Here is a 144,179-nt window from a genome sequence, read left to right on the forward strand (position 1 = left end):
GTTATCCTTAACTGGTCCTGACAATGAATTACCAATTTTCGAGCCTACTGCTGTAGGTCCATCATCTCGTATCACCTTATCCTCCACTATCTTCCGTCACAAAAAACGCAAGTATGTGTCCCTTTTGTCTGTTTATGGTCATAATGAGGTTGTTGTCTCGACTTTGCTCTGGCGAAAAAGGTAGCGGTCATGTGATTATTTCCGTAATCTGTAGTCTGGCCTACTTCTAGAATTTCGATTTCTTTTACAATCGATTTGCATAATTCAATCAAAGAAATGTTGTCGCTGTCATGTTCTCGTGCGATATTTTTGCGAATTTCAGCTGGGAGTTTTCCAAGTACTACCGGAATTAACAGGGCTCCGTACATCTCTTGCGTCAGACCTAATAATTGTAGTTCCCGGACATATGCTTCAAGTTTTTAAACTGTTGCTAGGCTCTGCATTTCCATTAACGCTTTCATGTAGGAATAAATTTTCTTGTGGGGCGATCAAAAACGCTCTTTGCGCAAATTTACGGCTGTGGTGTAATTGGCATTTGTAAGTGCAAAACCTTCAATAATTTAGGAGGGATGACCATGGAGTTGGGCCTTCAAGTAACTAAATTTCTGTATCTCTGTCAAATTACTGTTAAAATGAATATTTGATTTATACGAATCCCAAAAGGTTTAAAATTGTTAAATTTCTCCGTCAAATTGAGGTAAATTTAGTTTAGTTAATCTGTCGTTTTGACTACTGTATGATACCGAAGAAAAGCCTTGGTTGTGCAAATTATTTGTAGAATGCAAATCACGATGTGTATTTTGCACGGAGCGGAAATTATCAAAGTGGGTTTGCTGTACATTAATTTCAGTTTTATTGCTGTGTATAACATTGTCGTTGGTAAGCGATGAATTTGTGGGGTAAGATGACGTTAAACTGTTTACGTTTGGATCTAAAGACGTTGATGCGACATTTTGAGAAAGTGAATCAGTATGTGATATTTTTCTAATTTTCCGAAGCTTGGACTCGAAATTAAACATATACTCATCAGACTCTTGAATTTCTACCGCTACATCCTCATTCAACGTCAAATCCAGTATCTTTTCATTCAAATCTACTATAGTCCTTTGTTTCTGTTTAATTGCATCCGATTTTACATCGTCTTTGTCTAAGTCCGAATTCTTTTCAATTTCATCAAATTTCTTTGATAACTTTGTAACTTGCCCTCTGTGTCCTGCCCGTACTACTTTTAACTTTGATTCCAATGTTTCCGACAGTCACGGCACCAAATAGTAGTGGCGATAGGAGATATATAGAAATACAGCCGTTCTAGTCAACAATTTTATAACATATACATGTAGTTTCGACTTCCGCCCACGCCGAAGTCATTGTTCCGCCGTAGAAAAATAAAAGTACATTAACATAGGAACGTAATTCGCGCTATCTTCACGACAAGTTGTAGCTACTTCGCTCGGATTCATCGATATATATTTTAGGAATGTCGCGTTTAAAACGAACGGCGAACACGTCGCTCCAAAAAGTACAACTTTAAATCTGTACATTGTCAAGTCACGTGTTGATTCAGTTGAATCGGACAACCAAAAGAATCGTGTAGCGTCTCGGTCTTCATTGTCAAGTTTGTCTTGTAAAAATGCCTTTTCTATGTCTGTTGTGATTCCATATTTTTCTTATCTAAATCTAAGAATGTTTGATAATTTATTCAAAACAGGTGGTGTTGAAGATAGGCAGTCATTAAGGCTGGGTAAATCTAGATTTCCAGGGCAAATGCAGTCATATAAAATTCTAATTGGGGTCGTGTTTGATTCCTTCTTAGCAGGATCGTGCGGTATGTAGTGGATTCGTTCATTTTCGCGATCGATTTCTGTAAAGGGTACATTTTCTATGAAGTCTTTCATCTCCTGTTCTTTGATTATCTTTTTGTATAAATGTAACATATCCGGGTCTTTAGCTCACCCAGCTGTAACATTCTTGGTCCTCATTCTTGATTTATATTCATTTGTAGGTAACTCTGGGTGATCTGGTTTCCATGGAAGTTTGGAAGTTTTAAAAGTTATGCTTATTTTTGGTACTCAAGCATTAGGTTTTGTACATTTTTTATATTTTCAACAGAATCCATCTCTTAACAGTTCGACTCAATCTCCCTAAATTTCTGTAAAGCGAATTCCTTCGGTTTGTCCGCCACTAAATCATTCATCACCGTAGAGGTCCATTATCTAGTATTAATACCTGTGTTCAGCGGTCCTGACAGCATATAGGCTATTTTGGATTTAACCGCTGTTGGTCCGTCACCTCGGATGATTTCATCTTCTACTAAAGACCAGTAGTAATCTGCTCCAACGAGTAGTGAAATGTTGAACTTTTCATCGTGTGTGACGGTGTGGCCAAGTTGTAATCCTCGTAAATAGGACAAGCTGTTGATATTTACACGATTCTTCATATGTATCGGTTGGGCAATTTATGGAAGAATTATTACTTCCATTGGAATTCTTTCTTTCCTTTCGGTCTCAATCGATATTGTCGCTTTCTCCAGGTTGCGTACCTAATCTTCTTTCCCGACAAATGCTGAAATTTGATTGCTTACTATACAATTCGGTATGATATGGAGTTTTTCTTAAACTTCTTGAGAAATAAATGAGTTTTGTGTGCCTTCCATGAGTAGAATGTTAGTCAAAGCACTTTCGTCATGGTATCACTCGGGCGCTTCGGCAGTTTTTGGTAGAATTTCGGTAGGTGCTGTAACGGCAGAATGAATAGCGATGGTCTTTGTTTCTGTAGTACTTAGAAAATCTCCATTATAGCAGGTTTTGTTAGGCTTTATTAGGCTTTATCTCCATTCGAAGAGGAATTTCTATTTTGTAAATTATTACGGCAAATGCTACTATGATGTGTGTAAACCATCAGCAACTATATTGTGACTTACATTTCGAAACCTTATGATTACCGAAACTGTTAAAGCAAACTCTTTTTTTCCTGGACAATTTTTGTGCGGTCGTTTATATCAGTGATATTTACATTCATTTGGGTAATACGTGGTTTGACAAAACAAACACGGCCTTTTAGTCTTAAATGTACATTTGTTGTTACTATTTTTAGACCATGTTGACCTGCATCTTGTATTTGTAGTTTCTGTTTCCAACGATCGATGCGGTTGAGATAATGTCGGTTTCAATATGGCCTCTTGTATACAAATTTTTTACTTTATTGCTTTACGTAAACTTGAGATATCCCAATCATCATCACCGTGGTCTCGAGTAATGTTTTGTCTGACTAAATTTGGAAATTTGTTGAGTATTAGTGGTATTAATTGGCTTCGAGACGATTCTTGATATTGACCGATTCCTTCTAGTTCACGTATATAACTTTCCATCGTGTCCTTTAATTCTGGGCGTTGGTGCAGGCAAATTTATTAAGTTTTGCATGTATGCGTATACAATTTTGTGTTGTTGGCCACAATCTCGTCTAGAATTTGTATTGCTTGGTTATAATTTGTACTAGTAATTTGCATTCCCGATATACACTGGCTAGTTTCTCCGTAAAGTTGCGATTTCAGATAATTAAATCTTTGTACGTCACTCAATGAAGAATTTTCATGTACGGCAGAATTATATGTATCCCAAAAAGTTGACCATTCTAGTTTATTTTCGCCTAAAGTGGGTAGGTTGATTTTAGGCAATTTGTTCTGAGTTGAAATTTATCGGATTTTAATGTTCTTGCACGCTGGGGTCAGTGCATAAGAAGTTTGGTGCTTGAGGGTTTAATGCGGATTGATTTTTTGACAGAATTACTTCTTTGAGATGTACTAACTCGTATATGTCAACTTCTTCAATTTCTTCGTCGATGTTTTAATCTTGTTCAATCATTTCCGTAGTCTTCTCATTAAGATCGGACAATGTCTTTTGCTCTGTTTTGATTAGCTTCATGATGGATTTCAGGTTAACAACATCTTGTTGCGGTTCTTCTGTCTGGTCTCCTTTTTACAGAAGCTTTATTACTGCTCGTCTATGTGCTGCTCGTACTGTTTTGAGTTGCGAACCATCTCTATTTGTTTTATTTATCTATTAACTTTGTTATACTTGTGAAAGAAAATATCGCCTTGCTAGTTGAGATGCTGTATGATTCTAAGATGCGTAGATACTATAAGTTATATTGTTCGCTACTGACCCCCTACAGATCCATAAAGGGTTAGTAATTTTATTCACCCTCTATGGTCCGTAGGGGGTAAGTAGTGAACTGTATAACGAATTTATCGCACGCGAGACTTTTTCTGCAGCGTTTTGTAGAAATATAAACAATGAAATACAACAACATCAATAGATGACGTCACCATTAACAGTAGACGTGACGTCATGAACCCACTATAAAATTTACTAACCCCCTACGGATCTAAAGGGGGTCACCACGTGACGGTGTTGAACCAATCACAACGTAATAAATTACCCGCGGTGCGATAAGTAACAATAGCGCTACGTTACATTACAATAGTGCGGGAAAGTATGGGAAACAATTACATAACATAATGTTCTAAAGTCTTTTGGCCCATTTTCACGACACCCAGAAGGTTCTAACCCCCGAAAAAGAATTTCATTTGACCCTGCTCTGATTTATTACCTTTTATTTCCTTTTGAAGATTGCCGAAAAAATGAACGGTGGACACGTGAAAAATAAATTTAACACCAACTTTGAACCACATCAATTTCCCAGAAGGTTCTAACCCCCAAAAAATATATTACCGTGGGCCTTGCTCTGATTTATTACCTTTCAGTTGTGCCATGTACGGTGACTAAATTTGACGTACAGAGCTGGTCATGCTTGCAGAGACAATGCGAGAAAATGTACACTAACTTAGAAACTACTAGGGATTGGAGGGGTTCAAAGTTTATGTTTGGTTTTTTTTCTTTTTTAATAGTTGAAATGTCCACCGTACATTCGTCTCACTATTTTCAGTCTTTGTTTACAGTGTCCTACTGGTAAGAATAACATAAAGCTAGTAGAATTGAAAGCTTGTCCAAGCCCCTTTTATTCATAATAATGCCTGGGTGGGAAAGTGCACCAGAAACTCACAACAATATAACCAATGTTTCATTTTGCAGCACAGCGGTGGTGGTAGGAATTGCTATCCTCCCATTCCCCTACTGCAAAGTTTTTGACCACAGGTGGTTTGATTGAAAACTATTATCCATTTCTTCAACACATATGAAGACCTGGGTTGGAAAATGCACATGATGACTTCACTGGTCGTTCAAAGTATGAGTTAATTATCAATTATGGTTATAGGCACATTTTTCAGTTTTTATGTACAGTTCCCTACGGCAAAGTTCGCCACCGGACATGGCTCAAATGAAAGGTAAGAGCTTGGGGAAGGCCCCACTGAAATGTGTTTTGGGGAGTTAGGCCCATTTAGGAATTGTTGGGTTTCAAAGTTGCTGTTAAGAGAAAAAATACGTGTACATCCTACATTCTTTCGGTTAGCCTCGCTAGCTCCGTACGGCAATGTTTGCAACCGGACATGGCTCAAATAAAAGGTGATAAATTGGGGAAGGCCCTAGTAAAATATTTTTTTTTGAAGTTAAGCCTATTTGGGAATTGTTAGGGTTCAAAGTTGTTGTTATAGAAAAAAATACGTCTCCACCTTACACTCTTTCGGTAAGCCTCGCCAGCTTCGTACGGCAAAATTCGCTACCGGGCATGGCTCAAATGAAAGGTAATAACTTAGGAAATGACCCGCTGAAAGGTTTTTTTGGGAGTTAGGCCCATTCGGTATTTGTAGATTTTCAAAGTTGTTGTTATAGAAAAAAAATACGTCTCCACCTTACACTCTTTCGGTAAGCCTCGCCAGCTTCGTACGGCCAAGTTCGCTACCGGACATGGCTCAAATGAAAGGTAATAACTTAGGAAAGGACACGCTGGAAGGTTTTTTTGGGAGTTAGGCCCATTCGGTATATGTAGATTTTCAAAGTTGTTGTTATAGAAAAAAAATACGTCTCCACCTTACACTCTTTCGGTAAGCCTCGCCAGCTTCGTACGGCAAAGTTCGCTACCAAACATGGCTCAAATGAAAGGTAATAACTTAGGAAAGGACCCGCTGGAAGATTTTTTTGGGAGTTAGGCCCATTCGGTATTTGTAGATTTTCAAAGTAGTTGTTATAGAAAAAAAATACGTCTCCACCTTACACTCTTTCGGTAAGCCTCGCCAGCTTCGTACGGCAAAGTTCGCTACCGGACATGGCTCAAATGAAAGGTAATAACTTAGGAAAGGACCCGCTGGAAGGTTTTTTTGGGAGTTAGGCCCATTCGGTATTTGTAGATTTTCAAAGTTGTTGTTATAGAAAAAAAATACGTCTCCACCTTACACTCTTTCGGTAAGCCTCGCCAGCTTCGTACGGCAAAGTTTGCTACCGGACATGGCTCAAATGAAAGGTAATAACTTAGGAAAGGACACGCTGCAAGGTTTTTTTGGGAGTTAGGCCCATTCGGTATTTGTAGATTTTCAAAGTAGTTGTTATAGAAAAAAAATACGTCTCCACCTTACACTCTTTCGGTAAGCCTCGCCAGCTTCGTACGGCAAAGTTCGCTACCGGACATGGCTCAAATGAAAGGTAATAACTTAGGAAAGGACCCGCTGGAAGGTTTTTTTGGGAGTTAGGCCCATTCGGTATTTGTAGATTTTCAAAGTTGTTGTTATAGAAAAAAAATACGTCTCCACCTTACACTCTTTCGGTAAGCCTCGCCAGCTTCGTACGGCACAGTTTGCTACCGGACATGGCTCAAATGAAAGGTAATAACTTAGGAAAGGACACGCTGGAAGGTTTTTTTGGGAGTTAGGCCCATTCGGTATTTGTAGATTTTCAAAGTTGTTGTTATAGAAAAAAAATACGTCTCCACCTTACACTCTTTCGGTAAGCCTCGCCAGCTTCGTACGGCAAAGTTCGCTACCGGACATGGCTCAAATGAAAGGTAATAACTTAGGAAAGGACCCGCTGGAAGGTTTTTTTGGGAGTTAGGCCCATTCGGTATTTGTAGATTTTCAAAGTTGTTGTTATAGAAAAAAATACGTCTGGCCACCACAGGGGTTCAAAGTTGTCCCTATACGTACTTTTCGTATTAACTACACATGCTTTCGGTACTCCTCGGCAACTCCCTACGGCAAAGTTCCGAACCAGACCTAGCTCATTTTAAATGTATTGATCTAGGTTATTCCCCGCTTAAATATTTTTCTGGGATCATGGCCCGTTTAACCACAGTTTTAGTTATATGTCAATTATTTGTACTGGCACATTTGACAAGGAAAGTTTCAGTTTTAATTCAATGAGTTGGTAATGATGCATGCCGTACAAAATAGTCCACGCAGGAGTTTTGTAAAAATACTTGTTCACATTAAAATATAGATAACCATTACAAGTATATCAAAATGTTTTCATTTCATGTGTAAAAAAATAAATATTAAAAATGATTTCAGCGAAAATACTTGATATTTGAGGATGCCGAGTTTATGGAAAGCATGTATGTAACTTTTCTATCGTGCATTGCATCTTGTTTATTCATTCCAAATTGGTTTGAATTATATATATAACACGATTCCTTACAACTGCCAACAAAAAAGTGTCTGATATCATTATTGGTATTTAGAACGGACTGAAATCCTTTGAGAATGACTACAAGCCGTGAAATTGTCAAATTCCGCTGTTAAATTACATTTAACTAAGATTTTGAGATATTTGGAACGTTTGAGTCTTATACAGTTTTTTGGTTTTTAGACATATCATCAAAATTGGCTGCTGGAAAAAAGTGGCTGCTATCTTGATTGGCTGCTAAAAGTGGCTGCCAGCTTGAGTCTAGTACATTTATACCATAATCTTATTGGTGGTGACTGAACCTTTAAATCTGACGTAACGAGCCTTTTTCAATTTGGATCCAAGGAGGAAGACAGGAGACAATTGAACCCCAATATAAAACCAAAAACCCGCCATCCCTCCCAGTAAATTGATTATTTTGTAAATATAAACAAGTGTGGACACAGATTTGTACTATTTGATCGGCCAATTTTTGTAATGACTTGTGCAGGGGTTGATTATGCAGAATGTCCGTATGCGCACATGACATTTAAATTAAACGCTTTGTTGTGTTTGGTTTGCAAATATGGACACTGTTTTACATCGAAATAGAAACAGATACTTAGAGAAGTCAAAATACAATAAAAATGAAGGACATCTCTCAGAAGAAACACTTGAGAATTTCAGTAAACATATTTGTTACTGATATTGAACATGCAATTCTTGTAAATATATTTAGAATTAGAAACTGCTTTGGTTTATGATATTTTTCAGGTGATGCATGAGTTGACATTTCTGGAACCCTACGTATATTTTGCGAAATGGACAGATGAAGAATTCTGCTTGATGTAAAAATAACTGTCGTCAAAGAATGACTTACAAATGTACTCGGATTGCATAATTCGCTGCATCAAAAAACATTTCGTTTTATAAATAGTATCATTCACTACAGATGAACAATGTAAGGGTTTTGATCCCTCACCTGTGTTCCCACGGTGATCCAAACTGTTCTTATCTTATATTCAGTTACCACAATCTGTGGTAGTCATTTATATATATATATTTGATAGTACTTATATACAATATGTATAAATTTAAATAATATTAAAGGCCGTGGCCAAATACTGCCAATTTGTTGTTGGGTTTTAACAAGCATCTGGGATAAGTAAGATTATCATTTAAGATTATCATTTAAATTCATCCAAACCTATCTAAAGTACGTTATTGTAAATAGTTTGAGCATGTCACTAGTTTAGTTTTCCCCGTTCTTTTACGTCAACGGCAAATGCTTGCCTTCACCCAGAGCGCTTCGATCCAAAAGAATTTCCGTATTTGTCCTATTAGAATTGAAATAATTCATGTGGGCTTGAATTTATACTGATTTTATCACGGGTTTGCCCTTTATGCCGATATTTTACCCCTCGCTATCGCTCAAGCCTCCATGAGTTATTTCTTGATTACTTAAAACAATATTTTTTTCAAATTATATTTAATTGGAATGGGAAACAAGACAAGTCCATGTAAGCCCTTTTGCTTATCTCACTATTTGGATTTTTTTTCAAACAGAGACACAGTTTACACGAATAAATAATTATGATAACGATATGTAACTTGAGTATTGAAATCAGTTTCAACAGTAAGAACTAACACCACTTATTTGAAATTTTACGATGTCATTTTATGAAAATTATTTTGGCTCATTCCGGTTGGAAATAACTGATCAATAACTTAATTAAATTGAAGTAGTCTATGTATTAACAGCATGTATTGAATATCTCCACAACAATTTTTATGTAAATACAGATAAATATACAGATTTCTCGTTTTTTGACCAAATGCCATAGAAGTTAACATTAAAAGGTCGCCATACGAACTTCAACATTTAGCAAAACCCATACCGCTTAGTCAGCTATAAAGGACCCCGAAATGACGAATGTAAAACAATTCAAACAAGAAAACAAACGGCCCGATTTATATACAAAACAATGAACGAAAAACAAATATGATATACATCAACAAACAACAATTACTGAATTACAGGCTCCTAACTAGGGACACGCATAACAGAATGTAGCGTGGTCGAACATGTTTGCGGGCGCCCAACTCATCAGATCGATTCAAAACAGAAAAGAAAGTAACAAAAGCAGAGACCAGACGTGGCAGGATATTTATATTTCCCCACAACAACAAAAAAAAAGACACTAAGAAGATATCTGAGAGTGCTCACAGTTAGTTCAAAACCAAAAACAACCAATATAAAAAGATGTATCTAAGACTAAAATATCAATCAGTACACATCCAACATTCAATGGATTTAGTGTAAAGACGTCATTAACATTCAGAAAAAAACATGACCTCATGCAATGCAAAAATATAGATATCAACAGATTGTGGAACTGTGAATGTGAATGTGCATATGTATATGTATATAATAAAATTGAGAATGGAAATGGGGAATGTGTCAAAGAGACAACAATCCGACCATAGAGCAGACAACAGCCGAAGGCCACCAATTGGTCTTCAATGCAGCGAGAAACTCCCGCACCCGGAGGCGTCCTTCAGCTGGCCCCTAAACAAATATGTATACTAGTTCAGTGATAATGGACGTCATACTAAACTCCAAATTATACACAAGAAACTAAAATTAAAAATGATACAAGACTAACAAAGGCCAGAGGCCTATTAGTATGGGTTTAATTTACAGACAACAAAATCAACATTTATATCAAGAAAAACAATTTTCAAAGATCTAATTTCAGTGTTGAAATAAGTTATTCTCATTTACCGGAAGTCCAGAAGACCACTCACACCATTCTCGTTTACCTGTCGTACAGGATTACTGTAACACCATTTTCATTTACATGTGGTATAGGATTACGGTCACACCATTTTCATTTACATGTGATATAGGATTCCACCACACAATTTCAATTTAACAGTTGTCCAGGATTCAAGTCGTACAATTCTAATCTACCTATGGTGCAGAATTCAGGTCACACATTCTCATTTACCTGCGATACAGAATTCCGCTCACACCATTCTCGTTCATCTGTAGTTCACATGCATCAGATTCCTTTCACACCTTTTTTCATTTACCTGTGGTCCAGAACTCCAGTCACACTTTTCTCGTTTACCTGTGGTCCATAATTCTATTTGCACCATTCAAAAGCAACCATTTTCTGTTACACCGAACGCGGACAAGGTTGCATTAAAGACTTGCAAATTCGTAGTTTCTGCCTAACCGGTAAGCACGTGGCATTTATGAGTAGAAATAATACCGGTCTACTTGGATTCAAAATAAGGTATCCTTGTAGGGTAACATGTCATCCTATTGACTGTTAGTTGTGAACTAGCACACGTAAAATACAGCTAAGCGTGTACGTCTAGTTCAAACTGCTGAATTTTAACATGTTTTCGTCCTGATATGCATGTGATATTTGCCACTGAAAGATAAACACGATCCATTATCAGCATATGTTCGATAAAACAGGAAGCATGCTGCAGCTGTTGATTGAACTATGCCGCTAAATGGATAAAATATTCAGAAAAACACTCCTTTCATTAAGTCTGTAATGATGTTGAAATTAGACATTAAGACAGTTCAATGTTCTATAGTACAAACATGTGTTAAATATCATTCGATAACAGTTTATCTGTTGTGCCCTTTCTCACACTGCTGAAATTGAAATTGATATGCATTTCAACTCTTTGTTGATTATTTGTAACTTAATTATAAAAGTTGGTCTGCTTCTATTGCTTGTCATGTTAGCACGCCCAAATATATAATAGAGTCAGAACATTACAAATTCGGATCACATTTACTGAGGAATTAAAAAAGTCATACTTGTGAGAGGCTTGTCAGAATTTAAAATCGTTAGACCAACGGCAGGAAGGACCGTTTTAATTAGATTAGTTGGTACATGTATATTACGCCTTCATCAATTGCTGTTGAACTCCTCCTTGCTGTTGGCAGTAAAAATAATAAGGGGTATTTGTGTGTCTGTGCGGAATGTATAAATATGCAGCCATATCTGGTCGGATTATGGTCAAGTTACAGTAAATGGGCTATGTCACAGATTTTGGTAAAACTTTGCATACAACTCTGGTCCGTTGAACTATAACTGAACATCGAAAATATATTGCATTCATCTCTTTTATTATCTGAAATATTACTGATTGAATTCTTTCAAAATAGGTGAACATTTGCATGTATAGAAAGCACATAAAATCGGCGAAAAACTTTCTTAAGGGCATACGATACAGTTACAGGGGAGGTAATGGCGTTGTGAACGTAAAATGTTATTTTTCGAGACGTCAAACTGTGAAATATCGAGAAAAGATGCATTTTTCTACTGATTTTAATCATAAGCTTGAAAACGAGTACATGGACTCATCTTATAAAAAATTAAAACAACACTTTATAAATTTCTTGCGTCCGAAGCGCTTTTCTGGGTTGATTTTCATCTAGATTGATCAAAGCCGAATATTTGAAAGCCAAAAGATGTATTAGAACCGAAACATTTGAAGAGTTATATGACCAAAAGGACCAAAACAAAAGTCAAATCCATCTTAGGTCAACTTTGTCTGATGTAGTTATTTTTTTAAAATGTATAAACGGACAATTTTAAATGATTGATTGTTGGTTGCTTAACGTCCCAGTGGCAAAAATTTCATGCATTTTCAAGACGAGAACCAACTAACAATAAATCCAATATTTAGGTCCTGTAACAGAGGACGTTCGGGATGAAGGTCGGGAAATTTAGGCTGCCACTGAAAATTAGGGTATAATATTGGATATGGACAGGAATTTTGCCTTGCAACAGGCCATCTACGGACCCCTTAAAGAGCTAATGCAAGGGTTCTTAACGTGCAGTGAGCGAACTTGAACATCCTGCAAAGCCAAACGGACGTTCCACTTTGGCAAGGGTTTTACTGCCTGTAGGAAAATGACTAAGTGACCATATTTATATTCCCCAGTCCCCCTTGGATGTAAACAATTTTAGAAAGGGTTGTTATTAACAGTGTCAGTACCGATGTACTGACTACTGAACTGATGATAATCTCGGAGACTTATCCAATGTATTTTATAAACAACGAAATAAACAATCTGTAAGCTTTATAACGATCCTTTTGAATAAAAATAAAAAAAAACGAAATGTGTCTATAATATGCGTACACCTCACAAATATAATTCTTTTAATTTCTAATGGAAATGAAGCTATGGTGGTGCTTTATTTCTATGTGACCAAGTCACTTGATCAAACTCCTCTTCACAGTAGGAGCATTTGAACATTGTTCTTGGAATATTTAGGATGTATTTTCTGTTAAAAAACACACTATGTGTACGTACGTCTTAATCCAAAACGTCTGAGCTCACATACAGATTGTTATCATCACAAAATATTTACTGAAAACAATCCATATCGGTTTACTAACATGAAGATATCTGAATACAAATAAACGATGCCTTTTTATGAAATATAAGTGTTAAAACAGTATATCAAACTGGTTTAGATTTTTAATGCTTGAAAGCATTAGCACCAAGTATAGATGTATATCTAATTTCCCAATAAAATTCATCAAGCTAGAAATATTTAAGCTACAATATGAAGAATGTTATATGTGCAACAGGAACTGCTTAACCTTCCTGAACACCTGAGTTCACCCATACATTTTTGATGGTGTTCGTGTTGCTTAGTCTTAAGATTTCTATGCGATGTTTTGTTATCCTTTCTTCGTTTTATTTTTTGCCATGGTATTGTCTGGTTTTAGTTGACATAGGATTTCAAATGAGCTCTTTGTATCTTCTATTATTGTGGAAGTAGGTGAAACAGTTGGAGCGGGAGTGTGTATTCTAACAATGTTCTTTATGCTGAAAACTGCCCAGCAAATTTCAAGGTTCGGAACAGAAAGAAAAGCCTTTCAGTTACCACATTTATATCTGGTCTATCTTTATGAGTATTAAAAAAAGACGTGATATGTGTGCCAATAAGACAACTCAATAGCATATGTTTAAGGAATGACCAGCTGTCCGCGCTTAATAAACATGCAATATGTCTTTATAATGGCCCATTTGTGACCAATAGTATGGCAGAATTTTATATTACCATGCATTTGATATAGTGTTAACTTATTCTCATCCTTAATATATATGTAATACTTGACACTTGATGCGGTAACACAAATCTTATCACAATATTTTAGTTACGCGTAATTAATAATCTTTGCAAATTTTCTGACCTGATTTTTATCATCACTGAGATACACTGTCTAAAACAATATTCTGGTGGAACCTAATGAACACTAATTTGTTCTGTTTTTTTTTCTGTCGGAATTTAAAAGGATAATTTAATGGAAAGAAAAATGATATTCGTCAGATTCAGCGTCCTCCATAACGCTAATTACGAGCATATATTTCCTATTCTCGTGTTCTTATGGTAGTTAACCAGTGAAAGTTATTTTCGTTTCAAATTTTCTGTACACATTTCAAATCCATCAAAAACGTCACAAATATGTTCTACCACTATGCTCATAACTTCCAACGTATCTTATTTGTAGCTTTACATGTATCACTAAGCCGCAAAATTGGTAATTATTATAAGAATGTAACCAGTTACAGGAAACAGACAAATGAAGGATTTACCTTCTTCTCTATACATGTTTGATTGTCGCTCACTTTGAGAACCAACGTACGGTCGTAAAAATGATAACTTGAAATGAAAACGGTATTGTCAATGATTATGTATGAAAATAAATTACCAAGTTATGATTAGCCTATAATACTCGTCATTAAACTGGGTATGTATTGACCCGAGATATTAAAAAAAAAAAATAGAATTCTGTAAATATATACAAGTAGAAATACTATAACGAAGATAAAATGTTCAGAAAACAATGTTGTAAATGTTATGAATTTTCTTATATTTTTCCATGGCGCGCGCCATTTTGATTCTCTGAAACATCGAATTATCGTACAACACGGATATTTAAAGAGTAACATTCACCATTTCAGTGTCAGAATAGTGGGAGATTTTCATTATAAACGAAATATTTTACATTTAAAAAAAGAGAAGTTTTAATATGTTAATATTTGTCTTCAGTTTTCTATGTTGTGTCATCTGTACTATTATTTGTCTGTTTGTCTTTTTATTTTTGGCCATGGCGTTGTCAGTTTGTTTTCGATCTATGAGTTTGACTGTCCCTCTGGTATCTCTCGTCCCTCTTTTGTGAAATAAAAATTTATCTAATAAAGTAGTATTCTCCATAAGACTCTTGCACAATAGAAAAACTAGTCATGATCACTATCCCATGCAGTGTTTGTTTATATCATTGTTTGGTAAAAAAATATCCACGCATTAATTAAAAAATATTGCGATTTGTACTTTTTTTAACATTACCAAACTTCTTTCATGTTTTTTGTTTTTGTTTTAATCTGACATATTTATTCTCAATTTGAACAATAACATCAGATACCTTGATGGTGTATTTACTGTTTATAGTCCTGAGGTACGCCGTTGACTAAGTGTGAATTCGCATAGCAAGTGATGGTGATGCATGCGAAGCAGGCTACGCTTACCATGTCGATACATCCCGTCTCGCTCCATTTGGAACTCATGCAATTTCCCCATTTTTTGTTTGTTACTCTGATTTATCTCTTGTTCATCAATTTGCGAAATTTGAACATCGATTAATTGCTGACACTTTGATTAAGACATAACTGTATCTGTAGGAAAATAAAAAAATATGAACAGTAATATTTTTATGAACAAGATAGCACACGCTGAAATGTTTCACCTGCTAAACTGATCATTTTGGTTTTCTATTGTCTTAGAGAAAAAGGTTACACAAGAAGAATTACAAGAATTACATACAATTATCATCATTAAAAATTCATATAAATGAGGGAAAGGTCAGATGAACCCTATCATATAGACATGCACGCCTCATAATCATTCCATACAACATAAAATTTACCAATGGACCATGAAAATAAGGTGATGGTTAGTTGAAACTAATTTAGCCAAACAGACATGTACACCTTAAAATCATTCCATTCCCTAAATGTAGTTGGCTTATACTATACGAAATACGGCCTTGGTCAAGAAAACCTTGATCACTGATCCATAAAATGTGGTTGGGGTCAGATGAACCATGTCTGACGGACATGCTTGTTTGATTGAATCACATATACCAAATAAAGTTACCAAAGTACTCAAGATAAGTGAGAAATTCACATGACAAATACTAAAAGTTTCCAAGCTATCGTCGAACCATGAAATTGAGGTCAAGGACAATGAACGTATGACAGACGGAAACCTCGTGAGATAATGCATCAGTATACACAGTATGAAGTATCCAGGTCTACTACCCCTGAATTATATAAATTTTTATACTAATAATTAACGCCTGTGCCGTATCTTCTTCTCAATACAGTGCACTCCTCTGAGTATTATCGCACTATTGTCCGTGCTGGGTGTGACAACAAAGGTGCAAGAAAATATTTACAGGTGCAAGTTAAAAACAGTCTGATGGTGTGATTAAGGGATGCTGCAGCTCAGTACCCCCTGTTTGAAAGCATCTACCGAGGTACTATCCACCAAAGGATGTGGAAGGCTGTTCCATATCCGTATACTATCTGGAAAGAAGGAATGACTGTATGTTGATATTCTGGCATACGGTACAAGAAATCGTGTTGTGTGTCCTCTAGCTACTGATGAAGTATAATGTAGCTCTAGCGTTGGTATTGCTACGAGGCCATGTACTATTCTGTACATCATTACTGCTTTACATCTTGCATTCTCTCGGCTAGTGATTGCCACTGTAGAGTTTTTAGCATTGATGTTACACTGCGGGTTTGTTGGTAGTCGTTCATTACAATCCGGGCTGATCTTCTTTGCACACTTTCTAGTTTCTGTATGTTAAGGTTGATAAACGGGTCCCAAACTGAGCATGCACACTCAAGCAATGGTTTAACTAGCGTTGTGTAGCATACAGCTTTTGTTTGTTGTGGAAAGTGGTGCAGGTTTCTTTGGATGAAGGCCCTAGTTGAATTTGCCTTTTTAGCTATGCTCTCTATGTGTGTGTTCCAATTAATGTTTTTTTTTATTGCTACGCCTAGGTATTTTACTGAGTCAACCAACTCTAAATTATGCCCATGGATGTTGTCACTTGTGTGATGTGGTTTGCGCTTGTTGGTTACGCGTATAAGTTGGCATTTGCTGAGATGGAATTCCATTTGCCAATCAGATTCCCATCTGAGCAAGTTGTTCATGTCTTCTCGTTGTAGTTTTGAGTCTGCATCATTTTGGATCCTTATGTACAGTACGCAGTCAACTGCAAATAAACGAACTGTTGAATACTGTACGTAGTCTGGTAGGTCGTTGATAAACAGAAGGAACATGAATGGCCCAAGTGACTACCCTGTGGTACTCCTGATTGGACAGGTGTAGTGTGAGATGTTTTACCGTCCACAACGACTCTCTGATTTCTGGAGCTTAGAAAATCCCTGATCCACTGGGTTGGCTCGCTGATACCATAGTACTCCGCTTTATAGAGTAGTCTCTCATGAGGGACCTAATTGAATGCCTTCGAAAAATCAAGCAAGATAAGGTCAATTTGTCCACCGAGATCTATGTTCTTAGCCAAGTCCTGTATTGTGAGGATCAGTTGTGACTCGCAGGAACGGTCTTTCTAAATCCATGTTGAGCGTCGTTTAGGATGCAGTGGGTTTCAAGATGTTTTTCAATACTACTGCAGATAATGTGTTCTAGGATCTTGTAATGACAACAGTCAAGGAAACTGAACGGTAGTTACTGGCACGTGATTTATCTTCTTTCTTGAAAATTGGTACAACAAAGGCTAAGGTAGCCGGCATCCGCCGGATTGTAATCCCTATGCCTCGCATTCTGCAATTTTCGTTGCAGGCGAGAAAAAAAACACTAAAAACTAAAAATTAACCATCTCAAACTTGCCTTTTTTCAGAATACGATGCTCTTTTTTTCCTTAAGGAATGACTGTAATATTTTAGCGTAGCGGGTTATTTAAAAGTGTGCACCACATTTTTGAGTTATTTCGAATAGACAGAAAAAATATTACAGTCTTTCCTTATAATTTAATTCTAAATTCAATTTTTAAGGAGTAAATCATGAAAAAACGTTGGTGACGTCAAGGTCACCTGACAAAATTATGTCTATGAGATGAGAGATGATGGACAAAAAACTTTCAGCCAATCAAAAGACGTGTTACATCCAAAATTAAATTATTTTTGTATAACGTAAGGATTTTAAAACTTGTGCTGGTTCTTTAGAATATGTTATTGGGTGTAACGTTGCTTAACAGAAAACGTTATTAATAAAGGGATACATATATCATAGACTTTTTATACTCTTTCAAAACATATTGCAGTCATTCTTTTATATAAGAGAGGCGAAAGATACCAAAGGGACATTCAAACTCATGAGTCGAAAATAAACTGACAACGCCATGGCTTAAAAAGAAAAAGACAAACAGACAAACAATAGTACACAAAACACAACATAGAAAACTAAAGACTGGGGGTGATCTCGGGTACTACGGAATTTTATTAGTAAATTAAATACACTTCATATAAGACAGAATTCCACCCTTAATTTTATTGTAGTGTTGTTTGTAAAAGTGATGCATTGAAATGATACATTTAAACTCAAGAGAGTTCTTACACCGTTCAAAAATCAGTTAAAATTGTCCTTTCATTCTGTTGTCTGATGATTTAAATACGTGTTGACCTCTATTACATACTGCCGATTTTAATCAATTGCTATGATGATCTATGATGATAGTTCTCGAAACTTGTTTGTTGTTACTATTTTGTTTTCCTCTGGGGTATCAAACCAGCAGCTGTGGCTACCTTAGCAATCGATCCCAATTTGAATCTGCTTTCAACAGTATGTGCCGTTTATAAATACATGTATGTTGTATCTTGTTTATGTATAATTGCTGGTATTATAAAAGGACTTACTACTATTGTAAGAAGTAAAGAAAAAAAAAACATATACACAAACAGATAGTAAATAAAAGACGACAGAGGAAATTAAATTAAATCTAAGTAACAAATAATTCTGTAAAACCGTGTGTATGAAAAGTAAGCGCCTCCTGCTTAAATTATAACACACGTCCTGTTGCTCATGTAATGTGAAAAGTTATAATTGGTTAAACGCCATGAACGTAGGAATCTTCAGATTATGCTTATGCCAACGTTGAACGAATTATTAACCTATGTTACAGTGCAAAACGGTAAAAATGCATTTCATCAACTAAAACCGTCACATCGACGCAAACATTAATGAAATCGTTAAGAGTTATAAAACGAATACTGTGGCATGAATTTAAAATGAAAGAAGGGCGATTAATCCTTTTCAGACTTAATTTGGATTTGATAAAATGACTAGGTATTTATTCATGCAGATTATATATGTAGTTTTCATTTCCGTATGATAAAATAATTGAAAGTAATCATGCGGAACAAATTAATTTGACAGGAACAAACATGCAGTGTGGACAAAAACTGCACAAGGACTATTCCTAAAATGTATGGTAGGAACATCGCATTTTTATGGAAACATGGGAAATTCTAAAGATAATGTTTCGCATTGGCTTAATAGTCTAGATTTCGTTGAAAGGGAAAGTAAATTTGAGACATATCACATTGCTGGTTTCTATGTGTTGTTCTGTATTTACCTTCAACAGGCACACTGAGGGTCAACATAATGAGGAACAACGCATTCCTTCATATGTATTGATAAAGAATAAAACTTAAGGGGCACACATGTACACAATAGTCAAAACCGTCAAAAATCCCCTTCGCTGAAGATAAAAGAAGTTTGAATCGAGTTTTAAGGATTGTATTGTCATATGCAGGATACTCATAAATATTTTGACAAATTACGATTTAATATCAACAATATTATTCACATGATTCAGTACATTAGTCAATCTAAAAAACAATGGTAAAGCTTAAACAACTTAAATCACGTTCGTTCCTAAAATCACTTGTCTGCATTCTATACGTATTGCAGTCTGTTTTAAGTGTTAGTTTTAGTTTAATGAAATGGAATTCTGATCATTGTTCTACCAACTATATATTAATATGTAGAAACAATATCATTATTTTAAAATGCATATGTATTTACACTTGACCTATATGCTTTTTTCGAAAATAAAACACTGACCAAACTACGGAAGGAAATATAATCATTGATATACAAATTTGCTAAAAATTATATCCTTCCTGGATATTTTCAAATTGTTAACAGAGACAATGTTTTCCAGACATACCCGGAAATTATATAATAACCAATACAGAAATATATATATATAATAATAATTGAGACGCCTCTCTGGTGCTGGTTGAAATATTTTAACAAAATAATAACGGAGACTTAATGTCTATTCAAAGATTAAATGAGCTATAAACAATGCTTAAAGTTTGATAACTACGTTCAGATGTGTTCCAAACGTTAATCCAATTCATGGTAATGTTGAAAAACAATAACTTTGATTTTTTCGTTCCAATCATAATTATAACAATAACGCATAAAAAGCCTTTTACGTCGACTATTTCGATGAATGTCTCAATTTTATATGGCAAAACCGATATAAAAAGTTTGATTGATTTTGTGGTTACGTTGAGTCAGCCAAAAAATATGTTTGGATGCCCGATATATTAAACGCGTTTGCAGGAATCGATGTATGCATTACATTACACGCATTTTAAGGAATCAATATTATGAAAGCAATGAAAAAAACAAAGTTTATCATGTTACTGAGATCACAGGATATCCCATTATAATTGTTAAGGTAATGTTGTTTACAGAGTCCGCACATTTAGATAAGATAAGCTGTGCTGTTACACATCACACTCGCTGGTTGGGGTAAAGGTTCTTCGTGTGCCTGTCTGAAGTCAGTAATCTAATGGTTGAAGTTGGTTGCTGTCACTTATATTATTTTTTTGTTGTTCAGTTGTTTGTCGTAAATTAGGCTGTTGGTTCTCGTTTGAATTTTACCTTTTGTCATGTCGAAGTCTTTTATAGATGACTATACGGTTTAGGTTTTGCTCATTATTCAAGATCGTAAGATGCGTTATAATTGTTTACATCCACGTCATACGGATGGATAAGTTTCTCCATTGCAATTGCACTACTTGTTTTTATATATGAAAGTTTTAAAATGTCACAATATACTAGTGAAACTTATGCACTGTAACGATTAATCAGTTAATGGTGACGACCAAAGAACTTGGTTATTTCAGGTATTTTGTCTCGTACCCCACCAATGTGTGAGTGTAATTGGTTACCTTAGCTTAGAAAATCACAAGATATAATATGATGTTTTAATGCATACGTATTAGACTGTCTGTTTAAATTTTTGATCCACAAAACCAATAACGTCTTGTTCAGTTTTAAGTACAGAGACAAAATTTCTTTCGCCGGGGGTATTCAGAGCATGCAACACCTCTGTCTTTCGTCGAGTTTGTTAGTTTATGTATTCGGTTTGTTTTTCTAAAGGTAATGCTTCTGATGATTCGCATGACGATTTTTTCTAGCTTAGTCTTAAAAGGATCTACAAATAGGATAAACAAACTTGAAAAGGATATGCGACATTTCGTTCATATAACCAACAATTTCAAAAGATAATTATTCTTGATAATGTCCAAGTATAACTATAATAACATATTTTTTTTTTATTATTTTTTACAGAAAAAAAAACATATTTTTCTCAAACATGTAAAAAAGCAATGATAATATTGGTGTCCAGTCACTGAAATAATCATATCTTAACTACACAATTACCTTTAATATTTCTCTTTATTATTATTTAAAAAAAAATAAGCTCATGTTTCATCAATGGATGCAATGGCGTGGAACATTTTGAGAGCATTGTTTGTGACTTTTTATTACCTCAATGGTATGTACAAAGATAGTTAATATATTTTACCATGATATATTGTTTGAAGGCAAGTTTCACGAAATTTGTATATTTTAAAAAAGAACGATGCAAAATATTGATCCTACACATATAATACGTATAAATAAGCGGCAAATGGAATGTTACTCTATGATGTTTCGTTTTTGACATCTGCCGTGTTTTATTTATACAGTCAACTTATGCAAGAACATATTTCGGTTAACTGATTAGTGGTCGTCGTTTGTTACTGTATATCATGTTTGGTTTTTTTTGTTCATTGTTTTGTACATAAATCAGGCCGTTAGTTTTCTCGTTTGAATTGTTTTACATTTTTCATTTCGGGGCCTTTTATAGCTGACTATGCGCGCTCATTGTTGAAGGCCGTACGATGACCTAAAGTTGTAAACTTCTATGTCATTTGGTCTCTGGTGGAGAGTTGTCTCATTGGCAATCAAACCACATCTTCTTATTTTTATATTGTGAAGGATTTAAACATTTACGACCTTAATTTTAGTAATTGCTTCCATTACACATGACAAAACGTATCAATTACGCTGTCTAAATCAAACACTACATGTAAGACAAATAATTGAATTTTTTTACTTCAAGTTTGTTTCTTAATTTTAACATTTGCTTATATATGCCTTGTGTTATTTTTACTTTAAAAAAATAACAAATATTGAATACAATTGTTTTTACTTCATAATAACATGATATGAACATATCTTTTGATAAATAGTTTTAAGACATAGACGGTATTTTTTTTAACCTCTATTCTGAAGTTTATAACTGTTCAGACAGAACACTATATATAGCAATAGTGGTTTTCAATAATGTAAAAATATGGAGATGTATTATGATTTCCAATGAATCAACTATCCATCAAAGTTCAAATGATGTGGAAGTAAGCAAGTATAAGCAATATGGAACGGCCTTCAACAATGAGAAAATCTCATACCGTCACGGTATACTCGGCTATAATAGTCACCGACATGAAAAATGTTGAACAATTCCAATTGAGAAACTAACGACCTAATTTATAAAAAAAAAAACAATCAATTTATGAAGAACAAAAATAACAGACATGATCCAACTACAACCACTGATCTACAAGCTCCTGCGTTGGGACAGGCACATAAAGAATGTGGCGGGTTTAAACAACCCTCCCTTAACCTAGGACAGTGGTGCTACAACACAACATAAGAACAGTTGCAATTGGCTTAACTCAAAAGATCGACACGAGAAACAAAACAACTAACATAAAACAATAGACACAAAGCACCGAAATAAGAGTACTAGTTCAAAGCCAATTACAACAAATAAATAAATCATGTTCTCCCAGACTTAATTCACTCAGTTTGTTATAGTCAGTTTGCCTTTCATAATTTACCGAGCAAACTAAATTCAAATGTGCTATTATTTGTATGAACATGTTACATATTTTGAATTTCGTTTATAGGGAGTGATATGTGCAAAACGAATATTTGCCTAGGCTGGAAGTTGGACTTAAATAAGCTTACGTTGACATGCAAGATATCAGATATACGTTTAAGAGTTTTCATTTATGATCCTTCTGGCAACAAGCAGGCAGTCTGTATTCCGCCTTATCCATTCGACTGTGAAGCATATTATGAAAATGGTAATATGTCATATAACACAATTACAAAAGAAATACAATTTATAGTACATGGAGAAACAAGTCAGAACATTGAGGGATATTGGTCGTGTCGTCATGGAACTAGAAGAGATATTTCTACAGTTTTTGTATCGATGATAACCACGAAAGGTAAAATTGAAATAAACCTTATCTTATGGTTGTGGTCTGTTATCTTTTTCTCGCATGAAGACATGTTAATTTTGCGTATAACACATCACGGAGTTTTATACGAAAATGTGTTAATTTGATTGGCTTATCCAGCATCATGAAACGATACTACGGCATTATCATTGGCTACTGGTGAGATCATGAATGTCAAAATTAAAGTCAAAGGTTCAGACGATGTACATTTTCTCCATGCAACTGGAGATATGTGATTCTTTCAAGAATATACAAAATACTCACACTTTTCACATGAACACATTCTTTTTGTCAAATTTTATTACATTCCGTAGCGTACAAAAAATGTCTGATGTCGAAGTTGACCCCGGAACAGAATTTATGACGTCATATAAGTATGTGCAAAAAACTAGATCAACGATTCGCAGAATGTTTTATTTAACACAAACAAAATGTTTACCATAAGAGGAATATGAGTAATAACTCGTAAGAATTTAGTATCGCCAAAGGATCGTGTTAGATTATATTGAAATTAAATAACTAATTTGAAATCAATCGGCTTGATTTTTACCTCTTTTTTTCGGCCCCTAATTCCTAAACGGATAGGGTCATAACCTCCAAATTCAATAAAACCTTCATTTTGTGATTTGGAACATGTTGGTACAATTTCATTCATAACCATACAGTCACTTATAATCAAGTTATTGTCTGGAAACCAGAAAATGCTTGCTTTTGGCCCCTTTTTAGCCCACAATTCTTAAACGCTTAGGGCCATAATCCTCAAAATCAATCCCAACCTGGCTTTTGTGGTATGGAACCTTGTGGTCCTATTGCATAGAGATCCATACACGTATACTCAAGTTATTATATCGAAACCAAACGTCTTCGGACTACATCGCTATACCATCATATGGCTAAAAATTTTCCATCGGGAGTTATAAATTATTTCATAGAAAGCAATATGTTACTATTTAAAAAAAAAAAAAAAAAGAAGTCCACGATTTCAACAAATTATATTCGACTTCTTTTTATTTAGTGTCAGTTTATTGTTCACGTAATGTTTATTGACTGACGAAACTACATACAAAAGCAAACGTTCGCTAATATTGTGGCGCTGAACACCAATGTATACTTCTGAACCAGTCCATGTTTTATGAGTCGGAAAGCTGACCCCAGTTTGACCCCATTTTTAAAGACAACAATGAGAGTCATGTGACTACCATATTAGGGCATTTGTTTTGGTCATTTTGTCTTCAACTGTAACGAGTCTGTTTCCTTCAAAAAGTTGTATCAAATGAAATCAAAGCATGCTGTACGTTAAAAATGCCAACTGCGTATACTTTCTAGAAGTTTTAACATACAAATTGTTTTGATTAAACGTACTGAATTTCAAGGTGTCACAAACTACTATATTTCCTGTACATGAATTTTTAACAATTCGGGTGTATTAAATATTTAGATAATTGGTGTAGCTTGCCGTTCACACAGTCTATCAATAATCTGAACACTTCCCCTTACAGTCGTCATTGTAAATTACAAATACAAAATTAGTTCATTGTCGGAATAAGTAACATTTATTTGTATATTAAGCTTTAATTTAAATGCGAAAGAAAGGCGATGTTTGCCGAGCTCTCTCCTTTGTCGTAACGAGTACACATACATGTTACGTTACATTTTCCTACAGTGTACAAACTATGTTTTAGCCGACATTTATAATTTACGCTTGAAAACATGTGACCTTACTTTTCAATAAAATAAACAATATTTAAACGGTGACCGCAAAGTAAACTGCAACGTAAACAATGATTTAAATGTATCTGTTCGCTTCCAATAGAAGCGGGATACAGGATACTTATGCGTATACTATTTTGTATCTATATAGTAAAATGGTCGACTGCAGGATACAAGTCATTCTTCCAGCATGCACTAGAAAAAAAACACATTTGCTTCAGCCGACAAAGCACTTTCAGGTTTGAATTAAAGGACATTTGGTTTAAAAGTTGCAAATATTTTTTATTTATCTTCCGGCATGTTCATTTTTAGTCTGTATAAACGACTGTTAACGTCATAATCCAACTACGTTTCTTACGTCTATACTTCCCGGACCATCGGACTTTAGCGTATGGAGGCATCGCACTTAATAAGCGCAGACCATCGCACTTTAGCGTGACCATCGTACTTTAGCGTTCCCATCACACTTTAGAGTCCTACATATGTATATATATACTACAGACATGACATAACATATATATCCATCACTGAAGAGACTTTATTCTGTATGTATGTGCCTGTCCTAAGTCAGGAGCCTGTCGTTCAGTGGTTGTCGTTTGTTTATGTGTTACACATTGTTTTTCGTTAATTTTTTTTTTAACATAAAGTAGGCCGTTAGTTTTCTCGTTTGAATTGTTTTACATTATCATTTCGGGGACTTTTATAGCTGACTGTGCGGTATGGGCTTTGCTCGTTGAAGGCCGTACGGTGGCCTATAGTTGTTAATTTCCGTGTCATTTGGTCTCTTGTGGAGAGTTGTCTCATTGGCATTCATATCACATCTTCTTTTTTATATTAATTGTCGAAATCCGGATATGGTGTACAAAAACCTTTGCACCTTTTGTTTGCGGTATACCATCTTTTCCGCAAGTTTATTGTTTTCTGTTTAGTATTAAATTGATAATTAAGATCCATTTATTACATCGGTGATCCGTTTATTTGGCAATCGCTAATGGCAGTCAGCAGGGTTTAAAAACATTTGTTGTTCGACCTGTTAGTCAAATGCGTTTTGTTAAAATATACTTTTTCCCTTTTTTGGTCTTTTGGAAATTGTTGTTTGTGCTATATTTAGACCCTTCTAACAAGAAATTTGTTTTGCATGCACACGTATAAAAATTGCGGTTTTTATCCAACGCAATCATAGGTTTTGTTCACCGCACTTTATTACCGTATCATCTGTTACAGTAATTATAATTGACTGATCAGCAACTCTCACATGTCTGCACGTTCTTAAATAAACATAATTAAATAGATCAATTGAAGTTCTTATACACATGTTGTCATTCTGTAGTCTGACCATCAAACGATGTACTTGTTAATAAAGTAGTTATAGAAACTGGATTGTATTATTATATAGCAAATATATTACACATTTTGGCGACGAGGAAAAAACTGAATATTAAAATAAATGTGAATTTCTACACGTAACATTGCCGACTTACGGGACATTAGAGTCTTTTGATGAATCCGAAGATTGGACACAATATGTAGAACGTATGGAACATTATTTTAATGCTAATGAGATAGACGAAGAAAACCAGAAAAGGGATATTTTCTTAAGTGTATGTGGGAAGAATACCTACAAATTATTAAGGAATTTATTAGCACCAGCCAAACCAGGAACGAAACCACTGGCCGATTTAACAAAGCTAGTGAAAGACCACCGAGATCCAGTACCATCAGAAATTTTCCAAAGATTTAAATTTAACAGTAGAACAAGACACAGCGATGAGTCAGTGAGGACATTTATTGCAGCACTAAGAAGTCTGACAGAACACTGTAATTATGGTGACACGTTAAACGCGATGTTACGAGACAGGTTAGTCGTCGGAATAAAGAGTGACCGCATACAGAGGAGGCTGTTAGCAGAGCCGAATTTAACTTTTGACAAGGCATTGGAAATTGCTACTGCTATGGAGACTACTGAGAAGAACGCACAAGACATCCAAGCGAGTGGGACAAATGCAACATTTCAGAAACAAGTCAACAAAGTTTCAAAATCATATACAAGAAACAACTCTGGAAATTCGAAACAAGGAGATTGTTACCGGTGTGGAGGAAATCACTTAGCCGCTGATTGCAGGTTTAAGGATGCAAAATGTCACAGTTTTAAAAAGAAAGGACATATAGCAAAGAAATGCCGTAACAAATCTGTCAATGGGAATTTAAGTGAAAATCACAGAGAGTTTAAATCACGTTTTGAACCACGTGCTCATTTCATGGAGCAGGATGAAAGTAGCGAAAGTGAAAGTGAAAATGAAGTTTACTCAGTTTTTCATTTTGGAAATAAATCTAATGAGGCATATAAAGTGCAAATCAATGTGAATGAATGTGAAATAGCCATGGAGATAGATACCGGAGCGTCAGTTTCTATCATGAGCGAGGATAGTAACAAGGAATACAATTCTAAATTCAGAATCGAACCGACAAGTGCTAAACTCCGAACATACAGGGGAGAGCAGATTCCTGTAATAGGACGTGCAATCGTCAATGTCAATTACAAGAAGGAAAGCGCAAAATTGCCAATACTAATAGTGAAGCGTAAAGGTCCGAATTTACTAGGCCGAGACTGGTTGAACAAACTCCGACTGGATTGGAAGGATATTTTCTCCGTCGTTGGAACTGATAATCAACCGAGTGATTTAAATGGGATCTTGGAAGCAAATGAGGAGGTTTTCAAAGATGAACTTGGAACTGTAAAAGGCATGAAAGCCAAGATTTATGTTGATGAGAGTGCGTACCGAAATATTTCAAGGCTCGCCCTTTGCCGTATGCGTTGAAGGATAAAGTGGAGATGGAACTTGAACGTCTTGAGAAGGATGGTCAGATTCAGCAAGTGGAATTTTCCGACTGGGCCGCTCCGATAGTATCTGTAGTTAAGGAGAACGGATCTATTAGAATTTGTGGTGACTACAAGGTAACCGTTAATGCCTTTTCAAAGTTGGGTAATTATCCAATTCCTGAAACTGAGGATTTATACGCAACGCTTGGAGGAGGATGACAATATACAAAATTGGATTTAAATCAAGCATACCAACAAATTGAACTTGATGAGGACAGTAAAAGGTATGTGACTATAAACACGCATAAGGGTTTATTCAGGTATAATAGACTTCCGTATGGTGTAGCGTCCAGCCCAGGTATTTTCCAGAGAACACTTGAAAAGGTTGTTCAAGGTATCTCCAATGTTTTGGTTCGAGTAGATGATATACTGATAACGGTTAAAACAAGGGAGGAACATCTAAGTACTCTTTCTGAGGTTTTGTCTAGATTCAAGAGAATAGGAATTCGGTTAAAGAGACAAAAGTGTGTGTTTATGGCCGAAGAAGTTGTTTATTTGGGATTTAAAATAAACAACCACGGAATCTATCCAGGGGAGAGCAAAGTTGAGGCGATAGATAAAGCCCCAAGTCCGACAAACGTGACAGAATTGAAAGCTTATCTCGGAATGCTGAACAATCACAATAGATTCTTACCAAATTTGTATCACTTGTTAAAGCCGTTACATGTACTTCTACAGAAAGACACAAAATGGAGTTGGGGAAAAGAACAGGAAAAAGCGTTCATAGAGTCAAAACAGCTGTTGAAATCCGCATCAGTGCCTGTACATTTCGATCCGAAAAAGACATTAATCTTAGCATGTGATGCATCTCCGTATGGAGTCGGGGCCGTACTTTCGCATAAAGTGGACGACGGCAGTGACAAACCAATAGCTTATACATCTCGAACACTTACATCAGCAGAGAAATATTATTCCGTTCTTGAAAAGGAAAGTCTGGCCATAATATTTGGTATCAAGAAATTTCATCAATATTTGTATGGACACCCCGTTACAATCATAACCGATCACAAGCCGCTCATAGGTTTATTTCGAGAAGATAAACCTATACCGACAATGGCCGCATCTCGAATTCAAAGGTGGGCACTGACTTTAGCTGCATATGAGTACACGATTGTATACAAAGAAGGGAGTCTGAATGGTAATGCGGATGGACTAAGTAGACTACCGCTGAAAACAAACATTGAAAAGACACCAACGCCAGGTGATACTATATTATTAATGGAACATTAAGCCACTACGCCAGATGATGCTAAACAAATTCAAAAGTGGACACGCAAGGACACAATACTGTCTATGGTGCTTAGATACATTTTGAATGGATGGCCGTCAAAATTTCCCAGTGAAGACATACGACCGTATTATAGTAGAAAAAATTAACTGTGTAGTCAGGACGGATGCATATTGTGGGGAGGAAGAGTAATTATACCACAACCAGGACGTGAGGCCATGTTAAATGAATTACACTAAGGACATCCAGGGATTACTAGAATGAAAAGTCTAGGAAGAAGCTATATATGGTGGCCGGGAATGGACAATGACTTGGAATTAACTGTAGTTAACTGTTACAGTTGTCAGAAAAACCGAAAATTACCAGCAGAAGCACCGTTACATCCGTGGGAATATCCGAGCCATCCGTGGTCAAGAATACATATAGACTTTGCAGGACCATTCATGAACAGATCATTTCTAATTATGGTTGATGCGTATTCAAAATTGATAGACATACACGTCATGAATTCTACAACATCCGAGGCTACGATTGCACTACTTCAACAAACGTTTCCAACACATGGATTATGTGATCTCATTATTAGTGATAATGGAGCCGCATTTACTAGTAAGGAATTCGCCGATTATGTGAAATCAAATGGAATTGAACATTGCACTTCCGCGCCATGGCATCCAGCTAGTAATGGTTGTGCTGAACGAGCAGTTCAGAGTTTCAAAGAAGGTATGAAGAAAATCAAAGAAGGAACTGTCCAGGAAAAGCTGAACCGTTTTCTTTTCAACTACCGTATAACGCCACAAACAACGACAGGATTGGCACCATCAGAATTGCTGGTGAAAAGGAAATTCAAGTCACGTCTAGATGTAGTTTTTCCAAATATCGAGAAGCGAGTTCAGGAGAGACAACAAAAACAAAAACATTATCACGACAAGAAATCTGTGAACAGACAAATAAATGTAGGACAGGGAGTATTTGCCCGAAATTTCGCAATTGGTTCAAAGATTAAATAGATTCAGGGAGAAGTTATAAAAACAATCAGGACCACTTTCATTTCATATCAAATTGCCAGATGGACGTGTCATTCGTAGACATATTGATCACATCAGAGTACGAAACTTTGATTGCACAAACAACGAAAAGGAAGAAAAATGTGACAATGACAGTGAATTGTTTGAGCCAGAAATAACTATACCAATAAGTACTCCTGAGACCGAACAACCGCAAATCGAGAAACCGTCAAACATGACTGAACAAATGAAACCACGCTATCCGAAGAGGATAAGAAAAGAACCATCGCATTTTAAGGATTTTGTGTTGAATTTAATTGTTGATTTATAAAGGGGCATAATAATCCTCACAACCGTTTGAAGTGCATTAAGTACTTGGCAGTGCATGTGTGTACATATCATTTAGTGTAAGAAATAACAACAAGACCAGTGCGAACATTTTTATTTTCTTTTCTTAGTAGGACATTATAGGTTAAAAGGAAGTAAATAAAGATGACTGGCGCCACCTAGATTTTACATCCAAGATAATAGGTAGAAGTAAATTTATTTTCTGCTGTTATTGTAATTAGAAATCAAAATTGAAATAGTGAGAAACGAGTGTTGGCCATTGGTGTAGAAATAGCGAGAAATTTAGAGAAAACTCTCTGTGATGAGCAACATTTTCTGTGCTAAATTTAGCATGGGGTGTTCTTCATTTATACTATTTCGAAAATTCCGGAACCGTTGAGTACCCTTAAAAAATGCATTTTTTCTATCAGAAAAGCTGCGGCACCATATGTGTTTTGCAGTTTCAATTACACCCAAAGGTGTTGATAATTAAGAATTCGACATTTTTTTCTATGGATCTTTGATAGTGAAAACGCAGGACCAAAAAAGGCTACCATTGTCGCCTATGTAAATAATTACTTCATTGTAACCTAAAGCGAAATAACGATTTCTGGCGCATCACTGTATTTTTCGAGATATTTTAGAAATTGGATCGGTTAATTAATAAGGTACTAAGTGATAAACTGTATCAGAGGAAAATTGCTGATCGCCAAGAAACTATAGTCTATATCAAATTTTTACTGTTTTTTTTATTCTTCTGCCTAAGGGGTAGGGTTCATTAACCTACTGTAAGAACGAGACTTCTGTCAATGACTCTGTCTTTAATCATTTCTCCTCATCCTCGATAACAATGCATGTATGTATGCATATTCAAAAAAAAGGGGGGCTTATTTTTGCTGACGTTAGCGAAATTTTTGTATTTTTAATGGCCAAAATGTGCCAAAATGCCCCTAAAATATTAAAATTAGGTAAAAAATCAAAGGCAATACATGTTTCTCCTTAGTATCGTCGAATTGAATATTCTGCACACGATTCATATAAAACACATAACAGCAATGATAAATTCTTAGTTTCAGCACTTTTATAGTCTATTTCATAAAATATTTTGACTCTTATGCAACGGTGTTCATATATTCGTGATAAAGACATATAAGTTGGACACAGTTATCAAATCATCAGCCTAAAGTCTTTAATAGGCCTAAATCGAACTTCATTAATCAAACACCTCGTTTTAAACATAGCCAAACAGTCAAAATAAGCTGGTCAATGGCCCCAAGTCTGTAAAAAGCAACGTTTTCTGCAAAGGGGGTACCTGTAAAGAAAGTCATTTTTAAAGGTGAAAAATTGTACCTTTAATCCAAAAATTTGAACTTTAGCAGCAGGGGTATATAGTAATCGACTAATGAAAAGATTGTCCGATTTTATTTCAATATATGTCAGTATAGGTTAAAAGGAAGTAAATAAAGATGACTGGCGCCACCTAGATTTTACATCCAAGATAATAGGTAAAAGTAAATTTATTTTCTGCTGTCCTTGTAATTAGAAATCAAAATTGAAATAGTGAGAAACGAGTGTTGGCCATTGGTGTAGAAATAGCGAGAAATTTAGAGAAAACTCTCTGTGATGAGCAACATTTTCTGTGCTAAATTTAGCATGGGGTGTTCTTCATTTATACTATTTCGAAAATTCCGGAACCGTTGAGTACCCTTAAAAAATGCATTTTTTCTATCAGAAAAGCTGCGGCACCATATGTGTTTTGCAGTTTCAATTACACTTACATTATAAAGGTGTTAATAATTCAGAATTCGACATTTTTTTCTATGGATCTTTGATAGTGAAAACGCAGGACCAAAAAAGGCTACCATTGTCGCCTATGTAAATAATTACTTCATTGTAACCTATAGTTTCAATGCAGACAAACATTAACGAATGAATCTTTGTGATCTGACATTTTTATTTGTTTTCAAACTGATATGGACTTATCAATCCGTAGCCTTGAAAAGACATTAATTTTCTGTAATGGAGTTTATTTGTTTTTAATTTGTTTTTATCTAAGGCCGGAGAAGTGTTATAAAGTTCACCGCACTTTATTACCGTATCATCTGTTACATTAATTATAATTGACGGATCAGCAACTCTCACATGTCTGCATTAAAACTGTCAATTGGCTTCTGGTTGCATGTGATAAAATCTGGTAATAATTGTTTACTTAAATATGTATATAGTTCAAACCTGCAATTAACCAATGGATTTGCGAAAAAGATTGAACAGCTACTTGCTACAGTAAATTTTTCACATGTTTGGGAAAATCATGATACAATGATTTCAAAAAGGCGTTTATTATATGCACTTCATACCAAACTTAATGATAGATATCTGAATTATTGGAAAGAAAATATTTTTTGTGATGATAAATCATAGCACGGTAATAAGCTCAGAACATATAGGCAGCTTAAAGAAAATTACAAATTGGAAACCTATTTATTGTTAAATATTGACAGAAAAGTAATAAGACATTTTGCCAAAATTCGCATAAGTAATAGTGTTCTTAAAATTGAACAAGGACGACACACTAAAACACCTGTAGAAGAAAGAATTTGTCCCTTGTGTCTTTTAGAAGTAGAAGATGAATTTCATTTCACTATAATATGTACAAAACTAAATACAATAGAGAACAATTATTTTCCAAAATTAGTGAAATAGTTCCCTCTTTTTTAAATATGACTAATGAAGCAAGATTTAAATTTTTGTATACCTGTGGTGAGACTGATATAATTAAAATTATTGTAAAATTCATAAGCACCATGTATAATTCTAGAAATGCTTTATTGAGTTCTTAATAACTTTGTGGTACCACCTCCACAGCAGAGATTATATACATTCATTTATTATTGTAACAATATTTTCTTTTTATAATGGAGGGGATATACAGTTATATATATATAATGTTTATAAATGTGGTCAGATTTTGTTTGTATGTTTTTGTATTGTCTTGGTAACAATCCTATAGTTTTGGATTTTGAACCAATAAAATTATCTTATCTTATCTTATCTTATCTGTCTGCACGTTCTTAAATAAACATAATTAAATAGATCAATTGAAGTTCTTCTACACATGTTGTCATTCTGTAGTCTGACCATCAAACGATGTACTTGTTAATAAATTAGTTATAGAAACTGGATTGTATCATTATATAGCAATTATATTACAGGTTTGAACGTTGTTTTCAATTTAGACTTGTTTATATTTTTTCGTTTGGGCTTGTATTATATTTGCCTTCGGGTTTATATGATCCGTTCATCCTATTTTGACTCCTCAAAATTCAAGAATTTTATCCTAAATTCAGATACATTGTATGGCTTCCCAAATACCGTTTCGATTCCTAAATATAACATCACTGAAGAGACATTAATTGTCGAAATCCGGATATGGTGTACAGAAACCTTTGCACCTTTTGTTTGCGGTATACCATCTTTTCCGCAAGTTTATTGTTTTCTGTTTAGTATTAAATTGATAATTAATGTCCATTTATTACATCGGTGATCCGTTTATTTGGCAATCGCCAATGGCAGTTAGTAGGGTTTAAGAAAATTTGTTGTTCGACCTGTTAGTCAAATGCGTTTTGTTAAAATATACTTTTTCACTTTTTTGGTCTTTTGGAAAATGTTGTTTGTGCTGTATTAAGACCCCTCTAACAAGAAACTTGTTTTGCATGCACACGTATAAAAATTGCGGTTTTTATCCAACGCAATCATAATTTTGAACGTTGTTTTCAATTTAGACTTGTTTATATTTTTTCGTTTAGGCTTGTATTATATTTGCCTTCGGATTTATATGATTCGTTCATCCTATTTTAACTCCTCAAAATTCAAGAGTCTTTCCTAAATTGAGATAAATTGTATGGCTTTCCAAATACCGTTTCGATTCCTAACATCACTGAAGAGACATTAATTGTCGAAATCCGGATATGGTGTACAAAAACCTTTGCACCTTTTGTTTGCGGTATACCATCTTTTCTGCAAGTTTATTGTTTTCTGTTTAGTATTAAATTGATAATTAAGATCCATTTATTACATCGGTGATCCGTTTATTTGGCAATAGGTAATGGCAGTCAGCAGGGTTTAAAAACATTTGTTGTTCGACCTGTTTGTCAAATGCGTTTTGTTAAAATATACTTTTTCCCTTTTTTGGTCTTTTGGAAAATGTTGTTTGTGCTGTATTTAGACCCCGTTAACAAGAAATTTGTTTTGCATGCACACGTATAACAATTGCGGTTTTTATCCAACGCAATCATAATTTTGAACGTTGTTTTCAATTTAGACTTACTTATATTTTTTTCGTTTGGGCTTGTATTATATTTGCCTTCTGGTTTATATGATCCGTTCATCCTATTTTGACTCCTCAAAATTCAAGAGTCCATCTTAAATTGAGATAAATTGTATGGCTTTCCAAATACTGTTTCGATTCCTAACATCACTGAAGAGACATTAATTGTCGAAATCCGGATATGGTGTACAAAAACCTTTGCACCTTTTGTTTGCGGTATACCATCTTTTCTGCAAGTTTATTGATTTCTGTTTAGTATTAAATTGATAATTAAGATCCATTTATTACATCGGTGATCCGTTTATTTGGCAATCGCTAATGGCAGTCAGCAGGGTTTAAAAACATTTGTTGTTCGACCTGTTAGTCAAATACATTTTGTTAAAATTTACTTTTTCACTTTTTTGGTCTTTTGGGAAATGTTGTTTGTACTGTATTTAGACCCCTTTAACAAGAAATTTGTTTTGCATGCACACGTATAAAAATTGCGGTTTTTATCCAACGCAATCATAATTTTGAACGTTGTTTTCAATTTAGACTTGTTTATATTTTTTCTTTTGGGCTTGTATTATATTTGCCTTCGGGTTTGTATGATCCGTTCATCCTATTTTGACTCCTCAAAATTCAAGAGTCTATCCTCAATTGAGATAAATTGTATGGCTTTCCAAATACCGTTTCGATTCCTAACATCACTGAAGAGACATTAATTGTCGAAATCCGGATATGGTGTACAAAAACCTTTGCACCTTTTGTTTGCGGTATACCATCTTTTCCGCAAGTTTATTGTTTTCTGTTTAGTATTAAATTGATAATTAAGATCCATTTATAACATCGGTGATCCGTTTATTTGGCAATAGGTAATGGTAGTCAGCAGGGTTTAAAAACATTTGTTGTTCGACCTGTTAGTCAAATGCGTTTTGTTAAAATATACTTTTTCACTTTTTTGGTCTTTTGGAAAATGTTGTTTGTGCTGTATTTAGACCCCTCTAACAAGAAATTTGTTTTGCATGCACACGTATGAAAATTGTGGTTTTTATCCAACGCAATCATAGGTTTTGTTATAAAGTTCACCGCATTTTATTACCGTATCATCTGTTACAGTAATTATAATTGACAGATCAGCAACTCTCACATGTCTGCACGTTCTTAAATAAACATAATTAAATAGATCAATTGAAGTTCTTATACACATGTTGTCATTCTGTAGTCTGACCATCAAACGATGTACTTGTTAATAAATTAGTTATAGAAACTGGATTGAATTATTATATAGCAAATATATTACACATTTTGGCGACGAGGAAAAAACTGAATATTAAAATAAATGTGAATTTCTACGCGTAACAATGCCGACTTACGGGAAATTAGAGTCTTTTGATGAATCCGAAGATTGGACACAATATGTAGAACGTATGGAACATTATTTTAATGCTAATGAGATAGGCGAAGAAAACCAGAAAAGGGATATTTTCTTAAGTGTATGTGGGAAGAATACCTACAAATTAATAAGGGATTTATCAGCACCAGCCAAACCAGGAACGAAACCACTGGCCGATTTAACAAAACTAGTGAAAGACCACCGAGATCCAGTACCATCAGAAATTATCCAAAGATTTAAATTTAACAGTAGAACAAGACACAGCGATGAGTCGATGAGGACATGTATTGCAGCACTAAGAAGTCTGACAAAACACTGTAATTATGGTGACACGTTAAACGCGATGTTACGAGACAGGTTAGTCGTCGGAATAAAGAGTGACCGCATACAGAGGAGGCTGTTAGCAGAGCCGAATTTAACTTTTGACAAGGCATTGGAAATTGCTACCGCTATGGAGACTACTGAGAAGAACGCACAAGACATCCAAGCGAGTGGGATAAATGCAACATTTCAGAAACAAGTCAACAAAGTTTCAAAATCATATACAAGAAACAACTCTGGAAATTCGAAACAAGGAGATTGTTACCGGTGTGGAGGAAATCACTTAGCCGCTGATTGCAGGTTTAAGGATGCAAAATGTCACAGTTGTAAAAAGAAAGGACATATAGCAAAGAAATGCCGTAACAAATCTGTCAATGGAAATTTAAGTGAAAATCACAGAGAGTTTAAATCACGTTTTAAACCACGTGCTCATTTCATGGAGCAGGATGAAAGTAGCGAAAGTGAAAGTGAAAATGAAGTTTATTCAGTTTTTCATTTTGGAAATTAATCTAATGAGGCATATAAAGTGCAAATCAATGTGAATGAATGTGAAATAGCCATGGAGATAGATACCGGAGCGTCAGTTTCTATCATGAGCGAGGATACTTACAAGGAATACAATTCTAAATTCAGAATCGAACCGACAAGTGCTAAACTCCGAACATACAGGGGAGAGCAGATTCCTGTAATAGGACGTGCAATCGTCAATGTCACTTACAAGAAGGAAAGCGCAAAATTGCCAATACTGATAGTGAAGCGTAAAGGTCCGAATTTACTAGGCCGAGACTAGTTGAACAAACTCCGACTGGATTGGAAAGATATTTTCTCCGTCGTTGGAACTGATATTCAACCGAGTGATTTAAATGTGATCTTGGAAACAAATAAGGAGGTTTTCAAAGATGAACTTGGAACTTTAAAAGGCATGAAAGCCAAGATTTATGTTGATGAGAGTGCCGTACCGAAATATTTCAAGGCTCGCCTTTGCCGTATGCGTTGAAGGATAAAGTGCAGATGGAACTTGAACGTCTATAGAAGGAGGGTCAGATTCAGCAAGTGGAATTTTCCGACTGGGCCGCTCCGATAGTACCTGTAGTTAAGGAGAACGGATCTATTAGAATTTGTGGTGACTACAAGGTAACCGTTAATGCCGTTTCAAAGTTGGATAATTATCCGATTCCTGAAACTGAGGATTTATACGCAACGCTTGGAGGAGGACAAGAATATACAAAATTGGATTTAAATCAAGCATACCAACAAATTGAACTTGATGAGGACAGTAAAAGGTATGTGACTATAAACACGCATAAGGATTTATTCAGGTACAATAGACTTCCGTATGGTGTAGCGTCCAGCCCAGGTATTTTCCAGAGAACACTTGAAAATGTTGTTCAAGGTATCTCCAATGTTTTGGTTCGAGTAGATGATCTACTGATAACGGGTAAAACAAGGGAGGAACATCTAAGTACTCTTTCTGAGGTTTTGTCTAGATTCAAGAGAATAGGAATTCGGTTAAAGAGACAGAAGTGTGTGTTTATGGCCGAAGAAGTTGTTTATTTGGGATTTAAAATAAACAACCACGGAATCTATCCAGTGGAGAGCAAAGTTGAGGCGATAGATAAAGCCCAAAGTCCTGTTTAGTATTAAATTGATAATTAAGATTCATTTATTACATCGGTAATTAGTTTATTTGGCAATCGCCAATGGCAGTCAGCAGGGTTTAAGAACATTTGTTGTTCGACCTGATAGTCAAATGTGTTTTGTTGAAATATACTTTTTCACTTTTTTGGTCTTTTGGAAAATGTTGTTTGTGCTGTATTTAGACCCCTCTAACAAGAAATTTGTTTTGCACCCACACGTATAAAAATTGCGGTTTTTATCCAACGCAATCAGAGGTTTGAACGTTGTTTTAAATTTAGACTTGTTTGTATTTTTTCGTTTGGGCTTGTATTATATTTGCCCTCGGATTTATATGATTCGTTCATCCTATTTTGACTCTTCAAAATTCAAGAGTCTATCCTAAATTGAGATAAATTGTATGGCTTTCCAAACACCGTTTCGATTCCTAACATCACTGAAGAGACATTAATTGTCGAAATCCGGATATGGTGTACAGAAACCTTTGCACCTTTTGTTTGCGGTATACCATCTTTTCCGCAAGTTTATTGTTTTCTGTTTAGTATTAAATTGATAATTAAGATCCATTTATTACATCGGTGATCCGTTTATTTGGCTATCGCCAATGGCAGTCAGCAGGGTTTAAGAACATTTGTTGTTCGACCTGTTAGTCAAATGCGTTTTGTTGAAATATACTTTTTCACTTTTTTGGTCTTTTGGAAAATGTTGTTTGTGCTGTATTTAGACCCCTCTAACAAGAAATTTGTTTTGCACGCACACGTATAAAAATTGCGGTTTTTATCCAACGCAATCATAGGTTTGAACGTTGTTTTCAATTTAGACTTGTTTGTATTTTTTCGTTTGGGCTTGTATTATATTTGCCCTCGGATTTATATGATTTATTCATCCTATTTTGACTCCTCAAAATTCAAGAGTCTATCCTAAATTGAGATAAATTGTATGGCTTTCCAAATACCGTTTCGATTCCTAACATCACTGAAGAGACATTAATTGTCGAAATCCGGATATGGTGTACAGAAACCTTTGCACCTTTTGTTTGCGGTATACCATCTTTTCTGCAGGTATATTGTTTTCTGTTTAGTATTAAATTGATAATTAAGATCCATTTATTACATCGGTGATCCGTTTATTATAGGTAATGGGTAATGGCAATCAGCAGGGTTTAAAAACATTTGTTGTTCGATCTGCTAGTCAAATGCGTTTTGTTAAAATATACTTTTTCACTTTTTTGGTCTTTTGGAAAATGTTGTTTGTGCTGTATTAAGACCCCTCTAACAAGAAATTTGTTTTGCATGCACACGTATAAAAATTGCGGTTTTTATCCAACGCAATCATAGGTTTGAACGTTGTTTTCAATTTAGACTTGTTTATATATATAAGTCTAAATTGAAAACAACGTTCAAACCTATGATTTCATAGGTTTGAACGTTGTTTTCAATTTAGACTTGTTTATATATATATATATATAAACAAGTCTAAATTGAAAACAACGTTCAAACCTATGATTGCGTTGGATAAAAACCGCAATTTTTATATATAAACAAGTCTAAATTGAAAACAACGTTCAAACCTATGATTGCGTTGGATAAAAACCGCAATTTTTATACGTGTGCATGCAAAACAAATTTCTTAGTGTCGGTTTGTTAACTTATTTCTAAGCGGGATTCGCAAGGGTTTTTTTAAGGTTTTGAAACACTAATTAATACGAAATATTTTAACTGCTGGGAAGAAGTCTTATTTCCGTTTATATTTATCATTAATAAAATATTCTTTCATTCAAAAAGTCATGAAAATAGAATAAAAGACAACGTAAACAAACCAACACGTGTTTTCCTATAAGAGTTATCTTTTCTTGTTTTTCGTGACGTCACGATGAGATTCCGAACGTTTTTAAATAGGAAAAATCCGTAGCTCAATGGTCCGCAAATAGTCAAAAAATATCATAAGGACCTAAGAGCTACGGATCCGCAGCTAATGTACGTTGTGCATTTACTTTTGCAGGAGTTCTACAATGCTTTATCACAGTATAAAATTTCCTTACATCATTGTTTTAGTTAACTTCAAACATTTCACTGACGAAGCGGTAGCGATAGTAATTTACGAGTTACTTACCTTTGTTGACACTTCAAACAAATTAGAACAATTATTTTTAGCACCATATGCTGTTTTTTACAAGTGAACATAAATAAAACAATTAATTACATTTTTACTAAATACAATTGATTATGTTTTTATACTACAGATATAAGTAAAACATTTTAATAGGTAAATATATTTTATCATTTTCAAATGATATATTTCCTGGTGCTGGACTGAAATAGGGATCAGTTCAGAGTTGCAGTTTCTCTGGATCATAAGATATTATCCCATGAGTTCCTTTAATATTTTGGTATATAATGTTTACTGCAATAACCAAATAATACTAACACATAAATAAATTTCTTCTGCCTAAAATCCAGAGCAAGCCAAAATAAGTAATAAATACTGGATCTATACAGGGTTAAAATGTCAAATCTAAAGTTGAGTTCCCTTGCAATATGTTTACATATTTTTAAAAGCAATAATAATCAAAGCTATCTCCATGTAAATAATTCATAATTTGAAATAAAAGGAAAAGTGTTTTAACTTTGCTTTTGTGTGTATGTTTATTAATTAAACTAAATAACTATAAATATTATCCCATTCCATACAGGTTCTATTAAATGGACCCAAATTGTAAAACAGGAAACATAATTTGATTGATAATAATTTAAATGGTAAATCATGAACTTTATATTGAGAAAGATTTGTTCTCAACAAACTAAATTTAAGTCAATAAGTATTTTTTTGAACAGAAATAAGTCAAACTTTAAGTGATTATGCATTCAATTAGAGTGATTAAAATGCAAGTCTGATACAGGATACAGATTGCTGTAACATTTCAAAGAAGGATAAGACTTTAATGTTTCAATTGTACATGTAATATTTGTTTTAACTTTCAACTTTTACAGGAGTCATTCATCACAAAAATATTTACACCACGAGTGTCTGAAAGTTTTTTCCATTCATCACGAGTTTAGCTTGTGCACAGACAGTGTAAAATTACCTTACCTTTTTGTTTCAGTTAACGTCAAACAATTAACTAAAAGAGAATAATTTATCAAAGTCAAATTCACAGCTGAATTCTCCATTGTTTTTTCAAACAAATGTGTATTTGAAACACACTATATGTTGTTTACATTCGGTTCACATGCATGTTGACATCGATGTGCAAGACAAATAAAATTGAGAATGGAAATCGGGAATATGTCAAAGAGACAACAACCCGACCAAAGAGCAGAAAACAGCCGAAGGCCACCAATGAGTCTTCAATGCAGCGAGAAAATCCCGCACCCGGAGGTGGTCCTCAGCTGGCCCCTAAATAAATTGTGTGCTAGTTCAGTGAAAATGGACGTCACACTAAACTCCAAAACATATAAATGAACTAAATTTAAAAAAATACTAGACTAACAAAGGCCAGAGGCTCCTGACTTAGGACAGGCGCAAAAATGCGGCGGGGTTAAACATGTTTTGTGAGATCTCAACCCCCCCCCCCCCCCCCCCCCCCCCCTATACCTCTAGCCAATGTATGATAAAGAAACACATAGCAATACGCACAGTAAAACTCAGTTTAAAAGAAGTCCGAGTCCGATGTCAGAATAGGTAACAAAAGAAACTAAGCAAAATGACAATGATACATAAATGAACAAAGGACTACTAGCAGTTACTGACATGCCAGCTCCAGACCTCAATTAAACTAATTGAAAGATTATGTCTTCATCATATGAAAATCAAGTACAATCCCTCCCGTTAGGGGTTTAGTATCATACCATCATAAAATATATGAGAACATAACCCGTATCATGCCAACAACTGGTTTTAGAATAAATGTGTTTATTTCCGATGCGAAGACCCTATGAGTGAATCATTATTAATACCAAAATATGCAATCCTTAATGACTTGACAACAGTATCGTAACTATATCCTTTCCGAATAAGTCTGTTTAAAGGTTTGGTTAGCTTTTGAGGTGAATGCCGACATTTTTGTGCTTTGTAAAGAATATTACCATAAAATATTGGATGTGAAATACCTGAACGTATAAGATGTCTGCATGTTGATTTATAATGACGAATGATGTAAACTACATTGTCATATAAACTACAATGTCAAAACATGTCTTTCTTTCGCTTTTTACTGTTCAAACGGGGTTTCATAAGGGAATGTCAGATATTTAGACTTTAAATAGTTGTTTTACTTTGAGATACGTATTATTTTTTTTTTATACTTCTGTAGAATTTTTATAATGTAAGTTTATCTATGAAAATAGTAGAAAAAACGAACAGGCAATTCGCATAATTCGCGTATTGTTTTAGGACGGCCAATTTGCATTATATTTTATGGCGAGTTTTAACATCAGTCCCATTGTTGTCTTTAGAAAGTAGCAACAACAGTCGTTTCTAAGGGCTTGCTTTCCGACTGTGTGGATTTGACAGTTACTGTAAATAGTAGCCAACGAAAACAATTGTTTGGGTTAAGAATTATAAGGATTGAACACATTTTTCTAGTGGCTATTTAAGAAATAATTCAGGCAATCCTTAGATTTATTGGAAATTTGTAGCTTTTATCTTACGTGGGTAAAATTGAGCAGCCATTCACACGGCAATCTTACCTTTGCTTCAGTTTTTCAAATTACGATACTTGTCCTATTACAATCCAAATAATTCATGCAAGCCATAGAATTCTTATCATTTTCACATGGCCTGGGTCGTTATATTCGTTAGTTTTATGCCTCGCTAACGCTCGAGATAAAATTAGAATGTAACGGCCCAGGTGATCATGGAAACATGTCAAACAAATCTATGGATTGCATGAATTATTTCATAATTATCGATGCGCAATGATCAGAAACACGGTATTGGCGGCGATAATTTTGCCACAGCTTCATTACAAAACTATCAATTATTTATTATATATTAAACACATTTAGTTAGGTAAAAAATTAAGATTTATGTATATATAGGTAAATACATAGTAAATTAAGGATTAACAGTACTGAATTTGAAGAGTTTTATTGGCGACGCGTAGCAAAGCCAGTAAAATGAACATTTGCGACCATCAAACCCCAATTGAAAACGGCAACTCGATCTTCAACTACAGTACTGTTATTCCGATTATAATGCATTATGAGCTTTCAAAACTAGTCATAAAAACAGGTCAGATCGTCTGATTTTAGTTCAAAAGGACAAGTTGACTTCAAAATGTACGATTTTGGTTGCCCCATTGTATGTTCTCTCCCTTTTTATGTTATGTTTTAAAATAACTCTAAGACAGTGTGAATGATTTTTAAATCACAGAATAGGGGCACGGAATATTCTATATTTCGACGCCTATACAGAACATATATATGAAGATAATATACGTGTACCCATGTCAAATCGCGTATCTTCTTTGTAAAAATCAAGATATCAGCAGTCAACCGCAGGGTTAAAAATAGTCAAAATCGTATTTATAAACACCGCACGGAGTTAGCTTTGGAATTATTGAATCTGCTCTTCAACATGTTGGGCCTGTTTACTGATGAGTATGAAAATCTTATGCAGCAAATCATTATTTTTTGATAATTGATAAGATCATTGCATGAGTTCAATGACATTGTGATGTACCACAGCGAGGTTACTGAGAAATTGGTCTAAACGCAAAAATTAACCAGTCTCACAGGCAAGAAATCGGTTATGGTAGCTTGTTGTTAGGACATGATCAATGTAAATGTTGAGAGTGAATTAAAAAAAATTAACCTGCAATTGAGACAGGGATTGTCCCTTTCATAAGAAACCAGATTTTTTGCAAAGGCATTTTTGACTGACTGTATCAACATAGCCATGATAGCACTCACCAACCGATGTTTTTCTTTTGATTATTTTTTCTAGGGTTCCAGCTGTCAATATTCATACTTCTTCAGAGGGTTCTTTCTTTGCCAGTAGGTTTAGTTGCATCTTTTGCCTGCTTAACACTCCTTATCAGAATTTCTATCCTCGACAAACGAAAACGACAAAAGACAAACAACAGTTATCAAAACACAACAAAGAAAATTTAAGACTAAGCAAAACGAACCGCACCAAAAAAACGGGGGCAATCTCAGGTAAGCAGAACCTTGTCTACATGTGACACCCGTCGTATTGTACATGTGATACACTCTTTTTTCGAAATTTTTTTTATTTGAAATTATGAAGAATTTGACGCTCAAACTGCACTTTAAACATGTTAAAATTTTAAGATACATTTCTTTACACTTCTTTCGTTAACATCTCCCTTTTTCATTTTTCATTTCCTTTTTTGTATATACTCTTTTCATCGTGTCTTTTGTACATTATTTTGAATAGGTATTATTCAAAGTACTACCAATAGTGATTCAATCATATTCTTTACGGAGAGGAAGAAAGGAAAACCTTCATTTGCAGCGCACACTTGGAGTTCCAGTTCCACTAAACATTATGAAATCGACTTTAAGCAGACTTCAGGTTTGTTTAATTATAAACACATTAATAAACATAGATGTACGAAAAAAAATCAAAGTAAGTGTTAGCAGAAAGAAAAATGTTGCTGGCAGCTATAATTGTGATAAGATTTGGTCAGAGTATTTGCAATGTCTGCAATACAACGGACTATTCAAAAGCTGTTTTTGATGTAATTCAGTATTGTAAGAAATGATTTATTTTTGAATTTTTGTTTATATGATAAATAATTAATACTTGAGTAGGGCGATTTTTCTGTATATAATCGACAATTGTGTTGACGTTTGACGCCTAAATTTTCTAATGCTTAAAAAATCTAATAAGAGATTGGAAAACTTTGTTAATACAGACATATTATAGGATTTTTGGTAATTCTAGCAAAAACTTGTTTGATTTCTATTTAATTGTAATTGCAAGAAAAAGTTTAAATCTAAAGATCTGTTATTTTTGTCTTACCCAAATTACTCCGGACACTTCTTTTAATATTGACCGGTTATTGTTATTGAATCTTACGCAACTCAATTAAAACGTAGTTGTTGTTGCTGCACTTAAGGGCATATGATACAGTTACAGTGGATGTAATTACGTTGCTAACGTAAAATGTTAATTTTTCGCGACGTCAAACTGTTATATATCGATAAAAGATGCATTTTCGACTGATTTTTATCATTCAGACGGATTTAACTTAAAAACGAGTTCATGGACCCCTCTTTTTAAATATGACTCTTCGCTTGATTAGGTATGAAGATGATGTAGGCCAATTTTTATGAACATTTGACCGATGATTTTTTTTTAGATTAGATAAATATGCAGAAAAAATGACGTTTTTTGACTCAAATCATGAAAATGAGATAAAATGAGTACACAAATTCAAAACACACTTATGTAGAGAAGATATTCTAGAAGTTTTTACAAAAATCCGCTTGCGTTTATCTTTTGAATCAAAAAAGTTAGTTTGTTTTCGATCTATGAGTTTGACTGTCCCTCTGGTGTCTTTCGTCCCTCTCCTTTAGGTATGACTTTTAAAAAGGCAGAAATGTCCAAGAAATCAGAATGTCCAGCATTGTCGGCATTCCTATGGGAACGAACTTATTCTTCTTATTTTCATATGAATCGGAGTTCCTTCAGACACTTGTCAAAAACAAGAAGATCAAAGAAGACAGATTATTTAATTTCACTTTCAGATATATTGATGATGTTTTTTCCATTAACAATCCGAACTTTTCTGATTGGGTTCCATTAATATGTCCCCCCGAAGTAGAAATTAAAGAAACAACAGACACGGCTTCCTCCGCCTCATTTTTTGACTTATACCTCAAATTTGACATACACAGTCATCTCAGTACCAGAATTTATGACAAACAAGACGATTTTAATTTTGAAATTATCAATTTCTCCCACTTTAGTAGCAATATACCAACTTCACCTGCATATGGGATATACATTTCCCAACTTATTCGATATTCAAGAGCTTGCAGCTCCTACTCAGACTTTGTAAAACGTCACCAGGGTCTGAGCAGAAAGTTGATGAACCAGGGGTATGTCAAAGAACGTCTCGTCCTTTTTCTAAAAAAAGTTCATCGGAAGGTACCAAGACCTTTTTGTTAAATATTCCGTATCAACTTCAAAAATAATACATAATGGTCTTGCTGTATAGATTCTGCGTACTGCCGTTGCTTATGATCTTAATAACGTGTTATATTGTTCTTTTATTTGTCTTTGTTCTATTATTAATATCACTTTTACTGTTTGGTCTGTGATATCCATTTGACGTGGCTCGGTACTTAAACATCCCGTCAATGTGTTTGTATTATCTTTCATTTTTGCTGGTCTGTGTTTTGTACATGTGACTTTATGTGTTTCTTTGGTACACGCAACTCTACACTAAGAGTAGATGTTAATGCAGTCACAGGACTTTAAATATTTCAATCCTTTATGGGTTGATTTATAATACATATATAAGTAAGCAATGAATGTGGTTGTTAAATTTGATAGATGCTTTTTGTGCTTCTTTGTTAAATGTTTGTTTGTTTTGAGATTGTGACACAGAGATGACTGCTGTACCCATATTTTGACAATGTTACCTATTATGTCTGTTTTGTTCACGCATCGTTGTAAATATAATGGAATTTGATGCGACTGTCATGCAAGTGAGAGGTTTAGCGCTATAAAACAAGGTTCAATCCACCATTTTCTACATTTGAAAATGCCTGTACCAAGTCAGGAATATAACAGTTGTCCATTCGTTTGATGTCTTTTATCATTTGATTAGGGACTTTCCGTTTTGAATTTTCCTCGGAGTTTAGTATTTTTGTGATTTTACTTTTTCCAGTAAATGTCTAAAATTTAGACCCTATTTATCTCTAAAAGTAGCACACGAAGATCAATTTTTTATTACATTTTTGAATTGACTAGGTGAAAAATAGCTTGTATGCAAACTTTCGTCAAAAATGCACCGTGTGATCAAAACTGTATCGTATGCCCTTAAAATGTTAAAGTCTTGCAAATTTCCCCGCATGTTTATATGTCAGAACGTAAATGTAACAATAATTGTTTATACAGATCAGGATGGTATGTCAGATGTAAAAAAGTAGTTATTTAAGAAATGAATGCTTCTTTTTGTAATTTTATTGGGGTGTAAAGTACGAAAGGCGATAAGGGTCATTCGAAAAAAAATTTATTCGTAATTACGTTAGTAAAAATTAAGCAACACGAACCCCACCAAAAACGGGGGGTGATCTCAGGTGTTTCGGAAGGGTAAGCAGATCCTGCTCCACATGTGGCACCCGTCGTGTTGCTCATGTTAATACAAACCCGGTAACAAGTCTTATTCGGTAGGTCACATTCGTGAAAAGGGGACGGGATTGTAGTTAAGACATAAGAAACATATCCGCTATCATCTGTGAAACGGATATTACATAACGGTCAACCAACTCGTGATGGCGTCCGTAAAATTTCCGAAGGGATGATTTCAACTTCACCATTTGGAACTCTTAGTTTAATAGCTTCCTTGTGTGCAGCAACCCTCTATCAAGGAAATCAGGATAGGAAATATAATCCCGGGAATATCGTATCAATTGGGAGATATATACTCCGTATGCAGGCGCTGCTGGAATGTTGCTACAGAGAAATGGAAAGTTAACAATTGGGAAGCTGAAATCATTTCTTTTGTCGTAAAGTTTTGTTTTCATCCGACTCTCATCGTCAAATTCTAGATGTAACTAAGTCAAGATATGAGGCAGACTTAACTGTATCTGTTGTATCCTTTATCTCAAATTCGATGGGATAAATGCGTTCCAGATAGTCACCAAATTTTGAATTATTAAGTGAGAGAACATCATCTATATAGCGGAAAGTTAAGCTAAAGGATACTACTAACTTCTTCTCTTTCTTCCTAAGAAGTTCCTGTATGAAGTCAGCCTCATAAGAATAAAGAAACAAGTCGACAAGAAGAAGTGCACATTTGGTTTCAATGGAAATGCCGATTGTTTGTTGAAAAACACGTCCTCCGAACGTAACAAATATGTTGTAAATCAAAAAATCAATGAACCGATGAACGAGAACAATAGAAAATTCACTCTTCTTATGATTAAGTCGAAAAAATCAATGCCCTGACGATACCAGTTAAAAGTTATATTTGAACAACAATCGTTTTATTTTAAAATAAATTATGTGTTATACTGTGATGTATACATGCAAAGACACGATGTTTTATGTTCATTATTTATAAAGATAATTTCAGTAGAGACTAGTGAAACTGAAATTTAAACAAATTTAATCTTTGCTGCATATTGATTAAAAAAAAAGGAAAGACAACAGACACTTAAACAATCTAAAGATTTTCGGAGTCATCCTTAAAGTCCTTTGTATGTTACAATTTCCCAAAATATACATATTTTTCTTCGAGTACACCGGTCTGCTCTTGTCATGACAACTTTCGTTATAGAAATATTGTTATTTCGTGAATATAACAATTCAAAAGTCATGTCTGTGCAGATTACGAAACTAAAAATATATATTTTATTTAATGTAGATTATCTGTTACAAGATTTTTACTATATTTGTATACAATTTTAAGAAAATGTCGTCTCAATTTCTGTATAAGTATTTGCGTTCTTCTCGATCTGTTCACATTCAATGTTTACACCAGGATAAGGTCCGTTTGAAGTTGCTGAGTAACTTAATTTTAAATGTGTTAATCTTTGCTGCATATCATTCGATTCCATTAGATTTTTGTCTGTACTTCTCTAATCTAGCTGCATACATATACGGATAAATGGCGTCTTTCAGAGAAATAAACATCCAGTAGAAAAATTAATTGAAGTTGGTACTCCAAGAATATATTCGCATCGCAACATTTTAAACCCATTTTACACAAAGCTCCTCAAGCCTGCTATACTCATCGTTTGTTAGTTTAGGAGAAAAATGATAACATGAACATTTTGTTTTTATTACAATTTAATTTTATTGTTAATAATTTACCAGAACGTTTTCTTGTGAATTTATAATTAAGAGCGTCCTTGCTAAAACGAGACAAACATTGAAATGATCAAGATTTCTGTTTTTACAGGGGAGGTAATATTTGTCACTATAAAATATGAAACAATTCAATTGAGAAAATCAACGGCCTAATTTATAACAAAACAATTTACGAAAAACAAATATGACAGACACGAAACAACGTCAACCACTGAACTACAGGCTCCTGACTTGAGATTGGCAAATAAGGAATAATGTGGGAATCAACATGATTGTAAGCGTTCAACCCTCCCCTAACCTAGGACAGTGGTGTTACAGCACATCATAAGAACAAACTATAAAAATTAGTTTAAAATGGCTTAACTAATAGTTCATTATCAGTAACATCCATTAAGGAAAATCTTGTCTGGATATAATTTTGATATACATTTATGTGTTTCACATACAAGGGTACAGTAATTTAATTGACCTTCTGACTGGACATTGAACGAGTTCTTTTATTTTATCAACTTCCTTATTTTTCACAAAATAATCGTAATATATAAATTATTCACAATATATAAAAGAAAGGATAAAGTATGATAAGAGCCATAATTCGGCCATGAAATTGCTACAATAGAAAAAATAATCAAACTTTCAAAATTAGAATTTTATTTACATAAAAATAAGATGTGGTGTGATTGCAAATAAGAAAACTCTCCATAGAGATCAAATGACGTAGAATTCAACAACTTTAATCCACCGTATAAATCAATTGGCTGCTATTATCTGGACCGTAAAGAAAAAAGGTCAATATGATGTCATGGAGATGTAGAAATTAGCATTTGTTACCAACATATAATTTTAACATATTTCTAAATTAAGGCAGCATTAGTTACCTCTGTTGAAATCTCCTAAATCGATTTGGATGACCAATCAAGGAAACAAACACAAGCTGAGGGCCTGATCTCAAAATTATAGCAAAACATTATTTGGATAAAAACTTAGTTCATATTATCTAAATATCAATGATTGACCTCGAAATGAAGCTTTCGGCAGTTTTTAAAGTCTTGTACTAAATGCGAAAAGTCTGAAGACCTAATGCCAAATATGTAAGACAAAATGCAAAAAATATCTACACTGATGTCTAATAGATAATGTCTTATGAACATCTGAATAATTTTATATAATAGATTTATAATTATTTTTAATGTTCGAATGCGAGGGGCCAAAATGTGGCCGTACGGTTGCTTAAAATGGTTTATACCAACATTCCCCATGTGAAATTATTAAATTGTTTTGAATAAACATTGAACGACAAAATTTCTTCTTATGTGACGTTTACATTTTCTGACGTCAGACACGCGAAGCAAAGAATGTTGTTTTTAATTTGATAGATGCTTTTGTGCCTTTTTGTAAATGATTGTTTGTTTTGATATTGTAACACAGTGATGACTGCTGTACCCATATTTTGACTATTTTATTTATTATGTCTGTTTTGTTCACGCATCGTTGTAAATATAACGGAATTTGATGAGACTGTCGTACAAGTGAGAGGTTTAGCGCTATAAAGCCAGGTTCAATCTACCATTTCCTACATAGGAAATGCCTGTACCAAGCCAGGAATATGACAGTTGTAATCCCTTCGTTTGATGTGTTTTAGCTCTTGACTTTGCCACTAGATTAGGATTTATATCTAGAAATTGACTATGAGGGTCGGTTGAAAACAAAACTTTACGACAAAAGAGATGATTTCAGCTTCTCAATAGTGAAGCATTGGGAAGCTGAAATCATCACTTCGTATATTTTACGGACGCCATCACGAGTTGGTTGACCGTTATGGAATATCTGTTATATAGATGATATTAGATATGTTCCTTATGTCGTAACTCCAATCCCATTCCCTTTTCACGAATGTGACCTACCGAATTAGACTTCTTATCTTTATTTGTGACATTTTTACCTATTGTGTCTGTTTGTTTTGTTCACACATCATTATCAATATTATTAAATTTGATGCGACTGTCGTACAAGTGAGAGGTTTAGCGCTATAAAACCAGGTTCAATCCACCATTTTCTACATTTGAAAATGCCTGTACCAAGTCAGGAATATGACAGTTGTTGTCCATTCGTTTGATGTGTTTTGTCATTTGATTTTGCCATGTGATTAGGGACTTTCCGATTGAATTTTTATCGGAGTTCAGTATTTTTGTGATTTTACTTTTAACATGCAACCCGTTAGAACGTTGGTGGATAATTGTCTCATTGGGAATCATACCACATCTCTTTATTTTTATATTTTCATTCATTCTCTTTTGTAAAATCTGCAGATCATGCACTATAGGTATGAACACATATCTTACAGAACGTGTGCTCATTTAGAATATATACATTAATGTATGCTTATATAAATTATTTATCGGATAACTAAATATGTCATTCGTAATACAGTAATAAACGTACCAATATACAGTAATTTGGGGATGTTCCTATTGTTGAAAGCTTACATTTCAGATTTTCTGTTAGACTTCCTTGTTAGGTGATTATCTGTCACCGAATTTATAATTGCGAATTTCATTCTGCTTCGTGTATTTCATCTGCAATGCTTGTCTTTGTTATTTCTACTTGAGTGATGTTTGAACATTGGTATTATACCGTCATATTAGTCCCAACTTTGTCTAATATTCCTTTTTTAGCCTCATCGAATGGTTTGGAGAAACGGAATATATTAAAGGGATATTTACACTCCTAAACGCCAAGCGTTGCAATTCATTATATTACACCAAAAAGAGAAGAAAAATTACAATTATTATTGAATATTACGCTACTCAATTAGATGAAGTTACTATTACTGCACTTTACCTGTTAACATGTTGAAATGTTGTCTGCATGTTTATATATCATAACGTGGTGTAACAATAACTGTTTATAAAAAAACAAAAGAGAGGCGAAAGATACCAATGAGATAATCAAACTCATAAATATGGTCATTGTTTGAAATTAACTGTTTATAAAACATTGTATGTAAAAAAAAAAACTACGGATTTTACACCCCTGGAATAGATTTCCTAAGCTGTATTTGACAAAACTTTTCAAAATTTGGGTCATCAATGCTCTTCAACTTTGTACATTGGAATCTTTTTAAATTTTTTGATTCGAGCGTCACTGATGAGTCTTTAGTACACGAAACACCTGTGTTGAAATAGTTATCATTGATATAGTATTACTTATAAATTAACTGTTTGTAAAACTTAATATTTTTAAAAATACTAAGTATGTTCTAACCCAGGAATGGATAAACTTAGCTGTATTTGAGGAAAACTGTCGGAATTTTGGGTCCTCAATGCTCTTCAACTTCGTACTTTATTTGGCCTTTTTGATTTCATTTATTCGGGCGTCACCGATGAGTCTTTTGTAGACGAAATGTGCGTCTGCCGTATAAAAAAATGTAATCCTGGTATCGATGATGATTTTTTCGTAAACATCAAGTGTTGCATTTCATTATATTATACCAAAAAGGGGCAGAACAATTACACAAAGGGAATTATTATGTTGTTTTTTTTAAATAAAAATGACTAAATTCAAGGATGATTTAAAACAGTTTTGCTGTTACATGTCGTAATGTTTTATATACCTTGCTAATTAACTAAAGTCGAAAATAAATAAATCCACAGTATCTAAAATGCTCTGCATTTAGATAAATATCGCATGCAAAACGGCTTATTGTAATTATTAATTATTTAGCATCACAATTGTTTGTTACCTTGCAAAAAGGCTGAGGGACATTTATCTGAATGCACGTAAATAAACCATCGCTTTGATGTTTTGCTAGATTTGATGACAATCAGTGAAGAATTCCAATCAACACAGTTCGTCTATACAGACATGGAGAGTGGACAAACACACACCGAGCTAGGTATAAGATCATTTATAGTCAAAAGCGACGATTGGAACCCTAACATCTTATCCATAGCATATTTATATATATATAATACGTAAAAATGAAAAAGTGAAAATTATTAATAAAATTGAGAATGGAAATGGGGAATGTGTCAAAGAGACAACAACCCGACCATAGAGCAGACAACAGCCGAAGGCCACCAATGGGTCTTCAGTGCAGCGAGAAACTCCCGCACCCGGAGGCGTCCTTCAGCTGGCCCCTAAACAAATATGTATACTTGTTCAGTGATAATGGACGTCATGCTAAACTCCAAATTATACACAAGAAACTAAAATTAAAAATGATACAAGACTAACAAAGGGCAGAGGCTCCTGACTTGGGACAGGCGCAAAAATGCGGCGGGGTTAAACATGTTTTTTGAGATCTCAACCCTCCCCCTATACCTCTAGCCAATGTAGAAAAAACAAACGTACAACAGTACGCACAGTAAAACTCAGTTTAAGAGAAGTCCGAGTCTGATGTCAGAATAGGAAACAAAAGAAAATAAACAAAATGACAATAATACATAAATAACGACAGACTACTAGCAGTTACTGACATGCCAGCTCCAGACCTCAATTAAACTAATTGAAAGATTATGTCTTCATCATATGAATATCAGGCACAATCCCTCCTGTTAGGGGTTTAGTATTATACCATCATAAAATATATGAGAAGAACAAAACCCGTGTCATGCCAACAACTGGTTTTAGAATAAATACATTTTGAATACATTTTGACAGTCAATAACTTTCCATGTTGAGTCATTTTAAACTAGGAATCAAAGGACATCGATCACACAATCCATATAAATATCTAATATTAGAATGATTTATTTTGATACTGACGTTATCAGCAAAAATATCAAGCAAGACCGCTAGGGCGATCCGATATTCGAGGTGATGGAGACCGTCTCACAAATATAAATGTCGATATTCTTTTATCGGCAATTTGTCTTAACAGTATCCTTGTTTTTGGTTGAAAATATCTAATAAAATGAACCATTTGGTAACACAATTTCACGCGTACAAACAGGTTTGATAGTTGTTCTGTTGACGTATAAATGATGTCGCGTGCATTTAATTGATAAACTGAAGCTGATGGAAATAAACACTTGACTTTGCTGCACTGATACGTGACGTCATTTACCTGATATTTTTAGCATTATGCCCAGTTCATGATCTTAAAAGAACAGTAGGTAGTAAGATCAGGGGAAAATGTAAAAAATATTATCCGTCCATTTCATGGTAGTCGCAGATCTTAAAAGATCAAAATGGTTTGATGCCCAAAATAAGATTTCTATATACAAATTATATATATTGGTGCAGAAAAATTTTTACAACTATGTGTCGGGTTACATTGTAAATAACTTTTCCCAAGCCGAAATATTTAATAGTGCTGTAGAGTAAATTAAGATGTCTTAAAAGGACAATGAAAATTTAACAAATCGAAATTTTCTACAATCGAGAACAGATACAGCTAATGTAGTAAAAGTGTCAAGGCAAAATAATGCTATATATATTTTAAGAAAGAAGTCGTATTATTATGGACATTTCAATTTATTCACAATTAATTCAAATAACCAGTGATAACTTATAATTTTGTTTTAAATTTTAGCCGTTATCTTCAATACATTTTCTGGACTGTTTATAGGATCAGCTGTGTTAGTTTTGTTAATGTTCGCTGTATGTTATATCTGGATCAGTCGTCGATTTAAAGAAATACACCTTAAGACTGAGGTAGTTGACGGAACAAACCCTTCCAATGAGGCCCACAAACACGCAATTGCTCTTCATGACATTGACACAGATGAGAGATCAGTCAGATTATCTGAATATGATTCAATAAACGAGAATGAAATGCTTCCTTTTCCATCTGGCGTTGCATTTGACGACAAAGATTCAAATTCAGACAGAGAAACGATCACAACCATTCATTCAAGCAAAAGTGGGAATACGTCGTCACTAGAAAACTTATATCTTGAGGTTATTGATGATGATTCCTATCTGAATCCATATCAATCAATAGAAACTGACCATGATTTAGAAAAAGTTCATAACTATTCCACAATATCAGCCATGGATTATTCAGAAATGTGTTTTCAAAACCCGATAGAGTTATCCCCTCTTGAAAAAATTTCCGGACATGCTATTGACGTCAGGATTGAACATAACTGCTTTTGTTCCCTCGCACATGTTGAAATGTCCAAATTTGAAACAGATGGAATCAACGATCTACAAGACAAAGGAATGCTGCAGACATCCAGTTTCCACTCTGAATGGTCTGAAAACAAACCGGGTTACTCTGACAAGTCAACAATGGACCAGGATATAGATTTTGAAAAGGCATCATGCTCTAGTAAACCTGACAATAATGTGTTTAATGATGCCGGCATCTTTCCATGTAATCCAATGAGTAACTTGCTTTAATCATATTAAGATATATAGTAATAGACTCTCATCAATAAAATTATTGCTAGACTAAAAATAGGAAGTAACTTTTGCCTTTAAAACTTTTAGTAACAACAAGAGAGAAAATAGCTTAATTAAGTTATATGCGAAAAACATCAATGTTCGAGGTAAACTCCAATAAAAATTTACCTAACCAATTGAGACACTAAAAGAGTCATCCAAAAATCACCATGTGGTCTTTCATGAATGACAATTTCGAGACAAATATCAAAACTTAAGCAGGCCTTCTATTCTTTATGATCATCATTATTTCAAGTCCAAGGGATTACTTCTTACAAGCAACTCTTCCAAAGATATAAAAAAAAATCAACAAAACCAATTGATATGCAACAATTGATTTGCTCGTAAAACTTAATTTCTGGAATATAGCATTCATAGGTGGATTTCAGGATGTTTTACCAGGTTTAAGATTTTGTGGAACACACTGGTAAACATATTTAGATTTTGTCTGCATGTTTTTCATCAATATGCAGCCAAGATTTATATTTTTATAAAAGTCTGAATGCAAAGTTTCTAATTCAGTTCAATAAATGTGGAAAACAAAACAATCTGAAATGATTTTCAATAAGTTTGGTTACCGACGTAAACAAAGTATTGGTTTTGTTAATTGTATTATAAGAAGAGTTACATTTCTAGTGTTCCTGCTTCATCAGTTAACATACTGATCAGTATACACTTAACTGAAATGAAAGGGTCTTTCTAACAGGCTCACTTGTGTTTTGTTACACTAACTACCAATGGAACGCTAAGTGTTTGTCGAAATACCACTTGACCCTCAGAAAATGTATTCAATATAATAAAATAAAGGAATCTAGAATTCTGTGGTATCAGCCATCATCTCTTACCCTTCCGGAGTAAAAGAGATCATCCCCTGATTTCGATGGGGTTCCTGTTGCAGTATTTTTCTATCTAGCTTTTTGTGTACTGTTTTTTTTTTTTGATCCGTGATCGATGTATGATTTTGAATCCTCTCTTTGGTGTCTGCTACCTTTCTGAATCGGTATGGTTCTTAAAAAAATAGGATTTACTTCACCAAGAGCAGGAACAAGCTTTAGAATTTTCATTCTCAATTAAGGACACTTATGAGCTTATATAGACGATCAAATTTAGAATGTGGTGTAGAGTACAGAAAACAACCCAATTGTTTTGATGTGTTTAAAATTGTAGTAAACATAACAATAAGTTTTTATTATTACTAAAAAATCTTATTCACCTTATTGATTTATATTATACATTCTTTATGATTTTTCTAAGAACCCTCATAGACAGCTGGTATAAAAGATGTCAAATTACAGACGTAACTAACGTCTAATGCACATACATATTTAAAAATCCTTTTAGATAACATGTCATATACCGTTTAAAAACTAATTCACAACAATGCATCACTGATAATCATAAATTCGATACATTGCAATCATCAACACTTTACGAAATCCGATATATCATCAGAAACACCAATACCTGCATTAACTATAACATGTATAATTAAACAACAAAGCATGTAATTTCCGGGCGTACATCAAGTGTTTCCAAAATTCATTCCATCCGGTACGTTCAAAACCAATATTTGTAAATCTAAAGATATACAAACATTTGAGAGTTGTGAAACCACAGACAGCCTGAATAGTAAATCCAATATAAATCGTCATTACTTGATAGGGTTGCAACATAAGTATAATAAAGGACAAATAGGTGGCGAAAAATACAAAGGGGGAAATCATAACTCATTAGTAGCAGAGATACCGACAATATCATGGTAAAAAAAATTAAAAACGAAACCACGGGCCTTCCAAGAGAGCCCGAAAAATCAACTCTTGCCGAATATATGTGGAATTTGATTGAACTTAAAACCAAAGGCACCAACAGAAACATACTTTGTACTTGATGAAGGTTCTCTTATACACCGTTTACCACGGAAAAAAGGGGCTACGGTTGATACCATATGTATAACGTACGTCAATTATGTTAACAATCACTATAAAGATGATAAAGATCTCCAAAAGTCAATTTCAACAATTGCACACCAATTAAAACATAAAAAGATGAATTCTTTTCAAATTCTGAAAACAAACAGCTCTATATCAATACCCTTGGAGAGAAAATTAAGGACGGACATTTTCAAGTTATCCATGCAGAAGACGAAGCTGATCTAGAGATTGTGCTTACATCAATCGAAAAGTCGGATCAAAATACAACTACCGTCTTAGGACACTAACCTACTCATACTGCTCTGTTATCATTCACAAAATACTATCAACAAGATTTACTTTAAATCAGAACCCAAGCAAACAACTCACAAAATAAAGATTTGGGACATACCCGAGACAAGGAGAAAACTTGGACCACTCGTTTGCAATATTTTGCCATTCATTCACGCTTTTAGCGGATGTGACACAACATCTCCAATTTTTGGTCAAGGCACGGGCATGATTTTCAAGAAAATTAGCACAAACATTAAATTACAAGATCATGCAGCAGTCTTTTGCCAGGAGTCTAGTGTCGAGAGCATTCATAAAGCAGAGGAACAAATCTTTGTTGCATTATATGGAGGGTTACAAGAAGTTGAAACATAAGTTATGCTGTGCTACAGAATATTCGCCTCCAAGGTTTGCGTTGGAAATATATATGTACAAGTACACACGCTACCACCAACAGCTGACGCTGCTAAGCTTCATTGCATGAGATTCTATCATCAATCTCAAGTACGGATTGGGAAAGGTGATAAATTAGATCCAAAGAAATGGGGTTGTCAAATTGCTTCCAATTAGAGCAATACTTCCACCGCCTCCTGAAAAGCTTCTTAATCAGACATAATTGCAAATAAAACTGTGACACAAAACGATGCTTTTGCCGTAAACACGGAATAGACTGTTCTTCAGCATGTGGGGAATATCGGGGAATAACTTGTTCAAATAGATGTAACATTACATAAGCCGATGCACTTGACGATATGTGAAGGCATCAATATACATGTACATTGTAGAAACATTAAACTATGCATTAAGAAGACCTATTTCAAAATTGTCTGTGTAACTTCAATTAAGACAAAATCAAATATTTTCAAAAATTTAATTTTCAGAAATTATATATAGCTTCATAATATTTTTAGATGATTACGAAAACAACAAGCTTAAGAAAACCAAGTAATCAATTATTGAACAGATTAGGCCAGGTACAATTCAATTAATGTTATACCAAAATCTTAAATATTAGTACATTTTGTATTGAAATTTATTTCGTTTTTGGGGGTAATGTTTGCTAATTTTGTTGAAAAATAAATAGATTTTCAATAACACAACTATATTTTTTTTCTGTTTTCACTCCGTAAATAATTGTAAATAATTGTGTTTTGCATGTTTATTTTAGAGCAGCCTTCAAAATAAAACGTTTGAAAACAGTCGGATATGAATCTCAAATATATAAATTTTTTGCAATTTTTTAGTTATTTTTTCATTAAAAGGGATAATTTTACCGATAAATCTAACTCTGGATGGTAAATTTACCATCGGAAATGAGCTTTGTAGTCGTATTAGTAACTTGAGTTCGTTTGTGACATTTTCTTGGCTGACATACCGCAATGATTAAGATTTTCAATTTTGTCACAATTTCCATCAAATTTTGATTAAAATCAAGGTTTTTATGCCAAAATCATGAAAATTGTGATTTCCGATTTTTCTAGACTTTTTAAATATGATTATGCCATGCTTTGGCATTTTGAAACTATTTCTGTTGCAATTTGTTTAGATTTATGCCATATTTGGCGTGGACAGACTGGACTAAATTAAGGAAAAAACCAATCTACAAAACACTACATACAAAAACAAAAACTGAGCAACATGAACCCCACAAAAAACCAATGTGGTGTCAGCTGCTCCGGAAGAGTAAATATATCCTGTTCCACATATGGAACTAATTGCTTCGCACAGAATGAGTACAAATTGTCTTTCAGTGATGTCATAGTTTTGATTAAATGATGTTGATCATCTTAAAATTAACGAAAATGTACTAAAACCAAATGGACTTCAAGGTAAAAGTTGCAAGGTACTTTTAAACAATATTTTACACAACAATTCATTTAATTTATTTAATAGAATATTGTTTGTCGTCGGTTAACACGTCCTGCACAGTCATGTCTCCTCAATTTTTCTTGGGTCCTTCCATAAGGTACCCATCATTTTGAATTTATAATGATAGAAATTAACTTCGAATAGGTAACCATACAAGTGCATGTCATCTTATACGAAATCAAATTCTAAACGTGCCCACATGGTCAGTGATTAGTTAGACATATTATCGTAAAACACTAATTGGCTCATTCGAACCAAACTGAATAGAAATTTCCCTGGGTTACCATATTTTTAAATTGTGTCCAATGACCTTGAAGCTTGTCAGAATGGCCACCAAAGCCGCAAATTGGTTGGCACAAATTTTCAAGTAAGTTTTGGTCAGCACTGATTATCTGGTCCGCTTCTCCCACCTCCTTGTTATCTCTTTTTTTCTTATCTGTGGAATAGGGAAATATTTCTATCAGAAAACGTTTTTTTCTTTATTTGTACACTATGGCATTGTAGTTGTTAAAACATCATTCAAAAGTACTTAGCTGGCTTCATATTAACGAGTAAAAGCTAGACGATATATCCGATTGAAATGTGAAGTTACGTTGGATGATTCAAATTTTGCTGCTTTTTGCCAGTGGAGTGATAGCAAGCATGTCAATAGTGAATCTCATTTAATTTGCACAAAAATATCTTATGTCTCAAGTGCGCCGTAAAATTCACATTTTAGACAACCCCTTTCATTTCATCTGTCCAAGTCGGTGTCAATAGTCGGTACCGAAACTTTCCGTGAATCTTTAATGGAACAGATCCGTAGTCATCTACGACACAGATATTCCATAACTGTTAACCGACTCAACTTGCGATCCAACTTTACCTCATGGAACCCTTGGCAACATTTGAAAATTTAATTCTTCCAAAACCGAGGTACTTGTGACAGGAAATAAATGAAGGCAACAGTACTTTACCAATGCTAAAATCTCGTAAATCAATAAAGAAAATACAAATCAAGGTAACAAACAAAACGGAGGAAATCACATGAACCTTATGAAGATCGATAACGGTTGTTCTTTTTATTTGTCTTTGTATAGTTTTAACCTTTACTCTTTAGCCCGTTTTTGGTTATATACTGTTTGCGTGGCTCGGTATTATTTTTATCACACATTGTTGTCAATATAATGGAATTTTATGTGACTGTCATACACGTGATACGTTTAGCTAGCTATTAAACTAGGTTTAAACCACCATTTTCTATATAAGGAAATGCCTGTACCAAGTCAGGAATATGAAAGTTGTTTTCCATTCTTTTGATGCGTTTTAGCTTTTGATTTTGCCATTTAATAAAAGACTTTCCGTTTTAAATTTTCCTGGGAGTTCATATTTTTTTTCCGACGGATATTTTGAACAGACATATATAACTGATATTGTTTTACAAATGCATGTTTGTATTCTCACCTGAAGGCTTTTACTGACACTTAGTGACTACCTGTTGAATGCGTGGTTAAATTCAAGGTAATTAAAAGATTAGCATTCTGTAATTCTATTCTTTTGATCTTCACTCAGTGAATTTTAGCCAACTTGGTTCACCGTTACAGGTGTGAACAACATTTCGTATGAATGATAAAAACATTAATTATTTGGGGAGGAATATGGTGGCAAAATACCTGAATCGCCGTTATATACATGTATATCTTTTATATTTTGCGTAAGCTTAATTTTAAAATAGATAGGTGAGTATTTTGTTGTAACATCGAAATTCTGAATTACTTTCAATTAAATAATTTTATAAATAAAAATGGCCCACGAAAACGAGCGTATAAACCAAACACTGTACTTACTTTTTCAAATTATCATGGGTATTAACCTTGAATATTTCAATGTTTAGAGAAAATTATCGCGGCTACATGATTAATATAGCTTAGTCCGTCCACAGCGAGCTACATTTACCTAGTGTGAATGTCATAAAACCTTGTTATATCAGAAACCATTATAAATGTGAACCTGTATACGTAAGACCTCATGGGACGTCACCTAACCACATACAGGTAATATACAAGAAGCTCTGTTATACCCGGAAATGTCAAGGTAAATCACTATACCGATACAGAATGAACCAATGCAAAGAAAATTCTGATGATTGTGAAGCATGACCATTCATGATTTTAGAGGAGTCTTAGGTGGAAATTGCCGGTACGATTTAAATTCTGACTAGAATTTTTTCTCTCAATTTAAATCACTGAACTTAAAAAAAAAAGAAACCTACGCCCACGATCAGAATTCTTCATGTAAATTCATAAATACAACGTTCTTATTTTGTAACTTTCGATATACTTCACCTCCAACCACCGCCCCCTCCCAACCTGGGAACAGTATATCTAACATTACAATGTTTGTGTACCTGCCCAAATCAAAAAAAAAAAAAAAGAAAAAAAAAAAAAGAAAGAGATGAACGGTAAGTCACTTCAGATTCAAATATTTATATGGTTGATTGCCGTGCAACTTTCAAAATTAAAATGTACGATTTATATTTAAAGGATTTCTGATATGATTATAGTTATAAAAGTAAATCATACATTAGAATATATTTTTATGACTTTTTTTTCCGACGGATATTTTGAACAGACATATATAACTGATATTGTTTTACAAATGCATGTTTGTATTCTCACCTGAAGGCTTTTACTGACACTTAGTGACTACCTGTTGAATGCGTGGTTAAATTCAAGGTAATTAAAAGATTAGCATTCTGTAATTCTATTCTTTTGATCTTCACTCAGTGAATTTTAGCCAACTTGGTTCACCGTTACAGGTGTGAACAACATTTCGTATGAATGATAAAAACATTAATTATTTGGGGAGGAATATGGTGGCAAAATACCTGAATCGCCGTTATATACATGTATATCTTTTATATTTTGCGTAAGCTTAATTTTAAAATAGATAGGTGAGTATTTTGTTGTAACATCGAAATTCTGAATTACTTTCAATTAAATAATTTTATAAATAAAAATGGCCCACGAAAACGAGCGTATAAACCAAACACTGTACTTACTTTTTCAAATTATCATGGGTATTAACCTTGAATATTTCAATGTTTAGAGAAAATTATCGCGGCTACATGATTAATATAGCTTAGTCCGTCCACAGCGAGCTACATTTACCTAATCGGGAATGCCCTTATTAAAATATTAAAAATCTCACAACGTATACATACTTTAGCTATTTGACCAACGATGTTTAAAAAAAATAACAGAATCAATCTAACGTCAACTTTCCTTTTTTGAATGGAGACAGACCGGCGGAATCAATTTTCAATGTACTTTATATCTTGTACCTTTGCAAGACTAATCATTCATTCATAAACCCACTATATACCAGAGACATATATGTCAGTCTTAACTGACAAGAATACACCTAAAGCGGACAAGTAGTATATTCTTTAAGTTAAATGAAATGTCAAGGTAAATCACTATACCGATACAGAATGAACCAATGCAAAGAAAATTCTGATGATTGTGAAGCATGACCATTCATGATTTTAGAGGAGTCTTAGGTGGAAATTGCCGGTACGATTTAAATTCTGACTAGAATTTTTTCTCTCAATTTAAATCACTGAACTTAAAAAAAAAAGAAACCTACGCCCACGATCAGAATTCTTCATGTAAATTCATAAATACAACGTTCTTATTTTGTAACTTTCGATATACTTCACCTCCAACCACCGCCCCCTCCCAACCTGGGAACAGTATATCTAACATTACAATGTTTGTGTACCTGCCCAAATCAAAAAAAAAAAAAAAAAAGAAAGAGATGAACGGTAAGTCACTTCAGATTCAAATATTTATATGGTTGATTGTCGTTAACCAGAGATGTATAGTTACATGTCTCTGTGTTAACTTATAAGAATGACAGGAAAGTATATACTTGAAATAGATTTATGATGAATAATATGCAACTGCAGCACCCCTTTTTATCAAAGTGTACATGCATGTATTTTAATGACTGTCCGTTATTTCGATTAAGAATGACAATTGTACGTGAAATTCTATAGTTGCCAGTGAGACTTTTTTTTTACCAGATATGCGTCTTTTCGTATTTATATTTTCTCTTATATAACTCTCATTTAATATTTTATGCATAAGTGCAATATTAGGAATGGTTTATCCCCCTCCGTTTTAAGATAACTAAATAAATTAATCAACCCTCTAGCTGACCAGACGTTAATACATCTACTATCAGTCTATTCGGAGTGAAGTTTTTTATTTCTTCAAATAAGATTTTTGGGGATCATTAGTGTACGTCCAGTGGCATATATATTACATGCATGTTTGAACAGGAAAATTGACATGAGGTACTACCGGTATAATAGAACCATGTTCACATTATTATACATAATACACAACCATTGAGATGATGACGACTTTCTTAAACTGTTCAAAATAATCTAATTGAAATAAAAATCTGTGATTTTACTATGTGCATAACTGCGATGAACCAAAGCAAGTTAGATATCGACCTGTATTTAAATCAGATTGGTTTTGGATGTTTCTCTCGTATATTCAATATACATGAATATATTCTAAATTGCGACTATCTATAGTTTCGTAACCTTCTATCTAGGCGTATAATCCAATGATCGACAAGTGCGTACATTTTGTTAAATCAATATTTGTACGTTTCAAAATGTCCATAATTATTGACAACGAGTAATTACTTACATTTTCCTCGATTTACGTTTGTAAAATATGTAAATATATTTTTATTTTATCAAATCTTTTTTTGGAATTATTTAGATTTTCATAAATATTCTTTACACCATAAATGTTATTTATAAACAAGCGTATGAGTTTAGTTATATATATAATGGCTATTATATCTATATGGTTTAGTAAAGACTAGCATATCACTATCGGACACGCAAGACAAAGATGTATATTCACCTGATAGTTTCAAAATGGAAAGTTGCAAGTTATCAGCCGTGTACACTTCTCAATACCCTCAGAGGTGAAGTGATGCACGAACTTGCTTTATGTAAATGTGTAATAAGAGTTTTAAAGCCCGACAGGAAATCGCTTGAATACCTGGACGTGTCAACTCACAATACCTCTGGGAACAATTCCTTTAGCCATGCTGGTGATCAGATAAGGGAAGGTCCGAATTTATTTAAATAAGATTATTACATAAATGAATTATGAACACACTAGATTTTCGAAAACATTTTTACACGGAACACTTAAATTATCACTTTGAACTTTTTAACTAATGTCCATTAGAATTTCTTGTTTCAAAAACTTAGTAAAAAAAACAGTTTTAAAACGACAGACCATAGTACTAGTTATTAAAAAAAAATTATATATAATTACATTTTCCGTGTCAAGTTAGTTAGGAAAGGTTGCATGCACAACCATGTCTATTATCATCTTTTTTTGTGACCCGGGAAACTGTTTAGGCTTTCCTTGTCGGGTAAAACAACAGTACGCTTGACAAGATATCGACACTCAATTACGACTACGTTAGGTTACTGCTTGATTTGGTCCTTTATGGTTTATAGATATATCGTGGTTTCATATTCAGGAATGATGTCAAAATGGACGCACGCGGAGAAGTGATACTCTAAATTTATAATTGATGGTGATCTCTTATCTAGCAGAATTAAACTTTAATATTTATGAATTTGTGGTTTTTTATACATAATCAACATAATATCAATTTTTCATTTTTTTGTGAAGTATCCCTTTAAACGGTTTTAATAGACAACAAAGCTATGTTTTTGGTTGGTCCCCGTTTTAATAAAATGACCAATTATTCTTGTTGTTCATATTTCTTTTCCTTTTTCTATTCTTTTACTTTCTTGAATACCAGTTTCAGTGCTTTTCCATTTTCTCCTTAGACCAGGGGTTATCGTCATACAGGTTCTGTCGATCAATTACATCTTTACCTATTCCTTAATTATAAAAATATAGTATTTTACACAAAATTATTAAATAAATGAACAAACGTCAATAACAAGGTTTAATGTATGCTAAAAATACAGATCATGAATACTATGTAAATAAGGCAGCAGCAGTTTTCTCTGTGCTGAGTGTTCTTGCGTTTGTTTGTACTGTATTCCTGTCACGTAGTGTTGTCATTTTAGTGTTATTTTTAACATTGCCATTTAAGCGGGAGGTTTGGCTAGCCATAAAACCAGGTTCAACCCACCATGTTTTCTTTAAATGTCCTTTACCAAGTCAGGAATATGGCAGTTGTTATCTACAGTCCTTTTCTATGTATGTTGTCGTTTGCTTTTGTCGTTGTTCAGTATTTCTGTTGTTCCGTTGTTTTCCTCTTATAGTTGATGTGTTTCCCTCGGTTTTAGTTTGTTACCCGGATTTGGTTTGCTTAATCGTATTATGACTATTGAACAGCGGTATACTAGTGTTGCCTTTATTTACCAATGTTCAAATATCATCAATTGATTAAAAAGATAAGCTTGGGTAACAAACAAAAAACCAAAGAAATTTCTTGAGCTCCAAAAATTAGATAAAGTTGCATTGACAGAGATAACGTCTCCTGTTATGCATGCATCATCAGTCATGCGAGTCCACACTCAGTCGAAATATCACTACCGGGAATAAGACACAATCGTTAATTTGAAAGACAGATTTAGCTATTTTGGGATCTAAAGATCTAAGACAGCGAAAGCAAATCGCTAGTGAGATGAGAAGCATATAAATCTTATCAGTCAACCTATTCGTAATGGTGACCATAAAACTTTTGTAGTGTAGATTTCAGTCGTTCTTCCACATTACTCTGTCAGAGAGGGTTAAGTGTGAGGACCACAAAATGATGTGGTTAGTGTCAACTTAAGGCAACCACACGGCGTTCAACAATGAACACATCCAATACCACTGTAAAAGGTCTCAAAACTACAAAATGTAAAATAGATCATACGAGAAAATCAATAGTCTTTGTATTAAAATAATTAAATTAAAATAACAAACGAAAAACAAATATAATTGACAGAAACCAACGACAACCACTGAGTAACAGGCTTCTGAATTGGAACAGACACATATCAAAATACTGTGTAATATGTTCGGGAGCGCTCAACCCCATGTGTGGCCTAGAAATTTTGTATAACAACACAACATAAGAACAAACTGTAAAATCAATTAGAAAGGAGTTAACGCATCAAATCTTAACGAAGCACAAAAACAACTAAGATAAATGGAGAATGTGTCCATTTGACAAAAATGATGCCCCCGCTTCCATATAACGTTATACAACATAACTATAGAACTGTAAAAGTGACGCCACCCAAATTCAAACTTGGTCTGTGTTTTATGGTAATAAGCATTGTGTATGAGTTTGGTTGAGGCAAACTAAAGTTAGAGAACGGAAACAATTTTGAGACGTACGGACGGACAAGGGTAAAAAGGTCAAATACAAAGAGTACCGATCAAAGTGTATTATCAGTACTTATAAACTATTTAAAATCAAATTACAACGAATAAACAAATTATTTTTCATGAATTCATTTATGAAACAAGGTAGTTCACCAGACACATAACAAAGAAAACGGTGGGAATACTTAAATTGCAAGATCCTGAGTCATTTGACACTTATTTCGGGATCTATAGTTTCACTGTTTCCGGTAATGTCTGTATCGTGTACTACCGTAATCAATAGACGAGGACATGAGAACATGTGAATTTATTCACAGTTTCATCATATACTTAATCAAACTTACATTTTTGTGTGAGGATTTCACTCTCAAATTTCGTTTAGAAGAACATTTTCTCCACACTGCATTCCATCTTGATCTGCAAATAAGACATGCAGCTTATAAGATAGTGGCATATAACAAATTGATGAATATTTTCTTAAAGAAACACCTTTCCCCCCAAACTATCAGTGAATAGGTCGCATTACTGTGTGCATTTGAACTTTGTTTGTTATTGATAATATAGGGATCTGATTTTTTTTTAAACATTGCTTTTTGCACGAAGATACATATTGCTGGTGTTAAGTCACCAAAACTTTACTTTGTAAAGAGCCAAGAACAAATACACACATAAAAAAGAATTTATAATATCAGGCCAATAATTTCATATTTCAGACGTGTGTTTTGTCTACAAAAGACTCAACATTGACAAATAAAAAATAAGAAAAGAAAGTACATCAATATGCTAAACTTTTGCATAGAAAATATTTGTTGACTTTGTTTGATTAACATTTATTAAAATATTCCAATGAGTGCTTGTTGATACAAAACTTTCTTTTATGACAAAAAGAAAAAAACATGAATTCCTTTGTTTCCCATTTATGCTATGTAGGTCACATATATAAAATACACTATATTTAAATAGAATTGACGATACAAATTATTCAGGCATATTCACTAGATTAAAATTGTTGGTAGCAAATTGCTGACTATAATGATTCCGTTTCTAAACTGGTGCAATAATTCCATTTGCAGCATAGTTAGCCATCATATAAAGCAGGTTAATACATAATAACATAAAAAAAAAAAGAGACGGCGAAACAAGGGAGCAATCAAAACGATAAATGAGTCATAATCGAGAAACTAAAGACGAGATTATGGCTATGACAATTGTCTAATTTTTAAGCCTAACTTATTTGATAAGTTGTCACAACCATTTTCCCGAAGCAACTGCATGTGGTGTTTTGTCCTCGAAGATATTACCAGTTCTGAAATCTTCTGCTAATATGGAATATCATTTTCTGAAAATCAACTGTTCGTTTTTCTTCATCATGCATATTTCTAGATGGCCTTAGACATATTTGGTACACAAAGTTTCTGCATATTTGGTTTTTAGTCCTCCCTTTTGTTTTTTGATTTGATCCTCCTACTATTTTAATTCGGCAGTAAGCAATTAGCCTGGTTTCATTTTGTCATAATGTAGATGAGAAGATACGATTAAGTGAGGGATAGCGGTAATGTTGTACAAGCAATATTTTATTATTATGTTGTCGATTTTTACCCCTCAAAATACAAATCTAAACCATGTCGGTTTAAATACACACAAAAATACATAAATATAGACACTTTTAATCGGTTGACAGTTATTATTACTGAGATCAACACGATGATTTGAGTTTTTGATCAACAGAATCACACAAAGTATTCTTTTCATTTGGCAATGATCTTATTAGATAAGACAGACTGGGTTAACATGACAGGAATTTTAATGCCATTTGTCAAAAGTAATATCTTAAACGTTTTGCGTTATTTTGGCGATAATAGCAGCTCTTTGGGTGCTACTGTTAATTCGGCTCACAACTTCTATCAACTCGGGACGATTTGGAAATGAAACTTACATAATGGTGGTTATTATTTTTATTTCCCTTTGGGTTATAAAATTTCACAGGTTTACAAGTATTTGTAACTTCTTGACTTTCAAACATTAGGACTTTATCGTCCTAATTACGTTAATCTAGTTAAGCGTTTTTGAACGCCTGCAATCTATAAAGAATTATTCTTATTTGGAGTGAAAAAGGAAAAACATGTTCTTGTTATTTGCATTCTGGATTACATAAATATAAATCGTGAAAATCAACAGAGATGACAGACATCTGCATGTGTATCCCGTATTTTAATGTGTTCGTCATCTTGAGAATCTCTGCGTTGATGGCAGATCCTTGCTTAGCCCTGTTACAGTTGCTCGAAACTTTTACACACACGGGACGATTTAGATGTTGGCATATTTTATAGACACTTGAATATTGCTGAAAACTGTATGTTGCCCACGAGGTCTCTTTTGGTTAATTTTCGTCGTTGGATCGCTCTCATTGACTTGACGTTAATCCTGCATCTTTTTTTTTCTGATTTCAATTAAACCTTAAGTTAGATTAAGATAGGCATTTTGATCTGTAGAAATTATAAGTAACAAACAGAATTATCATCACATAATTTGGTTATCACTGAAATTATTTCTAATTTTGAATATAAACATAAATGCAGAGTCAATTTAGTTACACGTATGTCTCGCTTATAATAGAATCCAACGGGTAAAAATGGATAGATATAGATGACTTTAAAGGTCAATGAACAGTTCATATAGTTCACAACAATATTCCGCAGTAACAAGTTATGGTTCCTTTCCATTCTTGTGGTTTTAAAACATTTTTTGTTTTTTATTTTTTCAATTTTCAACGGAATCACACAAAATGTTTTTTTTTTTTTTTTTTTTATTTGGTGGTAAATTTATTAGATAACAAATAATAAATATACATAAGAGACATTTATATGTCATATGTCAGAAGTCATATCTTAAATGTTTTTGTTCTTTTGAAGATAACGGGTGTTGATGGCAGCTCTTTTGTTGCTATTGTTTAATGTATTCACAACCAATGTCTAAACCTGAACGATTTAGAACTGATCATATTGTATGGTAACCTTGTTTATTGTTGAACATTTATTTTTCTGTTTTGATCGGTTTTCGACATCGAACTGTCTAATTTAATGTAAAACCTATATACTGTTGGTTATTCTATATATGTCCGTTTGGTTATGTGGCTTCTCAAGTATTCGGAAGTTTGTTCATCCTTGACTTTCAAATGTCTGCATTCTATCATTCTTACCATGGTACATTTAGACAAGCCTTTTGGACGCATGCAATCTATATACTGACATTTTCATTTAAGGTTATTTGCTATCACAGGAAAACAGGCAGTATATGTCATTGTGTGTTAATTTCATTTTGGATTACTTAAATTTAAATCGTCAAAATCAACTTAGATGACGAACATCTGCATGTCATATATGTATGTCATATTTTAGTTGTTTTGTCATCTATTCTTCTAATTATGGTAGAAGATCTTTGCTTGTTTCTGTTTAACTTATTCATAACTTTTTTGTACTCGGAACGATTTACAGAACTTAAAATACGATGTAGTTCTTGGCATACTATATAGAAACTTGTTTATTGCTGAAAACTGTATGTTGCCTTCTATGACTCGTTTTGGTTATTTTAATCATTCAATCGCTGTTTTTGAATTGACGTTAATCCTACATCCCATCTCCTTCATATTTCAGTGCTCAAAATTCAAAATTTAATCATTGCATACCTGATACGTTTTGTATTCCTGGATTTTGATTGACATTTGGATCTGTAGAAATTATAAGTAACGAACATAATTTTTTATGAAATATTATGGTTATCACTGAAAACATTTCTAGTTAGAAATATTAATAAATATGTAGATTCAACTCGGTTAAACAGGTGTCTCGCTGATCATAGAATATCACAGCTAGACATGAAAGGAAATTAATTACATTAAATGTCAATGAACATTACTTGTATTGCAAAACATTATTACCAAGAAACAGATTATGATTCCTTTCCATTCTTTTAGTTTAAAATCGTTTTTTTTTTTTTTTTAGTGTTTGGTTCACAGAATCACAAAAAATATATTTTTATCTGGCAACAAATTTGTTAGATAACAAAAATAAATTGACATTACATTATTTTGGAGATTGTATGTGAAGATGGCAGCTCTTTGTTTTTTACTGTTAAATTTGTTCACAACTTATGTCAACTCGTAACGATTTAGAGTTTAATATTTTGTAAAGTACCCTTGTTTTTGTTAATGTTTTTAATTCTTCTATTTTTTCGTCAGTTTTCAAAAACAAATCTACGATTTAAAGTGAAACTCCGGCAATGGGGGTTATTCTTTATATGTCCCCTTTTGTTACATAGATCGTGAGATACATTTTTGTGATGAACTGTAACATCGATGCAACAACCAATATGGACGTGGTACACTCGGCGTGTATGATTTGCATAAATTTATTACTATAATTAAACATTTGACATACATGGTTGTCACTTCCATTGGTGTAGTAAATGTATTTCTAGCAGCTTTTTTAAAAATTGATTTTCAGTGATTATGAACTTTGCCTTTGTAGGTATTCTGTAGTTATGCAAAGCTTTTTGTCATACATTTCAGTTCTAGTAAGTAAATTGCAATGTTCATTTACTTACCCACATTTGACAAACACACTATTGAAGTAATACAACCGAACACTAGTCCGATAGGAATAAATGCCCATTGTGCTAGAATAACAAAATTTATTTTAAAGAATAATACAAAAATACATTATTATACACGACTATCATGATTTTAAATTTCAGTGTGATATTTGTATTCAAATGGTCTAAAGTACTTATCGATTGATAAATGACTGCTTTTAAAGAATGATATCAATAGTTTTCATTTTTTACAGATCTAGAACTGGGTCGATACCGCTACTGGTGGACCCGACTTCCCGAGGGTATTAACACGTCAGTAGTCAATACTTCGGTACTGACATGATTTAACTTTTTAAAAATTGTCCGTTATTAAATTTATTCTTGACTCTGCAAACAGTACTATCAAACTGGTATTAAATTTTGTTCTATTTTGATGTCAAATGATTCGTTTATAAAATGTGTCATACACCATATGTCCTTACGTAAGTGACGTTGAAATACAACGTGTTCACATTTAATGTTTACTTATTTATTTTTGTATTTGAAGGCTTCAGCATTTAATTTTGAGCGAACTTGAATCTTGAAATTCATAAATTCTGACAGCGCCCAAGACAGTTTATCTTTTTCACAAATAAGACAAAAAACAAATGCTGAATAATTCTCATGTAATTTTTAAGATGACCAGTTTACAGTCAATATTTTGAGAAAAATAGACATGTGTGGTGAAAGGATTAAGGCTGTAAATTTTCTACTTGACAATTTCTTTTTTTCGTGTATTGTTTTGTATATTAACCAGGTCGTTAGTTTTCTAGTTTGAATTATTTAACATTTGTCATTTTGGGTCACTTTTAATGTTTACTATGTAGTATGGGTTTTGCTCAGTGTTGAAGGTCGTACGGTAACCTATAGTTGTTAACTTCTACGTCATTTGGTCTCTGTTGGAGATCATTGGCAATCATACTACAACTTATTTTCATATGAACCACATATTTTAATTGAAAATTAAAAAATTCCACCCACAGGTAGCAAAGTATCTTGTTCCATTTTATTGTGGCTCATATCGTTTCTTTTATACTAAGAAATCTGTAATGCAATGTGTAAGGACAGTATTCCATGAACTATGCATTGCATATCACGCCTGGATAATTTGTATGTACTGTTATATTTGTATAAAAATGCAGGCCATGTCATAATGTTTGCACCCCCGAGATCAAATATGATACAATATAGTTATAATAGAAAAAAATGTAATATATCTGCCTTATGCAAAACTCTGGTCCCTTGTCCGGAATGGACCATACTTTAGGTCTTTTCTAGTTCTATCAGTTCTTCAATTTGGTTTTGGATTTTCACGTAGTTTGGCCTCGAACATCACTGATCGATGAGACATTATTTGTCGAAATGCACATTTGGTGCAGTAACATTGGTACCATTGCTGTTATTACTTCTACTGGATTGATTGTGAGTCCCCGCAGGTATCCACAGCCGATCGAAAATAGCCAGTAATTTGGTACTGCTATGAAAATCCGGATATTTTTTTTCCACATGTTTGCTTTTATAAAACGTTGGTAATGATTGAAAAGTAAGGAATATTTCTCACACATTTTTTATTCCTTGTCCTTGTACTTTTGGTCCTTCCGGTTTTATAAACTCTTCAACGTTTGTCAAATGCATATTTGAACCAGTAAAATTGGTACTGGTCATGTATGGTTGTTATATTGTATGTTTTGGTTGAATAATGTGTTATGTCGTATCGTTTGTTGTCCAAATAATTATTAAATTGCCTTTCAATACCATCATTGTCATATTCCCGAATATGACTGTTATACTGAATGTGAATTTGCATGGCTGTGCGGCGTGTCTCAGTGTTTTGTACATCCAACATTAATGGAATTATTTTGATGTTTCTGTTATGGTTTCGGTTAGATAATCTGTTATGTCTTATCGTTTGTAGTCCAAATAATTATAAAATTGCTTTTCCATACCATCATTGTCATGAAAATTGTTTGGACGAATAATGTGAAAATGTTCGAGATTGCATGTTAGTTACGTAAGCGCGTCACTGTTTTTGATATCCTGTGGTGTTTTTCGTTGATGGAATATGTTCATTGTTGTTCTGTGGTTTGCATGTTGTGTCGAATATTACAACATTTGTTTGTGCGTTTCTCTGTTATGAATGTTCTTGCGTGTGTTTGTGCTGTATTTCTGTCAGTGTCCGTAGTGTTTTAGTGATATTTTTTAACATTGTCATAAAGCGGGAGGTTTGGCATGCCATGAAACCAGGTTCAACCCACCATTTTTTCTTAAAATGTCCTGTACCAAGTCAGAAATATGGCAGTTGTTATCAAATAGTTCGTTTTTATGTGTGTTGGCGTTTGTTTTTGTTACACTTCAGTGTTCCATTGTTCCTTTGTTTTCCTCTTATAATTGATGTGTTTCCCTCGGTTTTGGTTTGTAACCCGGATATGTTTTCTATCAATCGATTTATGACTTTTGAACGCCGGTATACTACTGTTGCCTTTATTCATACTTACAATAGCAGTTACTGTCGTCAAAAAACCCAAAAAGTATTGCAACTGCCACAAAAAAAATTGTTGATAAAGCAAATGTTGTTCTTTTACAAACTGAAAAAGTAATAAAAACAATTTAGGAGAGCGTATATGATTCAATATCCAAAATAAGTCAACAGTCTGATGGTGTACGGTGAAATGTAAATGTTCAAATTTTTGTCCTTTTGTCTTTTGTGGATAGTTATCTTTCTTGGCAATTATACAATACATTTTGTCATATTGTCGGAAGATATTCAACTGTATCTTTGCTTTGGAATTGATACAGATGGACGACGGTTTAACCATAAACGTCTGGATTTCCTTTCTTCCTAGCTTTAGTCAATTGCGCTTTTCAAGGTACAAAGATATTTTCGCATGGGTACTATCTATTTGAAGTACTGAAAACGTCCCTAAATAATGTAGTACTTTTCAGTACCATAATTGTACAGTACTTGATTTGTACTTGCAGGTGAAGGTAACCGTTTTAAACTTTTATTGTGTAGAACATTTTGGGAAAATTAGTACCGAACACTTTCAGAAAAATTTCCGATGAAATCATATATTAAAAAAAAAAAAACCGAAGAACTATATTTTTCTTGTACCTTCATAGTACTACAATACGGTGAAAATGGTATTTCATATTTTTATAAAACAATGAACCTCTGTAAAATTATGTAAAAAACGCAATAGCTTAGCATTACAATATCATTACTACATTAATAAGGTACACTTTCGGTACTGTAGAGTTATGGTATTATAAACATACCTGTGCAGAAGTAGCAGTGTATTATCAAGACATCTCGCCATAGGGATTTTGCTCTTATGCAAAAATTCCTGCAAATTGGCTATAAAGACGGGCGACACAACGCCATCATGAACTAGTCGCCCTATACGATGTGTCTGTGTTTCAACTAGAGAATGACATCTTCTAGTTGTGTTACAGCCCTTGGATGGTGTAAACTTCCCAAAAAAAGTGTATGGTGTAATGATGTATGGCATATGGTGTAATGGTAGAAGGTGTATGGTGCTATGGTGTATGGTGTAAGGGGAATGGTGTAATGGTGTAACGTGCGATCGGGAATGGTGTGAATGAATGGTGTACGACATTTAAAACTATGCAAAATATTGATAAGAACTGATTTTTAACTTTATACATTAATTTACAATATTGTGATCAAAATTCGTTTTTTAAAATAAATAAATAATTTTGTAGTCGCACGCTTTCTTTGAAATTAAATTGCATTATGGTGTAATGTGTAAGGTGTATGGTGCAAAGGTGTAACGTGTATGGTGTAATGGCACAGGGTGTATGGTGTAATGGTGAATGGTGTAATAGTGTATGGTGTTAGTGGGAAGTTTACACCATCCAAGGACTGTACATCTGAAGACACCATTTAAATTTGATTCGTTTGAAACGTGAAAAATGCATGAAAAACGTTTATCCTGTCAATGCAAGTTTTTGATCCGTTTGGAGTTCATACGAGTAGGTTTGACTGTGCGGAAAGTATAAGTACGAAGCCTCTTCCGATCAGACAAGGACGTTGACGTTAAAACAACAATCAATCAGTTAAATTAGATTTATGAGTTTTATCATGTGAACTCTTAGCAAAGTACATACCGTTTTAAGTCTATGAACGGTGTGGGTATGACAAAATGTGAAACAATTCAAAAGACAAAACCAACGGTCTATATACACTACAATTCTAAACGAAAACAATGACAAATAGCAACCAAAGACAATTACTGGCCTACAGGATTCTAACTTTAGACATGCACTTAAAGAGTGCAACAGGGTTTAACATTTTTGTGAGTGCTAAATCCAACCCCTAACCTGGGACAATGATGTAACAACACCACATAAGAATACACTGAGAAAAAAACCGTTGAAAGGGGCCCGGCTGACGATATCAACACTCACAAATAACAAGAAATAAATACTTAGTAATATATAAACTGGGAGTATCTTTCGCCTCTATTTTCTAAATAGTGAAAAAAAATGCCTGATAGATGTAGGGCAATCACCCACACTTCTAGTGATACATCTCGTCATTGATTGTTTTCTTTCTTAAATTTTGTTCTATGTATGTTCGTCTTTAAAATCACTCGTTGTAGAACAGAAATCATTCGGAGTTTCTAAAACATTTGTATACAACTATGCTTTTGACAATCTTTTCGGGCATGCACGACAATTGTTTTTACAGACTGTCAACTGTTTTTCTTGATTTCAATGGTCTTTAGAAAAAAGAAAACATATAGCTCCATGATTTAATGCACCCGAAGCAAGCATTTTGGAAAAAAATAGGAATGCATGGACTCTTTCCGAAAAATCATTTTTGCACAGGAGACCGCACTTACTTTCACATTCAAGAACGTTGGTACTGGTAGATTCAAAATAATGATACATGTCGTGCGCACATTTCCTATTCATATCATTATGAAAGAACCTGCTAGATGATGGCATTGAAAGTATGGGAGATAAATGTTAAAGTTTAATTTGTTTCTATAAATTACAAAATAAACTACTTGTATTCTTGCCTAATATCTTTGTTGCTTTATTGCTGTTCTTGCATGCACATTCAGACATCCTTTCGCACAATTCTGAAATTTTCAGAATATCATATTAGCAATAATTCATGTAGGCAATTATTATCTGAAATGTTGTTATGTAATACCCCCTCACACTAGGATCACGATCCCACTACGACCTCTGAAATTCTGAAAAATTTTGGTAGTCGTATTAATATCATGGTGGTCGTGGTAAGGTCGTATTAGGACGTGCCAAGGTCTTCATGATCGTGGAGATCCACGAACAACTTTTAACATGTTCAAAATATTCTTAATGCAGTCGTGACTATAACTAGTCGTAATAATAGTGTAGAAAAGTCATAGTAAGGACGTAGTAAGATCGGGATGGGCGTAGAAGCATCGTATTGGAAATCGTAGTGCAATCGGGAAGCCAATGGAAAAGATTTCGCTGCGACCTTACTACGATTTAACTGCGACTATCCTGATTTCACTACGTCTTTATTACGCTTCTACTACGATGATGATACGATTATACTACGGTTGGGAAGACTATAGTAAGGCGCTACTACGTGCTTGCCGTCCTTAGTACGACCTTACTACGAAACTAATACGTCCTAGACACGAAAATTGCACGACCTCATTCTGTTGATATAAAAAATGTAATAACTTCTACCTGTAGTTCAACCATGGACACATATGAGCAAACACTACTTCTGCAATCTTCAATTCAGTTGCACTGTATCAATTTGGCTGATCAGGCTACACTTTAAGTTATAAGAAGAAGGAGAAGACATACTAGACAGCGTAAGTATTTTTGTGCGCGTCCTTGGCTTTTAATTGAAAGAAAAACTCCAGTTTGGGCATTGCGATCGACTTATGAAAGAATTGAGGATGGAGGATCAACAGTCAATTTTTTATTTTTTGAAGGATTCCTCAAGAAACGTTTGATGAAATTTTGAACAGACTAAGTCCTCAAATTTAGAAGATATACACACGATTCAGAAAGGCACTCAATCCCAGTCTGAAAGTCGCTATTACCTTCAGGTACTTAGCTTCTGGCGATAGATATCCAACCCTTCAGTACGATTTCAGAGTCGCGCGCAATACCATAAGTACTTTTATTCCTAAGGTTTGCCAGGCAATTGTACAGGAATATAAAGATGAAGTCATATCCTGTCCAACAGAACCAAATGAATGGCGAGCTATTAGTGAAGAATTTCATAGAAGATGGAACGTGCCACACGCGTGTTCCGCACTCGGTGGAAAGCTTGTTGCTATTAAAAGCCCGCCTCAAAGAAGATCCTTGTTTCATAACTCTAACGTTTTTTTTTTCATTAGTGCTCCTTGCCTTTGTGAATACAAATTTTTATGGATAGATGTAGGAGGATAGGGTTCCATGTCGGACGCCCAGATTTACAACGCGTCAGAATCAACGGAGTGTTTGGAAGATAATACATTGTATACTTTTGGATTTCCAGAGTCAGATCCCTTACCTAACGACGACCTGAACATGCCATAGTTCATCTTGGATGACAGCGCATTTAGGTTGAGAACTGATTTAATGAAGTCATACTAGTATTCTAGAGCGCAGTGACAACGCAGTGGAATCATGGTTCGATCATAATAGACTCGTATTAATGCGATCGGGAAGGTCTTTTTACAAGCATACAAAGATCGTGTAAGTCGTGGTAAGGTCTTATTAGACGTAGCATGAGCGTGACAAGATCGTAACTAGAACTTGTTACTATCGTAGCGGAATCGTAGCAGGATCTAATCAGGATCATAGCAAGGTCGTGGTATGAACGTGAAAACTATGAAATATTGAATATTCAAGCCGATCATACCACGATCTCACCGCGATCTTATTTTTCTATAGATCGTAGTGTGATCTGCATGGTCTTGGTATAGTGTGACGGGGGCTTGACATATATGTCTATCTCACCAAATATACCGTTAGAGTACAGTTATTATGATATTTATTTGAAATATTAAAGATGCACTGTTCAGACCGTTGACAACACAACGTGTTAATAACTTTGTAGAATTGTATAAAATCTAATTGTTTATTAGATAACAGATGCAACATGTAAAGCAGGATCTGCCTACCCTTCCGGGGCACCTTAGATCGCCACGGTTATGTTGAAGGATGTGAGCTAAGTGTTTAGTTTTCTATTTAGTATTATGTTGACTTGCTTTTCCTTTTTTTTATAATTTATTTATTTCCTTCATGAATTTACAGGTATCAACAAATATTTATCTTGTGGCACAAACTTGCTTTTCCTTTCGCCAATTTTCTTTTCGTAGCCATATCGTTGTCTGTCGCCTTAGATATACCTTCCATTTTCCGCCTTTCTATTGAGCTTATATTCTGCTTTGTCTGTCGTAAGGATCAATGATAACACTTTTTCGAATTAACTCGATTGATCTGATACTAGTGTTACAAAAAGTCTACAAAAAGTACCTTTCTTAGAATAAATCGTTGAAAAGGAAAAAAGCTAAACATCACATTGTTGTATTGTGTTAGTAAATAAGGTGATAAATTGTAATAGAAAATTATATTAGTAAAACATTGACATAACTTATTTGTTATCCATTCGTTTGATGTGTTTGAGCTTTTGATTTTGTCGTTTGATCGGGGACTTTCCGTTTTAAATTTTCCTCGTATTTCGGTATTTTTGTTAATTTATTTTTTCCATGCATAATGTTCTGACAAATCTATTCGTTTACTTCGTACTGAAAAGAAGTACTGTGGATTCATTTATTTTCGTGGGTATCAATTTTCGTGGATAGAGAAAAAAAGACGTTTCGTGGTATACGTAAATTCGTGGATCGCTGATTACAAAAAAAAATCAATCAGATACGTAATTCGTGGATTTCTTTTTGATTTAGATCATATAACCTCCTTGGTTTGATCAATAATAAAACAAACAAAAAAGAAGGAATTCATTGAAAAAGTTTTGAATTGTCAAAATCCTCGTTTGGTCATTCTAGGTTAAAGTGTTCATTGAAAACTTCTATTACAATAATGGACAGAGACAACTAATTATTTGTTTGTTTTACAATTTATAAATTCTTGTCGGAATTTTATAAGGCATTCAAAACACTATGGTTGAAAGCTCATTTCCCTAATCACGATATATTAGACAGTCATATAAGTAAAAGGTGTGAAAATGCATGCACCTGTCATAAACAATATTACCTACGGGCAATAACCCCGTACTTAATCCTATTGATTCTAAATCACCAGTAAACCAAACTATGAAACGGTAATTAACAACTTGCAGTTATTTTCCATGAACAGTTTAATCAATTTTAAAAATTAAATTATCACTGATATTCGATATATTTATTATTGATGTAATCAGAATACTTTTATCTTCTTTCATTTAAAACACGTGTTATGTTACAATGTTTATCGTTAGTCAACACTATACTAGAACTGCATAACATAACCGGAAATAAACATCCGACTCCATACACATTTCTCGGGATTATTCTTCGTTGAATTCTTAAATTCGTGGTTCGCTGTGACCCACGAAACCCTCGAAAATTGGTATACCACGAATAAAAATGAATCCACAGTAATATAAACAAACATTTCATATTTCAAAGTTTCTTAAAATGAGTGTTAACATCTTACCTTCTATTTTCGTAAAACTTGTCTTGACAAATGATAGCAAAAATAAAACCAAAATGGTGGATCCAAGATAACTGAGTGTTGCTTTCAGTAATACATTCGTGATGCAGTTAGTATCTAAAAAAAAAACCGCATTTTAACCTTAATCTTTGAAAAGTGTAAATTTGAGATATTGTATTGTACGAACTGAACTAGATAGAGTTTAAAAGAATAAACAGAAACAAAGAGAAGGAATGGTAACATAACAAGAGACGTAATCATACACATCAATATACAAGTTTTCAATACTTTAATAAATTAGAAAGAATAGTATGATGCAGACTGGTCAGCATAGCACATGATTTCAATCATGCTGCAAGCTGAGATCAAAACAAATGTTGTATTACCAAAATAGGGAATTTCATACAAATGGTTTCAAAAATTTGAACAACGCCTTCCCCCATTAATATATTTCTTTCAAATTAAAATCTTTATACAAAAGAGTTTTAAAATACCAAATGGATATTCAAGCTTAAAATTGTAACCCTATGACAAAAAAAAGACCGAAAGACAAACAACAGTCGACAAAACACAACACAGAAAACTAAACACACGAATCCGTACAAAACCGGGGTTGATCTACACATATGGCACCCGTTTTGTTGATCATGCAAGTACAAATTATGTGAAAAGACTAATTCATTGATGTCACATTCGAGGAAACAATATACAACTTATTCTGTGACAATATATCTTTTCTTTTAAATTTGAAGTCAACTTTCAGATCGTTCTATATACGCCAGTATGTGTATGATAATGAAATAGCTGTTTCACAGATGCATATCTATATTCTTTTCCTTATGGGGGCACTAACCGCATCTTCTTTGTGTCGTATTTGACATCTCTGCATGTGACTTATCAGCGCATTATTATTTGTAGAGAATAAACAACATAATAGGTATCGTTAGTGAACCATCAGTTAGTTACTTTCCCAAAACCCCCCGAGTTCAATACTTGTTTTCTATAAGTTTCTGTTGCAGATTCTTCTTTGTGGTGATTGTGCTATTTTATTGTTCAATGTCCATTTTGGGTCCATCAGAAATAAGCTTGTTTAATATTGTCTTCAGCAAAATGTGATTACGTTAATTAGACAGTCGGTATGAATCATTTCACGTTTTACGTTTGCCTGTCCTCGCGCCCCACAACTATTCCCTATGCACAATTGAAATATTGAATACACGTTCCAAAAAAGATTGCTTCTACAAAAATTTACGAATTCCGTATTAAGGTCATTAAGAATATGATTTCAACAACAGTTACAAAGAAAATTTAAAAAAAATTAAAATATTGGACTATTTGATGAAAAATAGTTTGTTTAGTTTGGAAAATTGATATATCAACAGGCAGCCAAATTTTCAAAGAGTCTAATTGTGAAATTCTACTGGCCGATTTCTTTAAGTACTCGTATGAAGCTGAATTCATATATAAAGTTCTGAATAATAGAGCACCTTGCAATTTTTTTGTTTCAATTTCAGATATATAAATGATGTCCTGTTACTCAATTATCATCATTTCAGTGAGTGCTTGTTTCTCATATATCTTAGTGAAGTTGAGGTTAAGGATACCACAAAAACAAGAAGGTCTGCTTCAGATCTTTATATATTCCATATATTGGACCAAGATGGATGACTTCAAACTAGAATATATTATAAACCAGATGATTTCAACTTTCCAGTTACCAACTTTCATATCTCAGCAGCAGCATACATGTACAATATTTAAAGGCGTTTACACATCTCAATTCATCCGTCATGATCATTCATCTTTGCGCAATACTAAAGTCATTTAAAGAATTGACACTATTAATCCTCCATAAAATTTTGAGAAAGATCGTTAAGAATCGACGAGGTCTATGTTTCATGGTCACCATCGGTTTACCTATCAATTGTTTGTGTTTCGAGCTCAAGTCACAATCAGTCTCAGATCTGTATATACTAGAACAGTCGTCTGATCTGTATCGTTACCAATTATAAAGAGTGAGGATTCGCATGACAGTTCGAATGGTGGTTTGCATGGCGGATTGCATGTTAGTTCTCATTGCAGTTTATGCATTCATATCAGGAGTAGCTTATCGTGTCGCCAAGCCCGTTCTCGCTTCTTTGGATGTCATACGAATGTTTTCTTTTTACCATGATTAATATCTTCTTACTCGATTTATGAGACAATTGTCGATTTTTTTTGTGTGGTTTGCAAGAGAAAGTTGGAAGGTTGTAATCACCGGATAAGAGTAATAGGACATATTTTTTTCAACTTCTGTATTGTTTCTCACATAAACTGTCATGTCTATTGCTTGTCGAAAAAGATGTATCCATTGCACCATTGTTATACTTTGTAACAAAAAAACTTTCTTAACTGCGTCTCCATCTTGGGTTCAATCAATATACGTATTGTTTAACCACTTACTTTTTTGTGTTAAATTTGTTGTTGGTTGTACTTTGTCTTTTCGTCTTTATCGTGTGATCTTTGTATACCTTTGTGTATCTTTACTCGGCTGATTTTTTGGTTTGTCTCCTCTATTTATAAACTCTAGTCAAGTATCAGTGTTTGTCAAGTAGTGACTGTTGATTTGGACTATTTTCTTAATATTAATAAAATTCAGAATGGAAACGGGGAATGTGTCAAAGACACAACAATCCGACCAAAAGTTGCATGTTTTTTTGACGGATTGGCTCTTTACATTAATTAAATATCAACATTTTGATAAAGCAAAGTTATGTCTCCGAGTTATTTCCAAAGTAAAGGTCTAAGAATTTGAATGTGAATATAAAGAGGATTGTACGATATCATTTTTTGTGATTTATAAGAAATGTGCCTTGTTTTTAATCTATTAACAATGAACAAAACCTACACAGATATGGTACCACAGGGTCTAATATGATAAATTCGATAATTTAAGGCAGATTAACTGTATACCACCATCTTGGATTGTAAATTAGCAGTTCACAATAGGTCTAGTTCTTTGCTTAAATCTGCTAATTTTGAGACAGATTGACAATAAATGGGATAGACTGTTTATTAGAATACAGCAAAATAAATGATTTATTGCAATATTTAGACTGATTTATCAAATACCAAATAATTGTATTTGTTCGAATTAAATTGTCAACTAGACTTTTAAGGGGATATAACTCAAATAGTATATTTAGATTTTCATAAAGGAGTGATAGAGAAATTTACAATTCTACTTGTAGCATGAAAACTCGTTCGGTGACACCATTTTTTTTCTTTTCATTTTCTTAAATCATATTTAAAAACCTTTCTTCTCATATTTTATTTCAAAATTCAATCTTATAGATTTCCTTTTATTCACAGAAAGTGTTTTTCAATGAACAATCTATGCAAATTTGGGCAATTGTGCAAGACTTGTAACATGAACAAAAGTACGGTGACCCATACCTTTTATTATATATTTGAAAAAAGCATGGAAAAATCTACATTTTTGCAAAGTATAAGAACATTATGTCTGAGGAAATATATACCAATGATCCACCTTAAAAAAGGAGAACAAACGGTCTGATCTATCTTAAAACTATTTTCAAACTTGATAGACAGCAATCAACGACAGCCAATGTATGACAGACTCATGACAGGGGACAGAAAAATAGATAATGATGCAGTGTTAAGCTATTTTTAAAGAGGCTTAATCACCCCATAACCGATAACAGGGGTGTAACTGGGATACCGAATTATTTTGAAGATACGAAGATTTCCTTTTTAACCTCATTACAAACGAGATATCATATCTTCATCTGTTCGATATTGCATTCAAAGCCGAACAATTCCAAAACGAATCAGGTTATCTTATTGAACCTTGGTTCAGTTATGTACATTAATTGTTCTACATCCTATCGATACGCTTTTGTTTGCTTTACATAAGTTAAAGCTTTTCGCAGACTGTTTATGACGTCTTTACACTATTAATCTAATCAAATGATGTATTCTTGAAAAATTCAAATTGTGGATTTTAACAGTGATTGACATAAAAATTACAAATTTACAAAAACCAATATTCTTATTATTTTTCTTAAAAGGGTTGTTTTATAACATCTCAAAGCAAATATATGTATTTAGACCCGAAAGCTAGTAAAAACTGTTATATAAATATAAATAACACTTTATTTATATCGTGTTTCAACAGGAAAGCATTTTATACTTCCACTTGATATCGTAAATTCATTTCCTGTTTAAAAAGTAATAGTTATGTTTTCAATTAAGTTATTTGGAACCTTGCTTGTTTTTCTGTAGTTTGAAAGACCACGTTGATATCCCGATAACCTAGTGATGAAAAAACCGACAATACTAAGGCCCAAAAAGTTACCCACGACAGAAAAGAACAACCTTTTACAAAACACTCATAGAAAACCGAATATCGAGCTCCCAGTAAAAACAGGGGGAATTATATTGTGTTCGCGTAGGGTAATCGCATTCTAGTTCACATTTTGTTCACTTCATGTTTTCATGGCAAGTTCAAATATAGGAGATCTTCTTATTCAGTGAAGTCACAAACTAGAAAAGGAGGACACTGTCAAACTTTTAACCAACATTCAGAAAAGATTGTGAAATCAAGAGTCAGAAATGAAAGGCAAATCTACATCCACCAAAAAATGTAAATTCTGCGTTCTTTGGATAATCACTTTGTATTACCTTGACGAATAGGTCCTTTTTGGTTTGTGTTGTTTGGTAACTTGGAGATGTTGTAATTATCTGAAAAGGAAATACTATTCTTATGCTTATATTTTTTAAATTGTTGCACAATACAAATTCATTTCTTTTGTCTAAACGGCGGGACACTTTACAGTGGCACAAAAAAAGGACATTTTCACTGTAAATTTAATAGATATATAGATAAACGATATCCTAACTTTTCTGTTAATCGTTTTCCTTATTTCTTGTACCATGTGTACAGAAGAAGATTATCCATTATAGACTTTTGACGAGGTAATTACTTTAGATATGGACCTGTTCATATTATTTGACCGAGGTCCATATGTAACGTAGTTACTGAGTGAAAGTCTTTCATTTATATATTACATATGTAAATAGTGTATTATGGAAATGGGCTTCAATGTTTTTTCTGTGTATTTTACATTTTATTTTGCAACATTTAAAATATTGACTGTCAATATATATGTTTATATATATAAACGCCTAAAAAGTGTACAAAACAACACCAATATTAAAAAAAAAGAAACATTAAAAATGTAAGTATTTATAAATATTTCGAATAACAGATATCCTTCATCAGTATGATTATGATGTAAAATGAATCATATCAATCTATACTGATCTAACTATAACAATCTTCAAATTTATACAATTAAAACCGAACAACGCTTGTACAATTCTAAAATTTCAAAAATGACGTATGTTAGATATTTAATTCAGAGACTGCATAGATTTGCAAACTTCAACCACAAATTTCGATTAAATAAATACTCTTGAACTTCATCCAAGCTTTGAATTATTTACAAGACAGCAAACTTCATGTACAATGAGCGGCAAAAGTTTCTTATCAGCATCCGATTTCACCTAAATAGATGCACGCTCGATGAAGCTAGTTTGTCTAGAGGAATATTGCGTTTATTTTTTATCGCATTGTAAATATTTTTAACATTTCAATATTTACATACTAAATAGTGTGTTTAAATCTCTATCATCGTTAGGTTGATTTTCTAGGCACTTTATAAATATTCTAACGCCTGATATTTCTTAATCATAAGAAATCACATGGACGTGGTATAATTTGCAGTAGTCACTACACATAGGCAGACATATACATATATTAATTAACAGTGATTGTATGCTTTAAACCCGCTGCATTTGTTTGCACCTGTCCTAAGTTAGGAACCTGTTGTTCAGTGGTTGTCGTTTGTTGATGTGGTTTATAAGTGTTTCTGGTTTCTCGTTTTTTTAAATAGATTAGACGGTTGGTTTTCCTGTTTGAATTGTTTTACACTAGTCATTTTTGGGCCATTTATAGCTTGCTGTTTGGTGTGACCCAAAACTCCATATTGAAGGCCTTACTTTGACCTATAATGGTTTACTTTTTATAAATTGTGACTTGGATAGAGAGTTGTCTCATTGGCACTCATACAACATCTTCTTATATCTATATATTAATTTACAGTGATTGTATGCTTCCAAAAATAGAATAGCATCCTGTTATTATACTGAAGAGATGAGTAGGTGATAATTCCTGTACACTTAAAATACTTCGTGTTTTGTGTTAGATGTCCTTGTTTAACTCCTACGAGAAGTTAACACCTCCCAAAACGAAAGCTGATTTTTATCAGCTATAGTTAGAGGAGGGGATATGGGAAGGATTGGTGCCCGCAAATATGAGTATCCCGCCACATGACCATGTACATGTATCAAGTAAGTAGCCTTTGATTCAATGCTTATCGTTTGTTACAGTATATCATATTTGTTTTTCGTTAATTGTTTTGTTTACAAATAAGACCATTGGTTTTCTTGTTTTTATTTTCTCCGCCACATTTTGATGTTGTTATTTTTTTAAATGTCGCAAGATATCGAAAACTTTTTTGGTACATGATATCGAATAATGAATACGCGCACGCAGTTGACCCTGTAAAACCGTACACTTGCTCCTATGAAAGTACACTGTTTTTCTTGTTATGTCTATTCCTTTGCAACTGTAAAACACACCAACAAGTTTATTTTTCCAAATTGCACGTTATATCATTCAGATGTTTTGTTAAATATTGTCCGAAGCGATACGGAGACACCATATGAGAGGTATTTACCCTTCTGTATTTGAAATAGAGATATATTAATGTTACTCATGAACTGTAAATTATAGAGACCTAGGGTATTTTGACTTGATGTCATTGGTCAACCAAAAAAAATTGGGAAATAAGGTCAAAGGTCAAAGGTCAACTGATCTTAGTATTAAGTTTAGATCGTTTTCGCTTTTCCTCATAAACCGTAATAAATCATTAATTATTTTTTCTACCATATTAATCTTTGCGACAAGTCGTAACTTTCAAATTTTGGTCAAAAGGGTACTGTTCCTTTTAATGGGAGTTTTCTCCCTTGGAGATTTAAAATATATTGTATAACTCGTGTTCCATACAAAGTAGAGACCTAGGGTACATTGATTTGAGACCTTCCCTTCATGGCCTTTAAATTGAGGTCAAGGTCAAAAGATAATTGAACATTCTAGACTTTGACCTTTGCTAAAACTTTATACTTGTGCATGATACAGCCAAAGGATTTTTTGCATTAGGTTTTGGAGACCTCATACCTCAAAAATGTCAACCACAAGTGACCAATTTTTTGAACTTCTTCCATGGTACCCTGAAACCATATATTTTTGTAATCGGCATGCATAAACCAATCATTTAAGACTTGGTGTGACCTTCTGTAAACCGGAAGTACCTAATTATCTCTCTTACTTCCGGAAATAGTATATCGAACCCATATATTTTTGGAATCAGTGTGAAAAAGCTATCTCATGAGACCGGAAGTGACATGTCCTTAACTGGAAGTAGCAAATGATCTCCCTTTTGTCAGGCAAAAGTACATAGAAACAATATATTTTTGGAATCAGTATGAAGAAACCTGTAGTAACTTTGCGTAAACTGGAAGTGACTTCTTATCAATGATTTTGAAATCCAATGGTGGAAAGACCTTCAAATATTATCTAAATAATTGTTTTTTAATTTTTATAGCCTTTATACTTTGCTTAATGGTATGGGTTTCGCTCATTTGTTGAAAGCCGCAAATTGACCCATAGTTGCTAAAATCAACGTCATTTGGTCTCTTGCGGATAATTGTATCATATGCAATCATACCACATCTCCTAATGTTTCTACCTATATTTGTTTATCAGTTTTTAAAGCCATTTACAAAGAGTCATTATTGTGTGCACATTTTCAATTGTATAACGACAAGATCATTCCGACACTAAGCCCGGTATCGTTGATAATCGTTGATAAGTTTTTTAACCACTGGGTCGGTGTCACTGCTGTTTGACGTCTTGTCTCCGATGGTGTCACTAGGCAAGTATTCAGAACTTGAGAATCATTGTCATAATTCTCATAATTTCGTTGTTTATAAAATATTCCTTTATTAGAAACTCTCAGGATTTTCTATCCACAGCCAATGAACGTAGCCGCATCTGGCACTTTTCATAATGTTTTGTTTGCAATGCTATTTAAAGGAATCGCATTTTAACTCTCCAATTATTATGATTCGAGCTACACTGATGAGTCTTATGTAGAAAGTCGCGCGCGTGACGTACATTTATACAAAGAGCCCTACATTTAAGTGTTTCCAATAATAATTTATGAATGGTCGTTCTGAAGAAAAAAAAATTCCATTTTTTTAAGATCGAGCATGATCATAGGTTTTGAATTTAATGAAAATTTCGTAAGATGTCTGTTTGATATTTGTATAAAATAAAGGCAATAGTAGTATATCGCTGTTCAAAAGTCATAAATCTATTAAGCTAAAACAAAACCGGGTCATAAACCAAACCGAGGAATCCACATCAACTATAAAAGGAAAAAAACGGAACAACATAAACACTGAACTGCAACAAAACCGACCCTAACTTGATTATTTCATCCTGGATCACATTTGACGCTTGTTTATTTAGAGTTTTTCTGTTTTTTTCTACATTTTCATGCTGTCTATGTCTCGTCTAAGATTTTTTTTGTCTCAATATAAATTACAAAATAATTGCTTTGGTGGTTGTTCAATAAAATTGATAAACAACAAAATCAAATAAAGGTTTTAAATAAGATTAGGCAAACGAACACCATTTGAAACGGTTTGTTGTCCCTCCAAAGTACTATGAAAAGTCAGAACCACATTAGACGTTTCGTCTGGTCACGTATTAATAGTACATTTACCTTGTAGTCTTAAAACCGTCACCTCTACCTGAGCGACATCCCGTTGGCGACCATGACGACAGGTCCAGTTCCCATTCATATGATAGTCAATATTTCCATGTACTGTAAATGTAGTTTCATTAGTTTTTGGATTTTGCGATATAGTTCCGTTTTTGTAATATGGCTCACATTTACTAGATGGTGCTGGCGGTATGCAATAAGCTTGTACACTGCCAAACTGGTTATCAATCCATACTTTAAAATGCAAATGGTTTACTTTACACGTCAGCTTAAGTTCATTCAAAGTTACTCTCCAGTTGAAACAAACGTAAGTGTTGCATGAATTTGTTCCTAAAACAAACAGTTAAAACCATAAGTTGCAATTACGGTTATTGGAATACTAGAATTAATAATTTTAGAAAAGTAACATTTTTTTTTTCAATTTCATATGAAGTGAAAGGCTATTTGCTAACGAGAGAGAACCATAAAGGTACAACAACATCTACAGGTAAATATCAACATAAACTGGTTAAAACATCATTTACACTTATATACATATAACTTGTAGAAAATAACTGCACATGTTATACACTATACCACAATATATTCATTCTATAAACTGCTGATTTTATTTTACTAAAAATGTAATCCTTATTCATGTGTTCAATATAAAAATTCATTTGTAGAAAAATTATCAGATTATTGTAAATAAATTGATTTTTAAAAAGTAAAAGTAAAATTATACCACCCTCGTTTATTTTTGTTCTGTAAGGTGTGTGTTGCTAAATATTTAATTATCTAAATACTGTTATGTTGTTTTTCTCTTTTCTGCTTTCTGCTCTTTGGTCGGGTTGTTGTCTCTTTGACACATTCCCTATTTCCATTCTCAATTTTATTAAATTGTTTTTGCAGGGCCGATCTTGCTTATAAGAAGAATATTGACTTTCATAGGCTATATTCTTATTTATGCTGAACACAGTTTAAACTAATTAATTGAACATACATTATCTATGCATATTCCAGCGCACACTGGTACACACACACACACAAACACACATAACTATGGTGTTACCAGGAGGTAACGAAACTACGTGTATTAGCAAGACAAAAGCATGTAAAATTTCACGAGAAGGTTGGGTGTGCAAGATACAAGAACACAACGTTAAATCCTTTTACATGCAATTTATTAACAAACTGCGTTGTTTGTCATCTCGAATTTTGTTGTGTTTGTCTTCCTAGATGAAGATGAGGGTTCATAACAAAAAATATATATTAGCCTCAAGCATACCCTAACATGATTATGGACGAACCACTTGTTATGTGCATTGAAATCGGTCTAAAACATTTTCAACTTCTTGCATTACTGGGTTGGATAATGCATAATATGTTTCTTATTGTACCATATGGACGGCTCTTTGTGGGTGCCATACATATATGGGAAACAGAATATGCTCATCTATCCTAAGCACCTGAGATCGACCCCAAGTTTTCGGTGGTTGTTGTGTTGTGCGTACTATTGACAGTCTTTTCACCGTTGTTTTTTTTAAACAGTGTACATTTGTTTTCGACTTATGGGTTTAAATACCCCTTTGGTAAATTTCGGCTCCCTTTCTTTGGAAACTTTGAAAATGTTACCAAATCTATGGCTTGCATGAATTATTTCGGTTCTAATTGGACAATTACGGTAATTTGACAAAGTGAAGTGAAGGTAAGATTGCCGTGTGTATGGCTGTTCTATTTTACCCCCTTGTAAGGCAAAAGCTACAGATTTCAAATAAATCTAAGGCTTGCTAAATTATTTCTTAAATAACCACTAGAAAAAAATGTGTTCAATCCTTATAATTCTTAACCCAAACATTTTTTTTCGTTGGCTACTATTTACTTTCAAATCCTCAGTTGACATAACTGTAACTTACTTGCTGAAATACATGCATGTGCGAATGATGCAATAGAATAGAAAATGAAACAAGATCTACCTCAAAACTACATTTTAATACGATATTATCCGAATTAAGAGCGTACACGTAACGGAATAATCTTCAGCTATAGAGGTTTCATTTGCATGACGTTAATGCGCCAAGATCATTTATGAATGTTCGAGGAATTTATTTTTATTTTTATTTTATACATTTTTTAGGATCTTATGCATTAATTCTTTTTGTTATGCATTAGAATAGGAATAACAGTTCTGTAGTTTCTTTTCTATTTCAATTTGAACACAATGAAATTCCCACAGTGGTGCACATATGTTACGGTACATGTGGATTTACGTGGAAGGTAAATAGTAACAGCCATTAATCTGTACCTCTCTGAATCTGCGCTTAGTATAGATATATCGAAAATTTTATCACGCTGTTGTTTATAAAGCGAAAGACACACGTCATGTTGGAATACGTATTTTACTATATAAATACCTTCTTTTCATTCACCAATAATTTGTTGAAGTAGTAAAGGATCTCAAGATATGGTCTTTGAATAACAGTATATTTTAAATTCAAATATAGATATTGGACAAGGATTTCAGAAGTATCAAATGTTGAAACAATATGTCATTTTATTTTATTTGTTTATAAATCGTTCTTCGAAAACAATAGTTATAATTCAACTCACCATATGCTGAATGCACATTTGATAAAACGATCATTCCAATTACTGTTTTTAACATGTTTGGCACTACTTAAATAAAGAAATAAAAAAAATATATGAAACGATACAATGCAATATAAAAAGTGCTTTATTTGGTATTTATATAAATTGACGTTAAATAGAATGTAATTACAAGAACATTAAAGTTACATCGTCCAAATTGTCACAATCAATACGATAAAAGCCACTTACAAAGCATTAAAAAAAAAAATATAGGCATTGAAATATATTTTTTTACAATAAAGGAAGCCCATAAAAATGAAAAAATAGATAATTAGGGTAATGCTTTTCCGAATTTGCCTCCTATTACATCTTAATTTGTTTATCGAATTTTCTGAACAGATTAATATATTATTCCGTAATAATTCCTGACACAATGACTAGACAGCAGTGCAAATATACAATAGACAATAAACAATAAAATTAACGGTTCCAAATGGTGAAGTTGAAGTCATCCCTTCGTAAATTTTATGGACGCCATCACGAGTTGGTTGACCGTTATGGAATAACCGTTTCACAGATGATATCGGATATGTTCCTTATGTCGTAACTACAATACCCTTCCCTTTTCACGAATGTGACTTACCGAATTAGACTATTTACCGGATTTGTAATAACATAAGTAACTCGACGGGTGCCACATGTGGAGCAGGATCTGCTTACCCTTCCTGAGCACCTGAGATCACCCCCAGTTTTTGGTGGGGTTCGTGTTGCTTAGTCTTTAGTTTTCTATGTTGTGTCATCTGTACTATTATTTGTCTGTTTGTCTTTTTATTTTTGGCCATGACGTTGTCAGTTTGTTTTCGATCTATGAGTTTGACTGTCCCTCTGGTATCTTTCGTCCCTCTTTTAAGCACAAGATGTGCATTTCGATAAATGATGTCTCTTAAATGATGATCGAGGCCGCAATATATATGACAATACATAACCTAATAAAAATGTTGGAAAAGCTGATCAGAATAAAAAGGAAAAATATGATTTAATTAAGTTGCCCTTATGGTTGTGGCCTATTATCCATTTATCGCATGAATATATATTTCCCGCTTCACGCAAAGAAGATATGTATATCAATAATGTACAAACCACTCACATTTTTCATCTATATATCAATTTTTGTCAAATTTTATCACATTTGGCTTCGTACAAAAAGTTTGAATGTCTAATGATAATGTCTGACGACGGAAAAGGTCATATGAAGTCGTACAGGTATGTGCAAAAGACTAGGCCAATGAGTCACTGACTTGTCTATTTAAAACAAATATAATTATAGCCATAAGAGAAATAGGTTTTAACAACTTGTGAAATTTGGATATCGCTCGATATGACTTTTCGCTATTTGCTTTAAACAGTAATAATAAACTTGCGAAAGGCTCCTTTATTATTATTTTTAAATTAAATATCTGGAGTTGACATCAAGCGGTATTCAATTCTCATTCGTTATACATTAAACATATAATTGTTTAAAGACCAATAAATTTACATGGATCGTATTTTATTTTTCTGGCTCTATAAGCAAATTCACCGATAAAATTACAATCGAATGGCAAGTTTGTAGAAAGATTTCTACCAGTACTCTTAAAATTACAAATATGAAATCTTTGTAAATATAAAAACATTTGGTAAGTAAAGGAATTATATGGTTACGAATCCCTTACATTATAATTTATTTGTTAATTATAGTTTATAGAAATAAGAAGATGTGGTATGAGTGCCAGTGAGACAACTCTCCATCCAAGTCATAATGTGTAAAAAGTAAACAATTATAGGTCAAAGTACTGCCTTCAACACGGAGCCTTGGTTCACACCGAACAGCAAGCTATAAAGGGCCCCAAAAGTACTAGTGTAAAACAATTCAAACAGGAAAACCAACGATCTAATTTATATAAAAAACGAGAAACAAGAAACACTTATGAACCACATCAACAAACGACAACCACTGAACAACAAGTTCCTGACTTAGTACAGGTGCAAATAAATGCAGCGGGTTTAATCGTTTTAACAGGCGCCAACATTCACCCTTACCTAAAAACAGTAGTGTAACATAACAACATAGAAAGACACTATAAAATATCAATTGAAGTTGCTTAACTCAATCAAAAAGACATATTGTATAATTTTATAAATTTTGACTTGGATGGAGAGTTGTCTCATTGGCACTCATACCACATCTTCTTATATCTATATATTAAAAAAACAATTAAACATACACTGAACGAATAAATTTTATCTATGACACAATATATGCAATATTAATAAAACAGCAGGGATGTAAAACAATGTCAAAAAGACAGCTATAACCTGAAAAAAAAATGGCGTTAAATAAAACAATGTACACAGGTAAATTTAAATATAATAGTTTTGTAGTTAGGAGTACGAAAATATTTTATACAAAATAAATAAATTTGTTGTTCATAGTACGAGAACAGAAAAGACAATTTATCGTCATACTAAATACTTATACATATTAAAAATAGTGAGACGAGATATAACACAAAATAAGTAAACATTGAATGACAAAAATGCATTACAAATTGTGTCATTAGGTCAAATTAACACGAAAGTACGATTTGAGAGTACTCGCAGTTACGGAAAGCTAGTCAAAAGCCAAAAACAAGTAATAATAAAAAAAAAATCATGCATCAGGGACTAAAATCAATTAAAACACAGCACAGGGATTTAGTGTTTTAACGCCATGGACAGTCAAAGGAGACATGACTTGTGCAATGCCAAAATAAAAGCATCGACAGGCAGTAGGATAGTTAGGACTTAACCTTATAATAAATATGTATCATGTTATGTATAATGATGAAACAATCTCTCTATAGAAAATAAACGTGGATGTGTATTTTTACATCCCAAAAAAAAACCATTCGAAAAGAATACAAATTTAGTAATGTTTTAATTTGTTGATGACAAAATCGATATTTGTGCCAATGTAAACAATATTCAAGATCTTATTACAACATTTATAAGATAACATTTACAAATAAGTTCGATGAGTCTACACGGATCACATAGTGATTTCCGCGCTTTTAGTACAATATTACCGTAAAATTTAGGCTGTAAAATACCGTAATAATAATTTTTCTACAGGTTTAGCGAAATTTACTAATCAAATCTTTGTATCTATGAAAGAATTTAGTAAAAGTTTAAAATAATTTATGGTTACGAAATCCCTGACTTAATAATTTACCAGTGATGCATTGATTACGTTCGTTAAAATCTATAACATCACTACACACACGGGCTTAACGAACGAGTTGGGATATATAAACATCGTATGATGGAGCCAAAGGAACATCGCCGTCTAAAAACAGAAAATTAACAACAGGGAATGAAAAATCGTCTCTTTTGTCGGAAATTTTAGTATGGAGTTTCCCTTTAGAAATTGAAATGTCTAAATCTAAAAAGGACAACTACTGCTGTTAATGTTAGATTTATTTAAGGTAAGTTTCTTTGGGTAAATTTCGGTAGTATATTTAGAGAACTCTGGATTATTTAACGAAAAAATATCATCAAGATAACGGTAGGTATTGTTGAATGTGTAAACCAAATGTAACAATGACGTGTCTTTACTGAGTTTGGTCATAAACTGAGATTCATAGCAATACAGGAATAAATCTGCTATTAAAGGGCCGCAATTAGTGCCCATAGGAATACATACTTCCTGTCGATATACTTTATCACCGAAACGTACATATATGTTGTCCAGGAGAAAATTTAAAGCTTCAATCATATCTTCACATTTCCAGTAAGTGTATCTAGCATACTTTCCTTTTTCATTACAGAAAAAGGCTTTAAACGAGTTACAGCAAATACATTTGCAATGAGATTTTTCAAAAGACCATTTAATCAAATATGAAAACTTGTTCTTGATAAGATTGTATGGAAGTGTAGTTTAGAGAGTAGAAAAATCATAGCTGTCAACAGAATTAAATTGAACATCAAAAGCACGTATTTTATCTAAACCCTCTTAAGAATTTTTAACACTCCAAAAATAATTAATACCATTATTTTCATAAACTTTATCACAAAAGTTAATAACAACTTCTTTGATAGTAGTAAGGGAGGTTGTTAGGAGCACTGACAGATTATTAGTAGAACACTTACTAGATGCGGAGATGAAACGAAATTCAAATGGTTGTTTGTGTAATTTAGGTAACCAGTACATAGTCGGGACTTTCAAATGTTCGGAAGAGGCTTTAATCTGGGTAGTGGCATTGATATGCTTGTTTACAATTTGACTCTCTGTGGAGCGTACGGACCTGAATGTAGAAGAATTGATAATTTCATTTTGGAGAACTTCCGTGTAGTATATGCGTCGCACCACCACTATATTACTGGCTGCTTTGTCTGCCGGTATGAACACAAACCGCTTTGCGAATTGTTTTCAAAATGAGATATACGAATATCAACAGTATTCATAATTTTGTTCAAATAACTGTCTAGAGATTTTTTATCCGATTTTTCACGTTTACACCAATTTTTACAGTAGGCAGACAGAGCGTCTTTAATTACAATAGATAGAGGACGATATTTAGGTCCTTCGTAAGAAAAGTTTTGACCCAACGGTCTTCAACGATGTTGAGGTTTCCTGTAATGACATGACCATAGGGAACATATCTAAAACTAGATGTTTCACAGTCTCAAGTGGAAGGAGCATTATTTTCTATATTGACGTCTAATGTTAATGACGTATAATTAAAAATCAAACTTCTGCTGGTTTTTTTTTGTACGAATACGAAATAATAGGTGGTTCTGTATTATCAAAATATGGAGGTACTTGGATGGTAGAGTAATGGAATATACTAGATAAGTTAATAAAATCAATACCCTCTATTTATATATTTTGATTTGAGAAAATGCCGTTTATGATTTTCAGGTTTATCGATACTAGGAAACAGCCTGTGATGACAAACATATATTCATACAACGGGCTGAAAAATGAAATTTTATCACACTTCAGAAAAATATCATATAGTTTGCTTATTGGTATATGACCAAGTTTGCATAATAATTGATGTCTACTATTATTTTTTTTTATTATTAACAGATCAGCAAGTGTATAATTTATACGATGTTCTATAAGGTGACAGAAATTGGCAAAAAGATCGAATTAGGAATCATGAAACTAAATTAGGAACGATAAATCGTCTCTCATATCGTAAATTATAATATAAAGCGAAACAAATCAAGACAAATCAAGAAAAGAACAACTATTGCTGGCTTTGTTAAATTGTGATTCATAACAAAAACAGGAAACGATAATCCCTTAAAGAGATGCAATTGAAACCTTGGCACTACCTACAACATCAAGCTAAACTTAACTGCAGAAAAGTACATAACTTTTTTCAAATGATTAACAGATTTTGATATTCTATCTTATTTGTTTACAACAAACAAAATGTAATTTTGTGTCATATTGCATGAATTTTATTTCCTGACATTCGTGTACGATGTTCATAACATGAATCAAATCAAAACTTTGAAGTTTCACAGTCTAATATAATTGAAAGGTAATTATTTATATATATTGTAATATACATGTTGGGGTAAACTATATGACAACGAATAGGCCATTATACACCTATGTTTTTCATGTAATGTCGTTCTTGACTAAATTTATCAATACCGATTTTGTGATTGAAGAATTAAAATCTACAGAAGATTTAAGAAAAAAAGTAATTTGCATCACATTAAAACTTTCAGAGTGATCTTTCTGTTCCCTTTGTTAATATACAAAATTATTTTGTACAGGAAAATGATCATCTGCGGGATTTTACTATTTTTTGTGGAATAATTTTATTTATAAATGACACATAGCTGAGAGGGTGATACAGCAGATTCTTACCCAGAAAAAACATTGTTAACTTATGAGCTGCCAACGGTGACAATGTTTTTTCGAAATTTGATGCGACTGTCATACAAGTGATAGATTTAGCGCTATAAAACCAGGTTCAATCCACCATTTTCTACATGAGAAAATGCCTTTACCAAGTCAGAAATATGACAGTTGTAATCCATTCGTTTGATGTGTTTGAGCTTTTGATTTTGCCATTTGATTAGGACTTATATCTTAAATTGACTATGAGGGTCGGTTGAAAACAAAACTTTACGACAAAAGAGATGATTTCAGCTTCCAAATTGTGATCTTTTCATTTTTAAACCAAAAGTTCCAAATGGTGAAGTTGACATCAACACTTCGTAAATTTTACGAACGCAATCACAAGTTAGTTGACCGTTATGGAATATCCGTTATACAGATGATATCGACTATGTTCCTTATGTCGTAACTACAATCCCGTTCCCTTTTCACGAATGTGACCTACCGAGTTAGACTATTTACTGGCTTTGTAATAACATGAACTCGACGGGTGCCACATTTGGAGCAGGATCTGCTTACCCTTCCGGAGCACAGATCATGCTCCACATGTGGGACCCTCCATTTCGCCAATGTTAGTATAAATCAGATGATAAGGCTAATTCGGTATGTCACATTCGAAAAGACGGGATTGTGGTTCTGTTGTATGCTTTATTTGAAGGTCGATGGGATAGATGCGTTCAACATTGTCAGTAAATTCTAAATTATTTAGTGAGAAAACATCATCTATATAGCGGAACGTGAAGTAAAGGGTGATGCTAGCTTCTTTTCATTCTTCGTAAGAAGCTCCTGTATGAAACCAGCGTCAGCTTGGCGTCTGTTAAAACGTTTAAACCCGCTGCATTTGTTTGCACCTGTCCTTAATCAGGAACCTGTTGTTCAGTGGTTGTTGTTTGTTGATGTGGTTCATAAGTGTTTCTTGTTTCTCGATTTTTATATAGATTAGACCGTTGGTTTTCCTGTTTGAATTGTTTTACAAAAAGGAACGAATGGAAACAAACTTCATATTCCTGACTTGACACAGGCATTCTCTGTTAAAAATGGAGTGTTAAACCTGGTTTTCTAGAAAGATAAACCCAAAACTTGTTTATAGTCGCATAAATTGACACATTTGGGTGGGCAACATGATTTTTAAACCTGACAATAATTGGGATACCGAAGCTATAACTGTGAAAATATATACAGTCCGCCAAAAGCTAAGCACCACCTATCTTTGTTGCATCTAAATTTTTTTCATTTAAAAAAAAAACAGTTAATCCTCGAAAAAGAGAAAATATTCATGTAGCAATTTTGCTAACATATGCCATAAACAAACCATTAACTTAAGTTTGGTCACTGATGCAGGTTCTATGCATTTGAATTTTGCGTTCAAAGAAATAGTGAAAATTACACAAATCAGAAACGGAATTTAAGTTTTACACTGATTTTAATTTTTTACAACAATTAATCACCCAAAATCATTAAAAGTCTCTACAAATAATCTTTGGTATGTTTGGCAAATTTAATGTCAATATTTAAGTCAATAGGATGTGTAACCACCTCTTTTTCGGTACAGTTCCATAACACGGCGTCTCATACTTTGTACAAGCCTTCTGAACTTTAGTTGAGCAAATTTATTTCATTCATCAACAACTGCCCCTCTTAAATCGCCAAGATTTTGCAAAGGTGGATCTCTGCGATTGAGATTTCTGCCAATGGCATCTCAGACATGTTCGATAGGGTTCAGGTCTGGAGACATGGAAGGTCAAAAGATAGTTTCAATGGCTTCTTGGTCTTTGTAATCGGTTACAATCCTTGCCCTGTGTGGTCTAGCGTTGTCGTCCATGTACGAGGGTATTGACGCAAGTTGGGGATTCTCAAAATGAGGGACTACAATGTTTCTAAGCACCAAATCCCTGTATGTCTGTCTGTTCATGTTTCCCTGCAAAATATGCATACCCAGCTTACAACAGTATGAGAAGAAACCCCATACTGTAACACCACCATCAACGATTGCTGTCGTTGGGCAATTGTTGTTTTGGTGATAGGCAGTTTTATTTCCCCGCCAAACTCGTATTCTGCCGTCATTTGGTCGTAACAGAAACCAACTCTCATCTGACCAATGAATATTTTGCCAGGTTTTCATGTTCCATCGTCGATGGTCATTAGCCAGTTGAAACCTGATTATACGGTGCCTGGCTGTTAGGGCACGTCTTTTGACAACACGACATGCTCTTAGGTAGCCTCTATGAAGTCGACGGACCAATGTTCGAACACTAACACGACCACCTGGAGGCCAGTGGTGTCTAAGCTATGGGGCAGGAGTAAATGGGTTGGCTTTAGCACGACCAATAAGTAGTCTGTCATCACGATAGGTAGTTAAACATGGTCTTCCGGACCTTGGTCTATCATTTACAGTTCCTGTGTCAATATGACGTTGTAAAAATCTGACAATGACGGTGCGATTAACATTAAAATGAGTAGCAATGCTCCCAGTGCTCCTACCGGCATTTGCCATGTCAATTGCTTGTCAACGTTCAGTCACAGATAACTTACCGCTTGCCATATTTCACAGTGACTTGGTGAAGGTCAAGTTTCACCGGTAAGCGGGACAGTAGGAAGATGATTTAAAGGCATCGAAACAGTGTATTTGTAAAGGTGCAGATGACCTTTAATAAAAGGTTGCTTGGCGGGTATATCGGAGTTTAATTTTTTTGGTCGTAATGAATTTTCTTAGTGTATGCTATAGGCAATTCATAACACCAAACATAAATATTTTTTTCGCAATAGTTAAAAAAATATTGACAGTCATATTTAGGTGGTGCTTAACTTTTGGCGGACTGTATACATACAGACATTCAAACACAGACTGATTTTAAAATTTATTCATTACTTAACCTATCGATTTTTAATTGGTCTTACCTAGAGGATGACATTGAAAAATTTGTCTGTAGCTGATCAAAGATATAGGCAAGTTATTCTAATAACTATTTTGATGCAGACGAAGAAAACCATTAATTTGTTTCGAAATTTACATTTTCCAAATTCCTTTGGGGAACCCCTGCATTACGATCTTTTGGCTGGCTGACCATAGGTCAGCTTCTACTTCATGTATCTTATTACACATTCTTCCTAATCTACAGATCGCTAATTTGAAAACAAGGTTATAATAAGGGATTTCATCAATTTTGTATTCGTTATTTGGATTTTTCTTACAGAAGAAAATGATTCGATATATTTAAGGAATGCGCTATGTTTTTTTTATCATGCATTCGTTCGTGCATAATTCTTTTGAACTGATGAAATATTGATGTGACAGTGACGACTTTTGACGTTTTGGTTAAGATCCATTTTGTTACATCTGGTGATCCGTTTATTTGTCAATCGCCAATGGCAGTCAGCAGGGTTTAAGAACATCCGTTGTTCGACCTGCTAGTCAAATGCGTTTTGTTAAAATATACTTTTTCACTTTTTTGGTCTTTTGGAAAATGTTGTTTGTGCTGTATTTAAACCCCTCTACCAAGAAATTTGTTTTGCATGCATACGTTTAAAAATTGCGGTTTTTATCCAACGCAATCATATATGTTTGAACGTTGTTTTCAATTTAGACTTGTTTATATTTTTTCATTTGGGCTTGTATATATTTGCCTTCGGATTTATATAATCCGTTCATCCTATTCCGACTCTTCAAACTTCAAGAGTCTATCCTAAATTGAGGTAAATTATATGGCCTTCCAAATACCGTTTCGATTCCTAACCTCACTGAAAAGACATTAATTGTCGAAATCCGGATATGGTGTACAAAAACCTTTGCACCTTTTGTTTGCGGTATACCATCTTTTCCACAAGTTTATTGTTTTCTGTTTTGTATTAAATAATAGTTAAGATCCATGTTTTTACATCTGGTGATCTGTTTATTTGGCAATCGCCAATGGCAGTCAGCAGGGTTTAGGAACATTCGTTGTTTGACCTGCTAGTCAAATGCGTTTTGTTAAAATATACTTTTTCACTTTTTTGGTCTTTTGGAAAATGTTTTTTGTGCTGTAATTAACAAATATATTACAAGCCCAAACGAAAAAATATAAACAAGTCTAAATTGAAAACAACGTTCAAACCTATGATTGCGTTGGATAAAAACCGCAATTTTTATACGTGTGCATGCAAGACAAATTTCTTGGTAGAGGGGTTTAAATACAGCACAAACAACATTTTCCAAAAGACCAAAAAAGTTAAAAAGTATATTACACGAACATTGACTTCGAATATATAAAATATATTGCAAATTTTATAGAAACAATATGCAGCAGTGTATTCCACAACAGTTTTTACGATTATTATTTATACTTTATTTAAACATCGTTTGTGTTTTAACTATCATAACATTGCAAAAACTGTCGAAAGTCGGAATCGGAAGTTATTTCGTTTATACGTTCTTATCGTCCTACAAATTGACATTTTCCATGTGTACATACACTCAATGTTTCGCAACTAGGACACCTTTATTTCACGTCTCACTCGAGCTTCAACAAACGACATAGTGTCACATCCTAGATTTAATTTAGCGCCATGTGGTGTGAATTGTAATGGCATTGGTGAAGCCACAGAGGACAAAGTGCAAAATAAAGCGAGATTTGACCGTTATGGAATATCCGTTCCACAGATGATAGCGGATGTGTTCCTGGTGTCGTAACTACTACCCCGTCCCCTTTTCCCGAATGTGACCTACCGCCTTATTATCAAGTTTGTACTAACATGAGCAACACGACGGATGCCACATGTGGAGCAGGATCTGCTTACTCTTCCGGAGCAACTGAGATCACCTCCAGTTTTTGGTGGGGTTCGTGTTGCTCAGTCTTTAGTTTTATGTTGTGTTTTTCGAAGAAATCATAATGTTGTAAATGTTGTTTATTGTATGGGTAGACGATAACTCGAACCGTGGGCAACTCGTACTCAAGAAACTGGTACTTTTACCAATTCGTACGCCTACTTTTTGTACCCATTTTTGTAGCATTACGTATCTTTTAATTAGATGAATCGTAAACTTAATTGTAATTTTGTGTTTTATAATTGATATTATCCGAGAAATGTATGAGGGTCTGGATGGGGTTTACAGAAGAGAAGAACATTTCTTTTGGAACCATTTGAGATTTATGAACAGCTCTTTACCAGTCTTTGCAGCAGATGAAACAAATTTATCAGCATTGGGAATTAGAAAATAAAAATGTTTTATAAAAGTCTTTACCTTGCCATACTGTAAATAGTACATTTATGTTATAGATATTAAAATGTTGAGTTATAATTTTGTTTCAACTAATATACAAGTTGAAGTTATTTTGCTAGCTGTTTGCCTGACCAGAACATGATAGATGTGTTAATGATAATAATGCAGTTTGCAAATTGTGTCTTATATTTTATAATGCATATACTTACAACAAAATAAATATGCGCACAATAGACACAAGTCTAAGTGACATATACTTCAGCTACATGTATTTGAAGATGGTCACACAAATTGTTTACATAGATGAATATTAAAACAAATATAGAATAAAGACCATGTATTTGGTCTATAACAAGTTTAATTGATATACATTTTAAAATATTTTATTAGGTTGTGTATTTGGCACAGATCATACTTGTACATACATGTACATGTACAAATAAAGAACATTTGAACCATGCGTAGATACATTTATTCCATGTATTTGGTAAAAGGTATTTACCTTTAAAATATATCTGGTATTTGGTTTAGAAAGTTACAAATTAACCATGAAATGCATGTAATTGGTCTATAGAATTGTATGTTTCAGACACATTGTATATAAGGACCTACACAAATAGAGAAAGACACAATTATTCCGTTCATATGAATAAATATTATAATCGAAAATATATAAAAACAAATATCTATAAATAAAAATTATGATAACAATAATAATGCATATTCACAATATTGTGAAACGATATAAGGCAAGCATGACATGCATGGTTAATTTGTATTACAAACATATTTTGTGAGCCAATATTCTTATTTAAAATGCACCTAAGGTATATTAAGACCATGCATTTGGTACATATCACAAGTTTAATTCATATGCTGATTTGAGTATTTATCAGCCAGGTATTAAGAGTCAAATATAAAAAAGAAGATGTGCTATTAATGCCAATGAGACAACTCTCCATCCAAGTCACAATGTATTAAAAAGCTAACAATTATAGGTCAAAGTACGGACTACAACACGGACGATGTATTTGGCACAGATCATACTTGTCCATACATGTATATATACAAAACATTTGAACCATGCATAGATAGGTGTATATATCACTGGTAAATTGTTAAGTCAGGGATTTCTTTACCATAAATTACGTAAAACGTTTACTAAATTCTTTCATAGATATAAAGATTTGATTAGTAAATTTGGCTTTACCTGTAGAAAACTGATTAAAATTGGTATTTCACATCCTAAATTTTACGGTAATATTGTACTTAAAGCGCGGAAATCACTATGTGATCCGTGTAAACTCATCGAACCTTTAAACAAACTTATTAGTAAAGGTTATCTTACCAATGTTGTAATTAGATCTTTGAATATAGTTTACATTGGCACTTATATCGATTTTGTCATCAGCAAATTAAAACATAACTAAATTTGTATTCTTTTCAAACGGGATTTATAAAGACACACCCACGTTCATTTTGATCTATGAAGAGGCTAAACTCCTAACTATCTTACTGTCTGTCGTTACATTTATTTTTGGCATTGCACAAGTCATGTCTTCTTTGACTGTCCATGACGTTAAAATACTAAATCCCTGGGATGTGTTTTAGTTGATTTTAGTCTCTGATGCATGATTTTTTATTATTAATTGTTTTGGCTTTTAACTAGCTGTCAGTAACTGCGAGTACTCTCAAATCGTACTTTCTTGTTTATTTGACCTGTTGATACTAATTGTAATGCTTTTTTGTTATTTAATGTTATTTAGGGTTATATCTGGTCTATATACCAGCTTTGATAAGTGTTTGGTATTACTATAAATTTTCACTTCGTACTATGAACATCAAAATTATTTATTTTGTAAAAATAGTTCCTTTCTCTATTGGAACTGTACACGTATACCTAACAACAAAATTATTTTCATTTACCTGTGTTTAAAATAGTTGCAAATGGCTGATATTTTTGTTCGAGCATATTGTCTTTCTTAAATTGTTTAACATTTCATACCGAAATAACATGTTACTTTTATTATTCTTCCCTAAGTTTATTAATTTTGTATTTGCATTGTATCATAGGTCAAATTTATTTGTTCATTGTATGTTCATTGGTGTTAATATGACCTTTGATTGAGTTAAGCTCTTTCAGTTTATATTTTATAGTGTGTCGTTCTATGTTGTGATGTTATACTATTGTATCAGAAAAAGGGTGAAGGTTTGGTACCATTAAAACGTTTAAACCCGCTGCATTTGTTTGCACCTGTCCTAAATCAGGAATCTGATGTTCAGTAGTTGTCGTTGGTTGATGTGGTTCATAAGTGTTTCTCGTTTCTCGTTTTTTATATAGATTAGACCGTTGGTTTTCCCGTTTGAATTGTTTTACACTAGTAATTTTTGGGGCCATTTATAGCTTACTGTTCGGTGTGAGCAAAGGCTCCATGTTGAAGACCGTTCTTTGACCTATAATGGTTTACTTTTTTAAATTTTTACTTGGATGGAGAGTTGTCTCATTGGCACTCATACCACATCTTCTTATATCTAGTATACCATGTATTTAGCAAATAGTACTTACATTTAAAAATTATCATGTATTTGGTCAAGAATAAGTTACAAATTGATCAGGTATTTGGTCAATATAATTTGCAGTTTAGATACATGAATACATTGTATACAAACTATCTTTATTAGTATATGATCAATACATGTTATATATATAGAACATGATTTAAGTATATGCCACAATTTTAATTCATTGTAAAGTTCTTATCAAGTATATAGAGTCAAATATAAAAAATAAGAAGAGACCAAATGTCACAGAAATTACCAACTATAGGTCACCGTATGGCCTTCAAAACCCATACCGCATAGTCAGCTATAACCCAAATAATTCAGTCCCTCCCCGTAATCGATCTCCCCTACTTGCGAGGTAAATGAAGTAAGCGAAATATAACGACTGAATTATTCGGGTTAAGTCAGCTATAAAAGGTCCCGAAATGACAAATTTACAAACCATGTATTTGACAAAGATCAAACATACACTTAAAGAATATTTGAAATCTCCAATGGACTTTACATATAAAATAAACCGTTTTGAGTTAAGAATAAATTACAAATAGACCATGTAATTGGTTAATAAAATTTGATGTTTAAATAAACATTGTATTAAGACCATGTACTTGTATTTGTTCAATATATATGTTATTTATATCCCGTGTATTTGGTAAAAAGAATTTAAAACTTAGTAATCCATTGTTTGGTCAATATCTGTTGGTAATAATTTTTCAATTGATGATTAGACCATGTATTTGGTCAATAGAGGTTGGTGATCAACCATAAATTCGTTCAATAGAATGTGTTTAAGATAATATATATATTTTTGTCGAAATCCGGATATGGTGTACAAATTTTTGCACCTCATGTTTGTGGTATACCATCTTTTCCACAAGTTTATTGTTTTCTGTTTGGTATTAAATTAATATTAAGATCCATTTTGTTAGATCTGGTGATCAATTTATTTGGCAATCGCCAATGGCAGTCAGCAGGGTTTAAGAACATCAGTTGTTCGACCTGTTAGTCAAATGCGTTTTGTTAAAATAGACTTTTTCACTTTTTTTGGTCTTTTGGAATTTGTTGTTTGTTCTGTATTTAGACCCCTCTACCACGAAATTTGTTTTACATGCACACGTATAAAAATTGCGATTTTTATCCAACGGAATCATAGGTTTGAACGTTGTTTTCAATTTAGACTTTTATATATATATATATATATATATATATATATAAGTCTAGAGATTTGCACAACGATACTAATATAAGATGGTATTATACGAAGATGTTGTTGATAAACACGATTTATTAACAACATCTTCGTATAATACCATCTTATATTAGTATCGTTGTGCAAATCTCTAGACTTATATAATTTTTTCCTTATCTGCACAGTATCGTCGATTCTAGACGATCCGGTACATAGTAAATTTGCTGGTTGGTCCTTTTTATAGACTTCTATATATATATATATATATATATATATATTATTAAGACCATGTATTTTTTCTATAGAATATTATTTAGATATATAGATTTTACATGGCCAACTATTTGTTAAATGGAATATGACATTTAGATATCTTCATTTCATGAAGACCATGTATTTGTTCAATAAAATATGATTTATATATATATATATATATACATTTTAAGTAAAACATGAACTTTTTCAAAAGACTATGCATTGATTTTAGTATTAAACCAAGAGTTCCAAGTGGTGAATTGAAGTCATCCCTTCGTTAGTTTTACGGACGCCATCAGTTGATCGTTATGGAATATCCGTTTCACAGATGATAACTGATATGTTCCTAATGTCGTAACTACAACCCCGTACCCTTTTCCCGAATGTCACCTACCGAATTAGGCTTATTACCGGGTTTGTAATAATATGAGCAACACTACGGGTGCCACATGTGGAGCAGGATTTGCTCACCCTTATGGAGCACGTGAGATCACCCCAGTTTTTGTTGGGGTTCGTGTTGCTCAGTCTTTAGTGTTCTATGTTGTGTTTTGTGTACTATTGTTTGTCTATTGGTCTTTTTCTTTTTTTAGCAATGGTGTTGTTCTGTTTATTGTCGACATATGAGTTTGAATGTCCCTCTGGGATCTTTCGCCCCTCTTTTAGATATATACATTTTATATTGACCATTTATTTGTTCAACAGAATTTTGATTTTCAGATAACGTCATTTGATGATGACCGTTTATTTGTTCACTAGAATATGATATTTAGATATACATTTTATGTAGACCATGAATTTGTTCAATAGAATACTATGTTTACATACATGTATACATAGATACATTTTTGTAGATCATGTACTATTAAAATATGATTTTTAGCTAGAAAAATGCATTTAATGTAGACTAATCTCACTATTTGTAATATATAACACCTTTTATAAGTGTTCAGTATGACGATAAATGTTCACTTTTGTTCTCGTACTAGGAACAACAAAATTATTTATTTTGTAAAAATTATTTCCGTACTCCATGTATACCTTACAACAAAATTATTTTTATTTACCTGTGTACGTTATTTTACTTGGCGGCATTTTGTCCAAGGTTATAGTTGTCTTTCTGATATTGTTTTAAATCTAACCCCCTTGTTTTATGAATTTTGTATTTACATTGTGTCATAGATCAAATTCATTCGTTCAGTGTATGTTCACTTGTTTTTGTTAATATATCTTTTGATTGAGTAAAGCCATTTCAATTGATATTTTGTAGTGTGTCTTTCTATGTTGTGATGTTGCACTGTTGTTTCGGATGGGGTGAAGGTTGGCGCCGATTGAAACGTTTAGGCCCGCTGCATTTGTTTGCGCCTGTCCTGGGTCAGGAACCTGATGTTCAGTGGTTGTCGTTTGTTGATACGGTTAATAAGTGTTTCTCGTTTCTCGTTTTTTATATAAATTGGACCGTTGGTTTTCCTGTTTGAATTGTTTTACACTAGTCATTTTGGGGCCTTTTATAGCTTGCTGTTCGGTGTGAGCCAAGGCTCGGTATTGAAGGCCGTACTTTGACCTATAATGGTTTACTTTTACAAATTTTGACTTGGATGGAGAGTTGTCTCATTGGCACTCATACCACATCTTCTTATATCTATGTATTTGTTCAATAAATGTAACTTATAAACCTGTATTTAGTCAAAAGATGTTGGAAAACATACCATGTATTTGGTCATTACATGCTACTTGTAGTCCAGTTATTTGGTGAATAAATTTGGTATTTAGTTATACATTCTTAAATTGGAAATGGAAACGGGCAATGCGTCAAAGAGACAACAACTCGACCAAAACAGAAAACAGCCCACGGACACTATGCATATATACCATGTTTTGGTCAATATCTGTCATACCAGATATTTGTTCAATATATATTACTTATAGACCATAGATTTGGTCAACTATGTTGGTAATAGATGTTTGTAACACAGCATGTATTTGGTCAATATATGTTATTTATATACTATGTATTTGGTCAATAGATGTTGGTAACAGAACATGTATTTGTTCAATATATATGTTACTTATAGATCATGTATTTTGTCAAAAGATGTTGGTAACAGACCATATTTTTGATCAATAGAATATACTTTTTAGATATAAACATTTTATGTAGACCAGGTATTTGTTCAATGAAATATGATTTTTAGATACATTGTATATTCATGTAATGTAGACCTTATTAATTGTCAATAGAATATGTTATATATATATATATATATATATATATATATATATATACGGTATACCATCTTCACCGCAAATTTATTGTTTTCTGCTTGGTATCAAATTAATAATTAATATCCACTTTGTTACATCTGGTGATCAGTTTATTTGGCAACGCCATGGCAGTCAGCAGTGTTTAAGAACATCCGTTGTTCGACCTCCTAGTCAAATGCGTTTTGTTAAAATATACTTTTTCACTTTTTTGGTCTTTTGGAAATGTTGTTTGTGCTGTATTTAGACCCCTCTACCAAGAAATTTGTTTTGCATGCACACGTATAAAAATTGCGGTCTTTATCCAACGCAATCATAGGTTTGAACGTTGTTTTTAATTTAGACTTGTTTATATATATACATACATTTTATGTACACCATAAACTTGTTCAATAGAATATAATTTTTAGATATATTCATTTTATGTAGAACTTAATTTGTCCTGTATTATATGGGTTTTAGATATATACATTTTATGTAGACCACGTGTTTGGTTATTATAACATATTTTTCGATATATCTATTTTATGTACAAAAAAACACCATGTATTTGTTCAATAGAATAATATTTTTTTTTTAAATATTTACATTTGTTCTTGAACATGTAATTGTTCCAAAAATATGATTTGTAGATATATACATTTAATGAAGACTATGTACATGTATTTGTTCAATAGACTTTACTGATAAATATGTATTTGGTCAATACGTTGCCAACAGACCATATATTTGTTCATTACATGTTACTTATAAACCATGTATTTGGTCAATACGTTGATTACATACCATTAATTTGGTCAATACGTTGATTACATACCATGTATTGGTCAATTGATATTACCGTTTGGTCAATATCTATTATACCAGATGTTTGTCCATATTTATTACTTATAGATATTACATTTGGTCAATTATATCAGTAATAGATGTTGTTAGTATCAAACCATGTATTTGGTCAATAGATGTTACTTATAGCATGTATAGACCATGTATTTGGTCAATAGATGTTGGTAACAGACCATGTACTTGTTCAATATATATATGTTACTTATAAATCATGTATTTGGTGAATACTATTTGATATTTATTTATACCTTAACAATGTATTTACTCCACTTTTTTGGTCAATACCTGTTATAACTGATAATTTTCAATAGATGTTTGTAACAGTCCATGTATTTGTTTAATAGATGTTACTTATATACCATGTATTTTGTCAATAGATGCTTGTAACAGATCATGTTTTTTATCAATAGAATATATTTTTAAGATATACACATTTTATGTAGACCAATTATTTGTTCAATAGAATATAATTTTTATATTTACACATTTCAAGTAGACCATTTACTTGTTCAATAGTATATGATTTTCAGATATATTCATTTTATGAAGACCATGTTAATTGTCAATAGAATATGATTTTTTAGTTATATATATTTATCTTACCTCCTATAGATTTCTGGGGATATGATTGGTTAAAGGACTTCGCTCTCACCCCATATGGAATTTAATGACCCCATATATATCGTATTCGGTCACTAACACACTATGTAACTGATATTATACATTTTATGAAAACCATGTACTTGTTCAATATAAGATGATTTATAGATATGTTCATTCTATGTCGACCTTTATTTGTTCTATATTATATGGTTTTTAGATATATACAATATATGTTGACCATATATTTGTTTAATAGAAAATTATTTTAGATATATCTATTTAAAGTACACCATGTATTTGTGTAATAGAATAAGATTTTTAGATGTATTCATATCGTTCGACTATGGAATTGTGCAAAAGAATATGATTTGTAGATATATACATTTTATGAAGAACATGTACATGTATTTGTTCAATAGATTTTACTGATAAATATGTATTGGGTCAATACGTTGGTAACAGACCATTTATTTGTTCATTACATGTTACTTATAAACCATGTATTTGGTCAATACGTTGGTAACAGACCATGTGTTTCGTCAATAGATGTTACATCATCTTGGTCAATATCTGTTGTACCAGATATTCGTTCAATAGATGTTATGTATTTGGTCAATATATATTACTAATAGACCATGGATTTGGTCAATAATGTTGGTAATAGATGTTGGTAATAGAAAATGTAGTTTGTCAATAGATGTTACTTGTAGACCATGTATTTGGTCAATAGATGTTGGTAACAGACCATGTATTTTTCCAAAATATATGTGACCTATAAATCATGTATTTGGTGAATAATATTTAATATTTAGTTCTACATTACAATATATAAAGATCACGTTTTTGGTCAATATTTGTCATACCAGATAATGTTTCAATATTTCAATTGTTGTTGGTAACAGAACAAGTATTGGCTCAATAAATGTTATTTATAGACCTTGTTTTTTGCCAAAAGAGGTTAGAAACGGATCATGTTTTTGATTATTAGAATATACTTTTTAGATATACACATTTTATGTAGCCCAAGTATTTGTTCAATAGAATATAATATTTAGATATATTTATTTTATATAGTCCATGTTAATTGTCAATAGATTATGATTTTCTAAATATATATGTTTACATTTTATGTAATAAAATTGAGAATGGAAATTGAAATGGAAAAACATCCCGACCAAAGAGCAGAAAACAGCCGCCAATGGGTCTTCAATACAGAGAGAAAATCCCGCACCCGGAGGCGGGCTTCAGCTGGCCCCTAAACAAAAATGTGTACTAGTTCAGTAAAAATGGACGTCACACTAACTCCAAAACATATAAATGAACGAAAATTAAAAAAACATACAAGACTAACAAAGGCCAGAAGCTCCTCACTTGAGACAGACGCAAAAATGCGGCGGGGTTAAACATGTTTTGTGAGATCTGAACCCTTCCCCACCACGTACTTGTTCAATAGAATATGATTTTTGTATAAATTCATTTCATGTATTTGTTTAATAGAAACTGATTTCATATATATTTATTTTAGGTACACCATATATTTGTTCAAAAGAATAAGTTTTTAGATATATACATTTGTGTTTGACCATGTAATTGTTCAAAAGAATATGAATTGTAAATATGTTCATTTTAAAACCATGTACATGTATTTGTTCAGTAGATTTTATTTATAAATATGTATTTGGTCAATACGTTGGTAACAGACCATGTGTTTGCTCATCACATGTTACTTATATACCATGTACTTGGTCAATACGTTGATAACAGACCATATGTATTCGGTCAATAGATGTTAGTAACATACCATATACTTCGTTGATAGAGGTTACTTATAGACCATGTTTTTGGTCAATTGATGTTACTTATAAAACGTTTTTTTGGTCAATAAATTTTGATTATAGACTATGTATTTGGTCTGTAAATGTAACTTATATATCGTGTAGTTGGTCAATAGATAATAGATTGTAATAGACCATGTAACTGTTCAGTAAATGTTATTACTAGACCATATATTTGGTCAATAGATGTTACTTATAGACCATAATTTATCTGGTCAATAAATGTTGATAATAGACCACGAATTTGGTAAATTTAATTTGATATTTAGATATACATTGTAGATAGACCATGTTTTGGCTGGTGGATAAAAATTGTCTAAAAAGAGTGTCTGTTATCATAAAAAATTACTTTATGCACAAGATATGAATGGCTGATAGCAGAAAGCTACCGTGCTAATTTAACTAAACTTAACTGCTTTGGACGGTTAAGTCTTTATTACAAAATGAACGCTTATTTTAATCTCTTACCCATACATTTGTTAATATTTCGTGCTCGGCTCATTCGTTTTATTTATGCAAAATCAGCTTTTTATTGAGGTTAATAATGTTATAAAGTTGCTGTAAAAATTGTTTACAAGTCATGTCTTTATGTTTATTTTGCAGTACTTGATAAGGCTGGAACTGTATCACTACTTAGATCTTTAGAATTTTCAACGTTTGTTCGTTTTATTTATTTGAAGCAGCTTATTGCTGAAGGTTAATAATGTAATATAGTTGCTGTAAAGATTGTTGACATTGAAATTGTATTTTTTTTATTATACAGTACTTGCTTGGACTGGTATTGTATCACTTCTTAGAACGGTACAATTCTTATTCATTACATTCAGTTTTTCACTCTATGTTTGTTTTATTGAGTGCCGAACGTTACCCATTCCCGAATATGACTGTTTTGTCGAGTGTGAATTTGGATTGCTATACGACGTGTCTCGGTATTTATACATCCAACATTCATGTATTTAGTTTTGTTTCTTTAATGGGTTCGGTTGGATATTGTGTTATGTCTTATCGTTTGTGGTTTGAATTCTGTATTTTATGTACATTCCACATATGTCTTATTTGTCAGTATAGTCGAGTTAATTTCCATTTTCCGTGGATAAAGTATTGTGTTAGTCCAAATAATTATGACGTCGTCACAGCATTAATTTAAAAATAGCCTTTCAAGACCGTCATAATCATGATAATTATTTAAACTAGTATTGTGAAAATTATTGTACATTTTTGGATCTCGTTTCATATAATTCTATGAATTTCAAGATTATATATACGTCACTGTTTGTGGTGTCCTGTGCTGTTGTTAAAGGAAGATGTCCGTTGTTATTCTGCGGTTTACATGTCGAATGTACTATTATATTATTTATTTATGAGTTTCTCTGTGCTGAGTGTTCTTGCGTTTGTTTGTATTGTATTTCTGTCACGTAGTGTTGTCATTTTAGCGATATTTTCTAACATTGCCATATAAGCGGGAAGTTTGGCTAGCCATAAAACCAGGTTCAACCAACCATTTTTTCTTAAAATGTCCTGTACCAAGTCAGGAATATGGCAGTTGTTATCAAAAAGTCCGTTTCTATGTATGTTGGCGATTGTTTTTGTTGCACTTCAGTGTTTCTGTTGTTCCGTTGTTTTTTTCTTATAGTTGATGTGTTTCCCTCGGTTTTAGTTTGTAACCCGGTTTTGTTTTCTCTCAATCGATTAATGACTTTTAAACAGCGGTATACTACTGTTGCCTTTATTTGTTTATTCAAAAGCAGTTATTGTTGAAGGAAAATTGTATTAACAGATATAAGAAGATGTGGTATGAGTGCCAATGAGACAACTCTCCCTCCAAGTCAAAATTTATAAAAGTAAACCATTATAGGTCACAGTACGGTCTTCAACACGGAGCCTTGGCTCACAACGAACAGCAACTATAATGTTTATTTAGCAGTACTGGTATTGTATCATTTCTTAGAACATATAAAATATCATCTATCACATTTGGTATTTTCACTGTTTGTTTGTTTTATTTATTTGAATACAGTTTTTCATTGAAGGATAATACTGTTATAAAGTTGCTGTAACAATTGTAATTAAGGACACTGCCTTAATGTGTATTTCGCAGTACTTACTTGGGCTGGTATTGTATCACTTATTAGAACCGTTCAAATATTATATGTTTATAATATATTATATTTTACTGTTAGTTAGACATAGATTGAGCTCGAACGTATATAGCTAAAATAGCAAATAGTACAATTTGTATTCGCATTAATCTCTTATGACTGTCGTTTACCATATGGGTATGCTTTAAACTCATATTTTCTATTTTTTGTCAAGTGCTTGGCCTTTGTGGGGTAGGAAAGATGTATTTCATTACATCTTTCCTGGTGGCTAAGTTGACCCCTTCCTAGGCCAAGCTATTGTATTATGTATTATTGTATTATAGTTTTATGTTTTTTCATTCATTATTGTCTTGTTGTACAAATGTATATGTACAAAGTATATATTGTTTACTTTTATATGAAACATTTGTTTACTCTGAATAAGTAAAAATTTCGCAATTCACCTTCTGGTTTCTCTTTTCATTTATGCATTGCCCAGTAGAATGTAAAATACATGAGCTACTCGCCAATTCATACAAGTGAATGTTAAACCTCTGCTGGTTTGTGTGGTTGTACGAGGAAAGCATAACGAGTTAATTATATCCCTCGTATCAACCAATCAAAGTCCGGCCTTAAACGTGAAGTATTATAATAACTTCTGACAAATTATCTGATAAATTGTATGGCAAGTATTTGACTCATGTTATTGTGGTCATTGTGATTAACATTATTCATTGGCCATACTTGGGTTATAACATGAAAACTCATCTTGAAGTGACTAGCATTAACAAACTAATAACTGTTAGTTAACTTTTGAAAATATTTAAAGATTTTTTTTTATAAGATTGTTAGTTTCATTCCTTTCTGTTACACAATGTCGATTGAGTAGTAAAGTATACTGTCGCTAAATTAAAATATTTCTAACATGTCTTTTGACGTTTACGAAATAATTGGATGGTCATATTCATTAAAGTAGGAAGGTACACACAGTTGTGGTGGAGTCATTAAACAAACCAGATAAGTGAAAAAGATCAATACGTATATCGATTTGAGGGAACAGCCTACGGTGACAAAAGGCTATAACGACACACGTACCCTCATCAAATGCAAGTTGACTGCAAAATGACATTTAACTACATCCATTGAAATATTTTGTTATTCACTAATTAATCTTTCATCACGCTTGCATTTTCATTATCTAACACTTATTACGGTAAATGGGGTTACCATTTTGTTTATAAATATATCAGACAGGTAGATTAAATCAATAAATATGTTAATATATTTATAAATAACACAGTGCTGTTCATCGTTATTAGGTTAACCAATATGAGGATAATGCGTATAGTGACATAAAACTGTAATGATACGCGAAAATGCATGTATTAAAATACATGAATTTTTTGCAGACTTTAGGGTCTTGTTATCAATAAAAGGAAAACATTTGCTATTTTCAATGAAGATTTTTCGCATAATAAAGAATTTAATAGTTTTTTTTACCAATTACACGTTTAAGATTGTTTTAATAGACAGGTGGTGGAATGGACACGTCATTTAAACAAATCACAATCGCCATAAAACACAAAAAGGTTTAAATTGACGGTTATTCAGATATGACCCTAGAATTTCTTTATTTAAGAACAATTTAAATCCTGTATAGGAAATTGTTTTTGAATAATAAATATCTTCGTACGGAGTAGGCAAAATACAAATTAATTCAGAAGATGTGGTATAAATATTTGCCAATAGCCAGCTACAGCAGTTCCATAAATGACAAAAATTCAACCGATTCCAATAAAAATACTAACTAAAATATATAACGACCTGATATATGACAAAATAAAAATTAATCACAAATATGACAGACAACAACCAGATGCAACACCTCAAATAAAAACTTCTGACAAAGGACACACATTAAAGGTGGCCAAGCGCACTTAAAAATATAAGCAAATACAAGGTTTTAATAAATGTAATGCAGTACAGTTTTAGTTGTGTTTTAATTTATCAAAAACAAATACGATGTAAGTACATGTACCTTTAAAAATAATATTCAACGACATTACTTAGATGTGAAATTTATATCCTTTAGGAATAAGTTTATTCAAATGATCAACGAGATAACATTGATTCTGTCTAGATGTAGGGCTTTATAAACAGCATAATAGTAAGGATTAGGATGTGATTAACTGTTTTAGTGATTTGACCCCTTACATTGCAAAAACGTAAAACCCTCAAACCTTTCAGACGTATTCTTGTTTTGTCAATAACTGAATAAGATGATAGTACACAGTATCTGACTTATCTGATCAGTTTTGATGTAGAATTTTGCGTCGCGAAGACATTCTTGTACGCTTACTATCACAAAACAACGAAATTACATATCAACGAAAATACAATTTGTCCTCAACCAACGAAAATAATTGAATCCACAGTATAATAAATATAAATAGTATCGATATTTTGGGGTTTGCTAATTCATTCTGCTATCGGAATATGCAAACGTATAACATAATACTTAGTCTGCTGTGTGTTCGGTTGTTGGTTGCAGTCGTTTAAGAATAAAGAATATTTTGATCAAATAAATACCACATAATACAAATAAAACAGTAGTAACTTAAAAATTCGAGAAAACGATATAATGTTAAATGCAATTGAGAAAGAGGACGTCAATTACAATTACGAGAATTTTTTTCTTTCTTCTCATACATATTATATATATGAAAAAGAGTTAATTACCATATTTTAATCCATAAATCGTAACTTAAAACGCCATGCCAAAAAAAAAAATAAAACATTTTCATAAATACAGAGTATATATGACTCTTCTTGTACAAGGTTACCCAAAAGGGTAATAATTATATGTCGATGAGCTGCATTACTAAAAGCTCTTTATGATGTTTTCATTGGTATGTGGTACCATGAAAATGGTACTTCCTAGAAGACATAAACATTGCTTAAATGAGCCTTTCAAACTTTCAACGACGGGGTTAATGTTTTACCCCACAAAAGATCTCAATTATTGAAAATTTAAATCTAACGTTTTGAGTATTTTATTTCCAATTGTGACATTTTGAATGAGTGTTAATTCACATGGTGATGGTGTGTTATGCAGGAGACACTTACCCTGTCGACACACCCGGTTGTGATCCTTTGGGAATTCATGCGAGTTTCCCTCAGTTTCTGTTTGTTACCTTGATATGTCTCTAAATTATCGATTTACTAGAAAAATAAAGTATTGTCGCCTAAATGCTCTCTGCAATACCCTATTAAGAACTAATTAATCGGTTCACAAAAGACTTTTTAAGAGCAAACGTTTTCATTTATTATTGGCTTTTTTCCCCTCGTCATTATAAAAATAAACTATGTTCTACTCAACACAAATCAATGACAAGTTGATGAAAAATTTAATCGATCGATCGAATATTTAAAACTTTAAATCAAATTGATAATATGTGTCAAATACTGCTATGTTTTTCCCTTTTCAATTATTCAGCTTTAAACATCTACAATGTTCATGAAATAAAATTGAGAATGGAAATGAGGAATATGTCAAAGAGACAACAACCCGACCCAAATGCAGAAAACAGCCGAAGGCCATCAATGGGTCTTCAACACAGCGAGAAAATCCCGCACCCGGAGGCGGGCTTCAGCTGGCTCCTAAATAAAATGTGTACTAGTTCAGTGAAAATGAACGTCATACTAAACTCCAAAACATATAAATGAACTAAAATTAAAAATCATACAAGACTAACAAAGCTCATATTTTACTCGAAATCATCTTCAATGTTTATACATACCAAAGATATTTTGTTAATTTTACTTTGTTTGTATCAATCAGGTTTCTAGTCCGTCGAAATAATCTCCACATTAGGCCACCTATTTGATTTGTTGGATCGTGAAAATAGAACCCATTTATTTATCCACACGGCATCATTACAATCCTTATATGACAGTTATTCTTTAAACGACAAATGTATTTACTAGCTATAAAGCATCATTTGATGTACTTAAAAAGTTTTCAGAGTTTAAGGACTAAATATTTACATTACACACACAAAAAACATCGTTCTTTGCAGTTAAACATACAAAAGAACCACAAGTAAAAGAAAAATAAAGGGCTTCTTAGTGGGCGGTATGTCCGACTTATTGCTCATTTATTTAAGAATTTCCCCCAAAAAAATGTGCCAAGGACAGAGATGCTAATCAATGATTTCAAAAGATCAATCTTTCTTTTTTTACCGTGAATATTTTTTCTGTGGAATTTATGATTATGTCGATTAAAGATCCAAATGTATTTGCACCAAAAGTACAAATTTCTCGAAGCTCCATACTATAACCTGAGTATAAACACGTATATTTGATGCAAACAATCCTAAATTATGCACTTACATTAAACGTTGAAAGGCCATAGTAACAGATATACATATTTCAAATATACCAACGTTTTCTACCTGATCTATTACAGAGTTCATTTCTTTTGTTATCGAAGTAGATATCAACCTGTGCATGTAGTTATGTAATACTTGTTATCTCATGTTTAAAGTGGCATTTCAAATGTGTTATTTAAAACAAATCCACTCAAGTTCAATCAATACAATGTAGCCGTAATGAAATTATTCGTGTAGAAACTAAATCTAAAACTTGTTCAACCCAAATCAGAATAACTATTAACTATTCTAGTCCTTCCAACGCGCTTTTTTTTTGTTTTGATTTGCCTGAAGTGACAGTTCTTTTCTGAGTTCTCAATAAGACTTGCAATTACCAGCTTTATTGAAAACATGTCCAAGTGATAACTTCAATAAAGCTGTAACTATTATATTGAAACATATTGTTTTAAATGTAGTAACGAAACAATGTTTCTGCTCTTTGGTCGGGTTGTTGTCTCTTTAACACATTCCCCATTTCCATTCTCAATTTTAATTAAAAATAAACTATTAGCACACATTTTGCTATTATAGCGGTAGTAGTTTTGTTTTTATCATAAATTTTCTATTGTCAAGACATTGCACACGATAGGCCTGAAAAGACTTGTCGATTCATGAAAACCATACGCAAGGATTTTAATACTCACCGACATCTGTATTTGTAACACAAAATGCTTTCAAATGCTTCTTAAAGATCGCCTCTACTCCGTATCTGCGTAACTATTAATTCACTTGTCTCATAATCATTGTTCTAACACACAACTTATGGAAAATACAAATAACCGGTCAAAAAATATTAATACGTTAAAACACTCATATATGTATTGGATATATGTCAGCGAGTAACCCCAGGTAATATATACTTTTGTGTGACAAAAATACACTAGATCATACATGTGTTAATCACTTCCTGGTCATGAACTAGATATCAACAAAACACATATCCTCTACCCGGAATGAATTATTTCAATGAAATAACATTCATGTTGAAGTGCCAACAAATTGAAAAAGTACAACACAAATAAAATTCTTTTAGTACCCTTTTCTATTGAACTGTGATATTTCATAGTCTTTATGGTATTCAATGTATTCTAGGGTATTTTATTGAGTTTTAGGATTGCTAATAGCATAAACGGTACCAATTTTTCTGCACCGGATGCGCATTTCGACAATCAATGTCTCTTCAGTGATGCTCGAGGCCAAAATATTTGAAAATCCAAAGCTTAATAAAAATATGAAGAGCTATAAACCAAAAAAAGGACAAAAAAGTATAGCCAAAGCTAAGCAAGGAATCAGAGCTTTGCATGAGGGAGATACATTCCTTAATTTTTAATAATTTCTAAAATTTTGTAACAGCAAATTTTAATAAGACAAAATCCTTATTTTCATGCCAGTACCGAAGTAGTGGCTACTGGGCTGGTGATACCCTCGGGGACTATCAGTCCACCAGCAGAGGCATCGACCCAGTGGTAGTAATAACATAAACGGTACCACTTTTTCTGCACCAGATGCGGATTTCGACAATCAATCTCTTCAGTGATGCTCGAGGCCAAAATGTTTGAAAATACAAAGCTTAATAAAAATATGAAGAGCTATAAATGGCCTCGAGCATCACTGAAGAGACATTGATTCTCGAAATGCGCATTTGGTGCAGAAAAATTGGTACCATTTATGTCATTACTAGGTTAACTGTATATCTTTGATAATTTAGAAGTGTCATAGGGTTAATTCAAATGTGTTTGGTTTACCTGTACTCTAAAAAGAACGAGAAAAAACAGCACGTGGGGGTACGTTTTTGAAAAGGAACAAACAACGCTTTATAAATTTGATGCATCCAATACGCTTGTTTGGATTTATCTATATCAGAAAATTTCATAACCCCAAAATTGAAAACCAAAATTTTTTAAGATCTAAAAAAGGGACGGTTGTCACAGGTGGAGCAGGATCTGCTTACGCTTCCGAAGCACCTGAGATATCCTCGAATTTTGGTGGGGTTCGTGTTGCTCAGTCTTTAGTTGTCTTTGTTTTGTTTTGTTGTTTGATTATCACTTTTGTATGTTGTTTTTAGTACAATGTTGGTTTTGGATCCAACTGAATTTAATCTTTTACTGTTACATAGACTCTATATGCAGGAGCAGCTGGGATGTTTCAGGTTTTTTCTTCACAATTTGAGAGCCAAAAGCGTCTCTTTTTGTCTGAAAGTTATGTATCCAACCGATCCTTGTTGTCAATTACTAAACGTAAGATGAAAGTCAAGAATGACGCAGACCTTACTGTATAAGTGATTAAACAAGACGTAAAGAAGAGAATATGGTTTAAAATGGAATGCCGATGACTTGCTGAAAAAGACGTCCGTCAAACATAACAAATATATACTGTAGATTGTTTTCGCTGCGTTGAAGACCCGTTGGTGGCTTTGACCTGTTTTCTGCTCTACGACTCGTTTTGAATGCGTTTATCTCTTGTAATATCCCAATAGTGGAAACGTATTACAGGTCTCAAATCTGAAAATGTATAATGTGCAAAATGAATAATCAAACCAGTTTAAAGACAAAAATTGTTATTTTAAAACGAATCAGAAGAGACAAACTAGTTATTGTTTTCTCTTAATTTTTAGTTTTTTAGCTCTGCAATTATCATTTAACGGAATTCGTGCTTAACAATAGATTTCAAACATAGCCTTTTATTTTCACAGGTTCGTGATTATTCCATATGTTTAAAAAAGTTCACATTCGTCAAAAACACATTAAATGTAAGCAATCCATTTCAATTTTGAACTCGTATTGAATCAGTTTTTGCAAAATACTAGATAATTTATTTAAATTATCAAGTTAATCTTTCCAAAACCTTTTCAAGAAAGTGCCAAATGCAAAAGAAATACATATCGTTTTTTTACATGTTGTTCTTACCTCAGCGGGATTCGAACCTTGCTTCTGTGACACCATGGCAACACCGTCTGCACCGTGTCCAGCGCCCTAGACCACTCGACCACCAAGGCTACATACAAATATAGCTTTCGGTGGTCGATGTAATGCCTCAACTCGTCGGCTTTATCTAGAATTGTAACACAGTACATGATTTTTAGTGGCAAGTAGATGGTGTACCTTTCAGATCAAATATTTTGTCTGTCGTAAAGGATGATAATGTTAATTACCAAGCCGCCACATTAAATTTTAATTTTATTATACATGTCGCCAATTTGAAGATCTGACATTGTTGTGATAATTTTGAGACGAATTATATATATATTATGGTGTTAGCCCTGTATAACTGTTATCCGATGGAGAATGTATGTAATAAAGTTGTCACATGTTTAGACGTGTATAATAAAATTAAGATGAAATAATATAAAAATTTATACAAATTAATAAATCACTGAAACAAATACACAATAATATGATACCTTTGTATAATTAGTTAGCATTATTGAAAACTCTTCTTACGGAATTATTGATGGGAATAAAGACAAACCATTTAACAATATTTAAAAAGCTAAAAGTCATTTAAGCTTTAACAAAGTTTAATAGTTCTGTTTATTGAATGGTCGAATCTAGTTAAGTCATTGTGAACGCGTGATCACCTTTATTCCGACGAGAACAGTTGAATAAGCAATACCCGCAGTTTGAAAACGTTTAATAGGGGTGTTGCTAATCGGTTTAAAAGATATTAAATTGAATTGAAGTAAATTTTAATTTTTGTCAAGCTTTTTTGCAAATTTCTATAGTCTATTTCAAAGAATGGTATTGCCTTTTGGCCGTTTAACCTAAATTATGGTTATAAATGAAAACAATTGGATAATCGACAATGCAAATCCTTTTGATAAAGGTCGGCAAATTTAACTTATTTTTGTATGTTATACGAATATTCACTAAGATGTTAAAAGCAAACAGAACTGCTTGGATGTTATTCAGTTTTTCGCTAATGCACATCTATTATAGTCGTTCAATAAAACTAACTTTGATCATTTATAGCTAAATATAGAATTTATAAAAATCTCAAAGAGGTAATATCTACGGAATTCATGAATGTTTTAAAAGCCGTAAAAATGCAGTAACTTTATAGATATCAATTGAAATATTTTTTGTGGCCTATTTCGGACTGTAAGATTATAGTTTAGAGCAAAAACCTCTTTTTTGTGCTATCTGTTAGACCAAAGCTCATTAATTATGCAAGTATGTACACTCACGTCATAATCTACCCTTCTTGAAGCATGTGTTCATACATGTATGTACTAAACGTAAATATAATTTTAAATTACGTATCAGCATTCGAATTGAATTTATTTTATTTGCCTGACACTCTCTTTTTATGAATATTTTCTATAATCAATTAGTAGATTCATTATCCTTTACCTGTTACCTGTTACCTATTCTGTAAATTCCACCTGTATCGGATGAACCACTTCAGTTGAGAAATCCTCTTGAAGTGTAGAATCCCTTATTTAAATGTAGTATCCGTTATAAATTGAAATCAGCATTTCTGGCAATTCCATTAATTGTAAAACTTCTTCTTTATTCACTTATATACACCGCCACCACACTTAATTATATATATTCAAACTGGTATATATACAGTCATATTTAAAATCTAAAATTTGGTAGCAGTTACTGCTGTTTTTATACGATTTTGTTTTTGCCATTTCTACGTTGTTTTGTTCTGTCGTGTACCCTTTGTTTGACTCGTCTGATCACATTTATTTTTTCATAAAATTTCATTTTCCGCACTCAACTTATGTTTTGAATATCAAAATTGCCTAAATCGTGAAGATAACTTTTAATCCAGACTCACAATCTCATTTATAAAAATAATTGCGTCCTAGAGTCTTTGATCCATGGCGTACATTCAGGTGATGTTTTTAAAAATTCGTAACTAATTAAAATTGAGTACAGCCTTTTAACTCTTTGTTTACACTGTCTCTTGATATTTATCGTAGTCCAGCTGGCATAGTTCTCTAAAACTTTAACACGATCTCTTTTTTAGTCGTTAAAGCTTCGATGTATCTCGATTACATGTTGTTTATGTAAAACCGTTTTCTTAATCAAAAGACCTTTGTACGGTTATCAGGTTATCCAGGGTTAAGTGAAAAAATTAACGTCTTGATAAAAGGTATAATTATCGCAATAAAAGATGTCAAGATTTGCATTCATTCGTATTTCATATACACATTGTACTATATTCTAGAAGAAAAAAAAAACGGTCAACCAATTTTTTTCATGAAACTCGTACAAATGTAGATACTGCCTCTTCAGAGTTAAAAGAAAGTTGCGACTCAAACTCCCAATTTTGAACCTTATTTATATCATAAACAAGCACGGTAACCTATTTTATGTTGGTTTTTTTTACATATTTTTTAAATTCTACATTTAAAATATATTTCAACATCACGAAAATGACAATTCAGTGTAAAACTGAATCATTTCCCCTTAACAATAAAGTATCAACCCAATTGTATAGCTATAAAATACAAACTAAATAGATAGAGCTACAAACTGAATTAATATTTCAATAAAGATTATTTTGACGATATTAAAAGAAAATGTTACTTCAAATACAAAATATAAAACAACGACCTAAATAAAACTAAAGCATTAATTAGAAAAGCTTTTAAACTTCTACAGTAAAAAGGTAACTATCATACATAAGTTAACGTTATTTTTAGTTAGATGTAATGTTATTCGACATTTTGTTCAAGTCTCGTCTCTCAATAATATAAAGTACAAAATAACATTAAGTGTAAAATGTAGACATAAATAAGAGAGCAATGCTGTAAAGAATTATAACATTTAAACATTAAAGAAATTATTCTATTACAAAACATATGTATAGGTACATTATGTACAGAATAAAACAATTCTACGTCTATTTAGAATAAGACAATAGGATTTGGCACAGCTACGAATCATATTAATATCTGTGATTAAGACACTTTAATTGCTGTTTTTCATCAAAAGACATAAAATCACTATCAAAATATTTTGCTTCATAAACTTTTTTTTCTCCTAAAATCGTTATATAATGGACACGATAAAATAACATGGGCATCATATTATAAAATCTTTTTACAATTATCACATACTCGATCGATCTTGTTAAAGTACATTTTCAAATATCCCTGTTTCGATTCTTTATTGTGCCACTTTGAAATTTGACAAAAAAAAAACCTTGAAGTAAATGCATTGTCATTTAACATTATGTTTCAGTTTCTTAAATAATTTAAATGATCTAAGTCTATTGCCAGCTTTACCAGATAAAGCTCTAGAGATAGTAAATTGCGTTGCCACTTATCAATATATTTACTAAACATTCTAATACTTTTCACAACATAGGTATTATTATTGAATGTTTAGTAATGTTACACAAATATTCTACATTGTATCAAAACAATTTTACTTATAAAAAAATTCCAATTTCTTATACATTTTAGTTTTCTACTAATAATATTTGCCCATATGAAAACCTTTCTGTTTAACAGTAAAGTTAAAAAAGAATATTGTTCAAACATCACTAGAGTAGAATTTAACATTGCAATTGTTTTAAAAAGATAGATATACACCTCATATCCCCTGCAACTGAAGCATTTGGAGCGTATTTACCAACTCCGAGAAAAAATCTGAAAGCGTTATTATGTATGGCAGTAATAAAAGAATAATGTGTGGAACCCAAAATACCAGCACCATATTCAAAAATTGGGAGCACCACATTTTCAAATAGTTTTGACAAGACATTATGAGTAACACTATCTCAAATTTCGCACTTTAGCAAGACCAAGTGCTCTATTTGCAGAAGCTGCAACAAGCTTGACAGTTACATTATAATCTAAAAAATCACTTAAAACTAAACATAAAAATGATTAAGTAGAAGAGTGTTCATTGATATTAAAAAGTAAAATAACAAATATATCGAACTCCTAGGGACATTCAAAACGGAAAGTCCTTTATAAATGGCAAAATCAAAAGCTCAAACACATCTAACGAATGGAAAACCACTGTCATATTCCGGACTTGGTACAGGCATTTCCATATGTAGAAAATTGCGGATAAAACCTGGTTCTATAGCTAGCTAAACCTCTCACTTGTATGACAGTCGCATCGAACTCCATACATTATGTTGACAACAATAAGTAAGTAAGTAAATTTTATTTAGAGTCGGCATATATATACATAATAACAGACAAAACATGAGCTCTGGTAAGCTCTTTAACCGACTATCATATAATACAAAGGTTGCATTAATCTGCCAAGGTTGCTTTAGGTAAGAGATACATATTGATAATAATTTTGTTCGTAGATCTGGCGTCCTTTTTTTAAATCTGAAGACAAAAATTAAATAAGTGGTAAAAAATTAAGTTGAGCAATTATTTTGCACAACGTCGACTGGTAAAATTATTAAATCTAGCAGATTTGCCTTTCTATGCTTTTTCAATGACATAGATATAAGAAGATGTGGCATGAGTGCCAATGAGACAACTCTTACAATAAGCTGTTTCAACAAACGAAATGGGTTCAGTCAATAAGAAAGTTATTAAAAGTGTTTTTCGTAACGACATGATTATAGATTCAGAATCCTTGATTGGATCTTTTTGATTCAACTAATTATCTTTCCGTTTATCTAAAAAATCTGTCAGTTTTGAATTATTATTGACAGCTTGGCCTATAACGTTCATGGGAATTCCGCTACAACAATTTACAATATATGATTCCAGAACAGCTGCTGGTTAATTTTTGATTCCATCAACAGTTCTGCTGCATACTAAACCAATATCTTACTTTTTTAAACCTCCCTGTCAAAATCGTTTCTCTTCTAAACGGAAATCGTTTTAAATTCAAAGTGCGTCGACTATTTATAAATATGTTCAACTTTTTTTTGTTTTTTCATTGCACATTTCAACCGTTATTTTTGTTTGGATCATCATTCTACCAAGGTTTCTTAAACATATGCTTCTTGTGTGTACGACTACCACCTATAAGTCTATGCGGACAGTTTTACTTGTTAGTTTTTTTTATAATTTCTCCTTCTACAGTTTTACAGAACTGAGCGTAAATGTCAATGACACAAATTGGCTCAATTATCTCAAACTTGTCAATAGCAGATTTCTAAACATGTATCATGTGTATTCATAAATTCCGTTGGTATGTCTTTGCCGTCGTATTTAGTAAAACTAGACCGTTCAGATTCTTTATGTTTAAGCAATTCTGTCGAAACAAACGAGCTCCGATCAAAATTTCATTTAATTAAAAATGATCAGAAATCAACTTTAAATCAATACCTGACATATCATAACCCGCTATGGTCATCATGCCATTAGCTCTTACTATAGTAAAATTGCTAAATGTATTTAAATAATCATGTGGTACAATACAATAGTCCACCAATGTACAGCTTTTTGTTGATACGCCTTCATAATCATTGCTAACAAAGTTTCCACCGTTATCTATACAACAGTTCACTCTTGTTAAAAAAATCAATAAATATGTTATAATAAAAATTACACTTACAAATAACTTACAATTAACTTGACAAGTCTCAATACTAGCCTTTGTTGTTTGCCAAACGTCCAGTGGAAAAAAATTAAAGTCAGGATGGGGAAAAAATACAAAAGGTTTAATCTGTGAGGAAGGGGTCGACTGTGGCGGTCCACATGCGGACTTTTAAGAGAGTTGATGTAAGGGTTAATTATCGTACAGGCAGTTTGGCACCATTTCTACACATATAATCGGATTTTTTTCCAATTCTGACCTGCACAGCAAAATTAACGCTCCACTCAAAAGAGTAATAGCTGTTAAATTCATGTTCAATGATATGACCTAAATGCTAGTTCATGATTTATAACAAACTAAAATACCCAAAAATCATAGTTTCACCTGTATAAGAATGATTTTTTGGGATTCGATCAGTCAACGAAACGGTTTTTACTGGTGTCTTCCTTTGTTTCACTTTTCAATGTTGACGGATTCAAATGAGTTGAATATTGAATTGCAAACCAATAATATATCAGCGATATTTTTTAAGCTTCTTTTCCTAAAATATAACCAATATGACTGTTAAAAGCGAACTCTCAATTCTATATTCCGCTATTATAAATGTTTGATTCAAAACAATCTTATTGAACAGCGGTATACTACTGTTGCCTTTATTTATTCAAATTTATTGTCTAATTCACTAATGCCCCTTTTAGCAAGTGTTTTATTGCCAAAACGACAGAAGTCCATAGAATGGCAATGTTTATATAGGGAAGTTAACCCTTGAAGTAAGTACCATTATAAAAAAAACACACGAATACTTCCGAGAAAGATGTTACATATCATGCACAATGTGAAAAGGACAACAAGGACGATGAACAAACGGATATATATAGACCATATATATGTGTGCCAAATCCAAAAAAGTTGTCTGGGCAGACGTTATCGCTTTACATGGATGTAAGACACATAAAGTGTCAAACCTAGTTTGAAAAAGCCCGTTGGGCGTACTATATCACAACTACACTTGTTAAAAATCATTAGTTGCTTTTTTTTTAAATAAAAAATTGCGACGGTCATTCGTCGAAATGTTTATTATCTTAATTTAAAAATTCGAATTAATATATTTATATTAAGCTGATCGAAATTTCTAACATTAACGGTACAAGTTTTCTGCACCAGATGCGCATTTCGACAATAAATGTCTCTTCAGTGATGCTCGACAAAATGTATGGGAAAAGGCGGGCAAGGAATCAGAGTTTTGCATGAGGAAAATATATTCCCTTATTTAAAATATTTTGTTTATTTAAATTTTGTAACAGCGAATTTCAATAACAAAACATCCATATGATCATGGCAGTACCGAAGTACTAAAACATGTAAATATGGAACGCCAAAACTGTCTTGTTATGCCCATTTTCATTACATGATGTGTATTTACCTTTATATGATGTGCACTTGTAATTATATGATGTGCAAACATCTTTATATGATGTGCAAATATCCTTATATGATGTGCAAATATCCTTATATGATGTGCAAACATCCTTATATGATGTGCAAATATACTTATATGATGCGCACATATACTTATATGATGTACACGTATACTTATATGGTGTGCACGTATACTTATATGGTGTGCAAATGTACTTATATGATGTGCAAATATACGTATATAATGTGCAAATATACTTATATGATTTGCAATTATACTTATATGATGTGCAAATGTACTTATTTGATGTGCTAAGATCATTATATGATGTGCAAATATACTTATATGATGTACAAACATACTTATATTATGTGCTTTCATCGTTGTTATTGTCAATGAACATGATTACGATTAGGATGACTACAGTCTACGTCATAACTGATTAATTGAAAAAGACATTATTTGTTTCAGAAGGGAAGCAAACAAAATAGCAGCATTAAGGAGTAAGAGCAAAGACTGGTCGGCTCGGAGTCAGAATAATGTGTCCGGGTGAGGTTACTTGTCTACCTGCGGACTGTTACCTTGTGAACTAACACGTTAAAAATCCGGTTCAGCGTGTCGGTCAAGTACAAAGCAGGGTTAATATTCATATTACATTAACATGTTCTCGTCCTTAATATATAGAGAATACCATATGGCTTTTTCAATATCACACCTGTATCAACCCGAGACACCAATATAATCCCAAGAGCTCTGCTCGAGGGATTATATTGGTTGATGGTTGATTCCGGGTGTGTGATATTGAAAAAGCCATATCATATACACTTTATTATAAACATATACCTCACGTAGATGTTTTTTATGTGACATGACGTCATACAGATAAGAAGGTTTGAAATGACGTCATACAGATTCTAGGTTTGACATGACGTTATATAGATTAGGGGTTTGATAAAGCCTTTGCAATAGTGACTGCAATCGATGACGTGACGTCATACAGATTAAAGGTGTGATAAAGCCTTTGCAACCGTGCTGATATCGATATCATCACGGGTGGCTGATACAGCACGCTTGCCAATGATTGTATTACACATACAATTTATCTGTATTTACTACTAAATATATAATAAATATGCATATTAATTTGCTGCTAGACGTTAAGCAGCCATCCATTATCATCATCAAACAAAATAGTTTTTGTTTCCATTGAAAATGTCTTTCATATTTAGAGACAGTTTCTTCTAAAAGATGTTGATACATAAATTTCAAGTGAATTCATTTTTTGTAAATTTTGCCTTACTTATCATTTTAGGTGTTCAAGTTTCTCTTTATTTATTACTTTTCTCAAGATATTAGCACAAAAAGACACAAAAATGGGCAAAATTCGGACATTGACAGGGTAATGACTCCTGTGAGGGACCGGTCATTTGTTACCCCAAAAAGAGGGGATAGGAGGAAATTAAAGGGGGCCTTTAATATTTTTTGTAATGGAAAGATGGTATTCAATTTTTTATATTTATAAATTTGCGGCCGTATAATAGTATGGCGATATCGTCGTCGTCCGAAGACATTTGGTTGCCAGACAATAACCAGAGTATAAGTGTATGGATCTCTATCAAATTGTACCACAAGGTTCCATACTACAAAAGGAAGTTTGGGATTGATTTTTGGGGTTATTTTCTTAACTGTTTAGGAATTAGGGACCAAAAAGTGACGAAAACAAGCATTTTTCTTGTTTTAGGACAATCGCTTGTGTATGGATCTCTATGAAATTGTACCACCAGGATCCATACCAGAAAGAGAAGTTTGTGATTAATTTTGGGGGTTATGGCCTTAACCGTTAAGGAATTAGGGGAAAATAACAATACTTTTCTAAAAATTGCTTATTTCTTGACTAATTTCAATGCGGTTTAATTCAAAGTCTTGAATTATTTGGGTTCTTTAATATGCTGAAGGTAACCGTGGAAATAGATTTTTGATTTTGGGCCCCGTTGGGGTCGAAAATCAGGTCCAAAGGGTTCAAAATTAATCTTTGTTTGATTTGATCAAAAATTGAATTATTGTGGTTCTTTGATATGCCTAATCTAACCGTGTATTTAGATTTTTTATTTTGGGCCTCGTTTTCAAATTGGTCCACATTAAGGTTAAAAAGGTCTAAATTATCATTATTTTATAACAACTAAAAATGAATTATTGGGGTTCTTTGATATGCTGAATCTAACCATATATTTAGATTTTGGATATTGGACCATATCATAGGTAAATGTCCAATATCAACATTTTCAGATCTTAGACCACATTCATTCTGTATCAGACACCTCATTCTACACTTCCCCCTACAGTGAAAAAAAAACCAGTTTGACCGAAAGACATAATTTTTTTACGCCTCGCTCCGCTCGACTCAATTGTTAAGACCTAAATCAAAGTTTCAACATGTTCTTCCAGCAGAGTATTTTTCATCTGAATCTAATATGGAGTGAAAGCGGGGTAAATATCAATGATACCGTAACCGGCATATCCAAATTAAGTTCCCTGAAGTCACAAACAACTTCAACACTTGAAGTTCTAGATCCACTACTGACGCAATATGTTAAACTTATAACAGCAAAAGAAATTTAATGCGTTTTTTTTTTGTTATTACGAACAAACGTATTGAGAAATGTGTGTGTGTGTATGTTTGTGTGCTGGTGGTTGGGCTTGTGTGTGTGGAATGTTTATGTCTATGGAAAGGGGGTTCTTGAATTTATTTTCCTTCTTCAAGGTGGGGACTTGAAGAAATAAGAGGAATTCCCATGTTTCCTCCCACGTCCACCCTCCCAATGAAAGAAAATTACCCTTAGAAGTTGATTTATAATTTCAGTCATATTTAATTATTTATTTTTAAATCTCTTCTTGTCTATACCATTTTGCAAGGAAAGGTTTCTCTATAAATAAGTTATCAAGATAATAGGCAATAAAACAACAAAACTGAAATAGTACACATTTTTGTTTAGGGTGCGGGATTTTCTCGCTGTGTTGAAGACCATTGGTGGCCTTGGGCTGTTTTCTGCTCTTTGGCCGGGTTGTTGTCTCTTTGACACATTCCCCATTTCCATTCTCAATTTTATGATAATAGCCCAACTTGCCCAAATTGGACCTTTACTATAGTTCAGACTGTTTTCACTGCACTATTTTTTTCAAATCTATTGTAGTTTTCAAGATAAACGCAAAACATTAAAAGCCGCCGCCGCAAACTAAATCTCCCCGACCTGAACCTTTATCGAAAAAAAAAAAATATTCAAGAGTTCACAATTTTAGAATGCATTGAGGGACAAATATTTACAAAACATTATGTTTACTTGAACAAATGTGTTAAAATTATGAATAAGATACTCGAGTCCATATCCAAAATCGATATGAAAGGCAGGGCTAGCTATTTGTACATTGCTCTAGATCGTGTATTTCTCACAATTTCAACTGTTTCTACCCCAAAACTATTATTTAAAGCCACTTACTCCTACAAAGATCCATCGCCGGAATAAATTTGGTGGAAATAAAAAGTTTAAATCTTGACATTCTGCACAATTTTTTAATGAACAAACGGTTTAATAATACTATTTCCCGTTGTTTTTAAATGGAAACTATGTGCCACTGTGACCAGTATCGGCAACCTATCATTAGTAAATGGTAATCGTTGAAAGGGGCTATTCATTATTAATCATATAGAGTTTCCAAACATAGCTTTGCAGTTTTAGTGAAGAGGATTTTTAAAAACTGACCTTTCAAATTCAAATATTGACTCTGATGGTATTTTTTTTTACCAATCGGAACTAAATGAAGGTCTTTTGTATATGACTTTCAATTCATTATTCTTGCAAAGATTTATCAAAATTGGCTGAGTGGTTTCAGTGAAGAAGGTGAAAATGCGAAAGGTCACGGACGACGTATGCTTAATGAAGAGACTATCTCACATGGCCTCACAGGTCTGTATGACAATAACAGTTACTGTTGGAAAACTGGACTTTATTTAAAAAAAAAAAAAGATATTTATAACATCATCAATCCTCAGGCTTTAATAATACGGAGCCGCCGTGTTGATCTTGAGATGTAAAGTCCAGCGCTTGAGATGTAAAGGAAATTTGTATCAACAGCGCTTGACTTTACTTCTGCAGCGCTTCACTTAAAAAAAAAACATCAGCAAAAAAAAAAAAAAAACACTTTCTGTCTGTATGAGACCAACAGGCCTCAGTAAAAAATAAATTAATGCATTTTCTTTATGTTCATTTAGACACCAATCTGATTTAAATTCAGATCTTGTGTGTCCAAGCTTTGCTTACAAGGATCCGAAAATGGTTCGTTCTATTTTCTGTTTTAAAGACCATTTGGGAATCTCTGGTTTTGTCGGATTGATACTCACCTTCAAAGATTTAAAGGTATGATGTAATAATTACCAGAACAGAAAGTAAAATGAAATGGTGTCAGATCCTTGTAACCAAAGCTTAGACACAGGATCTGTTTCTTAATCAGATTGATCAGGCACAGACTATTTATCTTTTGTGGACAGGAGCATGCATATTTCCATGTGCTCAGGACAAACGTATTTTTCGACTTAAATAAAAAATATTTTTTATTTCAATAACATGGCCATGTTTCCTGTAGTCAGGAGGTGTATATATGAGCGGCGTCCCACGAAACCCTTTTATATTGCGGGTTACTGTCTAGTTTAATCACCGCCTCGGTGGTTTCTTGGTAGCGTGTTCGCCTCGAGTGCGGGAGTTCGTGGGTTCGAACCCCGGATGGGTCAAACCAAAAACTTTAAAATTGGTATTTACTGCTTCCCAGCTAAGTACACGGCACTAAGGAGTAAGAGCAAAGACTTGTCGGCTCGGAATCAGAATAATGTGTCCGGGTAAGGTGACATGTCTTTCTGTGGACTGTTACCTTGTGAACTATCAAGCATGTTAAAAATTCGGCTCAGCGTGTCGGTCTAGTACAAAGCAGGGTAAATATTCATATCACATTAACACTTCTCGTCCTGTATATGCATATTAATTTGCCGCTGGACGCCAAGCATCTATGCATCATCATCAAGTTGAAGCTGTAAAATAAATTCTGGAAAACATAATAAAAAGCTGCGTGCAAATGTAATGGACCGAGTTGAAGTTCATCCAATATCTCCTTTCATCCATACGGGGGGGGCCTTGTTGGCCGAGTGGTCTAAGTTGTCGAACTACTGTATCACTAGCCTGTCAACACTTATGTTGTGAGTTCGAATCCCGCACGTGGCAGGTTAGCTCGACTCCAATCTGAATTGACTACAATTGTCAGTTTTCCTACCTTTCTCGGGCACTACGGCTTCCTCCACCAATATAAACTGACCGACACGAAATAGCACGATAGTGATGAAAGTGACCTTAAACACCAATCAATCAACTAATTAATCAACCAATTAATCAATCAATCAATCATCCATACCGGTATAATTATGCATGAGTAGATACTTTTATAGCTATTGTTATGAAATACTTAAAATGACTGTGATTTAATTGGTGTCATTTGTAATAACAGTTGTTTTATCCTATTTTCACCGCAGCCGGGAAATTCTTCAACTAGCTCCTGTATTAATTGATCTAAATCTTTCTCTGAAATGTTTGAAATGTTGTTTTTTGTTAAATTGGACTATCACATTTTTTCTATAAAATGCACTTTTGCTAGCTGATACGAGACTGGATCTGATAGATCAGAAGCAGTAAACTGGCATTAAAAAAATGCAGAATATCATCTGGTAGATAACATCATGTGCTCAATACACAGTCGAAGACCCATAATTTAATAACTTTAACCGTATGTTCATTATTGAAGACCCATCGATTAAACCTTAACTTTGCACTTCATATTTTGACAATTTTTCAACAATTATATAAGATGTGATTTTTTCACCACACGAGTCAATGTTTATACATTTTAAAATCTCACATCATTTTTCAAACGATAGCTACAGATTTGAGCCGGAATTATAGTAATTCCCCAGAATCAAATCGGAATCAGTTATGACGTAGACAGTAATCATTCTAATCATGTTCATTGACCATAACAACGATGAAAGCACATCATATAAGTGCGATTTGACATCATATAATGAAGTAAACCGAAACACATCATACAAGATTACAAGCAGATAATATAATGACACAACCACATCATATAAAGATGTTTGCATATAATATAAGGGAAAATGCACATCATATTAGGATATTTGCACATAATATAAGTATGTTTGCAAGTCATATAAGTATATTTGGACATCATATAAGGATCTTTGCACATCATATAAGTACATTTGCACATTATATAAGTATATTTGCACATCATATAATTAAGTATATTTGCACATCGTATAAGTATGTTTGCACATCATATAAATATATGTTCACATCACATAAGTACATTTGCACACTATATAAGTATATTTGCATATCATATAAGTATATTTGCATATCATATAAGTATATTTGCACATCATATAAGTATATTTGCACATCATATAGGGATGTTTGCACATCATATAAGGATATTTGCACATCATATAAGGATATTTGCACATCATATAAAGGTGTTTGCACATCATATAAGGATATTTGCACATCATATAAAAATGTTTGCACATCATATAATGACAAGTCCACATCATATAAAGGTAAATGCACATCATAATATGAAAATGGGCATAACAAGACAGTTTTGGCGTTCCATATGTAAAGACCAAAAACGGGTATATGTTTTGAAGCTGGTAAAGTTTAAATTTCTTGTTTAGTGTTGGGTTTCTATTTGTTTGGGGCAGGGGAATAGCGATCTATTCAAAGTCTTTACATGACAAAACGGAACTGTCATTTGATGTTTCTCAGGGGCATTTTATCCATAATAGGACCTGCAGTGAATAGATGCCCTATTTAGTTAGCATAGTACAATTCAGTAAATGTAAAAAGATGCTATTGATTATATACAAAATTAACGTATCAAGTCAGTGACGATTTTTATCTGCCAATTTGAATAATTATCTGGTATTCAAAGCGCTACTAAAGAGTTGTCTAAAGAATTTATTTGTGTACAAAGGACAACAATAGACAATCAAATAGCATACAAACCAGAACAGCAGACTGCAAACAAGGAAAGCAGTGACACTTGTCAATGTAATGGTAAATTGGATGCAAAATTAAATACTTCTCTTTCACATAGATCATCGACACCAACAATATAATTGTTTTCATCTCCATATCCACTGATAAAATCTCCATAAATTGGAAAACTATAAATCACAGCGAATAGTCGATTTTTTCAATTGACATTCAATATACAAATGTCTAATCACAAAATATCATCCATATACTGGTAAGCCATTTGATTTACATTTGTCATTTCAATCATAATAGTGTGCTCATTGCATTTTTTGAGGTTATATTATACACCGGAGAAACAACATTGGAATATGCACAATTGCGTGGTGCACAATCCGCATTCCTAACATCCATCGCTATATTGGCCTTAATAACCCACTTCGAATTGGCCCCTTCTCTAATCTCATTATTGTTAGCGGAATGATCGCGTAATATGGCGTCTTCACTTCTTGTTTTTAAATATAAATTGATATCTCCATCTGAATATGACATCCTTGTATTATTTAAAGCAGATTTTTGAACAAGTGTCTTTTGTGATAAACTAATATACTTTGTATTTCCGGGAGGACAACCAATCTTCTGCAAATGCAAGCTTGCATTACCAATAGAATTTGAACCACCGCGGCTTTCGTCTAATGTTGTGCAATATGAATGCTCATCTTCCTCGCATTCGTTCATGTTAATGATTTGATAAGGATTGAGATAGTCGGTATCAGCAATAACGTCGAGATATGAATGATTAGGTGATTCTGTCGAATTGCTATTTGAAGAGTAATGTTTTGCCGTAGAATTCGATATGTTTAAATTATTTTGTGTCCATGGAGTTGTTGTCGTTTTCACCATTTTTGAGTCTCGTAGCTGAAGTCGGTTAATGATTTCTAACATATCTGGGTCATTTACCTCGGAGTCCTTTATTGATTCGTAATCCGATGAATCAATCTCCTGTAAAACAATGTCATTTGACTGGGAGCTATTAGTTTCTTGGCGTGTTATACCCAAGTGTGCAATACCGCGTTGCCCTTCCATATGTTTGTTGTTTAATATCATCCAAATGATAGGTAAACTGAAAAAACACAGTCCTAATACGAGACTTACTACCAAAAACATGTACAGGAATCCTACAAAAAAATAATACCTATATAAAGTATATATGTAGAAGTATTAACTATTTCAAAGTAGATGTAACATTTTTTCAGCTAATAATATGACATCGTATCTTCTTCATATTTGTTTAAATACATTATGAGTTTGAGTGTCCACTAGTATCTCAATTGTTTGTAAAACAACTAAAATATCTTTCCCTTTAAAGTCTGATATTTGTAAAGCACTCTTTACGACCTTTCATTTGATATGCGACAAGCATACCTTCTGAAACTTTTCACTTTTCGCACTGACTGACCCTATCCACCTAAATTTTCAAGATCGGAAGTATATTTGTAATGTAGACTTGATGACCTTTCATTTGCTATGCGACAACACCATCTACTAAAAAAAAATGATTTTTGCACTTAATACACCATCCTACTCATTTTTGGAGGACAGAAATTTGATATTTAAAATGTACACATTATGACCTTTCATTTGATAAACGACAACCTTACCCTAGAAGACAATTTAATTTTTGCACTCAATGACTCCACCCACCCCATTTTTGGGGGACGTCAATTTGATATTTGAAATGTACGCTTTATGGACTTTCAGTTGATATGCGACAACCTAACCATCTGAGAAGTTTAAATGACCCCACCCTTCCCACTGGGATAAAAAAGGGGTTTACAATTTTCATGTTTTAGTAGACCTTATTTAAACGATCAATTTGATATACCAAATGACCCCATTTGGCAAAGTGCCAAAAATGATGCAATATCAATTGTATAAAAAGAACTTATGAAACTTACAAAGTCAATGTAAAACATGAAAATTTCAAATTGATTTTTTTGGGGGGTTTTTCATTGAATATTTTTGGTAATTAGTCAAACATATAACCATGTTAAACTCTTTAATCTCTAAAAAATTCAGGTGGTAAGCTGTTGTTGATTCAGAAATACTTGCCTCCGCTCGCAAAATTTTAACTGCATTATCTCTTAAACGACAACAGATATCTCAAATCTGCTAAGTGAAAAATGATCTGCAGTTGAAGTACAACATTGTAACACAAAATTGGGACATTCCAAAGTTTATCAAGGTCACAATGAATAATCAATTAAATATGATGCAATACCAAACGTTAAAACCGGAAGTCGTAAACATGGGACTACCACCATTCAACTCATGACCACTTGACCTTTCATATGTCACAAGGTCAAGGCTATAGTACACTTTGAAGGTCAATGTGAAATCTAATCATGACCTTGACATTGACCTCAAATTGAAGGTATTGAAATACTGATTAATTTTTTAATTTATAGTAGGTTGTTATCTGTTATCTTTTCAAATATATACACAAAATACTATATTTTTAAGAATTATATCGTCGTAGTTTTGAACGGATAATCGGACAGTTTTGAGCTTGATGTATAAAATGCAGAGCTCGTCGAGAGGGACATTTTATACACTAAATGTATACAACAATCTCTTATTGTTTTCTTAATATGTAAGCTTGAAATTGCAGCGTAAATTTTTTGCACTCGGTGACCTTTGACCTTGAGTGCAAATGAAAGGTCACGTAAACTAATGATGATTGGTGAAAGTCCCATGTCTCCAAGACTTCCGGTTTTCGAAATAAATATTTTTCAAAAAATGTGTATAATAATTCAAGGGAAATAACTCATACAAGGGTTGATAACAAAAAAATTGTTTATGTTTATTAATATTGCCATCTGTTCTTGTACATGTTGCCATTTTCAAATTTATTCCATCTGTAATAACTTTTTAAAGAAAATGCAAATAAAAGAAATTGCTTCAAGGGGATATAACTCTCAAAGTGGAAGATGAAATCCTTCGCAGCCTCATATGGTAATACATCATGGTGAGATCTACCTATTATTCAAATAAGGTCATGATATCTTCAAAAACAATTAAAGAACCTTAGTGAGCGCGCTCACATACCCCACGTCCCCACATTGTCATTGGAGAAATAAAATATGTGTAAGAAAAATAAATTGTATAAGAAAAAAAAATTGAATCATAATTTCCTGTCAATATGCCCATCTACATAGTATGTCCTTATTATCTACAAAGTTTCATGAAATTATGTTGTGTGGTTTCAGAGGAGTTGCGATGACAAACTGTTGCAGAAGTCCATTGAAGCAAATAAGTTCAAAGCGGCGTAACTCCTAGAAAAAAAATTGAATCATAATTTCCTGTCGATATGCACATCTACGTAGTATGTCCTTATTATCTAAAAAGGTTTCATGAAATTCTGTTGTGTGGTATCAGAGGAGTTGCGATGACAAACTGTTGCAGTAGTACATTGAAGCAAAAAGTTCAAAGGGGCGTAACTCCTAGAAAAAAAATTGAACCGTAATTTCCTGTCGATATGCACATCTACATAGTATGTCCTTATTATCTAAAAAGGTTTCATGAAATTCTGTTGAGTGGTATCAGAGGAGTTGCGATGACAAACTGTTGCAGTAGTACATTGAAGCAAATAAGTTCAAAGGGGCGTAACTCCTAGAAAAAAAATTGAACCGTAATTTCCTGTCGATATGCACATCTACATAGTATGTCCTTATTATCTAAATAGGTTTTATGAAATTCTGTTGTGTGGTATCAGAGGAGTTGCGATGACAAACTGTTGCAGTAGTACATTAAAGTAAATAAGTTCAAAGGGGCGTAACTCCTAGAAAAAAAATCGAATCGCAATTTCCTGTCGATATGCACAACTACATAGTATGTCCTTATTATCTAAAAAGGTTTCGTGAAATTCTGTTGTGTGGTTTGAGAGAAGTTGCGATGACAAGAAACAGGACTGACGGCATGACGGACTGACGGACTGACGGACTGACAGACTGACGGACGGACAGACAGACAGACGGACGGGTCAAAAACATTATACCCTCCGCAACTCGTTGCATGGGGTATAACGAGGGGGGCCATGTCAAAAAAAAAAAAATAAAAGGGAGATAACTTCTAAATGGGATGATGAAATCCTACACAAGGTCATCTGGTAATACTTCATGATGAGGTTTATCTATGGTCAAAATTTGGCCTTTATAACTCCAATAGAAACGAGGGAGGGCATGTCAAAAAATGTTGGAAGAAAAAAAAATATTAGAAAAACAATAAGGTCTTTCCTCGCGTAGTGGAAATACCTTAAAAACATTAGAAAAACAATAAGGTCTTTCCTCACGTAGGGGAAAGCTCTTGATAACTGACAAATATTTAAACACGAGCAGTAGATCAATAACTACATATATAAATGCTGATTCATTATTTAAAATTGGAATATTCTGAATAAAAGGAGACAAAGAGCAAGCTAATGTGGCATGCATTTATCTTATCATTAATACCAAAAACAAAATAAAGACGAAGATAAGATCTAAATAACAGCCTACGCGATGTATGGTGATGAATGCATATAATATTGCGTTATATTTTGTCGCTTCAATATTTCTAGTGGTAATTTGGCACAACTGAAGTAATTAATCTTTTCTAATTGGACAAAATATAAGGAAAAAGCTAAATAATCAATTCTTAAAGTGCTTTTACAAATCTAATCCGACATTTATTTTTAGAGATTATTGTTATATATAAACAAGAAAACATCAATACAAATTCCATGTGACCATTCTAACATAATAGACAGTTGGATTAAGAAGATGATTGAAAACAAATGTGATTCAAAGGATCATAACGACTAGAAAATGGTAATAACAAAAACTTAAAATGGTGTGAGACCGGTGCGCCAACAGGGTTAGCTTGCTCTGTGCATGCATTACCGGTCATGCAAATCAATATTCAGTAAAAATTTCAGAACCAATAATAGGATAACATCAGTTATATATTTCAGGGGCCGGTAACAAGAAGCTCTCTTATCACTTAAGATCATCATAAGACTGTCTTAGTGACAAAGAGTGTAACAAGAAGCAATCTTATATCAATCTTAGAATGATTGACAGCCCTTAAGACATTCGAATTTCTTACGGATTTAAGTAAATTCTTTGCATCCCCTTATCATTAACTTATCAATTCGGGTAACTCGAAAACACCTTTTTTTTTGTCCTTTAGTAAGAATTCTTTGCATCAACTTAAGAATTTACGTGCGTAACTTGATTCTCACTTAACACATTTTAATGTAAGTGTGGTTGTTCCCACCCTAAACTACTCTTTGAACGAAAATGGCACTTGTTTTACATATGATGAATAATTAACAGGCGAAGAAACCAAGATCGCTTGACAAGATGTTTATTCCATGACCGCTGCAATCCTCTTGATTTTTTGACGGATGGACAAAATATCGAAAACTATCGGTTAGACAGGGGAACATATATGACTTATTCCTCTACTTGCCCCCCTCCCCGATTTCAAATTTGGGGAAACTTGAATCACTTCTTTGTTTTGAAGAAAAGAAAGATTTCATTTAGAAACAAAAATAGTTTTTGCTTTTTTTACCCCAATTATAATACCAAGCCCTATTTTTTCCTGATATTCTTTTAGACACTAAAATATCAAAGAAATTATTGTTTTTAATGTATACTTCTAACAACTGTCTTATATATACTGATCCTCAAATTTTAAATAGTATCTATAATGATCCTCAAATTCCCCAAAGACTCAAAACATTGCCTTATATACTGATCCTCCAATTCCCCCCATAACTTTAAAACACTGTCTTATCTATACTGATCCTCAAATTTCCCCCAAATATATAATATAGTATCTTATATATACTGATCCAAAAATTTTCCAAATAACTTTAAAACACTGTCTTACATGTATCTATACTGATCCTCAAATTTCCCCCAAAACTATAGAATAGTATATGATATATACTGATCCTCAAATTTCCACCAAACTAGTAAAATTACTAACGATATATCAATCTATCAGTACAGTTCGTTCCGTTAATGAAAAAGACCATATACATTATAACGGAATAAGCGGTATGAATATTGCGATATTTCTTATTTAAATATTTCAATTTAAATAAAATACCCTCGTATATATACTGATCCTCAAATTTTTACAAAAACTTCAAAACACCGTCTTATATACTAATCCTCAAATTTTTCCAAAAACTATAAAATACTGTCTGGTATATACTCATCCTCAAATTTTTACAAAAACTTCAAAACATCGTCTTATACATAAGAATCCTCAAATTTCCCCAAAAACTATAAAATACTGTCTTATATATATATATATATATATCCTCAAATTACCAAAACAAAATTAAAACACTGTCTAATATAAACTGTCCAAGTAAGGAGCCTGTATTTCAGTGGTTGTCGTTTGTTGCTGCTGTTAAATTCTACGTCATTAAGTCTCTAGAGAGAGTTGTCTCATTGGTAATCATACCACATCTTTTTATTTTTCAATGATCTTCAAACTTCCACCCCAAAACTATAAAACATCATCGTTCTCGGTTACGAAAATGAATAAAATCTTTCCTTTATTCATAATTAGATAACAAATGAAAATGCACAGTAAAATAAACTGTTTTTATTTGGCTATGACTAAATCAAAGAAAGAAAACGTTGACGGACAAGGACGGAAAGTTGGTAAGTGTGCTTAGAATAAGACCGTCTAAAATGTATGTGAAGTTAGCAGCCGGTTCGTTATTCGATATTCGATATTCAATATCCAACCGGCTGCTAGCAATCGGTTGGATATTCAAAATTTAGTTGAAAATCATAAAAAAATTAAATACTTGATAACATTAAAAGCACGATTTTCATAGTTAAGAGGACTGATAAGATACGTAGGAAATCGTTTAATGACCTCTTCAAGCTGTCGTAAATTTTCGTTGTCGAATATAAACCCTTTTCTAAGTTGCACATTTGTCTGTATGTAATATAGATTTTTATCAATAAAACAACTTCAAATATGTACTTTTATATATGATATTTCTTAAAACAAAAAGAAAAACCTATAACTCTAGAAACATTTAGAAATATAAATAGAAATATTTATGGAAAGCCCAAAAAAGAAATATATAGTGAAAACCTACCTGAGACCGCTTGAATGAGGGTGAGACCCCCCTGGTCTTTCAATGTCCATAAAATTCAACTTGATCATAGACTGTGTATATGTAAAGGTTGTATTAGAAGGATTTCCCAGAATAATGTCATCTTCGATATCTACGGAGGGCTTAGATTGTCACTTTTCATCTAAAAATTGTCAAAATTTTAGGACAAAGGGCACAGGGCAATGGTGAGAGCCCCCTGATCTCTCAATCTGCCTAATATTATGCAGACATTTAGTTAATAGGTAGATACAAATGTGACTAAAAGGAATTTGGGTACACTTCCTGTCTTCTATGTTTACGGAGGGCCCAAATCTAAGCCCTCCGTAGATATCGGGGATGACATTATTCTGGGAAATCATTATGATACAATCTTTATTTATACAGAGTCTATGAATTCGTCGAATTTTATAGACATTGAAAGTTCAGGGGGATCTCACCATTGCCCTGTGCCCTTTGTCCTTAAATTTTGACAATTTTTAGCTGAAAAGTGACAACCTAAGCCCTCCGTAGATATTGAAGATGACATTTTTCTGGGACATCCTTTTGATACAATCTTTATTTATACAGAGTCTATGAATTCGTCGATTTTTATAGACATTGAAAGAACAGGGGGTCTCACCCTCATTTAAGCGGTCTAAGGTAGGTTTTCGCTATATATTTTGAATATCCAACTGGCACTTTGGGCCCTCCGTAAACATAGAAGACAGAAAGTGTATCCAAATTCCTTTTAGTCACGTTTGTATCTACCTATTAACTTACTGTCTGTTTAATATTAGGCAGATTGAGAGATCAGGGGGCTCTCACCATTGCCCTGTGCCCTTTGTCCGAACATTTTGACAATTTTTAGCTGAAAAGTGACAATCTAAGCCCTCCGTAGATATCGAAGATGACATTTTTCTGGGAAATCCTTTTGATACAATCTTTATTTATACAGAGTCTATGAATTCGTCGAATTTTATGGACATTGAAAGAACAGGGGGGTCTCACCGTCATTTAAGCGGTCTCAGGTAGGTTTTCACTATGTATTTCTTTTTTGGGGGCTTTCCATATATATTTCTATTTATATTTCTAAATTT

At 33.1% G+C, this 144,179-nt stretch overlaps 2 protein-coding genes across 2 annotated transcripts; one reads left to right on the plus strand and one right to left on the minus strand.

The window, feature by feature from the left end:
- The first annotated feature begins 22,955 nt into the window (after positions 1 to 22,955).
- Positions 22,956 to 55,729, plus strand: LOC127704503 (uncharacterized). Its single transcript, XM_052208595.1, has 4 exons — positions 22,956 to 23,277; positions 44,500 to 44,637; positions 52,922 to 53,005; positions 54,647 to 55,729. The coding sequence occupies exons 1-4, from the start codon at positions 22,959 to 22,961 to the stop codon at positions 55,456 to 55,458; spliced, it is 1,353 nt and encodes a 450-aa protein (XP_052064555.1). The 5' UTR covers positions 22,956 to 22,958; the 3' UTR covers positions 55,459 to 55,729.
- A 9,471-nt stretch (positions 55,730 to 65,200) lies between these two features.
- LOC127704904 (uncharacterized) lies at positions 65,201 to 119,779 on the minus strand. Its single transcript, XM_052209138.1, has 11 exons — positions 119,571 to 119,779; positions 91,753 to 91,818; positions 89,164 to 89,493; positions 84,932 to 84,991; positions 80,252 to 80,365; positions 76,621 to 76,683; positions 74,071 to 74,160; positions 71,549 to 71,620; positions 70,632 to 70,673; positions 67,291 to 67,363; positions 65,201 to 65,502 (listed from the first exon to the last, which is right to left on the minus strand). The coding sequence occupies exons 2-10, from the start codon at positions 91,805 to 91,807 to the stop codon at positions 67,314 to 67,316; spliced, it is 876 nt and encodes a 291-aa protein (XP_052065098.1). The 5' UTR covers positions 91,808 to 91,818; positions 119,571 to 119,779; the 3' UTR covers positions 65,201 to 65,502; positions 67,291 to 67,313.
- Between the last annotated feature and the right edge of the window lie 24,400 nt (positions 119,780 to 144,179).

Source organism: Mytilus californianus, unplaced genomic scaffold, assembly GCF_021869535.1.
Source record: "Mytilus californianus isolate M0D057914Y unplaced genomic scaffold, xbMytCali1.0.p SCAF_6, whole genome shotgun sequence".
In the NCBI taxonomy this organism is placed as follows: domain Eukaryota; kingdom Metazoa; phylum Mollusca; class Bivalvia; order Mytilida; family Mytilidae; genus Mytilus; species Mytilus californianus.

What these genes read in the sequence shown, in the direction of transcription:
- LOC127704503 (XM_052208595.1), top strand. Translation starts at nt 22,959, where the DNA reads ATGTGCAAAACGAATATTTGCCTAGGCTGGAAGTTGGACTTAAATAAG. An exon ending in ATCGATGATAACCACGAAAG is followed by an intron (nt 23,278 to 44,499) that starts GTAAAATTGAAA and finishes TATTTTGAATAG; the next exon opens with GTATTATTCAAAGTACTACC. An exon ending in CGACTTTAAGCAGACTTCAG is followed by an intron (nt 44,638 to 52,921) that starts GTTTGTTTAATT and finishes ATGTTTTGCTAG; the next exon opens with ATTTGATGACAATCAGTGAA.
- LOC127704904 (XM_052209138.1), bottom strand. Translation starts at nt 91,807, where the DNA reads ATGTTAAAAACAGTAATTGGAATGATCGTTTTATCAAATGTGCATTCA. An exon ending in TGACGACAGTAACTGCTATT is followed by an intron (nt 71,621 to 74,070) that starts GTAAGTATGAAT and finishes TTGTTATTCTAG; the next exon opens with CACAATGGGCATTTATTCCT. An exon ending in AGTGTGTTTGTCAAATGTGG is followed by an intron (nt 70,674 to 71,548) that starts GTAAGTAAATGA and finishes TAATTTCTACAG; the next exon opens with ATCCAAATGTCAATCAAAAT.